The sequence below is a fragment of the Pseudorca crassidens genome, chromosome 6 (assembly GCF_039906515.1).
Source record: "Pseudorca crassidens isolate mPseCra1 chromosome 6, mPseCra1.hap1, whole genome shotgun sequence".
Lineage (NCBI taxonomy): Eukaryota > Metazoa > Chordata > Mammalia > Artiodactyla > Delphinidae > Pseudorca > Pseudorca crassidens.
In genome coordinates this window covers 69,181,063-69,305,756 of record NC_090301.1, presented here as the reverse complement: position 1 = coordinate 69,305,756, position 124,694 = coordinate 69,181,063, and the positions used below count along the sequence as shown (strand labels likewise).

Sequence of the window (124,694 nt, the reverse complement as noted above, 5' to 3'; positions counted from 1 at the left end):
TGGTTTCAAGAAAAATGAGACTGACTGCAGAAATAAAGATGTCAAGACTTTTTCCATCTGATTCCATGAGTTAGGGATACATTGCTTATAACAGAACTGTAAATGTCCATCTCTTTGAGATAATGTGTAAATGCTCTAATTTTCATCCAAACAAGTACTCCCACAAAAAATTTAGATTCTTTTAATTTTATAACATCTTCACTGACTTTTTCTTCTTCTAGAGTCAAAATGAAAATGCTTATACTAACATTTTTTTAAACATTGAGGAAACTGACTAGTATTCTTATTTTAGACAGTTAGTTAATATCTAATCAACATTTTTGTTGGGAAAACAAATATGAATAAGCCACAGTGTGCATCTTCAGGAAGCTTGCATTCTTCTACAAGTTTGGCAAGTAAGTCCTTACATATTTGTTTCTTTTCCCTCTCTGGAGCTCTTGCTGAGAATGAGCCTGAATCTAAGTTTGCGCTTAGTAGAAAAGAACCTACTTTTCTGGGTTTGTTGACTGCTGCACGGACTCAGAAGGAGAGACAGAAAGTAAACATGGCTCATGTTTGTGATTCTTAATTCAAGTCCTATTTTTGCCAAGACTGGGACTTTTCTCAGAAAGCAGCTCTGGATCTATTCATTGCTCCGGAAATAGAAAGTATGACTTTGGCCTGTAAACGATTAAGAGCAAGAATTAGGACAGTAGTGGGCTTTCCTGGTGGCACAGTGGTTGAGAGTCCGCCTGCCGATGCAGGGGACACGGGTTCGTGCCCTGGTCCGGAAGATCCCACGTGCCCTGGAGCGGCTGGGCCCGTAAGCCATGGCCGCTGAGCCTGCGCGTCTGGAGCCTGTGCTCCGCAACGAGAGAGGCCACAACAGTGAGAGGCTCGCGTACCGCAAAAAAAAAAAAAAAAAAAAAAGAATTAGGATAGTAGAGGCTCAAGTGAGCTTTTTCCAGAGATGGACCGTATAAGGCTTAATTTAGAATATGACTGCATTTTAGTAAGCCCACTGGATAAGTTAACTATAACATAAATCCTTAGCTTGCTAAGAGAGCTTTCTAGAACTATTTAGTAATAGCCACTGTGTGTCTGCCAAAAATGATTTTGATTTAGATGTTTTCCGAGAAAACACATTCAGCTATATATTCCTACAGTGTGAAGGTTAAGATGACGCTGAAAGCATAAATAAGGATGTTGTGTTTTTAGTTGGGGGTAGGGAGATAAAGAGACATGCATTCATTAACCAAAAGCTAAAATAGATTAATTAAGTTTGAGTGATACTCTAAAATAAAAATTTGCTCCAAAGAAGGCCATGCCTGCCCATTTGATTCCTCAGGTTTGGTAAAAATTTCCTGTCAACTGTTTTATACAAAGTGTTTTAATACGTTTCATTTAACTCATACCAAAACTCATTTTAATGATTAGGAAATGGAGCCCTGAAAAATTAGGTAACTTGCCCAAGATTCCAACAGGAACCAATGTTACTATGTTATATTGCTTCTTTGTGATAATTCCTGAAGCTGATTCCAAAGTAATAAATATGTTTTTAAAAATAAATAAATAAAATTTTTAATTAACATCTCATTGATTTTCTTTTGAAACACATCTTAAGGGGGTGATGGTAAAATAATTACAGCTAAAATATGCGTAATCCTCACATCTTCAGAGGACATTGTTACACATGACTCAAAAGACCACAGTCTTACTGTGCAGGGACTGTGTCCAAAATGTTAACTTGGTTAGAGTTTTGTTAGAATTGAGGTCTGATAATCAGAGCAGTAGTTATATAGTACCTGGGGTTAGAAGGTCTTCCTCCAGGGACTTGTTTAAATTAAGGGATTCATCAGAATACCCAACATCAAAGATATTTGAGACCTAAGTCAAGAAAAGCTAAGATTGGGACTTCCCTGGTGGCACAGTGGTTAAAAATCTGCCTCCCAATGCAGGGGATGCTGGTTCGATCCCTGGTCAGGGAACTAGATCCCACATGCCTGCTGCAACTAAGAGTTCGCATGCCACAACTGAGGACCGCACAACCCACAACTAAGACCTGGCACAACCTAAATAAATAAATAAATAATAATAATAATAATAAAAAGAAGAGCTAAGATTGTCAAAGCTCATAGTAACTATCCCATAGTTATTGATCTGGAAGACGTGACATAACAGCATCAATGAAAAATGATACAGCTTAAACTACTTTTGAATCTGATTTATTTTCTAAAACCCCAGTTGTTACAAGAGGGAGAATATGAAGCAACATGCCTCCTAGTTTGTAATTGATACCTACTTTCTTAATAGATGTTATAATTAGATGCCAGTGGTTTATTATCCTCTAATAATTAGGGCAAGGTCTCCTTAGTGGCCCAGAGAGTTAACAGTCAAGTTGGATTAGAAAAGAAACAGTACGGAAACAACCTGTTTCTTTGGGTGTTTTGATGTAGTTTAAAAATGCAAATATTGGACTTCCCTGGTGGCTCACTTGTTAAGAATCTGCCTGCCAATGCAGGGGACATGGGTTCGAGACCAGGTCCAGGAAGATCCCACAAGCCGTGGAACAACTAAGCCCGTGTGCCACAACTACTGAGCCTGCGCTCTAGAGCCCACAAGCCTCAACTACTGAGTCCGTGTGCTGCAACTACTGAAGCCTGCGTGCCTAGAGCCTGTGCTCCACAACAAGAGAAGCAACCACAATAAGAAGCCAGTGCACCACAATGAAGAGTAGCCCCCCTTCGCCGCAACTAGAGAAAGCCTGCATGCAGCAATGAAGACCCAACACAGCCAAAAATAAATAAAATAAAATAAATAAATTTTAAAAAATAAAAATGCAAATATTACATTTCCTTAGAAGTAGTTAATCAATAGACTTGATCATATTAAATAGTTTAAATTGAATGTGTAAGCGTTTTATATACTTTGATAAAACTTATTAAAGACACTGCTACTTCACTAGTATTTTAGAGTAGAGAATATTACTACTAGTAGCTAATGCTTACTGAACACTTTTATTAATCCTGACATTTTTCTAAGCACAGTACCTGTACTCTCTCATTTCATCTTCAGAACATTAGTACCATTATGATCTTCATTTGAAACATACGGACATGGATGCACAGAAAATTTAAGTAACTCCCTCACAGTCATATAGCTTATGACTATGTGTTCATGAGCAATGTGGGCAGTAGCAATGGCACATGAACCCAGACAGTCTTATTCTATAACACGATTTGATTGGTCCATGTTTAAGTTACTGCCAAGAGGGTATATATAGGTATAGTGATGGGATGTGTAATCGAGACTGGATCTAGGAGGAGGTAAAGCAGAAGGAAGATATTAGATGGGCTAATAAGCTGGATATCTTGATGAGGCCAGTGATAGAATAGGAAATAAAGAAGTTGTTACCAGAAAGGAGCAGGTTTCAGTTTAAGATTTCAGTTCAAAGTGCTGACAAGGTCTAGGGTGTGGATCCAGAAGTAGTGACTGAGGAAGAGGAAAGAAGGGAAGGTACCTAGAGATATAAATAGTTGTCAAAACAGTGAGAGGCAAGGGATCATTTGAGATGTATATCTGGGAACTTAATTTACCTCAAATTATGGCAATACTTGTGGAGGGGGAAGAAATACACTGACTCACATTCTAAGCTCTTTATAAAAGATTTGGAGAGATTCCCAGATCAAACTGGTAGAATGAACATGTACATCAATTTCTTTGCCTTCTGAAACACCATTAAACTGATTGCAAAAGGAAGAAAAGGATAAGGCATGTAACAATGGAGAGATGGAGAGAGTATCACCAGTGGATAAAGCAGAGCAGAAATAGCAACTGCCTGGGACACATCTGGAAAGAAACTTGCATGGAACAGTTCCAGAATTGAAATGGCATTTACCACTGAGGGCAAGAGAGAGAAATGGTGCCGGAAAAAAGGAGGCTAGTTAGACATCCATATACGGACTCTTCATCTCTGGATGCAAAACAGTCTGCAGCTGAGCATTTACCCCAGGCAAAAAACAAAAGATTAAATTTTAAGAGATATTAAACCACTGTTGTGGAGTACCAGAGGAGCCAGCTGGGAGTCAGTGCAACAAAGTAAATTCAGTCCTCCAGCTCAAGGGCTTCCTGACCTCTTATCCTTAAATAAAACCCACCAGCTGACAAGCCCCACCTGCATAACAGGGTCTCTCCATTCTTCACTCATTCTTATGTCTGCTACAAAAACCAAGCATCAGTAGACAAGGATAATATTTTTTTAAAAAAAAGAAGAATCCAAACCTTAAAACATGAAAGAAAAGTAAAGACACTAAGAAGGACAAGTAGGAAAAAAAAAAAAAGACACTCAAGAAAAATAGAAAAAAATGACCAGGAAGATAATTATGAGAACAGAAGACAACCTTTAAAAAAGCTTGAATTCAGCAATCCCACTTCTGGCTCATATCCAAAGGAAATGAAGACGGGATATCAAAGAGATATCTGCACTCACATGTTCATTGCAGCATTATACACAATAGCCAAAATACGGAAACAACCTAAGTGTCCATCAACAGATGAGTGGATAAGGAATTCTGGTATACATATACAATGGAATATTATTCAACCATGATAAAGAAGGGATCCTGTCATTTGTAACAAGATGGATGGATCTGGGAGGCATTATGCAAGGTGAAATAAACTAGACAAAGAAAGACAAATATGTCATGTTAACATTTACACATAAAATCTTTTAAAAAATGTCAAACTCATAAACACAGAGTAGAAAAGTGGCTGCTGGGGAAATAGGGAGAGCTTGGTAAAGGGTACAAACTTTCAGCTATAAGCTGAATAAGGTCTGCGGATCTAATGTAAAGCATGGTGATTACAGGTGATAACACTGTATTGTACAAACAAAAGTTGCTAAGAGAGAAGAACTTAAATATTCTTACAAAAAATGTGAGGTGATGCATGTATTAATTAACTCAAGGGGGGTTCCTTTCATAATGTATATGTATATCAAATTACCACGATTTACACCTTAAATATCTTGCAATTTTACTTGTCAGTTATACCCCAATAAAGCTAAAATTTAAAAAAAATTTAAAAGCTTGAATTAGCATCCTCACTGTGATTCAATAAGATATTGCCACAATTTAGACAACAGGTTATGAAAAAGTAATATTAAAAAAGCTCTTACATATTGAAAATATGATTGCCAAATTTTTAAAAATCGATATAGGTTTTGGGAAATGAAATTGAAGAAATCTCTCAGAACAGAAAGACGAAGATGGATAACATGATGAACAAGGTAAGACCCATAGAATATGAACTCAGAAAGTCCAAACTCAGATAACATGATGAACAAGGTAAGACCCATAGAATGTGAACTCAGAAAGTCCAACATCCAATCAGTAGGAGTTTGAGAAAGAAATGTCAAAGAAAGCAGAGGGAAAGTATTATTATAGAATGAAGGCAAGAGAATTTCCCAAAGATGAAGAAGAAAATACATCTTCTGGGCCTACAAAATGCCCAGGGCAAAATATGAGAAAAAACTCATACAAAGACATATAACTGTGAACTTCTAAAATATTAATTACAAAGAGGAAATTCTAAATTCTTCCAGAGAGAAAAAATTGCCTACAAAAGGAGCAAGAATTAGACTGACAACAAATTTACCATCTGCCAACTCGATGCTGCAGAACAAAGGTGGAATGTTTTTAAAGTTCTGAGAGAAAATGCTTGTCACGTTAGAATCTACTTAGTCAAGATAGGAGTCAAATATGAGGACAAAATGAAGATAGTTTCAGATGTATGAAAACTCAGAAAGCTTACACCCCAGATATCCTTTCTTAGGAAGGAACTTGAGGGTGTATTTCAGCAAAATGAGGCATGAAAGTACTGAAGTCATCATTCAGGGGAGAGAAAAGCTGAGCCAAGAAAGAAAGAATCTGGTCTTTGAAAACCCGATGCTAGCGTTTTGTGAACCCCTGTCTCCAGTCTTTTCTAAAGACAGATCTATTCCTTTGCATAACTAATTTTTTCTAAGTTTGAATTGTTTTTCATGCCACTTGTAAAGAAGAGTCCCAATAGTCACACAACTGATGGAAGTAATTGATGGTATGTAAAAGTAGGATCGTAGAAACATTCTCTACTAAGCAGCATGAGAAGTTCTGTTAGACCCACAGAGAAAGAAATGTAATCCTGCTAAACCATTTAGCTCAAAAGCAATACTTACCTAGTCACAATAGTTTGAGTGTTTATTGGTTTTACATTTTTACAATTCATGTGGACAAATTGCAAAAGACTATTTTGTAGTCAGAAATTATTGATCAAAATGATTTATTTATTATTTATATGTTAATAAAATTAAATGTATAGCTAACAAAGTTGGAAAGTGGAAGGGGGGTGAAGAAACACAGATAGATGGACAAGAAAACACATGCCCTCATCTCCCAAAGCAGGCAGTCAAGAGATCTCATCCATGATGAACAGAATAAGAATTGGAAGTACACATAACTGTCCCTGCCATGTCATCTCCAAATGGTGTTGAGGGCACAGTGTAGGAAGGGAATATTTGCCTTAGTAGAAATATAGAACCATGTGATTTTTCATATTGTTTCAGAAAGTTTAAAAGATAAATCTGAAAATTCATATGATGAATTAGCAGGTCTTCTTCACTAAGTAGTCTCATACAGTAGGTGACATTTGTGGATTTGCCTGGGTAAACCGCCTGTTTCTACCATTTACCCATTTTTTTCTATTGTGCTATGGAGCAAATGTGTCTGGCAGACGGTGTAGAGAAAGATGATGATAGCAAAGTAAGATTTATGGTTGAGAAAATAGGGAAGACATTACCAACATGGGCTCAAGTTTTTGCTTGTGTCACCTTCTCAATGAGGCTCCATCACTCCCTTAAAATTGACCCCCCTCCACCTCCAGTTTTTCTTAGCTTACTCTTCTTTTTTTGCATAGATTTTGCCACTTCCCAATATCCTGGAATATATATGTATGTATTATTTTTATTGCTTATTCCTCTTTACCTCACATACTATCTCCATTTTTGGCTTGTTTCACTCATATAGCCCAAGGACATAGGAACAATTCTTGGTGTAAAGTAAGTGCTTAATAAATATTGTTATCTGAATGAATGCATGAAGAAGAATATAGAGGATTTGGTGCTCGCTGGCTGCTCACTGTGGGCCCAAGCTAGATATGGCTCAAAGAGAGCACCTCCAGGTGTGACCAGTAAAGGGCCAAGCTCACGATTATTAAACAATCAGATATTAACAATTGTTGTCTTAACAATTATCACTTAATCCTTGTGTTACTGTTTCAGGGTGCCTTTCAACATGAATTGCAGTTTAGTTCATTATAACATAGAGAATTAGGAATAGGAGATTTTACTGCAGATATTCAGTTATTTTTTCCTGAGAACTGAGGAAAGATTACCAACTATGTATGAGAAGTATCTGTTTTATGGATCAGTAAAGTGAGAATTAGTTGAACTTCATGTCTACTTCCCTTGACATTCTAATTAGTGAAATTTCAATTAATACAGAATCTAATCAATTCTGTGCTCCACTCTGATAATTTTTCTAATGTTGACCTGAAATAAATAGACTGCCAGATATTTCTCCAGCAAAGAGGGGTTTATTCGGGATCAGCAGAGAATTGCTTTTTGGGGTCCATGACCATGATGAGCCAAGTGCAAGTTCCCCTGCACAGCAAGCAAAGGAGAATGCTTTATAGAGAGGAAAAGGAAGTTGAGAGGGCTGTAGTAAACAAAGAGCCCATAGCTTTTCATTGGCTGTGTCCTTGCCAGGAAAGAAGAGTACTTTTTCTTCTTCCTGTTGGGCCCTGCTATCCTTGAAGGGCGTGAGAGCTCCCTCTTCTGGTCTCCCGATTGTATTGATGTTTCTGGCTATTAATATTTTACATCTCCCCCTTTTGATCAAGATCTTTCTCTGAGGGACTCCCCTAGCAGTCCAATGGTTAGGACTCCGAGCTTCCACTGCAGGGAGCACAGGTTCTATCCCTGATCAGGGATATGTCGCATGGCACAGCCAAAAAAAAATCTCTGAATGCATTGCTTATCAACATTTAGGTTTTCTGGTTTCAGTGACCTTTTATCTTTTACTGTCAGGAAGGACCTTTCCTAGGTATAATATCTTATATATCATACCTAGTGTCCAGATTAGAAAACTATTAAGGTCACATTAGAGAAACAAGGAGGAGTAGGAAGGAGAACTCCCAGGCATTTTTTATCTCAAGTCCATATGCTATCAAGATCATAGACACTGGAGATCATCTGAAGCATAATGTCATCATCAAAGCTTTGGCAACAAACTTCCAACATGCCTAGTCTGGATATTTTAGGAAAGCTGTCTTATTGATGTCATCTACTTCAATTCTCTGAAATCTTTACTTTTAGGTCACCAGATGATGATCTAGTCAATGTTTGGTGCTTTCTTTAGGTGTGTCTTGTGAATCCAAGAGTCTATTCCTTGGAGTTTTGACAGCACAAAGGTTGGTTAGTAGTACCTGATAGGGGCCTTTTGAGAAAGGTTGAAGAGAGGTATTCTGGAAGTGCCTTTTCCAGTAGATGAACCTCCAGGTTGCAAGGTATGATGCTTAAGGTCTTCATCTCCCAAGGGCACACTGTGAAATTATTGCTCTACCAAAGCATGATTATTTTTATTAGAAGCAATTAGGCCTTTGCAATATTGGAATATATCTCCTTTTCACAGTCATGTGTCAAAAAAAGCAGGAGCCAAGTTCACTGGGCATCCCATGACTGTCTCAAAGGGTGAGAATTTGTGAGTTCCAAAAGGGGTGGATCTGAGACTTAGAAGGACCAATGGCAATGCTTTTGGCCAAGGTATTTGGGGGGACTTGACCAATTCTGCCAATTGAGATTTTTTAATAATGTCGTTAATGCATTCAGCTAAACAGAGGATTGGGGCTAGAAAGCGCAGGGAAAGTTTTCCAGATCAGACTTCAGGATTTGTGAGGAATTAGGACTCTCAGTTAAAGCCCAAGGCATTACTGTGCAGGTGAATTATTTTTCTTCTCAAGTGAAGGCAAAAATGTATTGGTTAGCTTCACCAACTGCAATACTAGAGAATGCACTGCATAAATCAGTTACAGTAAAGAATTTACTTCTGGTGGGAATGGATGTTAGTAATGTATGAGAGTTAGAAAAACAGCGTGTCAAGGTATAGCACTGTTGTTTATTGCTTGGAGGTCCTGGACAAACCTCCACCTTTGGCCCTTAGTTTTTCTCACAGGTGAGAAAATGGGGCTAGTATGAGGGTTAATGAGGCCTTGAGCCTTGTAATCATTTGTTATGGGCTTTCAGCATTATAGGATTTCTTTACTTATAGGGTATTGATAATTTTGGGAAGAGGTCTTGAGGATTCTATTTGGAACTTGTTGGGAGGTGCACTGTGAATTTTGCCAACTTCATTTGGAGATTTTGCTCATAAGGAAAGTGGTAGCTTATTCAATAGGGACAAAAGATCAGTGTTTTCAGAAACAGCTCTAGTATCTTCAGGGACTGGACAAATAAATAATTCAAAGGGCTATTTAATTCACCTGGTTGATTATTTTGAGGACTACTGTCAAATCTCAGAATTATTTTCCACTTTTGGGAGGAAGAAATACCAGCATGATACTTCTCTAAGAAGTCTCAGCCTAATAAATGAATAAGGGTGGAGGAACAAAGGAGGAAAGGGGGTGTATCTCTCAAAGGGTCTAAACACAAGGGAATAAGTTCAGAAACAGGAACTTCTTAAGGTTCATTAGAGATCCCCACTATTTTGACTGTTTTAGTACTCCAAGACAGGGGCTGCTTTGTTGTAGTGGGGCTGGGCACCAAGAGTGTGGTTCTGATGTTATTTAGGACTGGAAGAGAGTCATCCTCAGTCTAGAGAAATGTTTCTCCAAGCCAGCGAAGAAGCTTGAGAAGAGCCCCTGTAGGTCCTCGGAGCCATGTCATTGAGAATCAGGAGGATATTGGAAAAGCTGGTTAGAAGACTGAAGGCGCCTAAAGTGCTTAAATTTGCAATAATCTCTTTTTCAATGTTCTGGCTCTTTGTAACAGTAAAAGAAACTAGGAAGGTTTTGTTTTGTTTAGGACACTTCATTTGCTGGAGTTGAAGAATTTTGGCCGTATTTTTTTGAGGTGACTCATCTGGAGTTTGAGAGAGCTGGTTTGCCAGATTAGCTAAATCTGGAATAAGCATAGTTTCCCATTCCATTCTGGTCCTTTTTACTAGAAGGGAAAGGTCACGGTTCAGCTCATTAATAAGCATAAAGTTAAAAGCTACTTAGGTAGAATCAGCACCTGAAAAAAAAAAGCCAGAATTTTCTTTAAAAATAACCTGAAGTCGATTGTAAGAATCATGAACAGGTTCATCAGATTCTATGTGCAAACTTGAATTTTGTTCCAACTAACAGGCTTTGGAAAAGCCCTAAGAATGACTCCATGAAGTTGCCTGGTGATTGCTTGAGCCTGATCAAATAATAAGTTAGGGGGCTGGTCTCCAATTTGTAATTTTAGAGATCTTTCAGGATTTTCCCAGTTAGTGGTTTTCATCCAATGCTGGGCTTGACCTTCACTGACAAATATATGAACTAGATGATATAAGTCAGAGAAACCAGGTCAACGAGTTTGAATGACTATATTAAATTCCTCAGCAAATCTGTGAGGATCTTCAGTTACTCTGGAAAAATCTTTGGCTGTGGCTCGCAGTTCAGCTTTGCTTCAGGGGATATAAGAAATTAAAGGTTTAGCCTCTGAATCCACAGAAGGCTTAATTTAAAAAGGACAATTTCTGACAAGTTCAGAGGAAAAGGGAGTGGGTAGAGTTTCAGAAAAGGGGAAGTCTGGCAAGAGAATGAGTATAAGGGAACTGAGGGTATAGAGGAGACGTGGGTGGTGTAGAAGGAAAGGAGGAAGATGGTGCTGGTGACTGGTGCCTCAGTTAATCTTAAAAATCTTATTTTGCAGAGAAGCAATTTTAGACTCCTGATAATGTTGAGAAGCCTTAAAATACCAATTGAAATAAGCATTCCACTAAGCTCTGGAAATTTTTGAGCTATTGCAGTCCAATTCAGTTTTAAGGAAATTAAATTTAGAGATTCCGAAAGTTCTCCATAATGGCCATTGATATTCTAAATTGCCTTTGGTCAGGTGGGTCCATTTTTTTGGAAATGAACATGAGGACAAAGCACAGCTTTTAAACATAAAATTGACCAGAGACCTTGTAGGGGGACACCCTCAAAATATTTAGATAACTGGGATCCTATTCTCAGAGGTTTTTCTCTCGAGTAGAGAACAATTTTCAAACAGCTTAAACAGCTTATAGCACAAACAGCTCAATTCAAACAGCTTGCAAGCAGTACCAGCCAATTCTAAGGAAACAGCTTGGTCCCAGAAGAGTGAGGCCAAAGGCTTTTTCAGCCAGTTTCCAGAGAATAGCCCCTTCCAAAGGAATAGGCCAAAGGCTGAAAACCAGCAGTTTCAGAGAAGCAGACCCTGTTCCCAAAGGAATTAGCCGAAGGCTTTTTTAGCCAGCTTCAGTTGAAACAGACTGATCTCAAAATCAAACCAAAATGCCAAAAAGGTACTCATATACAGAACAAGGCTTTAACCGGAAAGACAAAACCTTAAAATAGATTTCAAATAAATCCTGGAGAGCTTCAAATGCAAAGAGGATGTGAGTTCTGATCCAGGAGAAAGAAGTGCTTTCAAACTCCAGGGTTGGCAAGAAAGCAGTGAGTGACAATGGGCTCTATTGTGGATACTGCACCTGTTTGCTAACCAACCCCAGAGCTATTGGAGGTCTTCTCTGGTCCCAGTACAGGTCAACATTTTGGTAGCTGGAAATATTTATTTGGAAATAAATAGATTGCCAGATATTTCTATAGCAAAGATAGGTTCATTCAGGATCAGTAGACAACTGTAATTCAGGATCTGCAACAATGTGAGCCACATGCAAGTCCCCGCACAGCAAAAGAAGAACTCTTTTACAGAGGGGAAAAGGAAGTTGGGAGGGCTATAGTAAACAAAGAGTCCATGGCTTTTCATTGGCCGAATCCTTGCCGGGAAAGAAGAGGAGGCTTTCTTCTTCCCGTTGGGCTCTGCTATCCTCCAGGGCATGAGAGCTCCCCCTTGTGGCTCCCCAACTGTACTTAATTGAGGTTTCTGTTTATTAATTTTTTACACCAGCAACTTGTAGTTTAAAATATATACATATAATAGTATCAGAATATTATAATTAATTATAAGAGCAATCATTTGATCAAATTCTAGAGAGAGAGAAAATAGTCTGTGGAGTTCATGTGCCACATTTGTGGGACTTTAAAAACTTTTTATTGAGGTATAGTTGATGTACAATATTATATAAGTTTCAGGTGTATGACATAGTGATTCACAATTTTTAAAGGTTATACTCCATTTATAGTTATCATAAAATATTGGCTACATTCCCTGTGCTGTTCCATGCTCATGGTGGATGACTTGGTGTAACAATCAGTTTGAATGGCAAGGCTTAGCTAATGTGGTCAAGGAGTCGTATGGGAGCCTGTGGGATCCAAAAAGACTGTGGGCTGTCTGGACCATCTGGTGGCTAAGGGATTGTGCTTTTCCTCTAATTAGCACCGACTCTGATGCAGCAAGTTCTCCCTTTCATGCTGCCTCCTCAGAGCTCATACTGATGAACTGTCACAGGGGAGGAAGTTGTGAAGAAGGATAAAGGAAACAGCAGGCAGGAGAGAGGAAAAGCAGATGGTGGACTCTGTGGAAACATGCAGTCTGGTCAGGCATGAATTTGTTGTCCTATAATGTGATGCCACAACTGGTTACACTGAGGCATGAGTGCAAACCCACAATTTCTCTCTTGGCGAACACTGAAGGTCAGAGAAATTACTTTTGTTGTGATACAGAGGCATGGCCTTTTATTCTGTTGTTACCCTGTTCCTACTGTAACAGGAAAAAGGAACAACAACATTGCCTTCTCCCATATAAACTCCCATTTCCTGATGGAAGGTAAAAGAAGAAAATCCCCTTTGTTGAAAACAGGAGGGACCATGCTTGACTGCATAAGGACTTGCTCTAGTTTTGCTTTTATTCAAATAAAATATCCAATGTGCATTACTCGATATTTTCAAACGTAATCTTACAGCCTGAAGTACTATTTATGCCAGGATCTCCTTATCTGTATGATGCACACAATTTGTCCTTCGCTAAATGTAGGGTCCCTCCTTTGAAAAATCCATAGTCACTGACCTCTGGGTGCCATTACAGTATCAGCCTAGTGGTAAGCCTAATATTTCATAGAAGCACAGAGACTTCTATGGTTTCAGTATTTCTAACATGGTCATATCTTAGTTATAGACGAGATAAAAATACCCAGAAAAAAATATTTTTTTCATAATACTTCAGGAAAACATCCACTTGCTCTAAAATTCTTTTCTACCACCCCTCTGAATGTTTCCAGGACCAAAGAGGCAGCAAGGTTTTTGAGGAAAAGACACACTGTCGACCTTGTGTAAGATTTTATCCAATCTTGAATTTGTGGTAGAAAAGATTTGCAGGACACAAAACACTTTTAATCATTATTTTGTTACACTTTATTTAACAATTAGGTAATAGAATACTCCAGACATTAAACCAGTCACAAAAGCTTTGGTAAGAGAAAAAAATCAGATGGAGAACCAAGAACTAAGTACCTCATCTTATTTAGAGGACTTGAGGTATAGGGGCGGGGAGGGGAAAATGATGGGAATGATGCCTTCCTTCTTCCACTTCCCTAGATCATAATGGTCTTCTCTGTAACAATAATCAATTGATTATGACTTGGTGAGATCTGGAAGAAAGCCATCCGAAGTGCTGTGCAGAACAAACTGTCATTAACCTGGACGAGTGTGTGTGTATGTGTGTGTAAGACAGAGATATGAAGTCATCCAAGAGGGCTAAAGGTGGAATAGTAACAGCCAACAATCTCCAGGAGAATAAAATCAGATGTTTGCGAGTCACAGATCTGTGTGGCAGACAAGCCCACGTTTTAAGACAAGGGAGATCTTGATTTCCCCCTTCAACAGGATTGATTTCCCCTTTCTCATGCTTTGACCCAGTGCTGATTCATCCCAGTTTTGACCATACCCTTTACTCAGTTGTCACTTTGGCCTTTGGGAGACAAAAGATACAGGAAAAAAGATAATAGGAGTGAACAGACATATAGAGAGGAAGGGTCAGAGAGGGCTCTAGCCTTGTTCACCTAAAGGTTAAGTCTAGTTTAGTACCCGGATATCAATCAAAGCGTGCCTCCTGCTTTTTCCTCACTTCACTTCAAACAGTGCCTATAATCTTGCTTTTGTAGAATAAAGATGACTTTATCTTCTCTCTTTACCTGGGTTCCCTGGAAACAGATTCTGAGATGGAGAGATGCAAGCAAGGTTTGTTTTGGGGGTGAGATCGAGAGCAGAAAGATCTCTCAGCAGAACCACCAGTAGGCAAGTGAAGAGGGCAGGATGGGGCAGTGAAAGATGCTGACCAGCAGTACGATTGCAAAGGAAGCCTCATTATACGGGGACCTCAGGAGCTTGGATGGCCCTTCAGAGTGTTCCCAAATGAAGTAAGGGAGGAGAGGCTTGTGTTCCCTCATTCATCAGTCATTGGGTTCAGGCCACCCCAAAAGGGCATAACCTTAGGGGAGAATGTTCCCAGGGCCTAGGGTAGTACCAAGTGAGGGAGGCAGCTGTGGGCTCTTGGGAGCCATATTCCCAGGGCTGGGCCTGGGGGTATCCCAGTCCTGAAGATGGGATCTGAGCAGAGAACTATGGTGTCCATTATGTTCTCTCACAAGTAATTGTTTTACCAGATTAAAAAAATATGCAAAACCAGGAAGATAAGACTTTGGAGAAAATAAGAGAATTCAAAGTTGGATAGTAACTTGCAAGGAGAAGATTGGAACTTCACATTTAAGCTGAATTTTATCTATGTCCTTCTTAAAAAATAAAATGTCTAAAATGACACTATCCGCTATAATGACAACTAGCCACATGTGTCGATTGAGCCCTTGAAATACGGCCAGTCCAAATTGAGATGTATTAGACGCGTAAAATGCACGTATTTTGGAGACTTAGTGGGAAAAAAATAATGTGAAATATTTTATTAATAATTTTTACATTGTTAACATCAATATAATATTTCTGTTGTAGTGAGTTAAATAAAATGTTATTAAAATTAATCTCACCTGTGTAACTTTTTCAATGCAGCTATTGGCAAATTTTAAATTAATGATGTGTATCATATGTGTATTGGACAGAGCTGGTCCAGAATAATCTTAAATCTTGACAAAGTGTCATGATCTCAAGCCACAGCCTAAGACAGAGCAGCACTGAAAGGGCCACAGAATGGGGAGTGCAGAAACCATCTCCCCCGCTTACCAGAAATTCACTTCCCGCAGCCGCATAGCACAGGGAGATGAGCTCGGTGCTTTGTGACCACGTAGAGGGGTGGGATAGGGAGGATGGGAGGGAGACGCAAGAGGGAGGGGATATGGGGATATATGTATATGTATAGCTGATTCACTATGTTATAAAGCAGAAACTAACACAACATTGTAAAGCAATTATACTCCAATAAATATGTTAAAAAATAGATAAATAAATAAAACAAATTCATTTCCCTGGCCTTACTAACACGGGAACTCCAAAGCGCCTTATTTAGCTCTTGAGAGACCAAGATAGCACCTGGGTCATACAACCAGTTGGGCCTCATTTGTAGAGTGGGAGTGGATGGAGGAAGTAAGCAAGATTCATTGTGCCATCCTCTTTGGGAACCAGAGCCTCTGGCAAGTAAAAGGTTTTGCTTTATTCACAAATCAACAGATTCTGACTCATTTCAAACCTTTTCCTCAGGACAAAGGAATTGTATCTGCCACAGCTCAGTGATCAGTTTGGGTGGACCAGGGAACAGCTGGAGCCCAGTGAGCAAGCTCTTGGACGTAGTGAAACAATTACTCCATATGCCAGGAACATGACCACATGCGGCACTAGATGACGACCAAACAGAACTGAGTCACACTGAGAGCAAAAATAAGGTAATGTAAAGAAGTGACTTGTATTTGTTTCTATCACCAACTGTGCAGCAGTCCTTTTGTACTGATTTTGTTGATTGCCATCAATTCTATGCCAGCCGTGTTTTCCCCAGCTCGTGATTTTATTTCAACATCATCCAGAACCACTCATTTCTCTCGCTCTCACTGCCAAAGACCGAGTCCAGATTTTCATCACCTCAGCCCGAATGACTGCAACCAGCTCCTTCCTTAATCTTTTTCCTTCCAAGTTTTCTCTCTTCAGTATGATTTAGCTTGTTAACTCCTTGTAGACCATCTTTTCTAAAACGCGTCACTCCACTGCGCAAAAAACTAGAATGACTTCATTTGTATTGGTCACCCAGTCAAACCCAAGCTCGGTCTGGCATTCCAATAGATGTGCAAAGCACATTCATTTCTCTTCTTCCTTCTTCCTCATTACCTCCGTTTGTAATGTATTTCCTACTCTTTCCCTTTTAAGATTATTTTAAAGAACTATGCACATCTATTATACACAAGGTATTATTCAAATTCCTTATTTACTCTAATTCAGAAGCTTTTCTCAATCCCTGGCTTTTCAGAACTCTACAATACCTATACCACAAAATTATTGTACACTCATATTTTTCCTGATAATTTTGTGCCTATAATCTTTGAACTCTCAACCTATTTAACTCCCCAAGGTCAGAGATTACTCCTTATACTTCAATTCAGGAAAGGAAATTAATATTTATTGAATGCCTTCTTTGTGTCAGTCACTGTAAAATGTGTCCAACATTTGTTATCTGCAATTTCTCTGTATCCACTTTTCCTTGTATGTGTGCTTTCCCTTCATTGTTTCCGTATTTCCCTGCCAGACTGCCCCAGTGCCTGATGCCAAATAACACCGACTCAAGTAAGAAGCAGATTTACTTGTGTTTTGGGACAACGATGGTAGAATTTCCACCGGTAATTTCTACTTGGGCTGCAGCCTCCTGCCTTGCTTCTGGGATTCCCTCTCTCTTCGACATTTTCTCCCTTCCTCTTTAGCCCCTTCTAAATAATTCTGTTTTATGCAAAACATTTAAGCTATTTCTTTGACTCATTACCAATGCCGTAAAAAGGTCTCATCTTCAAAAATAAGCACACACATTAGTGGGGGCATTCTAAAACCAAGGTATTTCTCTCTCTCAGAGTTATTCTGCGAGTTTTAGTTATTTAAAAATATGTATATATCATACACACATTTTCTTGTTTCATCCTCTCAACAACTCATTTCATGGTCTTTCATGTAAGATAGGAATTTGGGGTTCAGTTACTGGTATTATAAACCTGATTTTTTGGATTCAGAAAATGAAATTATTTAGTGATAAAATACATTCTGTCCTTTTTCTAAATTTTTTGGTTAGAGAATTGGTCAGATGCATTTGAATCATTTCCTATGTGAAATTCAATGCTTATACACAAGAGAACATAGTTGGATATTTGAAAATTATAACTTCTTATGACTAATTCTCATATTCCTTTAGATATTACTGTATGAGTCTGAGTTCAATCTAGTTGGAGAAACCACAGAGTAATTTGAACAAGTAAATTTTAATATAAATAATTATTAACTACGATGGGATTGGAGTAACAGAGCATTAGCTAAGAAGAAGTAAAAAGAACCCTAAAGAATATCGAAATAGCAGACATAGGAAGCAGCCACTTCCCTTGTGGCTGAGATAGGGCACCCAAGGCCGATTCAGACCTTATTGGATAGGGCAACTGCAGGTTACTGGAAGCAAGGAAGTTGCCATGGTGCCACCAGAACTTGCCGGAAGTCTGTCTACCTTTTGGAGCATGCTAGAAATGTGCTCTCTAGGGACCAGGGAAAGCTGTTCAAGGGGAGGTGTCTTACTGGAGGTGCTCTACACAAAACTGCCTGGGAATATGCGGTTGCTGGTCACTGAGTGCTGTGGGCTGCCATTCAAGACCCTGGTGCTGGAGAAAGCCATGTGTACTGCAGGAGCTGGATGCTAGAGAAGCCACTCAGGCTGCCGCTGCCGAAGCCTGAACCAGGAAACAAAACCGTTTCTTTCTGCACTGCCTCTCCAGCACCCTCTACAGGCAAACTTTAATGTCATGCCCACAGGCAAAGCAAAAATGTTTAAAGGGCCCAGATGCATCTTTAGGGAGCAGATAAAAAGGATGAATTTGGAGATCAAAAGCAATAAATTGATAATTGTCACTGTTATTTTCTGATATTCCAGGGACTAAAAATGTTAGTATGGATATTCACAAAAATACCCCACCTCCCAGTGCACACTTCCAAGGTGGAAAAACCCTTTGTGGTTCAGGCATCCATCAAGCCTAGGATAATGAAGGGAGAAAAAGAAATGAACACAGTAAAACAATACTAATTTACATTAAAAGGAAGAGACTGGGAGAAGGAGTAGGGAAGATAAAAAAGTAATACAGGATGATATAGGGAGGTAATTTTGAGGAGTTTTGAAAAGAGAAAAAGAGGTGGTGAAGTAGTTCTCATGCATAATGTTTTTGTTCTCATGTATAATGTATAATGTTCTCATGTATAATGTGTTTCTTTGGGAAACAGAGTTTAAAAGATTTGAAGATATTTTTATAATATGCAATTTCCATTTGGATTTTTTTTTGCATGCCAGAAAAAATATTTAAATTAATTTTTAATTAGTCTGGCTGTTGATGTTAGGTTTCTTGTAATACAACTTCATGCTGAGAGAAGCTATAAACAGAGCCAGCTATATTTGGGTTACACTGACCATAACATTTTAAAGCCTTGTGAGTCCATCAGATTTTTAAACATTCAGATTTTTTTCCTTTTACACACCAAGAATAAACATAACAGAACTTAGTCTAATATCCTGCACATAAATATTTATTAAAGTATTATTTCTACATTTATTATTTCCAGTTAGGTTAGTCCTGATACTGTGTGGCAATCTTTTTCTCTGTTTCTAATTAGTCAGTTTGCCTTCATCAAAGCATGTTTAAAAATCTTTACTACTTTCTTTATGTCCCCAATGTCCATCCTCAAATCCCAAACCCAACTCAGCAGATAGCCTAGTGATTGATGCCAGTAGAATAATTCCATCAGCCTCCTACTTCTGTACCTTTAAGCTGTATCTTTTATTCATATTTATGTTTCTCCTGCTTTAGAAGCAGCAGCAACTATCCTTCCACCAAACTTAGTCTTTCCTGTGCTCTTGGTTTCATCCTCTTTCTTCTCCCCCACATTTTGTTTCAACAATTATGTCCTCATCTCTCCCTCTTGAATCTTGACTCTCTCCTTGTTTCTTGACTCTAACTCCTTGGCCTGTACACAGGCTTGAAACTTTGGATTCCCTTTCAAAATTTTTCCCCCATCTCTTTCCTTCTTTTGATTTATTTTTTTACAATTCCCATTTAAAGATCATGTATGCTTATTACATCCATTTCTTCACCTCCCCAAATTCACTCTCTGTTGAAGAATATCTACCAAGCTCACTTGGTATAGGTCAGTTTTCCTTAGCCCAAACACATAGTGCAGTCAAATTGAGCACTCATTTCAAAGCTTTCTAAAGAACATTTTTTAAGTATCCTAATCATTGGATATTGTGATTAAAGATGTACATGGCATCAACTATCCATCCCTCCATCCACCACCTTGGTTCCAGAGCAAACTATGATTGTCTAGGCATTCTTTTCTTCACACTGTTTATGAGGTAATGACCTTACCTGGGCCAGAAGATGACTCTGCTGGGCCAGTTGCTAAGGCCTTTGTCTTGCAGAATGTTGGAAAAATAGGATTGTGTCTCAAGTCATCTTTTGAACAGGATGGATATGATCAGAGCACAGGCATCTTACAATTTCCCTGCTGTGTCTAGCTTCATTCAGAGAAGTCCTGACCTCTCCCCATGACTGTTACATCAAAAGTTGACATCTTCTTTCATCAGTCTAGTCCTTTTTCAAACCGTTACAGAGGAGTTGAATCTTTTTAATACTATTTTATAATTACTTAGGTAGATAAAATGATGTTTTTAAATTAAATGTTATGTTATCTACAAAACTCTCATCATTTGTTCTGGTCATTTTAGCGTGATAAAAATCCTTACATCTTAGTGAATTAAGATCATTTCCATGCCTGTTAAGAGATTCAGAATGAAAGAACTAACAATCCAACAATCCATTCATCCTATGTGTGTACAATAAAATACAAGCACTCATTAAAACAAGCAGAAGGCAGAGTTTGAAGGAAATATTTAAGCTGAAAAAATGCTCATCTTTGGTTCATTATTATTTTATATATATATATAACTGAATTAAACATTTAAATTTCTTTCATAAATGTCAAAATAATGTCCAGTTTTTAAATTAGTATGTAAAAATTAATATATTTCATCAAATATATTCAACTTAAATAGTGGTTCAAATGTATTCTAACAACTGCATGGTTAAATATTACTTCCTATAAACAGTCTGTTCCTCTTCTCACCTAGAATGTGGCCTTTAATTTGGATTTTAACTTATAAACTAATAGGGCTCAGCACTATCTAATGTCATCCTCAAATGAGATGCTTATGAGATGATTAATTTCCTGTAAAGAGGGACTTGGTAATACTCTGTGTAGAAAATATCTAAAAATTTTAAAGAATATCTGCAATGCTTTGCTTTCCATATATATTTCATATTTTATAACCTATGATCTGAAAAAAAAAGTTTAGAGATTTAGAAACAAATAAAAAACCACCACCATTTGTGCTGGACATAAATTACTGTTTATATGCTACAGTGGAATCTGTCTCTCTCTCTCTCTCTCTTATCATGCAATTGCTGGCCTGCTCAGTATAACATTATTATATTATTATTTTTTAAATTTGTATACAATTTTAAAGGTTACTTTCTATTTACAGTTATTACAAAATATTGGCTATATTCCCCGTGTTGTACAATATATCCTTAAGCCTCTCTTACACCCAATAGTTTGTACCTCCCACTCCCCCACCCCTATATTCCACCCCCATCTGCTGCTGGTAACCAGTAGTTTGTTCTCTATAGCTGTAAGTCTGCTTCTTTTTTGTTATATGCACTAGTTTGTTGTATTTTTTGTATTCCACATATAAGTGATATCATAGTGTATTTGTCATTCTCTGTCTGACTTATTTCATTTAGCATAATGCCCTCCAAGTCCATCCATATTGCTGCAAATGGCAAAATTTCATTCTTTTTTATAGCTGAGTAGTATTCCATAGTATATATATACACCACATCTTCTTTATCCATTCCTCTGTTGATGGACACTTAGGTTGCTTCCATTATTATATTCTTCTTGAAGATGAAGACAGACTCTAATTAAAATTGTATCTACATGACAGACCTATTTAAGTCCTACAGCCACTTAATAAAAAAGTGTTGATCTTTCTATTTATATTGATACCTATCTTTGTATTACACCTATAGAAGATCTGAACATTAAATCCTTCCTCTAGCTACACTGCATAGCATATTCATAGCAATCATGTTTCACCACAGCTACTACTTACTTCTTGAGATAAGCCCTCTAGGCTAAACATTGAGTGTTTATAATACTCATAATCAAACATAGGTCTAAAATTTACATAGGTCTAAAATTTATTATTAAGCTATACCCACAGCTGTGCTTCTAATACTGCTTCTGCTTTTCTGGAAACTCTTACTAATATATTCTATACATATATTATATTGGGAAATTACGCAAGAAACCAAATGCATTTGACAACTACTGGGTGTGTTTCATGCAGTATCCAAAGTCTCATGACAGTTCCTCAGGCTGTTATTAACTTCCTATAGTCTCAGAGAGATTAAATAACTCAAGTCACAAAGCTGGTGGGGATCCAAACCCAAGTTTGTCTCACTTCATGCTCTCCCCATAAAAACAAAGACATAAAATTGTATATCTAGTACGACTAATTAAGGAGAGATTCACAAACTGAAAAAAGACAAGCATTCACTTCAAATTAACTTCATAACTCTTAGAAGAAAATAAAATAATTTTCTTGTTTTTTCTTTATTGCTATGATTCATGTAGTTGTTTACCAGATTTTGGAAATGAGCACTTTGTTATGCTCAGGGTGCGTGAACATTACTTTCCAGGGATGTGCTCTCCGTTCTAGTTCTGAAAACATGAACTATGCTAGATGCTGGGAAGTGACACGTGGATTTTGTCTTTGAAAAACAAAGGATGTCTGCTGAAGAGGTGGCAAAGAAGGACTTATACCTCTGTGGAAAGGCATCAGGGTGAGAAAGGATCAGGGTGACCAGAAAATTCTGTAGCAAGAATATTTGGTAGGAAATATCAGTAACACCCAATAAGCAATTTACTTTGGGGCTGAACATTGCTAATTTTCTCACTTCCTGTAGTTCTTTCCCATTAGCACCTAAAAGTGTTCAAGTCTCTCACAGCTTAAAAGCAACGACAACAAGAAACACCAAATCAATCCTCTTTGGCTTTGGGTTCAACCAATTGAAAACAATGCCAGAAGCCTTCCTTTCCCTAAGCCTTCCTTTTCTGCTCTGATATAGGGACTATTAAATTGCAGGGAGGAAAATATTCACCTCTCTTATAGCGTTTTTCACTTTCAACAATTGCTTGTGACTTGCACTGATCATCCTGTGGAAAACCATTTCTTACCCATTTTTGTGTTGCCTCAATGCCTTATATTCAAAATATCGGTATAAACTATAAGTTACTGTATCTTAATTTCATATGGTCTGAAATGATTTCAGATTTTTGGTAGTAAGCCTTTACATTTCTTATGCCCAAGGTTGGCCAATGATCTATTGGCTTGGAAATGCTTGTTGTTGTAAAATTTCCTGACCCCTTTGGGCCTTTCAAACCTGCCTTAAGGCGCATGACTCCAGCCAGTGTACCTGTTCTGTGAGACCCCTGCAATGCCCTTCAGCAAATAGGAGCTACCTTCAAATGTGTAATGTATTCAGTAGATATTTAGCCCACAGCTGATATTACCACAAATCACTAAACAGGGTCTCCATATGAAAGGAGCCAGGGAGCCAGAAGCATGAACTATGAGAATGCTAGCGTTGTAAGGAAACGTTGATACCATTTAATACAATCTCTGATTTTCCAGGAAAGCAAACACAAGCCCTGTGAAGTGAGGTTGCTCAGTCACCCAACTAATAGAAGGTTTTGTGGGTACTGAAACTCAGGCATCTAACAGGGTGTCTACCTGTCATGAGCATATTCTGTTAAATGACCTTAAAATGTCATGAGTATTAAACTGTTCATTAACAATCGAAACGTTAGAATGATTACAATTGTTTTTGAATGCATCGTAGTTTGAGTTCTCAAGTACAATTGCATATTAAGTTTTATGCTACTTGAAACATGTATTTCAAACCTTTTCAGTAGAAATAATACCTCTTTATTGAAAAAAATTACTAGAAAACATAGATGAAAAAACCCTGATATTTGCTGACACCTTAAAAACAGTCTACATATGTTACGGTAGTATATTTAGCTATTTTATGCATTTGGTTTCTTGCATAATTTCCAAAATGTTCTAGAAGACAGCAATACTTTAAATGGAGTCAGCTGGAGTTTTAAAAAGTATTTTAAGAAAACCACAATCATCTGTCCTCTTGACAGAATGTTCTAGAAGACAGCAATACTTTAAATGGAGTCAGCTGGATTTTTAAAAAGTATTTTAAGGAAACCACAATCATCTTCTGTCCTGTTGCATTCTGAAGAGCTCCGACTGGTTAATATTCATCTTTGCTTAGGTCTTAATCAAAAGATTCAAATCTACTGTTAGATTGAATTTAATTAATCCAAAAACCACAGAAGAATTTACTTTTCACTCCCTCCAACATTTTGTTTCTCCTTAGTCATAGGAGGTAACTTTCTCTGGAGCAGACCATCTGTGAGACGGGGTAAGTGTGGGTTAAAATGGTCAGCTGTGGTTCTGTCTTTATCATGTGGTTCTTCCATGACAAAAGAGGCTGTTTATTTGCTGGGAGAATGTTCTGTTGTACTGGGCCCTGTGTCTATCTCCAAATGATCACACTTAGTTCAGGAATGCTGACAACGTCCCAGACACAGAGAGGTTACTCTTCTGCTTAGGACTAGGGAGTGGTAGAGGTAGGCATTTTCTATTTATTCTCCAATGATCCAGCATCTGCTGCCTGCTCAACCCTGTATGAACCCTGGACATCTCCACTGACACAGGAAATCTTCTGTGTATTCATAACTAGTCTAGGATTTAGCCTCCATTCTTGTTAGGTAATTTTTGAGCACAGTGTTATGTTCATGGAGGGAAAGCTGTGGAAGTAAGCCTTGACCTGCCTGATGGCTGCTTCTCAATAATACCTTGCCTTTCATGGTGCTTCATATTTTTCAAAGTGCTTTCATATATACACACATATGACTTAATCACAAAAACTGGGAAGCAGAATTCTAAGAAGGCCTCCAAGATCTCCGCCTGCAGTGTATATTCCCTGAAAATTCCCCCGACCTTGAGTGTGGGCGGGACCTGTGAGTATGATGGGATTACAGTTAAGACTGCCTTAGCGGAGTTGAGAGAGTCTCCTGCTGGCCGTGAAGAAGCAAAGAGCTGTGAGAGGCCCCGTGAGCAGGCCACGTGGTGAGGGTGCCCGTGGAGCTTAGAATGATCCCCAGTAGACAGCTAGCAAGAAAACAGGAATCCTAGTCTTCAGCTGCAAGGAGGTGACAGCCAGCAAACTGAAAGAGCTTGGAAGTGATTCTTCCCCCAGTGTATCTGGATGAGAACATCATCTGGCTGACGTCCTGATTTCGGCCTTCTGAGACACTGAGCAGAGGACCCCGCCTTGACCTCTGGCCTACAGAACATATGCAATAATAAATGGGTGTTGTTTTAAGCCACTAAATTTGTGGTAATTTGTTATGAAGCAATAGAAAGCTAATAAAAGCAAAGGCAGATAATACCATAACCATTTCACCAACAAGGAGACTAATTCAGAAAGATGAACGGATTTGCTTAATTTTATTCTTAAAATTAGTGACAGGACTGAGATTAGTACCTCAGATCCACATTTATACCCGAGCATTCTTTCCACTGTACTATAATGCTCCACACTAATGAGTTTTACTGGTAGCTTTTCTTTACCTCTGCCCACTAACAAGGTAGAAATTGAAAGTATAAGATATTGTCTTCTTGCATACAGCTCAACACAGAGTAAAGCAATGATTTTTATTAATTCTCACATCAGTTCTGTAGTATAATGAAAACAATCATCAAAATCATGTTAAATGTTAAGTTGATAATATTTTAAAAGAATCTTGAATCAAATGTCAATCTTCATCACTAAACAAACAATATTCTGAATAGTTAAGATCGGGAAATGTTATTGGTAATTCTACCCACTTTTTGTATTGTTTCTTAGGTAAATTATTTTTGAAAACGACTACAAAATTCTTTATTTTGAGACAAGGCAAATCTAGGCCTTTGTGCACCATCATCGTTCCCCAAGCCTGGAAAACAAAAGAGAGAACAAGAGGAAAAATTAAATGCACATTCATGGACTCCCCTGGTGGCACAGTGGTTAAGAATCCACCTACCAATGCAGGACACACAGGTTCGATCCCTGGTCTCAGAAGATCCCACATGCCCTGTGAGCCAACTACTGAGCCCGCGAGCCACAACTACTGAAGCCCGCGCACCTAGAGCCTGTGCTCCGCAACAAGAGAAGCCACCGCAATGAGAAGCCCGCACACTGCAACGAAGAGTAGCCCTCCCCCGTGCACAGCAACGAAGACCCAATGCAGCCAAAGATAAATATATAATTTTTTTTTAAGAAAAGCACATTCAGTTAAGAATTCCTTTCGGCCAAAGTAAAATTAAGCCCACAGCAATTTACTTACTTGGCCACATTCTTTGCAGATTATCTCTCCATTTGTTTGATAGTCAGCAAACTTTGTTTGCAGTGCTTTGTTTCCTCTCACAATGTACAGTTTCCTAAAATTATCAAGGAATCAGAATCACCCCTGAGAATTCACACAGGACCAGTATGCAGCACATGGTACGCATTGCTGGGCTTGCCACTTGTCCACATGCGTGCACCAGCCAGCACCTCATCCCTTCTTCCAGATCAGCAGGCACCTCTCAAGGGGTATGTGGCCTTTTGTAGCTTCTTTCAAGTCTGCTGATTACTTTAACTAGACTTAAGTTGTTCAAGAAGTTGAGAACAAATATGAGCATTCATAAACTGATGTGCCTTGGATGAAAGTGGCTTTCACTTCTCCTTTCCTGCCCCAGTGCATATATTTGAAAACTGTACACGAAATAGGGTTTATAATTTGGGGGCTGAGAAAGGAAAGTTCTGAAAAATAATGAATCTCATTTGTACTATTTTGGAAGAACATTTACAGTACAACCTGCTTCATCCCTTATAAAGAAATTTAAAATTAAGTCTTCCTGGACTTACTTGAACTCTGGTGTCATATTGACATGGTGCATCTTTTCAATTACGTGGATATCTTCTCCAGAGCAGGCTAGCACACTACAGTTTTTACAGAGAAAACTTATTAATGATGGGTTGTCCTTGAATTGCTTTGCAATACTTCTCTTGATTTTCATTTTCTTTTCCAATATACTTTGCATCTGTAATTCCAAAATCTGCATCAAGAAAAGAATATTCAATGTGGTCTTTTTCATCGTTTCACTGAAGTAAGTCTCCTGGAATTCAGAGATCTTAGACAGTTATGAAAATGTACACTTGACTCATGAAATTCTATACTTGGTCTAGAAATAGAAGTAATGAGGTGATGGCCCCCAAAGAACTTAGTATAGAATCTTCTCCTGTAATCACAGAAATATGGAATCCTCAGGTGTTCAGAACACAGCCCATTCCATTTTAGAAAAGTTCTGTTGTGAGAAAGTCTTTGGCAATATTAAAAAAAAAAAAATATCTCTCTAAGCCCCACCTCCGTTAGTTTTAATTCTGTCTCATAAAATAAGTCTAATTTTTCTTCCACATGGAGTCTCTTTAAAGAACTAAACACTGTTACTTCATCACCCTTAGTCGTTTCTTATCCATGATAAGCCCCCGGTTTCTTTCATTTTTCTTCATATGTTGTAATTTCCAGACTCTTAGCTATCTTTATCTCCTCCATACATTTGTGACAGAAAATACTAGTTTCCCACTCAGCAGCCATTCTTCATAGGAACAGAACTATAATTTTATTCTGAGTGGAAATATGCCAGCTAAATGAGGACATTTCCAAGCCAGTGGCCTTTGAGACATAAGAAGATGTTGAGTGAAATTTCCAGGAAAGTTCCTTAAGTATCAGATAGTTGGCATGGGCACTGTTGCCTTTTCCATCTTGCTCTTCCTTCCTTCTTAGAGTGAACATGCAGCAGCTGAAATTCTAAAAGCTTTGACCTTGAGAATGGAAGCCAAATAATAAAAGGGCAGAGAAGAGAGAGAGAGGAGTTTTGGCTTCCTCATGACATCATGGAGCGATTGTATGGGTCTAGATTGCCCACTGCCCACATTCTTTATATGAGAGAATAAGTCCTTAAATTTTTCTATCCCCCATTCTGTGGCTAGTAGAGAAACGTATCAATAGTTCATAACAGAGAAAATATAGGTTGTGAGAGATATAAAACCTGAGGTAGGGACTGGCCATTTCTCATACCTATACAATTTCACAATAGAAAACCTAGTTCTCAAATAATTTACCTCCAAACTAAACCTCTCAGAGATGACAAATTTATATTAAGTTGTGGAGGAAGCCATTGTTTTCCTTAAGATCGAAGGAAAGTTTTCAGTAAAAGTAAACTACCAGTGCTGAGGAGCAAAGCTGAATGGCCCATCTCTTTGGCTCTCGCCTCTGTGTTTTAGACCTTGATTTGAGGCAGCCACATTTAGCACAGAAAAGAGAACAAAACCTTGCAAGTGAGCCTGCAGGCTATGACATAGTTTATTCAGACAAGTATGAAGACTAATTTCCCATGTAAATTATAACAATGTAATGAATTGAAGTATTCTGTTCTTTAAAAGTTTAATTAGGTTGTTCTTGCAAGCTATTTACAGGTCAGGGAGCTGGTGCAAAGATGATTTGGCATACAGGAACAGATACATGTGGGCAATTAAGAAACAACTATGAGCTTGACAGAAAAAAAGGCAGCAAAACCGAGGTCAGTGTTTGGAAATGTAATCAGGACACCGGAAACCAAAAGAGTAGCTCTAAACTAGTAAAGAATATGAAACAATTAGAGGGGCAAAAAGAGAAAATAAATCGTAGCAAATATATGGGAGGCACAGCTATGATCAAAGCCCAAATAAAATGTAAAAATGTGGCAAATGTTGTTGGGTGAAGGCCAGGGAACATGTTTAACACCTTCAACTTGCTCCCAGAAGTCTGATTTGATTGAAGAAGCTTTTGGTTATGTATAAACTCAGTATAGGACATGGAAAATAAACCTCCCCTTATGTGTCAACTCTCACCATTGATTAGTGGTTGCCTGAAAGTTGTGTTGAGGAAGTTCTTAAATCAGAAGAAAGGAGTGCTTTGACCTGGTGGCAATGGGTGCTGGGGGCTTTGTACAGAGTAGTGGTGGCATATACCCCACGCCATTGCCATCCCTTCTCTGGGGTTGTCTACCTGGAGTAGTTTCAGGAGAGTAGGTCTCTTAGCCAAAGGAGACCTAAAAATATAGCCCATTCCAGGGCCCCCAAAGGGACTGGGTCTCTTTCTAGAGATTATCTGGAAAAATGTGACTCATAAACTCCAGAGATGGTTCTAGAGTTTATACAGAACAACAGGTCTTGAAATATCAACCTTTGAAAACATCCCACTTGACTGATTTATTTAGGACTTTAAATGTAAAACAATAACTTTCCAGGGGTATTATATGGCCACAAATGTTTGATCTGACGCCACAAAATGTTTGGTTTGCCTTATATTTAAAGGGGTTTTAAAATATAAATTCATGTAGAAACCTGGCCAGGAAACCTTGGAGTTGGTTATAGCAATGCACACCAATTTGAAAGCATCCCTTTTGTGAAACTCTATTTAGGGTAGAGCCAATTCCAATGTTAAGAAACTAACATTCACACCCATATGCAAGGGTGTGAATTTTCTTCTAAATGGATTGTTTGCTATTATAGTAGTTACAGTCTTTAATTCAGTGGTATGGGGGATTTCCTGAAATATTGTAGAACTACATTCTTCCTTCACTGCATTCCTCTCACAACTCAAATGACTCCATGTTAGTAAACTGAGATGCAGCTAGATGATATATGATGTATTTTCTTACCATTCAGGGCTAGCCTCAATGTCTCTCCCTCTAAGAAGCCTTTCCCAAACACCAAACCTAAAGTGCTCATCTAGAAGCTTGTTTCACATTGTCCTGTTCTAATTCTCCAGCTCTTCTTTCCATTCGATGTATAAGTTGCCTTATTTCTGTTTATTGTTTCCCCTCCTCAAATCTCACCATGTACGTACTCGAATATAAGTTTCATGCAGCAGGGGTCTATCTGCGTTGCTTGCCGCTATGGTCTGTTTCTACAATGTTGCCTGACACACAGTAGGCAGTTCACAGATATTTCTGGAATGAAAAAATTGTGCCTGTACCGATTAGACCCGACCAAAATGACCAGGTGTGGTTGAACGAGTGAGTTGCACTAGTCTTTCTGGATTAGGGACAACCTAAATTTATATTATCAAAGTTTATAGAACGGCTCCCTGACAATTTCTGCCCACCATGGATCTTGATTCTTTGTATGTGAATCTGGACTCAGCACAGCTCATCAAACTGGAATTTATAATTCAGCACAGTTTCTGTCTGGAGACTTAGCCACAGAGATATCAATGGTAACCACAGGCAGCCATTTTCAAGGGAAAACCAAAATTCAGAGCTGGCCCAAAACAATACCTTACGAGCATACTCCTCTGGTTTCATATTTTGAACACGGTCTATAGCTTTATACATCATTTTCTCTCGGAAATCATTAACTGTCTCACGTTCAATAACTCCTGAGCCTCTTTGGGCAACCAGGACGTAGGTGCTCTCGTCAGCTCTGGCTCGACCACGACTCTGAGAACAGAAAGAAATCAAGTCAATGAAGGACTATGCCTTGCTGTGAATGCTCCCATTTTTGTCCTGGAATGATATTCACTGCTCAGTCTCCCAGTCCTCCAATGATCCCTCTATTCTCTGTAAAGTTAATTATTTTTCATTCTTTATTAGTCGGCTATTTCAAACTCAAAATGCACCTTAATGCAGAAAAAATGTTCTAGAATGAGGGTGGTTAAGTCCCCACACCAGCCCTCAAAAGCCTCAATAACACAAGACTGTCCTGTCCCGCCTTTCTGTTCCCCGGGGCACCCCTCTCAAACCCTGTGAACCATCATCAGTGGTTTGGGCTGGGGAAGTCCCACTGCCCCCCACCTCGCAGGAGGGATGAATGGGGAGAAGGGCATCTCTGACCTTGCCACCAGACCTGTGGAGAATGCTGCCCTATTCCTGGCATCCTACCTTCAACGTTGAGCACGTATTTCCATGAAAACATGCTCAACATGGTGATACATTTCTATAGTCTTCTGTATAAAGTGATAATATTTAGGTACATTTTCAGTAAAAGAAAATGTTATGGCCTTGCCCAGGAACCTCACTATCAACTCTAATATCATCCTCATGAAAAATGCATTCTGAGTAGTGAGGCACTGAATAACACATGGACCCCTGAAATCCAAGTATTTCTTAATTTGGTGGCTGTCTGGTTATCTGGTTGATTTCTATTTTCGTAGGAAAACATATATTTTTAAAACTATGTGTGCTGTTTTACTAAAAGAAAACAAAACAAGAACACAAAATCAAAAATTAACATAATTGAGGTATTTGAATGTACCTGGACCATGGCTATTTCGTTAGTGACGAGACCATAACGGATAACGATATTACATTCTTTAATATCCAGACCTTCTTCTGCCACTGTGGTAGCGATAAGCAGATTTATTTTTCCCGTGCGAAATTTACTAATGACTTCTTTTTGTTCATTCTGAAGAAACATTTTAGTAAATTAAATGTTGTAACACTAAACACATTAAAATCTTCTAATTAGGAAAAGAAATATTAAATTGCAACTGGTCAGTGTAAATTAAAGAATTAAATCATACACGGATTTGCTGCCATCTGTTTTTGGCATTGAACAAAGACGTGATGGTGAGACAACATTTGATTTCCAATCTGGGATTACTATACAATGACAAAAATATTTCCATCCTCCAGTCTGGAGGTGGGAAGGCCATCATTTATGCCAAGGAAATAAATTGATGGGTGACTTGGGAGGAAGAAAGGAGATGCTTTCAGTTGAGAAGAGGATACAGCAATGAGAAACTAAAATAGGCTTTGCTTTTTACTATTGATACATTAATTTCAGACTCTTTAACAGAGGATAAGATGCAGTGACAGTTTTAAAGATATAGCTGGATTTTGAGTCACAGAGAAAATACACACGGTATACTGCATTTGGTCATTTTAAGAGACATTCAAGCAAAAAAAAAAAAAAAAGAAACATTCCTGGAAGAAACTGAAAACATTGGCTGCCTCCAGTGAGGGGAGCTGGGAGACTGGAGGACAGTGGTACATCCTGTACCTTATTAATTTTGAAAGAGGTAAATATTGTACCTTATTAATTTTGAAAGAGGTAAATATATTATCTGTTCAAAAGGATATAAATAAAAATGAAAGATGTTATTAAAAACATAATTAAAACAGCTATATTTGTGGAAAAATCTGAATTTTGAAAGTTAATGTAGGTAAAGAAATCAAATATGCACTCTGGCCCTTGCATAGGAGGAATGATTGAGCATAATTCTAGCTCGACGTGGCCAGTAGAGTTTTATTTTCATAACCATTCTTATCAAAGCTGTTGGTCCAGTGGCCTTTGGTGCACATTCACCCTATCTTTTGCCCCCAAACATTAAACAAAAATACACCTGTCAGACAAACGTATGTTCTCCTATTCCCATCCCTTTCTTTTCAGAGGCAGCATGTCAGGTATCTTTATTTGACTCCTAACTGCTGGAGAATCCTGCAGAAAGATCGCTCTCCAGTCTTCTCTGATAATTTCTTCTTCTTGCACTCATATCCACTGATAAAAACTTACATGTTTTTGGATTTTAGCAGATGTTTTTGCCTTCATTCACAGGAGTAACTTTAAAAAGGAAAATTTCAGACACAGTGTCAGACCCTCAAATCATATCACATAGATGCTTAACTCCTCTTCCAATGAGTCCAGCTCAGTTTACAGGTGAGGATGTGGGGAGTGAGGAAGGGGGCATGTTCTAAATTTTGGCATGCAGCCACCAAGTCTGAAATGGATAAGGAGCAAAAACTAGCTTTGAATGCATACCTTCCATTTGTACCCCATCTCTTTTCAAAGAGGAGCTGAGGCCACATAAAATTAAAGTCTTAACACTAAAGCTAATAGAATAAAAACTTAAAAACAGGACCAAAAATGAAAGCGTATAGGTATATTACTTGCAAGGATTAACACATAGGCTGAGAAAATGAACTTCAATTTTACCTGTGAGTTTCCTGGAAGCTAGGGCAAAAAGGGAAACATATTAAGTAAACCAGCTCTCATCATAAAAAAGGATGTAAACTCCTTACCCAACAAGGAGTTTGTTTTTTGAAAGAAAACAGTGCATTCTCTGGCATAAACTTTAGAGGCAACTTTAACATGAGTACATGTAGAGAGTATACTGAGAGTTATGGTAAACAATTTCAAGAATGACTATTTTTCAGCAAACATTAAAACAGATTTAATTTGCTCCAGTGGACCAAATGATGATGAGCATAACAGAACTGAAGTGTCCCCTTGTCCAGCAAGACTGAGGACCAATATGACTTCAGAACATTTTACTCTAACAAGCTATCCTGGTTTCACCCATGCTTATAATCTCTATGACTGTCTTTTTTTTCTCTCCCAAGTGTTTTTTTAATACTGTGCACAAAAGTAGTATAATGAATTGAAAACAAAACAAAACAAATCTTAAAAAGGAAAAGAAAATCTCTCATAGTCCCAAATCTCTAACACATCAAATGTCTTAATTTTTCCAAATTCCCTTAAAGATCTCATTCTATGCAAACATATTTTACATAATTCTAATTATAATGCACACATTTTTGTGGGAATTTGATTTTTCCACTTGATATTATATTGCAATTGTTTTCCCATTTTGTTACTAAGTTTAAATGTCAATCATTTTTTGCAAAGGAAACTCAATCTAGAAAGTTCCTCCAAGACTGTGGAAAAAATGATTCCTAGAACAACGGTTAGCCTATCAAATACCACAGATTGATTGCTATTAAACAATCTTCTTTCAAGAACAAGTGTTTCATTCCATTAAAGTATTGGTGGGTTGGTGGGAAGATTGATGAACAAAAGACTACAACTAAACTGGGAAGGGAAATAACGGCATAAGGAAAAAAAATCCAAAAGGATGTTTTCACCTGTGTCATGGGCTTGAACTCACTGCTGTGTCCAGCTCCAATCAGATGGTGGGCTTTGACTCCTACTTCTGCAAATTTTTCATTTTCAGTAATCCACTGGGAAAGGGCGTATGCACTTTGTCGTGTTTTTGTGAAAATTATTCCTCGTGCTGATTCCTCGGCCCTTGTATATTGTTCCATTATGGTGTTTCTCAGTTTGGTCAGCTTTTCATTTTCATGTTCTGGGTTTACAGCCAGCTTTTTCAACATTTTCTTATTTTCTTTAAGAAATAATTAGTTTATTTATTTTCTTTTTTATTGAAGTATACTTGATTTACAATGTTGTGTTAGTTTCGGGTGTACGGTAAAGTGATTCAGTTATATATACATAAGTATTATATATATTCTTTTTCAGATTCTTTTCCATTATGGTTTATTACAAGATATTGAATATGATATTACAAGATATTGAATATAGTTCCCTGTGATACACTGTAGGACCTTGTCACTCATCTATTTTATAAATAGTAGTTTGTATCTGCTCATCCCAAACTCCCAATTTATCCCTCTCCCACTACCTTTCCCCTTTGGTAACCATAAGTTTGTTTTCTATGTCTGTGAGTCTGTTTCTGTTTTATAAATAAGTTCCTTTGTAGCATATTTGAGATTCCACATATAAGTGGTATCATATAATTATTTGTCTTTCTGTCTGACTTACTTCACTTAGTATGATAATCTCTAGGTCCATCCATGTTGCTGCAAATGGCATTTTTTTCATTCTTTTTTATGGCTGAGTAGTATTCCATTATCTATATATATCTATATCTATCTATCTATCTATCTATACCACATCTTTTGTATCCATTCATCTATTGATGGACTTTTAGGTTTCTTCCATGTCTTGGCTATTATAAATAGTGCTGCTATGATTGCAGTGTTTGCATCTTTCAGAATTAGAGTTTTCTCTGGATATATGCCCAGGAGTGGGATTGCTGGATCATATAGTAACTCTATTTTTAGATTTTTGAGGAGCTTCCATATTGTTCTCCATAGTGGCTGCACCAATTTACATTTCCACCAGCAGTGTAGGAGGACTCTCTTTTCTCCACACCCTCTCCAGCATTTACTATTTGTAGACTTTTTAATGATGGCCATTCTGACTGCGTGAGGTGATACCTCATTACAGTTTTGATTTGCAAGAAATAATTAGTTTAAATTAGTAAAATATGTGAATAACTGGAAGATTTTATATAATGAAGTACTAAGATGTTCAACTACAGTTAGTCTTGTGCCATATCTAATAATTAGGCTAGTCTTTAATATAAATTTATTGCAGTCATCTTGACAATAAAACCAGATGACCAAATGATTAATTATGATCATACAGCTCATGGTTACTTAATCCCATCAATCAGAAATAGCCCCAATATGAAGAGAATTTCTTCTTTCACAATGAAAGATTATTTTAAGAGGGACTTTTGGAGAGCTCTTGAGAAGCAGTGGGTTCATGCTAAAGAGGTAAATGCATAAGACCATGCAAAAATGTTACACTGATTCTTACCCCAAAATAAAGTCATGAGAAATCCATCTGTCTCATCCAGCTTCAAAGGTTTCTTTTCATCACCTGCATCTCCATCATCATCACCATCATCATCACTCTCATCACTGTCATCTCCTAGGACTGCAAACTTCTTTTCTTTCTCATCATTGTAGAAAGTTTCAAGGTGATTATATGCATCAATCATTCGGATTGTATCATTAATTTGTAGGGCCTCATTGTACTTCCTCAGATGTTCTGCACAAACACGATCTTTGCGATTTCCTTCTCTTGCAGCTATGAAAAATATGTTATGTGGAGTGAAATAATGATAGAACACCCCCTCAACTGTGCTGTGGACTTGAATATGTTTATGATACTGACTCGAAAATAGGCTTCACCATGTTTTTGAAATGAGCAAATTAAGGCTCAAAACGTGCCATGAGCACTAAAAGGGGGCAAGTTTTTTGACTCCTAGACTTGCTACTTGTATTCTGCATCAGCAAGAAAACATACTTGACTCATGCTGACTCAGAGGAATGGCATGAAAAACATATTGTTTGCGTTTGCATTTGGAAACAGAGATACTAATATTTATCTTAATATTTTAAATATACAATAAGTGAAAGACTCTGGAGATAAAGAGAAAATGAATTGGTGCCTCTTTCCTTAGATAAGGAATTAGAACGTGTTTATCCCTGTCCTACTCAGAACACAGAAATTCCATTGCCTATTACACTTACTTTCGGTTTGCTTGGGAATATGTGATCTGGAATCATGGCATAAGCATGGGATAAATTGTGTTATGTCAAAACCCAAATTACCTTGTTTTTCCATTTGAATGAGCCATTGTTCATAGGGTTGAGTTCCAAAATCTGACATTGGACTAATTTGGCAAAAACTTTGAATCTTTGTCATTATTTCTAGAAGTTTATCTTTAAATGGATCCTAAAAACAAATTATACACTTATTCTTACATGTTTATATTGCTGAATGAATAACATTATCTTTGTTAAAATAATCTCCATGTTATAACAAATTTGATTCAGAATCTTTGTCTAGACAAAATAACAAGTCACTCTGATCACCTCTTTGTACACTGATTTTTTTATCAGCTTCTCTTCTACTTCCAGCCTCGAGCCACACCACACCAATACCAGGTATCCCTGCTGGAATTTCCAATTTAAAAGTTTACAAAAATAAAATTAATGAATGATATACACTTTGAATGCTAATAGTAATTTTAAAAATATCTATTAAAGTAATGCACCAATTATTTAGAAAGCTTGTAATTTAATTTAGAAAGCATTCCTTTTTCAAGAACTGATTTCAGTATTATTTCTACCAAAATAAAAAGTTAAAAGGTAGAGTTTTGAAAAAAGCCAGACACAGAAGAGTACATACTATAGGATTTCATTTATATAAAGTGCAAAAGCAGTCAAAAGCCATCTTTGGTGTTAGAAGTCAGGATAGTAGTTATCCCACGGCGGGTGGGTGACTGGAGGGGAGAATGCGAAGTTTTGAGGGTTGTGGCAGTGTTCTGTCTCTTGATCTGGATTTTTCTTTTTTTGGCCGCACTGCGCAGCATGTGGGATCTTAGTTCTCCAGGAATCGAACCGGAGCCCCCCTGTATTGGAAGGGCAGAGTCTTAACTACTGGACCACCAGGGAAGTCCCTTGATCTGGATTTTGGTTATACAGGTGTGTTCAGCTTATGAAAATACAGCAATCTGTACACTTACGAGTTTGAACTTTTCTGTACGTGTGTTATGCTTCAATAAAAAGTATAACCAAAGTTAATTAAGTTAAAAGGTAAGATGGCAAATTCTTTTAAAATATACCCTGATGGGACTTCCCTGGTGGTTCAGTAGGTAAGACTCTGCACTCCCAATGCAGGGGCCCCGGGTCTGATCCCTGTTCGGGGAACTAGATCCCACATGCATCCCTCATGCATGCCGCAACTAAGAGTCCGCATGCTGCAACTAGGAAGTCCGCATGCCGCAAACAAGAAGTCTGCGTGCCGCCACTGGGAGCTGGCACAGCCAAAATAAATAAATTAATTAATTAATTAAAAAATAAATAAATAAAATAAAATATACTCGGAGGATGTTGTGGATTTTTTTTTTAGACTGAAGGTCAAATATATTCATTATCACATACATATAAATGAGATAAACATACCAATTAAAAGGTAAAATGCTATGAGATTTAAAACTCAGGTATGTCCTACATACAAGAATCAAACATTTATAACATTCTCAAAATGAAAAAATAATATACAAGAGATAAATTATATAGGAGAACAGATTAATAACTATTACTTTGCTCTTTTATTGAGATATAATTGACATATGACGCTATATTAGTTTTTTTTTACATCACTTTTTTTTTTCACACACGCACACTGTATTTTATTTTTACAAGAGATAAATAAACTGACACCAAGCATTGTAAATGGATGACCACAGATGTGGATTTTTTTTAATGATTACGATTAGAAACATGCATTTAAACTTATCACATAAAACTGAATAAGTAACAAAAAGTGAAGAAAAATAAAGTACATTCAAATGTGCTACTTCAGCTGGAATAGATAGTGCTGTTTTTCAGAATTTCCAAAAAAGAATGACCTATGGCAATTGGTTGCTAACGTTAGTTCAGTTCCTACATTTCAAACACAATGTTATCTGTTATGCATAATTCAACATCCTTATGAGGTAGATTTGCAAAGATTACACTTATTATCAAGTACACACAGCTAAAATTTATGATGCTTTTTATATTTTACAAAAGAAAGTACTGACATAATGTACTGGTTATAATGTTCAAACTGACTCTCAGTTGGTTTTTATAATCAGTGAAGGTGTTCATCACAAAAATACCATTAAATTAAATATTTCACTGCTTTACTGTAAGTATTTTCATAAGAAAGTAAATGTGTCAGGTAGGTAGGATTCCCATTATCATTGCCAACTGTAATCTGTTACCTCTCTTCAATGTCAGGAAATCAATTCTGGAATTCATCAAGAAAGTAAAAAGAATAAAAGAAACTATGGTGATCTCTCTAGTTTAGCCTTACAACCCTCCTCATCCCCTCCGCCACCCCTACCCCATCGTGGCTCATATGCAGTCAACCAACCACTGAGCTACTCTTCATATAAACTAGAAAGCTGAACGAAGAATTGAAGAGAGACTTCACAGCAGTGCTTTGTTGCCCAATATCAATAAAAAAGGAATAACACTGTAACTTTTTTGCTAAAAATTTAAAATAACATTCTTCACAGGGTCAGTATAAATAATCTTTGCATCGTTCAGTTGTGAACCATCAAATGAATATAAAAATTTAAGCACATACTTCTTTGGTGTCATCTGCGATTACGAACTTTTTACATGGCTCCTTTATTTGGTCTTTAAGTTGATCCGTATTTTCTTTCACGGTTTTAATGGTAAATGCATCAAGATTGGCACATATCTGAAAAAGAGACATTTTTCAATATTCAAATACTTTTCCCTTTCAATTGATTCAATGTAGAATTCTTTCTCATGTAAGAAGTAAGTAGCATGATTTGCTAAACATAGCATTTTAGTATTGCTTTACTGTGGATCTGACTAACCAAAAACATTTATTCTGATAGATTAAAAAAAGAACTTCTAAATCAAGTTGGTGAAAAATTCCAGAAAAAAAAAGTATTTATTTTCATTCCTTACATTCCGTTTTCCAGCTGGAAAAATTGACAAGGAGAGAGTACAGAAAATTGCAGAGATGGGAAGAGAATGGTTATGAGCTAACCATATTACATGAGGCATTTTAAGGGTCATCTTGACATCCATGGATCATATTACCACTTTCTTCTACATATAAAAGCGGGCAGTGCAAAGACAGGAGCAGCCAGAGCCCATGTGCCTGGATGTGGATTGGAGTTAGTCCTTAATACTAGTAATAAATTATATGTTGGAACCAATAATTGTGCTCTTGTCTACTCTACGATTTTTACTGACCTCAACTTAAAGGGACTTAACATACAAATGCAATGCCTTGGTGCCAACATACTTTGTGAGTTACTCTGAATTCATTCAATGCTTGAGATCAACAATAGTACTTTATGTGTTGTTACCATTTGGGGGCAGTTGACAAGAAATACACCTTTAATTAAAGGTTCTCATATCTCCATTTTCCTATTTAATTTGAACTGCCCAGAATCCGAGTATCACACAGAACAAAAAAAGGCACAGAAGAAAATATACAATTTAGAAACTCAGGGAATGTGTATAAAAATTAGAAACTTTCATAGTTTATGCATATTTCTATATCAAGTAGATCATTAAGTTTAACAATAGGGGTAGATATTTAAAAGAAGGTATTTCATTTGTCCCAATTTTTCACTAATTACGTTTGCTTTCCACAATTTTTTTGATATTGTTCTGTGTCATAGTTGTTTATTAAGGTACTTACTGTTTTGTAGAAGATTGAGTGTATTTACTTTGAAGTGTATAGATTTCACTTAAGTGATGATCATGGAATACCATCTTTCATGCGCGCCATGGCACTTGGACTTGATCTTACCCAAGAAGCACTGGCATTTCCTTTAACTTTGGTTTCCTTGGTTATGCATAAAGTTAATGATTTACTTACTTTTAAAATGTGTTCTTCAGCTTTGGCTTGCTTTCTGGCCCCTCCAACACCTGGTGATGCTGTCAGTCCCAGTATCTGAGGTAAGGGAATCACTGGTTTGTCTTCTTTCTCAAGTCTGTTGTTTTTCAACTTCTGGATCAAATAACGCCTCATGATGTTATTATAGACTTCTTCTTTGTTGGTGTGATGGCATTCATCAATAATCATGAGAGAAAAGTCTTAAAAGAAAATTCAAATGGTTCATTTGTCCATCTTGGCAAGGTACAGTGTAAAAGTACCTTTAAGCTAGGAAACTGAGCAGCCAAGCACCTTTCACCTTTTAAGGGGAAATGTAACTATCCTAGCCACCTGTATATACAGATGTTTGTGTATATTAATCATGAAACTATCCCTGTTAGACACTATCCCCACTTAATAGATGAGTTTTAGAAAATTTATAGATCTAAAAAGTGTTACGGGATGGACTTCAAACCCTGGCTTATTCCTCAAAACTCTCAGGATTACATTTTTGTTCTTTAAAAAATATTTAATTTTAAGTTGGTGAATTTTATTTTCATTCTATCAAATGAAAAACATGATTTAAAAAGGAATAATTTTACCTTGTTTTAACATTGCATTTAATTATTATGATTATATATACTTCTTTCCTTACCTCTCTCCTACCTTTTCTTCCCATCCCCCACAAAATAGAAAGGATTGTATTTATTCTATGGAGAAGAAGGCATATCTTACAGGATCCACTAATATGTAAAAAGAACTTGTCGGTAATTAAAAATACGGAGTGAATGAAAAGTCCAGTAAGTGTTTGATTTAATAATTATATTCTTATGCAGAATAAAGTGATCTAATTAAAAACTTACCCAACTTTTTGTTTGCTTCCCTAAGGAAGAAGGGTTTGAATGAAAACTTAAGCAATGGAAGATAATCTAAATCAAAATTATCAAGTGGGAGGTTAGGGTTAGCAGATGTAAGCTTTTATACCTAGAATGGATAAACAACAAGATCCTACTGTACAGCACAGAGAACTATATTCAATAACCTACGATAAACGATCATGGAAAAGAATATAAAAATGAATGTATTATATGTAGAAATGAATCATTTTGCTGTACAGCAGAAATTAATACATTGTAAATCAAGTATACATCAATTAAAAATTGACAAAAAATAATAAATCAAAATTAATCAACATTTTAAAAATTATGTAACTAATACAGCCTCTGTTACTACCTTTAGTATTACTAATTCTTTTTACAAAAATAAACATTTCAACCAACCTGACAACTGTACACCATCATCTTCGCCTTCTTCTGAGTTTAAAAGGGAGTTTTCAAGGATTTGAGCTGTACTGATAATAACATCATGAGACTTGACAACTTTTGGAACTGTTATTTTCAATTGGGTATCACCACTTAATCTAGTAACATGATACCATTTCTTCAAAAATGGTTCGAACTCTTTGCGGAAGAGCTGTTCAACTAATGGTACCTTTAAAAATGCCAAAGTTAAAAAGAGAGAAAGAGCATTGTCAAACAAAAGGAGTACTGCTCAAAGGCCTACTATGTGTCGAGCATTAACAGAGGTGTTTGCGTTATCAGTTAATTAGGTGTAACAACCTATCCATCATTCCATTCATTCACGTGTCAATAAGTATTTATTGAATGTCTATTAGGTGTAGACATTGTGTCTGGGACACAAAGATGTTTAAATTATGGTTCACAACTGTCAGGAACTCATTCTAGCTGAGCACATGGACCAAGAATCAACAAAACAAAACAAATTATCACAACACAATGTGATCATTCTCCCATGGAAACACATAGAAAGTGACAGCAAAATGGAAGAAGCAACTGACCCCTCAAAAGAGGGGTTTAGGAGGAATTTTAATCTTGTAAACCATGGGTCAGTGAAGAGATAAACTGAAACTAAGGCTGAATAAGAAATAAATTTTGAGATTGTAAAAGAGGGTCAAGCTATAAAGGGCTATGAACACCAAGCAGAGTACTTTAAATTTTGTATAACAGTTCATAGGACCCTTATGAATTGTTCTGTAGAGTTATTTTTTGGGAATCAGGCCAGAGGCAACCTGCCTAAGGAATTGGAGGAAGCAGAAAACCAAAGGTGAAGAGGCAAGACATTGCCTAAGGGAAAGGATGGCGGTGAAAGGATGGACTGCTGGACTAGCTTTGGTGGCTGAGAAAGAACAAAATAGCAGGTTCCTTAAAAAATAAAAATTCAGTAACCATATGATTCAGCAATCCCACTCCTGGGTGTATATCTGGAAAAGATGAAAACCCTAATTTGAAAAGACACATGCACCCCAGTGTTCATAGCAGCATTATTTACAATAGCCAAGACATGGAAGCAACCTAAATGTCAATCAGCAGAGGAATGGATAAAAAAGATTCGGTATATATACACAATGGAATATTACTCAGCCATAAAAGAGAATTAAATAATGCCACTTGCAGCAACATGGATGGACCTGGAGATTATCCTACTAAGTGAAGTAAGTCAGACAGAGAAAGACAACTATTATATGATATCACTTATATGAGGAATCTTTAAAAATGATACAAATGAACTTATTTACAAAATAGAAATAGACTCACAGACATAGAAAACAAACTTATGGGAGTTCCCTAGTGACCTAGTGGTTAGGATTCCGGCCTTTCACTGCCATGGCCGAGGTTCAATCCCTGGTCGGGGAACTGAGATCCCACAAGCTGCATGGTGCAGTCAAAAAGAAAAAGAAACAAACTTATGATTACCAAAGGGGAAAGGCGGGGGAGGCATAAATTGGGAATTTGGGATTAACAGATACACACTACTATATATAAAATAGATAAATAATAAGGACCTACTGTATAGAACAGGGAACTATGTTCAATATCTTGTAATAACCTATAGTGGAAAAGAATCTGAAAAAGAGTATATATAATATATATATATATAAAAATTGAAGCACTGTGTTGTACACCTGAAACACTGTACATCAATTATACTTCAATTAAAAAACAAAACAAAAACAAAAACACCAAATCAGTGAAAACTCTTTCAGAGAGGCTGTCCAGTGAGTGCGTTGGCACTGAGGTGACTCCACCTGATTTTTGACTCACAGTATTTTCACGTTTGCTAACAGGTCAAAGTGCAAATCTCCGTGAAGACCCTGACCTGCAGGACCATCACCCTGGAGGAGGAACCCAGTGATTTCATGGAGGATATAAGTGAAAGCTAAAATCCAGAATAAAGAAGGCATCCCCACTGGCCAGCAGAGCTCCTCTCTACAGGCAAGCAGATGGAAGATAGCCCCACTCTATCTGACTACAACTTCCAGAAAACATTGCCCTTGCACCTGCTCCTCTGTTGGAGGGGTGGCTGTCAATTCTTCAGTCTTTCATTCACAATGCCCAAATGATGGCATTACTCTTTGTTCTACCCCAATTTACACTTAGAAATTACCAGCTTCGGTAATAGCTGAACCTGTTCAAAGTGTTAATAAAGGTTTTGTTGCATGTAGAGAAAGAAAGAGCTGACTCTCTGTATGTTGTAGTGCCTGCTGAAGGTGGCTGAGTTGACACCTCAAGGCTACACATCACTAGTCATTCAGAATAGCTCCTATACTGGGGAAAGGAATAACCAGGCCATCTTGAAGGTAATATCCTAGGAGAATTTGTACAATGGAAGCCCAGGAGTGTACAGTGTGGCAAATAGAGTTGGCAGGAAGAGTTTCAAGGCCAAACATCAAAGAATGTGCATATACTCCTCATAATTTAATTACCTGATAATGTGATCAGTGGTTATCTTTCTGCAAGGTATGCATTATTCTTTTTTTTTTTTTTTTTTTAACCTGAGATGAACTCCACTTATGTGAAAAATAAGGGCTGGCTGATTCTCCTGGCTGGAGAGAACCGTGTAGGAAGAACACATCTTTGTATTATTATTTAGTAGAAATGTTGAGGGCTTCTAAGAGTGAATGTGGAGGGGAGGAGGGGTTAAATGGAATCCATGAATTCCAAGGAAACAAAGTGAATCAATAACCAAGTTTGGTAAGTGAAAGAGCATAACACAGGGTAGAAAGAGAAATTTTCAGTTAGTGGTTCCCGCCTACCCACCCACCTCCAACCCCAAAGTGAAGTCTCTTGTCTACTTGCCACAAAATTAATTCAGAGATTTGGAAAATACAGACTCCTGAGCCCCACCCAAGAACTACTTAATCTAGGGACCGACCATCTCTGGGGACTGAGTCTTAAAGCTTGTGCTTCTTTTTTTTTTTTTTTTAATTTATTTATTTATTTATTTATTTTTGGCTGCATTAGGTCTTTGTTGCTGCGCGTGGGCTTTCTCTAGTTGCGGCGAGCAGGGGCTGCTCTTCGTTGCGGTGCGCAGGCTTCTCATTGCGGTGGCTTCTCTTTTTGCAGAGCACGGTCTCTAGGCGCGCGGGCTTCAGCAGTTGTGGCTTGCGGGCTCTACAGCACAGGCTCAGTAGTTGTGGAGCATGGCTTAGTTGCTCCGTGGCATGTGGGCTTTTCCCGGACCAGGACTCGAACCCGTGTCCCCTGCATTGGCAGGTGGATTCTTAACCACTGAGCCACCAGGGAAGCGGAAGTTTGCCCTTTTATGAAGCTTCCAATATGACATTTAGTTCTTTTTAAAATTTGAGAACCACAGCTCTTATCTTTCTTCCACAAAGTCATTTCCAATTCACTTTTCTAGAACTATTCTTTTCCTTCTACTTATACAAGAAAGAGGAAATAATCTAAGAAGGAAGTCAGCAAAAAAGATTCTGGGGAAGAGAAGGAAAATTAAATTTAGTGGAGATAGCATGCTCCAGAGGAGAGAAAGTGAGCTCTGAAAACAACTGCTCCAGCTACTTGCTTATTGTGTGACCTTGGACAAGGCTCTTAATCATCTCGATTTCCACATTAATAAAGTCAGGAAAATATTAACCTGTGGTGGAATTGTTATGAAAATTAAATTAAATAGAGGCTGACATATTGCCAGTACTCAGAAAACTTCCCTGGTATTTCACCATCCTTTTATTCTAGCAGTGGAGAATGACAGAAGGGAGGACCAGTTCACTTCAGAAGAAAAGCATTCAAGTCTCAGCTCTGCTGCTAATTGGCTGGATGACCCCTGACAGGCCAATTAAAGCCTCAAAGCCTCTGTTTCCTGATTGGTAAAATGGAGATAATTATGGTTACTTCAAAGAATAGCTGTGTGGTTTTAATGAGATAATATAAAGTGTAATACAATATTTATTATTATATTAATACATATCTCTCATTTCCTAGACTGTAGACTCCTTGAGGGCAGGATCTGCATTTGATTTGTCTTTAAATACTCTCATGTTGTTGAATGATTGAAGAATCTCTATACTATGGAGTGGCATAAAAACCTGAGGTTCTGCCCACGAAGGGTGGGCCGAGATCTTCCAAAGAAGCCGCATCTTCTGGTCTACAGAACAAAAAGACAGTGTCACAGGTGGTAGCAGGTGTTGGAAATCCTGAGACTCACTTTGGGTGGTGTTGACTCCCTACTGAAGGACACAGAGAGAGCCAGATGCAAGCCTGACATGGCTAACTGGGAGGCATGTGGGCCTCTGGGAGCCTTTTCCTGAGGTGTGACAGAGTGCCTGCCAAGACTAATCAAACCCAACTGCTACCCACTTCTGCTGAATCATATGGGGCTGCATTATAGCATCTGAAGGAACCTGGGACTTCTCTCTCATGATGTTGAAGCCCTAGATAGGAAATAGAAAGTCTGGGAACACAGGTGGTGTTTTCATCTTTCCCTGCCTGTAAAGGTGATAGCTTTGGAAAGGATGGAGGGTGATAAAAGTAAATGGTGTTAGGAACAGGATTTCTCCTTCCTAGATCAAGGGTTATAATACCTTGCCATTGGGCCAAATACAGAATGCAGGTTATATTGACTTATTGGGTCTGAGATTACCTGACTCAATCAAAAAGAATTAAAGCTGAAATTAGTTTAAAATTCAAAGAAATGGGATAATAGAGTAAACGATTATGACATAGATGGAAGATCTAGTGGAGGGATTTCTAATAATTCTTAGGGAAAAACAACAGGGAAACAGATCAGGAATTAGACCCATGTCCTTAAATGTCTACACAACAATGCAATGAATATGAGTAACTAATGAGGAGAATTTAACATCTAAACATGGCTGCAAATGTGCATTTGTAAGTATCACCTTGATCCAATGGGACGAAAGATTCGCAACCAGAATAGAGCACTGAGAGGATAAGGAGTTATACAAAAAGGAAAGTGCGTGAGATGCATACAAAAACATGAGACCTGAAAAGATCAATCAAGATGAATAATATGAAAAAAATAAATGTAAGTATTTGCATTTAGGCTCAAAATTAACGGCAAAAAGATAACAAGAGAGGCCTAGTTTCACAGATTTTCAAATGAAAAGGAGCTGAGGATTCTTAGGTTATAGAAAACTCCAGATGAATCTGTGGTGCCAGAACTGGTGACAAAGACAAACCCAGTCACGGATCAAATGTCACATCTCATCTCTCCTATACTCTGCACTGAGACTATATCTATAGTATTTTGTCCAGCCCTAGACACTGTGTTTTAACAGGGTTTTAGATAATGTCTGGAAAAGTATGAGCTCTCAGGATGATGAAAAGTCTGGAAACCATGTTATATGAAGAACATATAAAGTAACTGGAAGTATTTATCCCAGGAAACTAAGAGAAAAATCACTTTAGGGTCACATGATGCAAGCCTTCCTTCTCTATGTGAAGGGCTGTCATAAGGCAGAAGAATTAAGGCTCAGCTTACTCTGTATAATCACAGAGGAACGAACGCTAACAAATCAGTGTGTATTCCAGAGAAACAGATTTTGATGAATGCAGGTAGGGCTTTCCAGCAGTGACAGTTGTTCAAAGAATGGATTGAGCTGTCTTGTTAGAAGGAGGACCTCCTTGATATGAGAAGTTACTCAGCAGAGGTGAGAGAACCACTCAGCAATGGATAAAAACTGGATCTCGAAGGAGTCTTTCAACTCTAATAGTCGATGATGCGGTGACCCGATGAGGGAAGAAAAGGAAGGTGATGAATCAAAAATAATTCATAGGTTTTGAGGCTATGTGCTTCGGAGGAGGTAATATAACGAACAGAGAGACAGGCAAGTAGGGAAGGAGAGCTCTTTGGGAGAGTAGATGAAGGGAATGAGTTTGAGGAAATGGCAGAATGTTCAAATGGTATCAAGAGCATCAGCTTAAGTGGTTTCAAATCCAATTAACTTTGTTCTCTTCTCTGGACCTGGCACTTAAGGCCCTGCTCACTGGTTAAGGAATTCCACTTTATTAGTTATAAAGGAAGAAGGGATGGAAGAAAGAACTAATATTTACTGAGTCACTCTTAGGCTTTAGATAGATTATCTAATTTAAACTTCCAACCCTGTATAGGGTAGTATTCTTTTATTCACTTTACAGATGAGGAAACTAAAGTAAGAGAAGTTAGTGATTTGCCCGAGATCAAATTACTGGTAGGTAGAAATTGTATTAACACCTGGATTTCTTTTATTCCAAAAGATAATATCCTTAATAAAGGAAATACATGAAAAGCTATGGAAAAAAATTCTAACGTATCACCATTACCACACACACACACACACATACACAAAAACTGTTCTAATAGTGGGCATGTAAGAATAAAGGAGCAATCTTTAGGCTTAGCATGTACATACAAAGTACATTTGGAGCTACATGACATAAATCATTAAGATAGTGGATTCTGAGTATGTTTCTTTAGTACTGAAAAGCAGGTTGCAACTAAAACTTTCAGCATAATAGAAATCCAAAAAATAGAGGAAAGTTACATACATAGTCTATTACTATAATTTCTGTAAAGGAGTAAATGAGAACCTAGTTACCATAAGTAATGGGAAAAAAGACTGTTTCTGGTCATGGAAAAGTGTACTCAATTTTACTCCATAAAATGGCAAAGATTAATATCCCCAATTTGCAAATTTATAAATTAATAAACTCTGATGTATCTGAATAAAGCTCAGGTAACTAGATTTTGTTTAAAATGAAGGAGACCTATACTTGTTTATGAAGATAGGCTTCAAAAATCCTAAGATATAAACACTAAAGAAAATCTCAGTTGCATTGAATGATATATGTATATATTTACATATACAAAATATCTGAAAATTATTTATCGATTTAATTTGATATAAATCAGCCAAATATTCACTTAATTTTCTCTTCATTTTCAAACCAAATTGCATATATTCTGAATAAAGAGACTTGCCACTTTTGACTAAGGGTCAGTGGTTAAAGAGACTCTAGAACACAATGTTTAACCCTAGATTCCAGGGATATTTTGAGGTCATTTATGTTCTTATGCAGTGATAAATTAGTACCAGTTCACCTTAAAGAAAATCTGGGTAAAATACTCTTTATACCTCAGTTACAGCCATTTAACTTAATGTTCTGGCTTAAGAGAAAAAAAATCGACTTTAACAGCTAATAACTGAGATATTACATATAGCTGGAAAAGCAAAGATTTAAAATAAATTACTTATTTTGACATTTTTCCTAATTAAACTAAATGTGTGATCCATTGTTACAAATGTCACTATACAAAAGCTTCAGAAAAATAAAATGAAAATAAACCATGTTCTATTTTTGTGCTGTTTGAATACCTTATTGACAAGGACTATAACTTTTCCAAGTTCAGATGCTTTTTTCTTCTTGTCCAAGTGATCCTTGGCAATGTAAACGGCCACTCTGGTTTTCCCACTCCCTGTAGGGAGGCATATAATGATATTCTTCCCCTCCAAGGCTGGCTGGGCCACTTCCAGTTGGTAAGGCCTGAGATGCATTTCTGGCTCAGGGGATGCTCTTGGTACCGCATTCTCTTCATCTGAAGGAGGTGAAAAGGAAGAAAAATAAGGAAATAGGCAACAAAATAACTAAGGCTAGGAGGCCTGAAACTGAACACAAATATTGTGGCTTAAATTCCCTTTCACGTGTGGTCCAAACCAAATTTCTATTTCCTGTACCAAATGCGTGTCAGCTCTCTGCAACTGCAGGATACAACCCAAGCGCTATGGAAGTGGCCTGGGGAGATGGGGGAACAGAGGGAATGAATTAACAGGATGGAGGCCTAGGAAGGGGCAACACAGAAGAGTCTTTTCACAGAGTGGGCAAAGCCGAGTGGAAATGACTGTGGTGCAGACTTGGCAGTTTATGGTTCTTAATGCATCAGACTTGCCATTTCTCTGTGGAACCATTCTGCCCCACTTTTTTCTCTTATCCTTTCCACCAACAGATCAAGAGGAACTGGGAAAGTAGGACTCATTAGTCCTCCTTGTTCTGTATTTCCCTTCACTTTTTATTGCAGAGAAGTATTAGAGCTGATGCTACTTTCCTTCATTTGAAAAACTTTACCTGACAAACCAAATACCAAAGAGCACTTCTATCTATCTATCTATCTATCTATCTATCATCTATCTCAAATATCTAAAAATGGTCTCCCCCAAATCCCATTTTTGCCATTTAAGACAAACAGATTAAACAGAAGCAATATTTAGGGAAAAGGAAAACCTCCCGTGCTAGCCTTTAATTTTTATGTTTTCACTGAAAGATGAAAAACGATTTTGTTGGTTTTAACTGAATTGTAACTAATTTTGCCATTTGGTTTTGAATGTGATTTTTATCACTTCTTTATAAGTATGTCTCCACGTATTCATATTTTCCTGAAACTCAAAGCACAATATATTAAAAATATTTCCAATTAACATAGATTTCTAAATTTAAAATACTGACAAAATAAGTACTAACATACATTAATTTTATAAACATTAGAATCAAATCATTATAATATATCTTGGTTTAAATATATTTTGTTTAGAAGTGACCCTATTTATCTAATCAGTCAGGGGAAAAGATCTAAAAATGTATAACTTACCATGTGGAATGCAGTAAAATAAATATTACATCAATTTAAAAGCCCATCTTATGCTTTACGTAATTACAGAAAAAATGAAAGGACAGCACTTATCAGTATTTCATTACACGTGAAGTAAGCGTTCTTTCTCTTATCAATGATTGCAATAAAACTAAACTAACATAATCCCATTAACTTCAAAAAAGTTGCTGATTGTTCCGTTTCAGGAACTGGATGATTCTATTTAACTGGGTTTTAACTTGTTGTTATAGCACTATCTGAACAGGTAGGAAAATTCACACCAAACACCACTTAGTAAGGGTCATCTACTAACCTGGCAGGAAATTTGTCTTCTGTATGGATGAGTAAACACATGCAATACATTTACGTTATCATTGGCTCATCTGCTGATTCATTTCCTACGACTGTCAGGAAAAACTCATTCAAGATCACCAGCTTTTAAAAACATACATTGACAAGTTTTCTTTCCATGCTTGTTTTGAACTCTATAGCAATTATAATTCATCTTTATTATATTTATGTAAGATTCAAGTTGATTTAAGAATATCATTATTTCTCTAAGTGGCTTTTATAGATTATCAAAATTCTAATATTCCACCTATATTTTGAGCATTTGCCACCTAACTTTTACCAAAGAGCCAGTATGTTTGCAAAAGAAGATGTACTTTAAATTGTGTTTTAACACCAAGATCCAGGAATTTACTTTTGCTAAATTGCCATTTGAGGCAGAAAATTTATTAAAAGATATTAGCAAATTCTCCCTATTTAATTTCACTCTAGGTACATCTTTTCATAGATTTAAGAAAATAATAAAATTCAGCTACCCTCAAAATAGTTGCATGTACTTTTTTAATAATCATTTTCCCCTTTTCTTTTTCATGCTTACTACTATATCCTTGGGTAACAAAAATTAAAAAGAGAAACTGAGACCAATTTTCTAAGTCTCTTTTCCAGGAATCTAAAATGATGTCAAATGAGTAAGACATCAATATCCCTCATGTATATTAGATATTTGTTGTACTAATACGCTTAAGAAGAGTTAAGAGCTATCGTGCTCAAAATTTAATTCTTGAACCAAATGCATGACGTTTACTGTTACTTATCTAGTCATGTACCACTAATTCATTCCGAAGTAAACATTTACTGGGTGCCTACTAAATGCCAGGCACTCCCAAGAACACAGTCCTTGTTTTCAAGGACTTCAGAGGTTAGGGCACTCCACTACTGCCATTGAAAATATCTGGCTAGTGGACAGCTCAATATCTTTCATATTTTTTTGAGTCAAGTCCAGGAAACTTGATGGGTGCCCCCAAGTTTAAAAGAGAGGCACAGAGTGAATATGGAAAAATTAGAGCTGGATTCATTGTGAGGATAGCATCCAAAGAAAAAGAGCTGGGTGAGTGCTAAATATTCAGCCTGATTCTTGCCTTATCACATCCTCTGACATAGGGATGGAAGAATGTATCCACATAAGCAACGAAAAGAGAATTTTCTCTTCTCTGCCACCAGAAGGAGAGAATTGGGCTGGTATCAAGAAGCCAGGAGCCAATTTCCTTTATAAAAAAAAAAAAATGTTTGGGTTTTGTTTGTTTGTTGTTTTTGGCTCTCTTTGAAAAGCAAAATCAATTAAATGCAACAACGAAAATGGTATTTAAAATATGCACAGTCTTTGAATAACATTGTGCCCATCCTCTACGACAAATATTAATCAAAGATCTTAAAGTTATACTATACCATACAAATGGTCAAAAAATAAAATCAAATAGGGCTTAAATAATAACATTCTATTGGAACTACACCATGTGGCAAATTTCATTCTCACATTGATTTTGACAGCTGAGTTATTCTTGGAGAGAAAAGGTCTGTCACTGCATGTGTTTGAAATCGACAAAGTATTCCTTTACCTATAGTATGTAACCCCAGAAAAATACACCATTCCAGCTGGAGAAATATTAACAGATATTACCTCGAAATAGTAAGGAAACACTTTTTATATATCAGGCCAATGTGCACTGCCAAAAATATTGCCACTTTGAGAGAAGCAGTACATCTCTCTGAGAATGAGAAACAGAAAAACAAAAAAGCCTCCCATAGTATAATTAGAATATTTAAACTTTAAAAGTGCCACTAATTATGCTTTACTAGGGCATAATAATATTTCTAAGAAGGAACTTAATGTCACGTCCATGATCCTTATGGCCCATAATGTAACCTCTGAAGGTGGACAAAGGGCATGTGGAATAGGGTCCGTTTGATGTCAACCTCAGAAGGTAAAACATAATCCCAAACACTGCAATGCTTTCAGTGATTCAATATGTGTTTAATAGTTCACAGTTTACATAAACCTGTTTTTGAATTGATTTCCACTTCAGCCTATATCATGCACCTGAGGGAAAGGAATTTCAGAATTTTATAATTTCAGAATTTTGCTACCCACTATGCAATTTTATACCCACTAGTCTTTGTTCCTAAACACTGACCATCCAGAGCTTCAATGAGTGCCCTTTAAAAATGTGTTTGTCTTCAAATGTATTTGCCTTTGAAAATGTATTTGCTTTTTAAAAGTAGGCTGCATTCAGATTTATCATGTCTTTCATGCCACATTGAAGACTGAAAATCAGTAAATAGTTACATTTGCTAACAGCTCTAAACTGACAAAATTCCCGGCACATAGAGAATATCCATTAAATATTTATTAAATGAATGAATATTGTTGAAAAGCCCTTACTTAGACAAACAAAAATTAGGATGAGGTTCAGAAGCTTAAAGCAACCATAAAGATGTTAAATATTAGCTAGAGTATATTTTGAGTTCTAGCATCAACAGCATTTAATAAAAATGTTAAATATTAAATTTAACAGTTGTATAACAAGCATAGAAAAAACAAATACAATCTACAGAAATATGCACATGGCAAGAACTTAATAAACACTGACTAAATTGAACAGAAAATTAATTAACCCTTTTTAATTAACATTAAAGTTATGACTGACATTTGGTGAATTGTGTTTCCTCAAACCAACTTGTTCTAAGAGATTCAGTGGTGTTACTAAGAGAAAAGGGCATTTAAATAAAAGAGGTGATACATTCCAATTGGGAAAGCTTTTAGGGCAGATGGCCATCTTTATGTAAACTGTTTTGCCCCTTTAGGCCTATTGTAGATGTAAATTTCTAGAATCCTTCTGACAATGCAGGATAATCTAAAGTACACAATATTTTCTCCATGTTTTCTACAACTCAATCACAGAACGAATGAAGAATGAAGTAATTTGTTCTTAATTTGCCATTTTGCTGCTGCCTCTTAGCTGGTCACATTGCAAAACATTGTTTTTTGTTTGTGCTAATTTGTTAAGTTTAATTATAAAATATTTCAAACATATAGCCAAATATTAGAAAGTTGTGTAACAGACATCCAAGGACCCATCATCCATTCTTAAAAGATGTTAACATTTTACCTCAGTAATAATAATGGAAGTGCACATTCAAAGAACAGAAAGAAGAGATTTGAAATCGATCAGACGGACAAAAGTTGGGGAGTCTGATAACAGGAAGTCTTGTTAAAGTGTGGGGATTGGGAAGAGGCACTCTTATTTATTGCTGGCGGGATATTCAACTGATATGAGGAACAATTTGGGAAATACCTAGTAAATTTCTCATTTAGTGATGAAAATATTTTGCAAACTCAAAGAGGTGTTCATACAAATTGAAATTCTTTTAACTATATGTGTAAATTCTAGCTCTTATTTTAAGAAGGACTCATTATATGCCATTAACTACAGTCATACTCATCTTATTGATAGTATTTTTTATTTATAATGTATTTTAATTTTTAAAAATTAGGGGTTGGAAATAAATGTACAAAATTGAGTACATAATTTGTACAAAATTGAGTACATAATTTGAAAGCAGTCAGATTAATTGAAACAGATCACATAAATAACATAGATTACATGATTCTATGGAACGTGGCATATGCCAGACCAATAAGCTATGTGCTGGATCAAAATTAGAGAGCTTGATTCTAAGACTTTTGTAAGTTGTACTTTTAAAGAAAGTGAGTGGCAAAGTTCCAAAACTACTTCAACTGTAGAAAAGAATTGCTTTAATTGCATAAATACATTAGGGAGGGTATGAACAGCCCCCATGCTTTCCACTATATGGTGTCTTATTTCACACTTTTTAAGGTTTACACAACAGTTAGGCAGTACCTGAATCATTTCCCATGGTGCCTGAATCACTGCCCATGTTGCTGTTATGTCCAAGACTTTCATCTAAGCAGCTGACACTTCCTTCTGCCAAACTTGTGTCTGATTCTGCAAAGGAAAACATTTTAAAATATTTTAAAAATATTTCTGAGAATAAACGTATTTTAACTGCACACCTCTACAGCACACAGTACATACAGTTCAATGCAAGTGGAGAAGGCACACCCAGACGACTACGAATAAAAGGTAAGAGTTTCTGGCAAGCGACGTTTAAAAACTCCACCATGGATGAGCAGCTGTCGGGGACTGAATCAAATACATATATCTACCTACTTAAAGCACCATTCATCCAATATGAGAGGTCATGCAAATTTGTAAGGGTTTATGACTTTTGTCGTCCCCCATGTGTACATTTTGTCCAAAAAAAGAAGATCTAGGCCTGATAATGTCATTTAAACAAAAGTACTATATAGAAACCATTGAGTCATTTTCATGTAAAATGGTAGAAAATTAATAAATTATAGAAAAAAATTAATGAAGTACATGGTTCTACTGATAGGTTATGAAAACAGCAGTTCAGTGATACACATAAAATCTCACAAAGAATTTACTCAGGAAGAATATCATGAAAGCCTGGCATTGCAGTGGCACTAGGAGCTTACGTGAAGTTGGAAATAATTTTTTTTCTCTACTGTACGTAAACTAAGCTTCCATCAAAGAATTACAATTAATATGAGGGTCAAGGGTACGTCTTTCACTTATTAATCCTGATTTTTTCTTTTCAGTACTCAGTATCAATTCCTTTTGAAAACCTTCCTTCCGTCAAGGGAAAACTCTCCTTACAGTTTATTTCCAAGGATTTATGCAATCCCACCCGCAAGGATCAGAACTATTGCTAAACTGGTAAAAATAAATGAAGGATGGTTACAGATGTTGGTTTTGGAATTAGAAAGACTTGTGAAATTTTCTGTTGGCAATGCTGTGAGCCTAACTTCCTTCCCCTTATTTAAAATGGGGCCAGTAGAGGCACAGGCTATTATAAAATAGCTTACTACAAAATAAGCTACAGGATGTATTGTACAACACAGGGAATATAGCCAATAGTTTACAATAACTATAAACAGTATAACCTTTAAGAATTGTGTACTCCTGTAACCTATATAAATATTGTGCGTCAACTATACTTCAATAAAATAACTATAAATGAATAAAAGAAAAAATAAAATGGAGCTGGCACAATTTATCTCACAGGATTTGACAGCCATGGAGTAATATTAGGTACAACAAGCTCTTTGTACTTTAATTACCGGTGATTGGAAAATGAAATTAAATTCAAGTAGTTGGTGGATTACTAGGGCAAGATGTCATTTAAAAATCTCTTGGGAATTCCCTGGCCGTCCAGTGGTTAGGACTCCGCGCTTTCACTGCTGGGGCCTGGGTTCAATCCCTGGTTGGGGAACTAAGATCCTGCAAGCCGTGCAGTGCAGCTTAAATAAATAAATATATATATATATAAAATATCTTTACAATTAATAATATTTCATAATATTTATATGTGTTAGATAATTATTATTTTATGCTAAAGCTTCAAAATGCACTAAATAAATTATATTAAAGAAGGCTTAAGCTCTGTAAAACTAGTCTGAGTGTCACATATTTAAACTGGAAATAGAAATGGGTGAAAAACAGACAGATAGTATGTTATCAATAAAATGTCTCTGGAAAGGGACAACATACAACTCCTTAAAACTACAAGTATCTTCTTTTTCTTTAACTGGTTATTTCATTTTTTAAGTCAGCTATGTTGAGGTATAATTTCCATACTGTAAAATATTCACTCTTTTTAGGTAGATAGTTTGATGAGTTGACAAATGTATAGTTTTGTAACCACCATCACCATCAAGATTTTCCCGTCACCTCAAAATCCCCTCAAGCCCTTTGTTGTCCCTGCCCTCCTGCGGTCCCCTGGCAATCACTGACTTGGTTTCTGTTCCTAGAGTTTTGCCTTTTCCAGAATATCATATTAATGAATTCAGGCAATATGTAGCCTTTCTGTTTGGCTTTGTTAACTTAGCATAAGACATTCAAGATGCATCCACATTGCTGTTTATATCAGTAATTTGTTCCTTTTTATTGCCGACTACTATTCCATTGAGCATCTGTGACGTGTGTCTGTGACATCTCCCTTCCAACTTGGATAAGCCCATTTAGCTTGGGAAATATAATGGAATTACAGCCAATGCCAATTAAATATGTAAGATAGCTTTCTTAAAAGTTAAAAGAAAGCTTATAAGAAATTTGTAAAAAAAAAAATTGTCAATGGACTTACATACTGTTTAAATATATTAGCACAACACAAATATACTCATGTGAAAATACTGTGCTTACCAGTTGTCGTAGATTAGCTTTGAAACTCAGATTTGAGGAATCCCTTATGATCACACGGGAAAGCCTGTATATCTCACTGAGAGATTTTAAATATGGCACGTTGCAATTCCCAGAGGTATGCCTTGTTAGGAACTCAGAGGCGAGTGTGGGATAGAACTGTCAAGTAGGAGAGCGTTTTGGGCAGATGTACTGATGAAAAGAGAATATGAGTTGTAAGGAAAAGGCAAGGTGTAAAATGAGATGGGGAAAATGTCACTGCAAGGATAATTCTAGATCTAGAAAGAGAGACCAAGATTTTTAAGGCAAAAAAAGTGAATTTTGACATGCTTTTCACTTGTTTTAAATGTGGTATTGAGAACTGAAGACAATGCCAAAAACACTGAAAAACACTAACAAATATTATCTAAAACTGAACACTGTATCTTTAAGTTTTCCACTAAGTATAATCCACATGGAAATTGATTTTCATTTCATTTTCTAATCACTAGCAGTTAAACCACTATCTTAGAACTCCTCCGTGTATATGTAAAGTCAGGATTTTCCCCAAGCTTTGTTCCAACATACATAAGGTTTGGGAGAGCTGCTTAATGCAATGTGCATGAATAATTTATGAATATTAAAGAAAGTTACTACCAAAATAGGGTATTATTAATTAAGTTTATTATCTGGATTATTCTGATTTAGCAGACAAATCTGCAATGTGTCAGAGGACACTGAGCTCAGTGCTTCCACAGATGTAATGCAAGTGATATTTTAAGCTCTCAACATCCTATGTGGTAGATACCTATTATCACCTCAGTTTCATAGGTGAGAAACCAAGTCTCAGAGAGGTTAAATGATTTATCCAGATCACACAGCTAGAATGGAGCAGAGCTGGGAGTCTCATTTTCTGAATCCAAGTCTACCATTCCACTGTTTTTTTTTTTTCAAGCAACTTAATAAAGTTTATTTTCAAAGTAACAAATGAAAACTTTTCATGGTTAAGATGAGCAACTCCAGTTTTTCTCTTCCTGTGACTTCTGAGGTTTGTTTTTTTAAATAGATGTTTATTGGAGTATAATTGTTTCACAATACTGTGTTAGTTTATGTTGCACAACAAAGTGAATCAGCCGTATGCATACACATGTCCCCATATCCCCTCCCTCTTGAGCCTCCCTCCCATCCTCCTTATCCCACCCCTCTAGGTCATCGCAAAGCACAGAGCCGATCTCCCTGTGCTATGCTGCTGCTTCCCACCAGCCAACTATTTTACATTTGGTAGTGTATATATGTCGATGCTACTCTCACTTTGCCCCAGCTTCACCCTCCCACCCCACGTCATCAAGTCCATTCTCTATGCCTACCTCTTTATTCCTGCCCTGCGACTAGAGGCCAAGAGGCACATGAAAAGATGCTCAACATCACTAATCATTAGAGAAATGCAAATCAAAACTACAATGAGGTATCACCTCATGCCAGTTAGAATGGCCATCATCAAAAAATCTGGAAACAATAAATGCTGGAAAGGATGTGGTGAAAAGGGAACCCTCCTGCACTGTTGGTGGGAATGTAAGTTGATACAACCACTATGGAAAACAGTATGGAGTTTCCTTAAAAAACTAAAAATAGAATTACCATACGACCCAGCAATCCCATTACTGGGCATATACCCTGAGAAAACCATAATTCAAAAAGAGTCACATACTGCAATGTTCATTGCAGCACTATTTACAATAGCCAGGACATGGAAGCAACCTAAGTGACCATCAACAGATGAATGGATAAAGAAGATGTGGCACATACATACGATGGAATATTACTCGGCCATAAAAAGAAATGAAATTCCAGTGCTTTTTGCCCAATGCATAGCATGGCTGATGATCATTGTAAAGCTTTGTAAACAAGAAAACAGTACTGTATCCATAGTGTTAAGTGAAATGAAAGGTTTTTTTTTTTAAGTTTTCATTGTAATGTCAAGTTTTCTATCAATCTTGAAGTAGCTTATCTTTCCAGGAAAAAAGTTAGAGATTATTTTATTTTGCTAACTAACATCTCTGATTTCACCCACAAACTTTCATTTACTTTACTTTTAAATATCCACACTGTTTTTTTATAATTTTTATTTTATATTGGAGTATAGTTGATTAAACATCTGCACTAAGTTTTAAACATTTTCTGCACACAAATAAAAGAAGAGCATTTCTATCCTTCTTAAAAATTAAAATTAATTGCAATAATTCGGCTAGAGATCATTATGAAAATGAAAGTGAACATATAGAGGTCTATTTCTTTGTCATTTTAAGGGTATATAAATCTCCAGTTTCTCAACACAAAAATAATTTTGTTTCCTTGGCAGCAAATTCTTATTCATTTGATATTTTTTTGATTTCATAGAAATAGAAGTACTAAAGGAAATAACTCTAATAATTAAAGAAAATATATTCTCTCCCATAACATTGAGAATACCTTTCCCAGAGATTTTCTTCCTGCATTCACCTAAAGAAATCATGTTACACACACACACACACACACACACACACACCAAAAAGCCAGATCAAAAATGTGTTATGTGGGGCTTCCCTGGTGGCGCAGTGGTTGAGGGTCCACCTGCCGATGAGCGGGGCGCGGGTTCGTGCCCCGGTCCAGCAGGATCCCACGTGCCGCGGGGCGGCTGGGCCTGCATGTCCGGAGCCTGTGCTCCGCAGCGGGAGAGGCCGCAACAGTGAGAGGCCCGCGTACCGCAAAAAAAAAAAAAAAAAAAAATGTGTTCTGTGATGACAAAATTAAGCCAACCTATTGAGTTTATAAGCCAAGAATTCCTACAATTGATTATATAGGATTATCATGTTTCATTCTTTGTATCAATATTTTTCACAGTATCAATCTGGACTTATGTCCTAATGAATAGTCATGTGTCTATGATTTTAAAATAGATCAGATAAATAGTCAATTGGAGACTGGGTGTTCCCATGAAAAGAACATGTGCTGTGGAGTCAAACGGATCAGTCTCCAGATCTGAGCTCAGCCATTGCTGACAAGTGACTTAATCTTTAAAATTTTTAAAAATATCGATAGCAGTTTCTACTTTCTCCTTTATCTTGAGAATGATTCTGTTAGATCAAGGAAATAAATCTTTAAGAGAAACAAATCTTAAATTCTCATGAAGTTGCTATTTAAATGAGCTTTGAATATTAGAGTTAGATTATATAATAAGTTTAGTTAACTTTTAGATAGGTGTCATTTCCTCTAGGAAAAATAACAAAGCTAGCTATGAAACAGATTAGAAAACACTGGTGATTCCTGTTAAAGAAAAGCAGTTATTCTTATCAAAATCTATTGGAATGAAGAAAAACAATTCTCATCCAGTTAAAAGATAGGATTTCTAGAATAATTTTGTAAACAACACAATACAGAACAGCTTTGCTTACAATAATAGTGTCTAAGACCAGTCCATAAGCCATGGAAAAAAACTGCCTCATTTTATAATCACATCTTGAATAGCTTACTAATATGGAAGAAATATTAACTTGAATCTGAGAAATTTTATATTTAACATCTTCTGGAACTTTAAATACTTTAAAATATTTTTAAACCATTTAGAAGCCAAAGAAAATTGAAATTTAAAAATTTCAATTGAAAAAAACCTCTTCCTTGAAAGCCTTTTTAGATCTATTCCAATGTAAAGTATGCCCTCTGCTGGAGAAATGCTATTATAACAATTAGTTGATAAGTATACTGTTTATTCAGCCTCAGAACTGAGTGAGTTTCACTAGATAAGATACAGATTGGTTCTTCTACCCCTACCAGGTAGTGTCCCTCCTATTTTCAGCCTAAGATGCATGTCTAACTCCACAAAAGATTTCTCCTCTTACCCCTCGCCTCAGGCTCTCAGTCTCTTTGCTGGAAAATCGTTTTGCATTACATTAGGAAGGGGGCCAAGCCTCTGTGCTACTGAGAAAGAGGAAGGGCACCAACAGATCCATTCTCCTGAGAGGTAGTGCTTACAGGGTCTGCAAATAGTCTAATTTCACCTGCTAGATAATGGTATATTTATTCTAGTTCTGACCTCGTGACGCACATCAGCTTCACTTCTTCAATTATCCCCACCTTCCCTCCAGTTGCATAATCTCCACAGTCTGGAACAGTAAAGACCACCCCTAAAGCTTCAAACACATGTGCACGTATGGGCACATACACAGACTCATGAGCTTCTTAAGTGTGCTTACTGTCGTACTAATAATACCTAATTCCTTTCCTTTTGAAATAATCTTTTTTGAGAGGAGATAGAGGACTTTTATTTTCAGCTCTATGTATATGGATTTGTGTGTGTGCGCGCACACACGCACACACACACACGCTAACATTTTGGTCTGTCAGACTCTGCTCTCTGTGCTGGGGAACATGTGTTCCCACAGAATGGAGAGAAGCCACCTCCACCCACCTTGCATATTCTCTCCTGGATCCAAGCTTCTAGGAAATGAGTTCCCCAAAGAGAAAAAAAAAAAAAAATCTCCTAGAGCCACAGGCCCACGTCGCTATCCATGGAGCTCCTGTGCTCCTGTTTATAGAATTCACACTGCTGAAATGTTTCAGCCAGAATTAAATTGGAATTGTGTATATTGATGTTGGCTGAAATGTATCATCCATGCCCTTTAGCCTTTGGACTTGGGTCTCAAAGGGAAAGATGATGATTCAAGTACAGGGTTGTGGGGATAACCATACCCACTAGAGTGACCCATTCATTCATTGCTAGTCAGCAGCAGAGGCAAAAAGTCCAAGAGCAGAGTCAGTTAAGAGTGATAAGCCTGATGACCACATGGGAAGTAAGTCTTGGCAATCCAAGGTGGCAAGATAGAAGATCATGAACTGGAAACCTCTTTGGCTGGCAGGCACCCTTAAGGAAGAGCTATTCAAGTTAAGTAGACCTGAGGAAAGTATGGGGAGAGATTTGTTTAAAGGTATCCTGGTAAATATTCAATAGCAGCTCTTGGGGAGAAAAAAGCAACAATTTTAAAGTGTTTGCCAATATTGCTGGTATTCATATTCCCACCATGGCTGATTTCAAGCTACCAGCATGACGTCACCAAGTGGAACTGGGAAGACACTTGCACACTGGGCTCCTGCAAGCTGGAAGGAGCCCATTCCAGCACCCTGATGGATACATCCCTCTAACTAAGGACTTTCCCACAAACGCCATCTGAAATAATCACACATGCTTTGGGCTAATATTCCATAATTGTCCAAACAACGAATGATAAACATTTAAGTATTGTTTTGCCTTAGGACAAGGCTTTGTAAAAATCATAGTAAGAGAAACCCACTAATTCTCATTGATCCTAGAAGCCTTCTCTCCAGCCACCCTCCTCCATAAATGTTCCCCTCTGATCCAACTGTTTCCCTACCCACACTTTTTATAAAACTTTGCTATGTTTATTACAGCTGGATTTTGATGTGTTTATTATAGCTGGATGAATTTTTTATAGATTTTCTTTCCTAGAATTTTAGTTTTGCAGCAAAATTGAGTGGAAGGTAGAGAGATTACCCATATCCCCCCACTCCCACATAGGGATAGCCTCCTCCATTATCAATATCCCCTCAACACACACACACACACACACACACACACACACACACACAAAACACATTTTGAACTTCCCTATACCTGCACTTTTGCTCATGGTGTCCGTGTAACGGGAAGTGTTGGCTACCACTTCTGTTTACAGGTCCAACACAGGACCTTCAAGGTGCAGATGAACTGCCTCACATTCCTCCTCTCTGGTAAGCTTTCTCTAAGTCTTCCTTCTTTCACCAGGCTTCTCCCCTCATCCTTTAATACTTTCTCTTTTGCTAGAGATAGATTACTGTCTCTCTTTGAGGACATGAAACTTGTTTTCTTGAATGGGATTATAAACTCTCTGAGGGTGAGGACAATACCCCAGTGCTTGGTTTTCTCAATAATATGACCTGACCAACTCATTCTTAGCTTCTAGCTCTCATTCATATGCCAAAATAGAGAAGGTAAGGTCTAATGATCAAATTAAAACCACTGCTTTTGTTAAAACTCTGCTAAAAAAGCTTTAGGCTTGTAGTCATAAAAAGATGTCATGAAAATAAATCCAACATGTATTAGCTGCGCAGTAAAGAGGTTTCTCTCCATCAAAATACTTACATTCTCACTCCTGAGATATGAACAGTCACCCTCCTAGAACTATTATGCAATTTGGAGGTCATATAACTACCCTAGACGGCTCTTGGTGGGGTTCATATAAAATACAAACCTATATTATCCTTTAACAAACACCAATATCAGCATCTGTAACAGCATCTCTTCCCCCCCCCCTCTTTCTCAGCTCATAATAATATTTGCCTTTTGGATTGCCATAGTAGTATTTCTACTTCCCAATAATTAATGTAACTAAATTTAGAAAAAATATAGATGTAAAGGAGAGCTATCTTAATTCAGAGCAATCCTGTAACAGTATGGGCGATCTCCCACAGTATTATTGCAGACCGCTACATCAATTATCTTTCCCACTAAGCTCTCAAGGTCTATGTGGTATGTATTTCTAGAGATTCTAAAAATCTCTAAATTTCTAGAGGTTAGTATTATAGAACATTATTCTGGTCCTCAAGTGCAAGGATAAATTTTGTGGCATTTTTACAGAGATTACTATAGACCAAATCTAAGATTGGACTTCGGTCTATAAAAAGGGAAAACAAAACAACAACAAAAAAAGTGCACTAACAGATTGGGCCAGAAAGAAGGAGGCTGTTTTATAAAGGTCAATTTTTAAACCCCTCCTACAGAAGATGATCTATGCAAAATATATCCACAATATATTCCAAAGCATAATGTCACCGGATAAACCTAAGGAGTGGAACATATGGGGGAATATGAAAAAGAAGGTACTAAAGTCTGAAAACAAGCAGGTTGGTAAGCTCATTAGCTTGGGTGGAATTTTAAAATCTTCACGTGAACGAATATATAAATCAAAATATACACATGCACTCACAGTCATGCGCACTGTGTATTCACACATGGCACACTCACCCTGTACGTTATAATCGTCCACCCTGGAACAGTGACATTCCATTCTCTTTATAAATGTCAAAGCGCCCTCTTCTGGCCAACCTGCGGTACTTGCATTTTCTAGTTTGGGAGATCAACAAAGGATGATAAAAGAAATTTGGGGGATTTTCTGTGGAACTCTGCATAAAAGTAAGTTCATTCCAAATACAGTAAATTTTATTATTTCGTTTTGAACCTCATTTGCTTTATTTTATATATGTCATTAATTCCTAAAATAGTATATTAAAAAAGTCAATGTAAAATAACCACTCACTTATTTTAACAAAGCAACAGTAGCAGACAATTAAAAATGATTGCATAACCAATTTTACTGTAAGCCTATAGGATTAACATAAACCAGATAACTGTGTATTTTCTATAATTAAAATATTTTTAATAGAAGAAAATGAATGTGGGCATTGTGCCCCTCTGATGTTTTCTAGGGAAGTGTGGTCTAGAGAAACACCAAAGTTTTCCAATAATTTCTTGTTAGAAAATGACCAGTGACCTCAGAAAGCAGAATTATTACATCCAGCAGTAAAATTCTATGAATAGTCTGAGAACTATTCAAATATCCTTTATAAATGGTTGTATTCGTGTGGAAAAAGCAAATTTAAAAAAATGGGGTATATCTTAATTATTAACCACTTTTCAATGGGAAGAAGTTGAAAGGAGAAAGGAAGAAGAAATGCCAGCCTCCGATGTGGAGGCATGACAAAATCCCTGTCCAGAACTGTCCACTAGGGAATTCTCATCTATCAACCCAGGCTGAAGGAGAGATTAAATTTGGTGATTAAATCAATGATTTAATCACTGAAGGAGTGATTAAAATTGGTTTCAGGGTGGGTCACTATTACTAATACTAGTGTGTCTTACCTGTCAGGCGTGTTAAGGAGTAAAAAAGGCTAAAAACAATATATAAAGAATCTTTGCATTAAAACTATAAATAATTAACATTTGTATCCACAAAGACTATTATGCACTGAAAAACAATATTTTAGAAACTGATGTGGAAATAAAAATTAGAGAAGTCTTAATTTAAAATCAGAAATAATTCAAGTCACATTTTTTTGCCTATGAAAATTCATATTTATAGAATGTGTGTAGCTTAAGTAATAAGTTTCTTTCAATGCTACCTTGGTAACTGTATTTGAAATCTAAACCCAATGTACTGAAATTCAAAATAAAGATTATATATTGTAAATATCATTAAGATACACACAAAAAATTATGCAAATAAATATTACAGATTATTGAATATTATCTTATTTATTTTGATGGTTAATCCTGTAAAAGAATGCCAACGTAGGCAAAATCCTTCTACAGTTAATTTTGCAACAAAAACTTCAGTCCAAAGAACTACAATAACTTCTTTGGGTTAATGATACTTTACAAGTCATTTACATCAGTAATTCTTAGTTCCGAAGAGCAGCAAGAAAAGAAATGAATACCTGGAATGATCCACAACATCTAGCAGAAGAAGAGGCAAAGGCCTAAAGCAGAAGCACTCCATTTTCATAAATCAGATACCCTTTCTTACTGCTCTGGAAAGGACCAGAATGCATTGGACGAACCTGTTCCCAAATCCACATGAGAAGTCCAGACACCACAAGAACCTTACAGACTAGAAGACTGTTAAAGTCTGTGAATCGGATGGAGTCCTCAGATTACTGTACAGTTTGTTGTACTCTCACATGTTCTCAGACTAGCACACATTTTAATCGTCTGTACTTTTCTTTCACAGCACTTACTGTGCAGCTATATAGTGACTACCGTTTGACATGCCCATCATTTGAAAGCTCCGTGGGAGCAGAAGCCACTTCTGGTTTGCTCCACCACAATATTTACAGTGCTGAACACTGAACAGTGCATGCCTGGCACATGATAGGAGTTTAATAAGATTCGTTAAATGAAAGAAGTGAAAGGAAGGGAGGGAGGGGACCCGAAGAGGGAAAAACAAACCCCTTTCTGTCCCTTAAGGCCATTATTAAGATCCAAATTTTTTTCACTTGATGCAGCTTTAAGTTTTATATTAAATAGTAAGAAAACAGATTTTTTTAAAAAGGTTTTGTCTTTAATTTTGTCCTTGTTGAGACTCAGAATGCTCCACAGATAAATAAACTACAGGCTGACAAGATGCATTAGGTTGGCAACCTTGGATGAAAAACCTTCATTTGAGATGCAGGATCAATTCCCAGCCTCAGTTCTGGCTTCAATTCTTTCCAGTGCGAATTTAGAAAATAGCCAGGAACCCACAGAGATGTCAGGTAGCCTACCAAGGAAGTTTATTAAAACGTGAAAAACCCACATTCAGGTAGTGGTTTTGGCATTCCTACGCAATCATGATTTCTGAAAGAAAGCGCAGCTGCTCAAATGAAGAAAAAAAAAAAAAGGTCCTCTAGAATTCAGGGTTAAAAGCTTTGCTATTCTGCACAGTAAACCTTGCTACTTAAAGTGTAGTCCAAGACCAGCAGTAGCAGCATCACCTGAGAGCAAGTGAGAAAGGCAGAATCTCAGGCTCCATACAGAACCTACCGAATCAAAATCTGCGTATCAGTAAGACCTCCACTTCCAGGGGACACATACGCACACTAACGCTTCAGAAGTATTCCACTAAAAGAACACCTTAAACAAGGCTAAATAGCAGGCAAACTATAAAAGATCTTGATACTATTTTATGACAAAAGATTGCTATCCTGTATATTTAGCTAATTCACATAAACCAGCAAGAAGAATATAAAATACCCTAATAGAAAAATAGGCAGTTAGCAACAACAAAAAGAATGAACTTGTAAAAACATTTTTCGTTAGAAAATAATTCAAATTCAAGTAGTAAAATACCAAATTGGCAAAGTTTAAAAATAATATTACCCACTCTTATAGAATAGACTTCAGGGCAGTAAGTACTCTCCTGTACTGTTAGAGCACATGTAATTTGGTACAAGTTCCTGGAGTGAAATATAACATTAAGTATCAAATGTCTTAAAACTGTAGAAATCATTGATCCAGAAATTTCAATTATGTAATATGTTTTTAAGAATTAAACTGGGTGGGGTAGGAATGGATTGGGAGTTTGGGGTTAGCAGATGCAAACTGTTATATAGAGGATGGATAAACAACAAGGTCCTACTGTGTAGCACAGAGAACTATAGTCAATATCCTGTTATAAACCATAATGTGAAAAAGCATGTATATATATAACTGAATTACTTTGCTGTAGAGCAGAAATTAACACAACATTGTAAATCAACTATACTTCAATAAAATAAATTTTAAAAATTAAAAATAAATTTAAAAAGAATTAAACTGAGACATAAATATGAAGACAGTTATGCAGCATTATTCATGATGTAGAAATTTGGAAACATCCTACATGTTCAACAGTTGGTTAATTAATCACAAAGCATCCAATGGATAGAATTATTATTCAATTGTTAAAAACCATGCTGTAGAAGAACATCTAATGAATTCAGGAGAAATGCCATTATATATAAACATCCAGATACGTAAACAAAACGGGATACCCAAATGTGAAGAGTAATATATCTTACTGTAAAAGTGTGCGCGACTTTTTCTTTGTAGGTTTCTATGTTTTCCAAATCTCCTGCAATGCAGCTATATTACTTTTCTGAGTCGAAAATAGTATACTTTGTAATAGTGTGATGGAGTCAGCTCATACAGCACAAGAACAATTGTTAAATTTTCTAGAATTTCATGAGCCAGTTGTTAATGTTAAGCGCAGGCAATTTTAAAAATTTAATTATACGGACTTACTAAAAAAATTATATTAAAACAAAGGTAAGGAATACTTAAAACTCATCAATTTCTAATCATTTTACTAGATTTTACAATCATCAATGATGTTGAGGCTATTTAAGCCTATTGTTTCCGTATAATGGAAATGGCAAATAGTGGTGCGCTACTGCACATCTCTTCCTGACTTAGTGTTCGGTGACATTATGTGGGCACTTGAAAGTAGCCTTAGTGGGAGTATTTACACCATGAAGATTGGCATATGCTACAAATCAGGGCTTTTTTCTTTTCCTCCGAGAGCCACTTGGTAAACATTTACCAGCACGCCAGACTTCAACCTGACTATTTCTAGTGAAAAATGCATGTGGCCATTTGGGAGACAAAGGGAAAGAGAGAAGGATTCTCCTATTATGAGCAAATTAGGGAGGGGAAATAATTAAATTAGTTTGATTCTTCCAGGGCTGTTTCATATCTAAAAGGCGGACATGGTGGATCTAGTACCCACACCAATTAGTTACTGAAATTCAAACCAACTCCTGTTTAGCACTCATTCATCTTCTTTTCTAAAGCCTTGGTTTTGATCTCTATAACCCAGTTGAACCTCTCTGTGACACGCCAGTCTGTAAAAAGGGGAAAACGTAATGGCCTCATTTAATTCTCAGAAATTTGAATGAGTCAAACTAATTCATGGGGACTACCCTGGTGGTCCAGTGAGTAAGACTCCATGCTCTCAATGCAGGGGCCTGGGTTCGATCTCTGGTCGGGGAACTAGATCCCGCATGCTGCAACTAAGAGTTCACATGTTGCAACTAAGAAGCCCACATGCCACAACTAAGAAGTCGCATGCCACAACTAAAAGATCCCACGTGCTGTAACGAAGATCCCGCGTGCCACAGCTAAGACCCGGTACAGCCAAAATAGATAAATAAATAAATAAATCTTTTTTTAAAAAAACCCACTAATTCATGTATTTGAAAGTACTTCGAAAATCATGAAATGCAGGACTTGCTTATGATATTTACCACATGACAAGGACCGTGGATATCTTATAAAATAAAATTAGAACCCAGTGTGCTCATGTTCGTAACATATTAATATTGCATTAGTTTTAAAACATTTTTAGACACAAAGAGCAATTATTTTCATTTAATCTCCTCCAGAAATATTATTTTAACATAAATACTCACAAAACCCCAAAGCCCCAAATTTCTCCCTCTGTTTAATAAATCCTAATGTCATCAATGCAGCAACTGATTTTTCCAGAAGTAGTTAATTAGTGCATGTAAAAGTATGTGTGTGTCCCAAGTACCTGAAGCTACAGAAGAATCTGCAAAAGACGGTTCCAATGAATTATTCTCTATGTCCCAGGCCTCCAGACTGGGCTGATCTGTGGCTAAAAGGAGGGGCTCCTTGACCTCAGGACCATCTTCTGGTGATAGATTCTCAGACTCTGTGAATAAAAGTATTAGAATATAAACAATAGTGCCATGCAAGTTTTTATACAATATACATAACTGTCATTGTTATTTTGAAAACAGAATAGGGGTTCCTAATAGAGATTAACCTGAATATACTTAAATACTTTGAAATTCTAAACAGAATGTAAATTGTATTGCAATGCAAGTTTTTATACAATATAAAGAGCTGTTATTTTTATTTTGAAAACCAAGTGGGGTCCCTAGTAGAGATCTGCCTAAATATACTACAATACTTTGACATTTTGTAAGGCTTGGAACATGTTTTTATGTTGTGACAAAGTATTTTTATTTTTTTATATGAACACAGTGAGTAAGTCTTTTGTGATGACTAAATTTTATCTAAAAAGCCAATATAATAAGTATTATGCTAATCATAAGTGTGACGATTTCCTATCTGACCATCAACTTTAGGAAGTAAGCCCCTTGTTCAGTGATACAAAGTCACATGTAAGGCTGCATTAATGAAAATGCAAACTTGGTGGTAGTTTTTCTTCAGCTTGTGCTCTAGCCTTTTTGTTCTCTCACTGCGTGTTCTACACGAGATGTACATATGCTTTAATGTCAGCCTACATTCATGTATTCTGAATTTCTGGAGATTTTTTTTAGAAATTTAATGAAATATTCTGAATCCTTCCTTTCTCCTTCCCACCATTTCTTCCACCTAACATTTTTTTTCTTCAGCCAACATGTATTGAGTGTTTTCTTAAGACTTTTGAAAGAAAGTTACAAAGAAAGGCAAGAGTTTCTGCCCTTCTGAAGTACAATGTGTCAGAGACTGATGCCATAAAGAAAATTTCTTAAAGTATCATTTTCGATTAACCCATCTTAAAGAATAAAGAGAAAATGTGTGCTGTGTATGGAGAATTTCCTGAAGAAAACTGTTCTGACTTTGGAGTTTGTCTTTAGACAAGATGATTTTATAATATTTGTAGGTACATATTAAGTATGTTTGGGGTTTATAATAATAATAGACAATTTATTTTGTGCTTTACAAATGTTAAATCTTTTAACCCTCAAAATAATCCTGGGTAATCAGTAATATTATTTCACAGAGGAGTAAACTGAGGCACAGAGAGGGCAAGTACCCGGTGAAAGTCACACATCCAGGGACATGAAGGAGCCAGGACTCATTAAGTGTCAGGATCCAGAGCCCAGGCCCCTGTGTTAGTCAGCATGGGCCAACATGATAAAGTACCATAGATTGAGTGACTTAAGTCACAGAAAAGTATTTTCTCACAGTTCTAGAAATAGGAAGTCCACGGTCAATGTGCCAGCAGGTTGGTGTCTGGTGAGAGCATGTTCCTGAGGTTGCAGAATGTCACCTTCTCACTGTGAACTCACATGGTGGGGAGAGAGAAAGAGACAGAGATCTCTCTTCCTCTTCGTATAAGGCCTCAGTCCTATCAGATTGGGACCCAACCTCTGGATCTCATTTAACCTTAATTACCTCCTAAAGACCTAGCTCCAGATACAGTCACATTGGGGGTTAAGGCTTCAATATATGAATTTGGTGGCAGGGGGGCTCGATTCCATCCACAGCAGCTCCTACCACAGCTAACTTTGAATAATGACAGCTAACTTTGTTCTGGGCATCAAGACCTGCTAGAAAAATGGTTAGATTCCCTTAATAATATGTACAGGTTAGCAAACAATATTTAAATTCCTGACTCCCTTGATTGGATTTTCAGTGGAGGACATGAGAAGTAAGCCCTACTTATTTGGAATGAGTTGGTCAGAAGCACCCTGACTGCTGGTAGGGGTAGTGAGAGTGTAAGGGTGCTGAGTCCCAGAAGGGGATTGCATCTTCCATCCAACCTTCAAAAGAAGCTTAGAAATCCCTTTCTACTGGGCTCCCTGTCTTTGTAAGAGCCCACATATCTGGGGTAACAGCCATCATCACCCACTTTGGTTGAAAGAAGGAAAAGCCCCAAATGTAAGAGGATCCTGTCAGGGGACCAGGGAGGGCGAAAAGGATGATGGATAATTGGTGCCACTTTTTTCTTTTCAGGAGGGCTTTATCCCTTTTATAAAGTGTTTGGCCTTGGCCAGCCGACATTATGTGCACAGGCTAGGAGAGTTTGGATAAACTAGTCCCCAAGCCATTCTGAAACAGACATGTAAAGACTTAATCATAATACGAAGTTATGGCATATTATAAGGAAAGTAAAGAGGAAGGCATGTGAACATTAGATGAGGTATATGATGAGGTGTGTTATTATACAGGTATTACGTGTATATATACTTTACCTAGGATTGCTATCGTTCAAAGCATTAGAATTTGAAAAATCGCATTAGCGTCCAACAAGGCACCTTGTAAAGTGGAACTTAAAAATATCTTAGAAAGAAATATGTTGTATGTAACTTGTTGCTCCGCTCCCCCCCAACAAAAAAAAGACAGAAATATGGCGAGACGTTGCCTATGTCAGGAGAAGCTAGAAGACACTTAGAGTTGATCTTTTAGACTTTTTCCTAAACTAGTACACAACTGTAAAATGGGTAAGTACCCTCTACTTTGGGGGATGGATATAACAAGGTCTTTTGTGATCTGCAAGGCTGCTCTTTCTAATATCCCTCGATACACTGAGGCCAAAATTTCCCAGGGAACAAAAAAATTGAGACTGCAGTCATTTCCCTTTGAAGTTCAAGTCCTAGGGTGTTTGTCATGGATGGAAATGGTCGCACAAGGTCTTGAAAGGGAACTCATCATGAGAAGGTGTGATCTGCACTGGGGTCCAGCTCATCCTTGAGGTATGTAGGAGAAATCTGGCCCCATTATTGTATGTAAGTTTGGCCTGAAGTCCCTTTAGAATTAGCAAACTGGCATTAGAGTTACATTGTGGAAATAATAGCTGGGCCATAATATATAAACGCAAAAGAACCCATAATCTTGATGTTGCAAGCAAGTGGCACCACTGAGCCCATTCCAGAGAACTGAAGCAAAATCAAGGTGCTTCTACTGAGAGGGATTTTTTTTTAAATACAGTTACACTTTGCTGTGGAAATAGAAACAATGACAGTAGAAACTGGGGGACCTGCTAGTGGACAGATCATGGAATTACTGCTTGGCTTTTGAAAGCTGGATTAACCACATTTGGCTGAATAAATCCCCCTCAAATCCCTAGATAATCTCAAAAAGGGGAGCCTCTTGAGCTTTTCACTTTGTGGCCATCCCAAACATATGACACCATACAGCATTTGCTTTGGGCTGAAGCAAGAAGACCTTCCCTAAACATGGATTACACTTCACTCCCCATGATTCATTTACACACAGGTCCATTAATACTATTTTGTAATTCTTCTGGGCTTTTCAATATTTCATAGTAAAAATATTTGTGTGTGTTTATGTTTGTCTCTCTCGCTATATATACATATACACACACATACGTACACACTGTTGTGTGTATGTGTATATATACACTAGATATATATACACACAGGTATATATGTGTATATATATCTGTGTGTATTTCTAACCACTGAGCAAAATTAAGCTATTTCATAAATAATACAGCATAAAATCACAATATGCTGTTTACTCTAATAATTTAGTAACTATCTGTTTTTCTTTTGCATAAGTAACTTAGAAAATTGTTCACTGTGTTTTTTATTCCATTAGGAAGTGTGGTTTATGGGAATGGGGACTTTGTATGTCTCATTTAAATCCATATCCCCAGCACCTAGAACAGTGTCTGGTACTCATTACATGTTGATTGAATGACTGACTGAATAAAAGAAGTGAAGTAAGCTTGAAATGATTATAATCATTTAAATTATATATAATTGTGAATAAATTATACCAATTATAAGTTGGTAATCATTCATTACCAATTAAACTTCAATTTGTCTTACATATGATATTTTTAAAAGCACAGGAAACATACTCTGTAAAGAAAAATAAGATGGCAGATTATATTAGATTTACAAATGATATATGTGAAAGAGCTCTAGAATGTTATTTTTATTATTATAATTGAATACTTTTAAAAACTCACAGAAAGGAACACTGTGATATGTTAGCAATTACAGACCTTTTATCAAATGTTTAATAAATTCCTTAAAAATTTATATAAATGTCCAGAAGACTATGCAGCAGTTGTAATAATCACTAAAATATTTTCTTCCAATTTATTTGTCTAGGCAATGTTAAAATTATCTTGATAAAAATCTCAGACAATCACTTTGTTTCCAAAATAAGATGGGAAATGGAAAACATGTCGGACAAGGAGTCAGCTGCCAATATTCCAGCCCAGCTTGCTGAGTGCTGTGGTCTTTGGAAGGTTCATCTTTTCCCAAGCAGCAGTTTCCTCATTTGTAAAACGAAGAAAACATACCTCTCAAAATCGCTTGAAATTTTGATTCTAAATACCCTAGTATTTGGCACTGTGTCTACAGGTTTCATTAAACTCTCAGTCACTAGGCGAAACGCAAAAACCCTTCCTTTGTGGAATTAGCAATACCTGCATTGCTTTCATAGCAATCGGTGCCTGTTAACTCCTGGGCAAGCGCATCGTTTCCTGTTTCCCTCAGCACAGTCACAAACGTAGAAAACCAGTTTTCTTTCTGCACGATCCTTTTCAGTAGCTCTCTTACCCCTGCTTCATTTCCATTATTTTCTGCAGCAGAAACCTGTTTTAAGAGAAAAGTAGAATTAAAGAAGTCCAACTATCTTATGAATAAATTTAAACAGGAACTAGCCTTTAGAAAAATTGCACAATTAAGCATATGTATAAAGGCTCATATTCAAATACTAAAGAAAACAGCAATACCGCTTACAGAAATATTGGATTCTAGGGGGAAAAAAATCCCTGGGCCAATCCCCCTTTTAAATATACACTATTTTTTTAAGCTATTGAGATATTCAAAGCTGACACTTAGGAAACATGTTTTACCTCCGCCATTCTGAATAAGGGGTGCAAAAGAAGGCGTCTTTAATTTCTAGCCATTTTACGTCTATCTGCATCAATTTCTTTCTGTATATCTGGGGCTTGCTGTATCTTTTCAACCCATGGAGTCTATAAACAGGAAATCAAACATTTCTTATCCGACCTCTCTTTCTTCACTATTACCACTATGGAATAAGTAATTACTATCAGACATTTATATTCTTTAATATTTGTATTATTTATTACTGCTATAATATATTTTTTTAAAAATTTGTATTTACTTAACATTATAAGACATTTATTTCTATATTCCTTTTTTTAAGTATTGGGCAGAAGCATTTCTATATCCATTCATTACTATTTTTAACCTTCATTTAATTTCTCCTTTAGATTAATCTAGTAAATCTTTTTAAATGTGAATCATTTGTGTAATCCTTATTACAGTGCATCTCCCCAGTTCTTAATACAGCACCAAACATTTGGAGAAAAGATCACATTTAGACCAGAAAGAAATTAGGCAGGACACCATCAACTTGCTGGGCCATTAGTCAAGCCACTTCCTCTCCAGACCTCAGTTTCTACATGTGTAAAATGAAGCAACTGAAATAAAATTACAGCATTTGTCCATCCTAGCTGCATGTTAGAATCACCTGAGGAGCTTTAGAAAATACTGATGTCTGAAATCTACCCCCAGAGATTCTGATTTGTCCATGGGGGGAAACCAGAAACTTTTTTCAAAAGCACCTCTTGATTCTAATCAGCAGCTTAGGTAAGAAGTACTAACTTACATACTCTCAGAGGTCTTTCTCAACATTTGCCCATCTTCTACATGTATAATATGGACTATTCAGCTAGATTAATTGTTTCCTACAAATTTGTGTATTTTCTAGTCCTATAAATATATCCAATAACCATTTAATTTCAGGAATTCACAGTTTTGGAACAATGTCTGGTACAAATTCAGTGTTTATTATTATGATGACTGGGAAAACATCTATCTTTACAAACATTTCACCAGCAGACACTACTTAGTACAAGATTATACCACATGATTTCTACCCAAAGAATATGTTCGTTTCATCAGCTAATAGATAATTATGTTATTATACATGTTTTGCATATATCAACCCAACAACTCTGAAGAAGATACTGATATTAACCCATTTTACAGATCAGAAATCCAAGGCTCAGAGAAGTCCAGTTACCTCTCTAAGGCCACAAAGCTAGTAAATGGCAGAGGTAGAATTAGATCCCAGGCATTGGCTTCAGAGGCTGAATACTGCCTTACTGAGCTGTAATTATAGCTGGTAATTGTCTCCAATTTTAAGTTCATTTTCTGACAAGAAGTGGTTAAAATGACTACTTGACTTAATAAAATTTAGGCGATTTCAGTCCATCTCTCCCACAGCATTTCTAAGCAGATTCTTGCTCATTTCCTACTTTTCTTTAATTTTGTTAATTTTCTAGTGGAAATCCTTTGTCTTCTCTGATGTTTGTAACATCTCTATTACCTGCTAATTGAAGCAGTAGTCTCTAAAGATGCTAAATGAGACTGGTTTGAGCACCTTATTTTAACTCAACCATTTCCATTTTTAATTATCTCAGCCTTTTATCAGCTTTAAACTCATTCCACAGAAGTAGTAATCAGAAAGCATTTCTCTAAAATGAACAAGTGAAGCACTGTAATAAAGACTTATACTTAAAAACCTAAGCATATTATATCCACTAAATTTTCTTTGACAATTAACCAGTTAGTCGATCTTTACTGTAGAATTGTATTTGTCAAGCTTGCTTTGTCCTTACTGAGTTCAGGCATTTGAGAATCATTATGCCATTATTTCCTGCAAGTATTTTTATTATTTGAATGTGGAACTACATATATAATACCCGTGCAATTTTAGCAGGGTCATCAAGATTCTGAATTTTTAAGAAATCTTCCTAGTTCCTTCCTGCTAGAAAGTACATCAATTCCCTTTAAAGCAATCACACAATGTTTTTTACTTAAATTTGTTCTCCTATATATAAGATCCCAATAGGGCTTCCCTGGTGGCGCAGTGGTTGAGAGTCTGCCTGCCCATGCAGGGGACGCGGGTTCGTGCCCCGGTCCGGGAAGATCCCACATGCCGCGGAGCGGCTGGGCCCGTGAGCCATGGCCGCTGAGCCTGCGCGTCCGGAGCCTGTGCTCCGCAACGGGAGAGGCCACAACAGTGAGAGGCCCGCGTACCTCAAAAAAAAAAAAAAAAAAATCCCAATATATACACTTGATTACTGAAATTCTTGGGAAATGAATATTTAGACTTGAGCCTGAAACAGGACATATAATGATTCCCACTCATGTTCCTTCCCCACTGAATGTATTCTCTGAATATGAAGTTAAAAATGTCTATGGATACATTGTTAACTAATTTATAGAGTGTAAAATAAATATGAGTTTGTGGGTAATACAGTTCAATGCTTTCATATCCTGAATTCTTTTTTTTTTTTTTTTTTTGCGATACGCGGGCCTCTCACTGCTGTGGCCTCTCCTGTTGCGGAGCACAGGCTCCGGACGCGCAGGCTCAGCGGCCATGGCTCACGGGCTCAGCCGCTCCGCGGCATGTAGGATCTTCATGGACTGGGGCACGAACCCATGTCCCCTGCATCGGCAGGCGGACTCTCAACCACTGCGCCACCAGGGAAGCTCCCTGAATTCTTTGATCTATGTTTTTTCTAACAGAAATCAGTAGAGAAACCAAAGATATTTCGTTTAAGCACTGGCTTGCCAACACAATTGTAAAGTTAGATAAAAATGCTTTCTTCCCCCTCAGAAGAACCGTAGATAGCTATTTAAATATAATGGTGACCTTTTAATATAGCAGAGCTCAACCCTCAGTACCAGTAAATCAGGAAGCAAAACTCTTACGTTAAAAACAAAGAATTTTTAAAGAACAAGTTCCCTCCAAAAGTTAATGTCTTTCTGAATGACTATGTATTGTCACAATGACATAACTAATTTCTTATTTGTACTTTTTGTTGCTAATAAAATTCTTACCCATCCTAATTTACCTGACATTACAATGAGCTAGAAGAAGATTAACTCTAATACTCAACTTCATGTAGATGGAACTGGAGGGTTTCTAGTTGGACTGGTGATATTATCTGCTGTTCTACTGTGTAAATGAAAGGTACAGAGTGTCTTCTAGGACTATAGATGTTTGATGCTTTGAACTGGGCAGGGCTGAAACATGCAGCTTACTTAATCTGTTCAAATTGATATTAAGACAGTGTGGAGGGGCTTCCCTGGTGGTGCAGTGGTTAAGAATCTGCCTGCCAATGCAAGGGACACGGGTTCGAGCCCTGGTCCAGGAAGATCCCACGTGCCGCAGAGCAACTAACACCATGTGCCACAACTACTGAGCCTGGGCTCTAGAGCCCGTGAGCCACAACTACTGAGCTTGTGTGCCACAACTACTGAAGCCGGCGTACCTAGAGCCCTTGCTCTGCAACAAAAAGAGAAGCCACTGCAGTGAGATGCCCGCGCACCACAATGAAGAGTAGGTCCCGCCTGAGGCAACTAGAGAATGCCTGCACAGCAACGAAGACCCAACACAGCCAAAAATAAATAAATGAATAAACAAATTAATTAATTTTTTAAAAAAACACTATAGAAATGTTTACATGATCCACAGTTCATGGCTGTCTAAGTCATGGATGTGCTACGATGTCACTTAGCATCCTAAATAGAAGCAGGCCAGTACAGGGACACCCCCTTGCTGTTAGGGAGCATCTATTATAATGATCTATAAAGTGATTCTTGTATTTATTGCTGAGTCCTCAGTGTTTGCAATAGTGCCTCACATATACTAGACATTCTTTAATTATTTGTTAGAAGAATGAACACTGATCAACACCGCATAGTAAACTCCGTGAAAGCACAGACAGTATTTGTGTTATTCTCCAATCATTTCAGCACTAGCATGGTGTCTGATGCAAGGTGCCACTCCATAAATTTAAACCGAATGAATGAATAATCAGTGGATTAAATAAATTTCTTTGGGTACCTGCTGGTCACAAAACTAAATCTAGGATCATGTTTTTAGAAGTGCTTACGTAAGAGGGGCAGGGATTGGGAGGTGGAGGTGAGAATCCAAGACCAAGTAGAAAGTGTCAACCGGAAAACAGGAAAAGCATTAAAATAAAATGTTTTTTAGAAGTTCTGATTTCTTAGTTATATGCTATTTTAAGGTGTCAAAAAAGCAGATTTGGAGATCTTATATTCGTCATCCACCCATCCATTCCCCAATGCCTGGCAAGGCAATTCATTACTCCAAGTGTTTTCATTTCTTATTCCAGACAATTCCTTGGAAATAAATCCAATCAATCAACACTTATTAAGCACCAATATTATACTTAGTCCTAACTGGGTTCTGGTTTCATCCTTAGATGAAAAACATTGTTTCTCCCTCAAATCACAGTTTAATCCAGGGACTTTAGGAGGCAGATCTCAATTTCAACATGGGGTATTTACCTAAATCCCTGAAACTTTAAATTCACAAGGAAATGTGACCAAATAAATAATAGAAGTCACATCATAACCAAACAGCTCTTTCTTATTTATAAAGCCTTTTCATAAACACTATTTCTCACTCATGTTCAATAAAATACTGTGAATGAGACAGGAAATTATTATTATGTCCATTTTCATGGGTACACTTAGGATCAGGAAACAAATAATGTAGTCCAAAGTAACGCAGATGGTAAGAAACAGAGATAGATCTCAAATCCAGGTCTTGCCATTCCAAATTCCCATGCTTTCCCCACTACACTTTGCTGTTATACGATAAACATTCCTCAAGGACCCCATATCAACATGCTGTGGATTCTTCTAAACCTAGTGGTGCCTTTCCATCATCCGCCATTGATTCCTTTTGAGACTGATGGTACCTGTAAAATGACGTGTACAAAAACTATTCCAAAGTTTCACGCAGACACTATTGCTCCTTTGAAAGCCTCAGATACATAGCTCCTCTAGCTTTCAGGGCCTCCTTTGAAATACGACTCTGAGGGAGAATTTGGGTTGCTTTGGCCTTAACTGCTACCACTACACAAATGTCCCTTTACTCTATATCTTCTTTGTGTCAAATCCCTTGCATTCCTGCTAGCTGCCTCCAAGCTTGCCAGAATCAAGAACTTGGATAAAAACTAGCTGGCAGAAATTCAATCCAGGCAAGACAAAAGTGATGCTGATAGGCAGACATATTTAGAGTAAATAAGGAGAAGTGCTGTTTCGCTGGCAATCGGGACATCGTACCCACTAAACATAAACAGCTTTGTGGTGTTACTGGACTCTGTTGCTTCTGGACTTCCTAACAGCTACTGTGGCTGGAAATGCCATCTTCCATCTCCAGCTGGCTTGAAGGCTGCATACTGTCTTCCAAATTAAGTTTCTGCCACAGTGATGTACACATTTGTCATATCCAGCTGGACTACTATAATGCGTTCTAGCTGGTTCTCAATACACAAAACTACATAAACGTTACCGACAACAGTGTAATGTAATTTACTAGTTGGGAAAACCAGTCCTCAGAATTAGATGCATGCTTGGGTCTTTGGACAGGCCCTACGGCTGTCAAGAGGACGAAGGAGTATTAACTTTAGTCACTAAAGACCAAGTCACATCATAGGCTGATACGAGTCCCGTGCCCAGAACTTTGTAACAAGGATACAAACAGTTGATGAATTAAAAAAAAAGAGAGAAAGAAAGTGTCAAAAATCATAGCATGTTAGACTTTGACCCTCAAAATGGGTTTATTTGCCTACATGCCTTTCAAAATAAGACTTTTGACGCACACCCTGAGTAAGTCAGATTTAAATAGGTAAGCATTTCTATACTCCACAGGACATCCTCACTCATTGAAAAACAATGAACAATAAAACATTAAGTGTAAAGTCACCTGTAAAATCCATCCTGTCAAAATGCCACGTAAAAAGTCCACTATTCTTTTATTAATATGAAAAACTGCAACTAGCAACATATTTTTTCAGTTAATTATCTCCAATTTTTGATTCCCAGAGAGTTGAAACTTTGAGTAAAGAAAAAAAAAAGTGTGTGTGTACTATGTAGTTTCCCCATTTGGACCAAAATTAAATGGTATAGTGCATAATATAGGCCAGAGATTGGCAAATGTTTTGTTTAAAGCCCAGATAATAAATATTTTAGGCTTTGTGGGCTATACGTCTCCGTACAAATGCTCTTAAAGCACAAGCGCAATCATAGCATGTAAATGAATGAGCACTGGCTGTGTTCCAAGAAAACTTTCTTTATGAACTGAAAATTTAAAAATTTAAACACCATTCTTAGCTTTCGGGCTGGATTTAGCCCATGGATCATGGTTTGCTGATCCCTGTTCTATGGAACTTTATAAAATAAGACATAAAATTTCACACCATCAGGAACTAAATCCCTAGCTCTGCTAATGTCTTCCTGGGAGAACTTCGGCAAGTTATTTAAACTGCCTCAGTCTTCTCACCTGTAAAACGGCACAGTTAATAACATAAAAAAACCTCAATAGATTATTGCGAGCATGAACTCTGATAATACATTTTGCAAATGATACTAATTGCACACAGTAAGTGTTTAATAAATGTTGTCTATTAGCATACATTATTATTCTAAAGTTAACTCCTCTTTAGTTTATTTCAGTGAAAGAATTAGAAAAGTAGCCGTTTTCAAAATTATGTTTTCAAAAGCCTAGATATTCTCTTCTCAAGGAGGGATCCAAATTTACCAAAAGATATCAAAGAACATTTGGAATGGGGCAAATGGAGGAACAACCCCGAGTTGCAATACCTGTATCTGCCTACAAGTCCAGCTCCATTTGAACTGACACCTACCCGATTTCTGTCTTCAACTGTCAACAGCTCTTCCATCACACATCTATCCAAGACATCTGTAACCAGAAGCTTGTCCACCAGTGTGGGCTGAAGGAGGTTCAGCAATTGGAGACACTCATCGTGAGCATTCTCAAAGGATGGAGAGGGCAAGTCTGTGAGCTCAGGGTTCACGTAGCGGGCGGCTAAGGGGTTGCCTGCTAGCCGGAGGGCATCCACAAACATCCTAGTCCAGCCGAGGGGCCAGGCCCCCTTCTCCAAGGTGTTCAGAAGCAGATCAGCTGCCTGCATGTTCCCGGTGGTGGCGGCCGTCCTCTGAATCTGCTCTTTCACGTCTGCAGGTAGAAAGGTCAGGTAGTCCAGTACTGGCTCCACCTGGATGTACATTTTCACTCGGGCCCTGAAACACGAAATGAGATAGCAGAAATTCTTGTCTGCGGAATACCCATCCGACGACATCTTTCCTTCTCAGAGGTCGGAGAAGATTCTCCCCAATAGACGGACAAGTTGCTGTTCTCAGCTCAGCGGATGAGATGTGTGGCCCGCTGCTTTGGAGCGGCAGGGTCTGCAGCGATGCTCCTGGCAACGACGGGGTTGCCTGCACGACGCCCAGGTGGGCGCGCGAGGGCGCGGTCGCACCTGGGCAGGTAGGCAGGACGCGGCGGCGGCGGCGGCGGCGGCGGCGGCGGGCGCTCGCAGGGGCTGGGGACCGGTGCGCCTCGTCTGCGCACTGGGGTGGAAGCTTCTGGGCCAGCTTTCCGCCAGGCAGTTTTATAGTTTGCCTGATTACGGTTTCTGTTTCGATTCTCTTCTTCAGGACTTTCCACACGTAATCCGCCGGGCGGGGAGTGTCTGGTCTGGGAGGAGCCACCCTTTGGTCGGTTCCGGTATGCACAGTCCTTCGGTCAAGGGCCCTGTGGGAAAAAGAAAAAGAAAGGGAATTCTCTCTTCCAGCGAGTAAGACAGCAGCGCTCCAGCAATGCCAGCGGGTATTTCGTCTACCTTGCAGGGTTCGGCCTTAAAATTCAGACTTCTTTCCCAGGGCCGTCTCACATCACCCCTCGTCAGCTAAGATGTGGAGGGGGTGCAAGCGCGTGACTGGGGGCTTCCCAGCCCAGAGGGGAAGAGAAACTGCCACAGACCCTGATGTCAGCAGCAAGGTGTTAGCCTTGGCTGGTGAATGCAGGCAGCCCCTGGCCGCGCCTGAGTGGTAAGATTACAGGGGACAGGCAGAGAGATGAAGCTAAGAAGACATCTTTTCAGAGATGTGTTAAGCCCAGAACCCCAGGATGAAGTGACCGCTGTACCCTTTCCAGAACAAACCTGCCCTTCTGTGGGTCCCCAAGAAGTAACTCTTTGGGAATTTGTGGGTGGGTATGCAAAAGAGCAAGTAATGATAAGCAATTAACTGTATCGCCTCATGCATAGATAGTAGTATTTATTTGGCTTTGACCAAGGCCTGGTGACAGATGCTGAAGGACTTGAACCGACAACTCAGCTTAGGAGGAAGCCAAGACTGAGGGTTTCCCATCACCCAGTATGTAAGTTCCCCATATTCTTTAATATACAACTTTCCTTTAATAAAACAAAACAAAATCCCCAACAACTTATTTTTGATGTAGCTGCCATTCTTTTCTTGGATTCAATACAGCAAGTTTTGGCTGAAGCAGCTAGGAACTTAATTAGCAACTAATGTACCAACTTGTAGTAAACATCAACATTTGTCTATGTCATGAGGGAAGAGACACCCACACTGAGAAGTGGCAGCTTTGGTTCGGTACAGAAGCCACATAAATGTGAGTCCTTCACGTGGCTACTCATTCAGGTGTTCTGCAACCCTGGATGACTGTGGGTGGTAGCTTATCTGCTTCATAATGAGAACCTCATGGTCCAGAATTATATGGAGGAGGAAGGGGTCATTTAGGCTGTCAAAAAGATATATTTAGGAAAAGGAATCTGCTAGCAATGCACATTCAATGAAGTTTGGATAGGCCAGGGAAGCTTGGTGGAGTTTTGGACTGGATAAGTGAAACACAGAATCTTTGTATTTACCGGAGGCATAGAAAATACCCAATTGAGTACTTTATAGCTGTCGTCTTATATTATTTGCTAATTATATTATGTAGCTAAGCCTTTTTTCTTCCCCAAGGATTGTAAGCTGCTTGAAGAAAGGACATATTTACACAGGACCAGTACAATACTCTACAAATAGTAGGCCCTTGCTGATTTTCCCCCTGAATGGGACTTTTATTTGCCTTGACCCGGCAGCTGGCTTAATGTCAAACACACAGTGAAAGTTGTTGAAGTGAAATAGAACCTTGGCCTTGCAGGTGAGCCTGATTTATGCTATTCTTTGCTGTTTCTTCATAAAATATTACCATATCTTTATTTACTTTGGAGACTTTATCTTGTAGGTAGAAGATAACCACATTAGACATTTCTACAGAAGTATTCAAATTATCAATTTTAGTTATGTGTCTACAAAGATATCTGTTAGGGCTATTAAAGTCCCCCTCACCCCCTCAGGTGCTGGCAGGTTTTATTCAGTATGTTAAAGCAAGAACAAACAAACAAACAAACCAAAAAACGTTCTGTCCCCTGTTACTCATCTGTCCGTCCTTTAGTTTCAAACATTGGGGAATAAAAAAGGGTTGCTTATTAAATATGGGGAAATAATGACATCTTCTTAACACCACAGAATTGCTGTCCTGGTGAAAGAGGGTCAAAAGTGGAAGTTTAAATGTTTGGTATTTAGATTATATCATTCATTCAATCACTTAAAAAATTGTTATTAAGAACCTACTATGTGGGGCTTCCCTGGTGGCACTTAAGAATCTGCCTGCCAATGCAGGAGACATGGGTTCGAGCCCTGGTCCGGGAAGATCCCACATGCCGTGGAGCAACTAAGCCTAAGCCCATGTGCCACAACTACTGAGCCTGTGTACCACAACTACTGAAGCCTGCGCACCTAGAGCCCGTGCTCCACAGCAAGAGAAGCCACCGCAATGAGAAGCCCTCGCACTGCCAACGAAGAGTAGTCCCCACTCACTGCAACTAGAGAAAGCCCGCGCACAGCAACGAAGACCCAAAGCAGCCAAAAAATAAATTAACTAAGTAAATCTATTTTTTTAAAAAAGAACCTACTATGTGACCAGTGTTGCTCTAGGAGCAGTTTATAAAACTAAACAAAGTTCCTACTTTTATGGGTCTGACATTCTAATGGGAGTGGGAAGACAGAAAATAAATAATAACTAGAAAATATACAGTGTGCCAGGTGAGGATAAGTGCTATGAGGACTCTGGTAAGATCTAGCTAATAATGCACATTGCAATTTCACTGGTTGATTTTTCATATAGATGCCCTCTCCTGACCCTCACCGTTAGCATCACATAATACCCATCAATAAAAATTATCAATACATATTTACTTTCAGGTAAGAGTCACTTTGCTGCATGAAGATTGAGTGATGAGGACTGATCCTGAGGGAAAATATAAACCTCTTTATTTTTAGGAATCTACCATAGTCTTTTTTTTTTTTTTTTTTTTGCAGTACGCGGGCCTCTCACTGTTGTGGCCTCTCCTGTTGAGGAGCACAGGCACTGGACGCGTAGGCTCAGCGGCCATGGCTCACGGGCCCAGCCACTCCGCGGCATGTGGGATCCTCCCGGACCGGGGCACGAACCCGTGTCCCCTGCATCGGCAGGTGGACTCTCAACCACTGCGCCACCAGGGAAGCCCTACCATAGTCTTGATAGAGCCACTGCTGGAGGAAAGAAGTTGAGGAAAAAGAAAGCCAATCTCTCAAAATGTATCCTTTTTCTTCATCTATATTTTTGCACCATGGTTTAGTTTATTTTCTTTTTTGTTTTAATAGGGGTTTCCTCTGTCACATTTCTTCATATAACTTTTATTATCATCCTCCTTATTGTTTCTAAACATAAGTTTCTGTTTCCTTTCTCCTTTGAGGTAGGAAGTCATACTGAGCTATATTTTTCCTTTTTTCTAGAGCTGCCTTTTCTTTTTAAACCCAAAAGCAATATTTCAGTCTCCATCAGTTTTAAAAGTCACCTTTTAGCATTTTGTTTTTTAAATTGTAGTTCAGGAAGATGCTAGATAACAGATTCTTGCTGTTATCCAACTTACCATTTGAGTTTTCTACAGCTAAGAAGTAGTAAAAATCATAACTGCCACTTCTTTGACAAACTAGAACTACAATTTAATGGCCACACATGGCAGTAATGCCTTTTCCAAAGAAAATGACAATAAATTTAATTTGATGAGGAAATGCTTCTAGAATTGATGCTCTGTTTTTTTCACTTGTTTACTAAATTGTATCAATAAAGAGCCTATTCTGTGTAATTTACAGTTAGATGCCCTTTGACTAGCAGAATAGAGCTGTGATTAAGCTTAGAGACTGTGAGCTCAGGATACCAGGATTCACATCTCAGCACTGCCTCTTAATTGCTGTGTGATCTTAGGAAAATAACCTCAAATTTCTCAGTTGTAAAACGAGAATGATAATGATACCAGTACTATGTCATAAGGTTGTTGGAAGCACTTAGCACTAGTCCTGGCATGTTATACATGCCCTATACATGACTGCCAGCATTTTTATACAAACGATGAGTAAGAGATGTTGCTAGCCCTCAACGAATGCACGGTTGATAGAGGAAATAACTTAGTTATAACATAAACATTATATAATAATAGCCATCTAACTGATACTTACACAGGATCCCTTTTTGCAAGAAACAAAAGCTGATAGGCTGATTTAGCAGAAAAGTTTATTGAAAGGATACCGTTTATATGTCAATGCTACTCTCTCACTTCGTCCCAGCTTACCCTTCCCCCTCCCCGTGTCCTCAGGTCCATTCTCAAATAGGTAGCTAGTGGGAAGCAGCCGCATAGTGCACGGAGGTCAGCTGGGTGCTTTGTGACCACCTAGAGGGATGGGATAGGGAGGGTGGCAGGGAGGCACAAGAGGGAGGGGATATGGGGATATATGTATATGTATAACTGATTCACTTTGCTGCACAGCAGAAACTAACACAACTCTGTAAAGCAAGTATATGCCAATAAAGATGTTAAAAAAAGGATATTGTTTATATTTCAAAAACATAAATAGGTCCAAAATAGAAAAAAATTCTAAGTTTACTAGATCATGATACCCATTTCTTAATTACTTCCAAAAATTCAGTTATAAACTTTTGGTTTTAAGTGTGCACGTGTGAAAGCTTTTCAACATAATGAAAAGTTTTGGCAAAAAAATCAGGTGTCAGTGAAACATTTTCCAAACATCCATTTTTCTAAATACTTCCTCCATAGCTTAATTCCTTTTAAAAGCAGTTACTTGCATATTTTCACACCTTTAAAACAACACCTTTGCCTCAAAGGCATAAATTGGCTGAGCTTTTCTTTTTCTTTTACTTTATTTTACAATAAATGCTCAAGAACAAACTACAGTCAACTGTAGGTAGAGTGCCATTGTCTTTTCCTTGAAATCCTGGTTGACATTTAGCTGGTGAGCACTGTGTGGTTAGATGTCTCGGTCTGTGTCCATTCTGAGTGAGGAGTGGCTGTTCTAGTTGCTTAATACCCACCCCATATACTTAGTTAAATATTTTCATTTCACCTCTGCTCCTATATAGCTGACAAAGTCTTGAAGTAGGATTAGGAGACAGAAGTTATTGCTGTAGAATGAGTTATTGAAATCAAATATTGAGATAAATTGAACCAAACTTTTGAGCTGCTAAATCACATGGTTACACTAAGATTTCAAAAAAAAAAAATAAAGCATTGTCAGTTACAAATTATTTTTATTATTAATACAGTAGATTATATCAGTTGCATTTTAAAATCTTATTTCACTTTTGTCTGATCACTTACTTTTTTTTTCTTTGAGGTACGCGGGCCTCTCAGGGAAGGAAGCCCTGATCCCTTACGTTTAAGTTTGTATTGTTGTTTGTATTTTAGGATATGTCATTATATTTGTACATGTAAAGATTTTCTAAATATATATATATATATATATTTATTGGGGTCCGTGTTCAAATATTTTAACTGATAGGGATCAAGAACAAAGTACTTGGGGCTTCCCTGGTGGTGCAGTGGTTGAGAATCTGCCTGCCAGTGCAGGGGATACGGGTTCGAGCCCTGGTCTGGGAAGATCCCACATGCCGCGGAGCAACTGGGCCCGTGAGCCACAACTACTGAGCCTGCACATCTGGAGCCTGTGCTCTGCAACAAGAGAAGCCACGATAGTGAGAGGTCTGCGCACCGCGATGAAGAGTGGCCCCCACTTGCCACAACTAGAGAAAGCCCTCACACAGAAACAAAGACCCAACGCAGCAAAAAAAATAAATACATTTATAAAAAATAAAAGAACAAAGTACTTGGAGACTGCAGCTCTAGAGAGCTTCCCAAGGGCTAGAGATGGTGTTAAATTTGAAGAGCAGTATTAATAAGAATGAAGGGGGAAAGGTGTGGAGGTGAAAGGAGAGAAAGCTCCGGGAGGAAAAGAAATTCAACGTTTAGATCATAGAAGTAGAATATTCCAAGTTGCTAGCGTTATTATTGCTTTGTGACAAATGTTGGTATATTAAGTTAATACACGGAACTTGAATATATTTCATAGCCTATTGCCAGACATGCTGCCCAGCAGATTTTTTCCAGAATTGGACCCTTTTTAAAAAATTAATTTTTATTTAAAAAATAGTTTATATTCACTGTAGAAATTTCAGGGGGAAAATCACATCATATTGAAGAAGATTATATGAATTACTTATAATCCTATCACCCAGAGATAGGCATTATTAATATTTCAAATGCATTTCCTACCAATATTTAATTGCACAAATATATGTGTAAATGCATGTGTGTGCACATACCTATACACACTCAACATCTGTTCATCAGAGAGTGAGCTGAGGTGACCTCAACTGTGAGGAAGAGATCTCCAAGGAAGAGATCTCCATAGGTAGATTGTATTGACATTCCAAGGGGAGAAAGAATCTGTGAGAGATTCCCTGCGGCAGGGGTGGCCAGGATATAATAAGTTCATTCCTGAGTTGCCTTTGCTGTACTGACTCTTCTTAGTCCCAGGTCTTCCATGAAAGGCTGCCACATGTAATGGGTTTGTGTTGTGGTGCTTTGGTTAATAAAGGAGAGGCAGTGGCCCCATGTGGTGGAGCAGAGCTACACAGAGAGAAAAGTGTATCTGTAGAAAGTGAAACAGGGAGCATAGATTGAGAATTCCATCCAAGAGAGACGATGAGAGCATAAGCCCTCTAGGGATTGTCAGACATCTTAGGAACTGTGCCAGACTTACCATGCTCTACAGGATACGAAGGGCCATCTCAGTAGGCATACTTCCAGCTGCAAGGTAAAGACGATGCCTGAGTAGGTGTGGCCCAGCAACAGGAATTGATTTTTCTCACATAACAAGAAGAGTCAATGACTCATTGAGGTCAGAACTCTGGGATGTGTCCTGTAATTTTCTTGGCTTTTCTCTCATGGTTGCAAAATGGCTACTACAGCTCTGAACATCATTTCTTCCTACAACTCCAGTTAAAAGTAGGTTATAGCAGCATGGAACATAGAGTTTCTCCCACTTGCCTTCTCCACAGTGAAGGAAAACAAAAGTGTCACAGCAGAATTTTTTTTATATGTCTCATTGGCTAGAACTGGGCTGTGACACCGCCCCTAAAATAAAGTGATACCTGCTCAAAATACTAAAAAATTCTGATTTCTAATAGTAAGACACTGTTTGTCACAGGAGCTCAAGCCATTTTATTTGACCATTAAAATACAAAAATAACCCAGAGAAAGCTAGAAAAATTTGTTTTTTAGATGCTTTCCTTACCTGAGCACACACATTGCCCTTGAAGAGCATCCCCAATAGGAAGTACCAAAGCAGCCATTCAATTCTTTGTTGTGGTGGCAAAGTGAGCTAGAAAGTTGTTCTCAAGCCTAGTTGTATATTTGACTCACAGGGAGACATATATACAATTATTTATTGCATCAGAATCTCCACAATTGGAACTTTATTGTCAATTATTTCTCCTTTCAATTCCACCTGTGATTCCACTCTCCAGCCAGAGTTGAGAACTAGAGATGAGGGCCACTGCTAGCCTAGGGCCAACAGGGAGTACAGTGGAGTCTCGTTACTCGCTATAAACTCACCCTGAATTAGCAAATATGGAACGACTTCTCCTGAGGAAGTATAGGTTCCTGAGAGCCTAATTCACAACATTTTTAAAACCAATCAATGCATAACCTTGCTTTGTGTGTGTTTCTTATTTAATATATATTGTTAATTCACTGACATTATACTCAGGGTCAACAGCACTGTAACTCACACCTGAATGAAGCTTATCTAACACATATTTCTCTTTGAGGCACATCACAGCCTTCCAGTGCTTGGATACACTAGATAACACTTCAGGACTATGCTTGGGGCCATTTAAAACAGTGAAATCACCAACAAAAAGCACAAAAATATAAAAAATTAGCACTAAACATATGATGAAAAGGACACTGGTTTGCAAGGTGAAAACTGAAACAAGTAGTAGAGCATCCCCTTCTTCAACCTCAGCTAGGAAAATTAAATTTTATAATATTTAAAAATATTTAAAATATTTCCTGATATACACCTAAGAGAATTTAATTTTTCTCCTCCGAATTCCTAATTAGAATGTGTGTATCCGTGTGTTGCATTTGTGTGTCTATATGCATATTTGTGTTGAGGGTATAAAGATTCAACAGCTCTAGGGGAGCTTGCATGGTCCTTCCCACCCCTCAGAAGTGGTACACAATTTTAGAACTTAATTAGCACAGAGGGTTTCATTTCATTGACTCTTTCTCCCTCAAATGCAATTAAAAACCTCAAGAGGGACGTATCGTACTATGTGGGAGATTTTTAAAATTTTAATGATAGTGTGGTCCAAATTATTTTGTTACTACAAATGATCTCTTTTAAAATACTTTAAGATGAAGGATTTATGATTTTAACAGATGGATGACTGTAAATAAGACTGCAAGCTTGGACTGTAAGTGATGTTTTACATGTCAGAAATATTTTGTTTTTCAGGAATAGACTGCTTATGTGCACATAAATGTGCTGTGTGTTATTAATTAGGGATTAAGAATAATAGTAACATACAGTATTAGTAGAACATCACAATGAACTGTAGAGAAAACCTGAACTTCCTCACAAAATGAATTCTAAAAGCTGGCCCAGAATCTCAGGTGAGGCCAAGCACTGCCTGTGGCTTAGTAAGTTCCCTGGACCCTAGATGACCCAGCAGACCCAGAGCAGCACAGGCCAAGTCCTAGACATTCAGGTGTATGCACGCCCTTCCCAGAAAGGCACTTGCCTTGATTCCTTCCTTCCTTAGGCTCCTCTGTAGAGCTGCTGGCTGCTGATGGTGTTGCCTCTGCCGCCACCTTGTGGGGTTTTAACTAACAAATCTTAATTGTGTCAGCACTGATTTGGCTGGTCTCAAGTAAATGAAACTGTAACTAGGTACAATTATAGATTTTTTTTTTTGCCAGATAACAGAAAAGGGATATAATCTACATTTCCCAATGGGAAGATAATTTAGTATAAAGTATTATATCTTATAAAAACAGAGAACAGAAAGAGGACTAATTTATCTGCTAGTAGGGAATTTCCCCATTTTGCAAAGGTACACTGAGATTCATAGAAGTTGTGTTATTCTGCCCAACGTCACACAGCCAATAGATGAACTTGGAGTCAATTATCAATCTCTAAAATATTTATTGCACAGTTCCTTCAAGAGTTAAAATAGACAATAATGACTGGAACCAATTGTTTTAAAATGAAGGTTTTATTGTTATTCCAGTATGATGAGGACAACAGATCAGGAGGCGATTGCCATTGAAAAAGCAGTTTGTTAGGGGCGTCCCTGGTGGCGCAGTGGTTGAGAGTCCGCCTGCCGATGCAGGGGACACGGGTTCGTGCCCCGGTCCGGGAAGATCCCACATGCCGCGGAGCGACTGGGCCCGTGAGCCATGACCGCTGAGCCTGCGCGTCCGGAGCCTGTGCTCCGCAACGCGAGAGGCCACACAGTGAGAGGCCCGCATACCGCAAAAAAACAAAACAAAACAGTTTGTTACAGTTTCCAAGAGGAGGGGGCACACCAGACCATGCAGGACCACATAGGGAAGCACCAGGGTCAGTCAGGAGGTAGAAGGAGTAAGGGGAAAGCCTGGGGTGGGAGCCTTTATTTTGGTTTCCATGGGAATGACCAGGCAAGACAGGGTAAGCAGGGTTAGAATTGGCTGGTTTGAATAATTTTAGCAGGCTCTGGGGCAGAGAAGCTGTTTCTTCTAGGTGCCTGGTATCTGGCCCCAGGAAGATTAGTGCAGAGGATACTGCCTCTTGACAAGTAAGAGCCAGAGAGAGGAGATAGTTCAGAGTTTGGGCTCTGGACTGGCTAGTTTGCGATGAAAGGCACACTCCCTGTTCAGTCTTTTGCTACCTCTAAGAAGTGGTTATTCCTGGGAGGGACAGTCAGTGAGGACCCAGATCCCAGAACATTAAAAATACAGAAAATAAGAAAATGTAGTTAGTGTACCAATTAATATATTCTCTTGAAGTCAGAGAGTGTGTCTGAATGAATGAAATCAGTAAATAAAGGGAAATTGTTCTGTTTTAGGTATTATTATCTGCATGATATGGTTAGCTGATAGTTTTCTACATGAATGTTTCTCAGATATCAATCAGGAGGAAATATCAAAATTGATCTAAATATCAACTATTTTTTTCATTCTTGAATAACTATCATAGGGTCATAAGCTTGAAGATACATGTTTGCTTAGTTAATACTTTAAGGTGGAGACTATAACCATTTAATTTTTCCAATTTATACTGAAAAACCTCTATTTTAGGCACGTGCATTTTCCAATAGAAATCAGTTCTGTTTCCTTCCAAACAGTTTTTTACTTTATGTGTACATGTATTTAAAATACTATACAGAAAGACATTTTGCACAGGAATTTTAATTTTTAAAAATATTTGATCTTTCTTACTCATATACCTAGATATTTGCTATGTCCTCACTCACATCTTTTTGGTACTTTCTCTTGATTTAATTACGTTTTCTGATATCACTAACTTCCATTTTGAAAATTTATGAGCAAACTGCGGCCTAAAGATTCTGTTGCTAGGTTACATCCTCCTTTCTCCTCCCTGCACCACCCCACCTCCTCTTCTGGGCTGGTTGCCACAGTGCTTCTTGTAATGGGTGGCTCCAGTCTGTACTGGAATCATGGTGGCTGAATAAAAACCTGGATTCTCTTTCATTCTCCCTCTCTCATCTCCATAGCCTAGTTGCTCAATCAAGCATTTGGATTTAATTAAAGAGAGATTCACCATTTGATATAATTATTCTATAAATACTAACTTTAGGCAACTTATCTGGATTTTTGCCTTACAGAAAAATTATGTAAGTTGAGTCTCTAACTGAAGAGTCATTAAACTTTGGCAGGATTATAAATGTAAGTTACGGGATTTATTTTTGTTCACTGTGTTTGATCTTTTCCACTTGCCTCTAACGATCCATGCTCCACCCTCCTCTGCATTGAACTGTTCCCTGGGAGGCTGACCTTTATGAATCGTGTCCTTGAATTCTCTTTTTTCTGATTGGGATCAGCCAGTGGAAGCATTGAAAGGAAATCGGAGGCAGGGAAGAGAGTGAGGCTGTGGTATTTGTTTCTCAGTTCCCTTCCATCCAGTTCATCGTGCATCCCTCTACTGAAGGTCATGTCAGGTGGCCCACTCCACACAGCTACTACCTCCAGGTTTCAGTGGCTGCTTCCGTGCCTTGCCCCCTCAGTCTAAGGGTGGTAATAGATTCTCACTGTTGCTTGCACTGAGATGCTATATCATCCCTCTTTTTTTTTTTTTTTTGCAGTACGCGGGCCTCTCACTGTTGTGGCGTCTTCCGTTGCGGAGCACAGGCTCTGGACACGCAGGCTCAGCGGCCATGGCTCACGGGCCCAGCCGCTCTGCGGCATGTGGGATCCTCCCGGACCGGGGCACGAACCCGTGTCCCCTGCATCGGCAGACGGACTCTCAACCACTGTTCCACCAGGGAAGCCCTTTTCATGTGTTTTTGGCAATCTGTATATCTTCTTTGGAGAAATGTCTATTTAGGTCTTCTGCCCATTTTTGCATTGGGATGTTTGTTTTTTTGATACTGAGCTGCAAAGAGCTGCTTGTATAGTTTGGAGATTAACCCTTTGTCAATTGCTTCATTTGCAAATATTTTCTTCCATTCTGAGGGTTGTCTTTTCATCTTGTTTATAGTTTCCTTTGTTGTGCAAAAGCTTTTAAGTTTCATTAGGTCCCATTTGTTTATTTTTATTTCCATTTCTCTAGGAGGTGGGTAAAAAAGGATCTTGCTGTGATTTATGCCATAGAGTGCTCTGCCTATGTTTTCTTCTAAGAGTTTTATAGTGTATGGTCTTACATTTAGGTCTTTAATCGTTTTTTTTTTTTTTTTTTTTTTTTTTTTTTTTTTTTTGCGGTACGCGGGCCTCTCACTGTTGTGGCCTCTCCCGTTGCAGAGCACAGGTTCTGGAGGCGCAGGCTCAGCGGCCATGGCTCACGGGCCCAGCTGCTCCACGGCATGTGGGATCTTCCCAGACCGGGGCACGAACCCGTGCCCCTGCATCGGCAGGCGGACTCTCAACCACTGCGCCACCAGGGAAGCCCTTTTAATCCATTTTGAGTTTATTTTTGTTTCTGGTGTTAGGAAGTGTTCTAACTGCATTATTTTACATGTAGCTGTCCAGTTTTCCCAGCACCACTTATTGAAGAGGCTGTCTTTTCTCCATTGTATACTCTTGCCTCCTGTATCAAAGATAAGGTGACCACATGTGCGTGGGTTTATCTCTGGGCTTTCTATCCTGATCCATTGGTCTGTACTTCTGATTTTGTGCCAGTACCATACTGTCTTGATTACTGTAGCTTTGTAGTATAGTCTGAAGTCTGGGAGCCTGATTCCTCCAGCTCCGTTTTTCTTTCTCAAGGTTGTTTTGGCTATTCAGTGTCTTTTGTGTTTCCATACACATTGTAAAATTTTTTGTTCTAATTCTGTGAAAAATGCCATTTGTGGTTTGATAAGTATTGCATTGAATCTGTAGATGCTTTGGGGTAGTATAATCATTTTCACAATGTTGATTCTTCCAATCCAAGAACATAGTATATCTCTCCATCTGTTCGTATCATCTTTAATTTCTTTCAACAGTGTCTTATAGTTTCCTGCATACAGGTCTTTTGTATCCTTAGGTAGGTTTATTCCTAGGTATTTTATTCTTTTTGTTGCAATGGTAAATGGGAGTGTTTCCTTAATTTCTCTTTCAGGTTTTTCATCATTAGTGTATAGGAATGCAAGAGATTTCTGTGCATTAATTTTGTATCCTGCTACTTTACCAAATTCATTGATTAGCTCTAGTAGTTTTCTGGTAGCATCTTTAGGATTCTCTATGTATAGTATCATGTCATCTGCAAACGGTGACAGTTTTACTTCTTTTCCAATTTGGATTGCTTTTATTTCTTTTTCATCTCTGATTGCTGTGGCTAAAACTTCCAAAACTATGTTGAATAATAGTGGTGAGAGTGGGCAACCTTATCTTTTTCCTGATCTTAGAGGAAATGTTTTCAGTTTTTCACCATTGAGAATGATGCTGGCTGTGGGTTTGTCATATATGGACTTTATTATGTTGGGGTAAGTTCCCTCTATGCCTACTTTCCGGAGAGTTTTTAATCATAAATGGGTGTTGAATTTTGTTGAAAGCTTTTCCTGCATCTATTGAGATTATCATATGGTTTTTATCCTTCAATTTGTTAATATGGTGTATCACATTGATTGATTTGCATATATTGAAGAATTCTTGCATTCCTGGGGTAAACCCCATTTGATCATGGTGCATAATCCTTTTAATGTGCTATTGGATTCTGTTTGCTAGTATTTTGTTGAGGATTTTTGCATCTATGTTCATCAGTGATATTGGCCTATAGTTTTCTTTTTTCGTGACATCTTTGTCTGGTTTTGGTATCAGGGTGATGGTGGCCTCGTAGAATGAGTTTGGGAGTGTTCCTCCCTTGCTATACTTTGGAAGAGTTTGAGAAGGATAGGTGTCAGCTCTTCTCTAAATGTTTGATAGAGTTCGCCTGTGAAGCCATCTGGCACTGGGCTTTTGTTTGTTGGAAGATTTTTAGTCACAGTTTCAATTTCAGCACTTGTGATTGGTCTGTTCATATTTTCTATTTCTTCCTGGTTCAGTCTCAGAAGGTTGTGATTTTCTAAGAATTTGTCCATTTCTTCCAGGTTGTCCATTTTACTGGCATATAGTTGCTTGTAGTAATCTCTTATGATCCTTTGTATTTCTGCAGTGTCAGTCGTTACTTCTCCTATTTCATTTCTAATCCTTTTGATTTGAGTCATCTCCCTTTTTTTCTTGATGAGTCTGGCTAATGGTTTATCAATTTTGTTTATCTTCTCAAAGAACCAGCTTTTAGGTTTATTGATCTTTGCTATTGTTTCCTCACTTCTTTTTCATTTATTTCTGATCTTATCGTTATGATTTCTTTCCTTCTGCTAACTTTGCAGGGTTTTTTTGTTCTTCTTTCTCTAATTGCTTTAGGTGTAAGGTTAGGTTGTTTATTTGAGATGTTTCTTGAGGCAGGATTGTATTGCTATAAACTTTCCTCTTAGAAGTGCTTTTGTTGCATCCCATAAGTTTTGAGTCATCGTGTTTTCATTGTCATTTGTTTCTAGGTATTTTTTTATTTCCTCTTTGATTTCTTCAGTGATCTCTTGGTTATTTAGTAGCATATTGTTTAGCCTTCATATGTTTGTATTTTTTAGTTTTTTTTCCTGTAATTGATGTCTAGTCTCATAGCGTTGTGGTCAGAAAAGATACTTGATATGATTTCAGTTTTCTTAAATTTACCAAAGCTTGATTTGTGACCCAAGATATAGCCTATCCTGAAGAATGTTCCATGAGCACTTGAGAAGAAAGTGTATTCTGTTGTTTTTGGGTGAAAATGTCCTATAAATATCAATTCAGTCCATCTTGTTTAATGTGTCATTTAAAGCTTGTGTTTCCTTATTTATTTTCATTTTTGATGATCTGTCCCTTGGTGAAAGTGGGGTGTTAAAGTCCCCTACTATGATTGTGTTACTGTTGATTTCTCCTTTTATGGCTGTTAGCATTTGCCTTATGTATTGAGGTGCTCCTATGTTGGGTGCATAAATATTTACAATTGTTATATCTTCTTCTTGGATTGATCCCTTGATCATTATGTAGTGTCTTTCTTTGTCTCTTATAACAGTCTTTATCTTAAAGTCTATTTTGTCTGATACGAGAATTGCTACTCCAGCTTTCTTCTGATTTCCATTTGCATGGAATATCCTTTTCCAACCCCTCATTTTCAGTCTGTATTTGTCCCTAGGTCTGACGTGGGTCTCTTGTAGACAGCATATGTACCAGTCTTGTTTTTGTATCCATTCAGCCAGTCCATGTCTTTTGGTTGGAGCATTTAATCCATTTACATTTAAGGTAATTATCGATATGTATGTTCCTATTACCATGTTCTTAATTGGTTTGTGTTTGTGTTTGTAGGTGTTTTCCTTGTCTTGTGTTTCCTCCCTAGAGAAGATCCCTTAGCATTTGTTGTAAAGCTGGTTTGGTAGTGCTGATTCTCTTAACTTTTGCTTATCTGTAAACGTTTTAATTTCTCCATCGAATCTGAATGAGATCCTTGCTAGGTAGAGTAATCTTGGGTGTAGGTTTTTCCATTTCATCACTTTAAATATGTCCTTCCATGTCCTTCTGGCTTTCAGAGTTTCTGCTGAAAAATCACTTGTTAACCTTATGGGGATTCCCTTGTATGCTATTTGTTGCTTTTTCCTTGCTGCTTTTAATACTTTTTCTTTGTTCAATTTTTGATAGTTTGATTAATACGTGTCTAAGCATGTTTGACTTTGGGTTTATTCTGTATGGTACTCTCCGTGCTTCCTGGACTTGTTCACTTCCCATATTAGGGAAGTTTTTGACTATAATGTCTTCAAATATTTTCTCAGACCCTTTCCTTTTTTCTTCTCCTTCTGGGACCCCTATAATTTGATTGTTGCTGCATTTAATGTTTTCCCAGAGGTCTCTGAGACTGTCCTCAGTGCTTTTCATTCTTTTTTCTTTATTCTGCTCTGCAGTAGTTATTTCCACTATTTTATCTTCCAGGTCACTTATCCGTTCTTCTACCTCAGTTATTCTGCTATTGATTCCTTCTCGAGTATTTTTACTTTCAGCAACTGTGTTGTTCATAACTGCTTGTGTGCTCTTTAGTTCTTCTAGATCCTTGTTAAATGTTTCTTGTATTTTCTCCATTCTGTTTCCAATATTTTGGATTTGATAGTAAAATGATTTACTATCATTTCTCTGAATTCTTTTTCAGGTAGGTTGCCTATCTCATCTACATTTATTTGATCTTGTAAGCTTTTACCTTGCTCCATCATCTGTAACTTTTTTTTTTGTCTTTTTTTTTTTTTTTTTTTTTTATGGGTGGTGCTGTACTCCTGTCTTATTGGTTGTTTGACCTGAGATGTCCAGCACTGGAATTTGCAGGCAGTTGGATAGAGCTGGGTCTTGGTGCTGAGATGAGGACTTCTGGGAGGCCTCACTCTGATTGATATTCCCTGGGGTCTGAGGTTCTCTGTTAGTCCAGCGGTTTGGACTTGGAGCTCCCAGCACAGGAGCTTGGGCCCGACCTCTGGCCTGGGAACCAAAATCCCACAAGCTTCATGGCACAGTAAAAAAAAAAAAAAAAAAAAGGAAGAAAGAAATAAAAAATGGAGGAGTACAATATCAAAGAATAAAAACAAAATAAAATTAGAAAGATAAAAAATATATTAGGAAAAATAAAAGTATAATTGAAACGACTGCCACAAGGAAAAAGTTTGGGGGGGGGGACGGGGCAACAAGCCAAAAGGAGAGATCACTAACAAAGTATAAAGAATAAAATAAAATTAGAAAAATAAAAGATTTATTAGGAAAAATAAAAATATAAAAGAATCAACAACAATGAATCAACAAGGTAAAACAGAGCCCCAATCTAAAAGAGGAAAAAGTAAAGGAAAAAAAAATTTTAAAAAAGCCTTGGCAATGGGTGCGGAGTTTAGCCGGGGGTGGGGGTGGGGTGGGGTGGATCTCAGGCAGGGGTGGGGTTTAGGCTGGGGTGGGACCTTCGCGGGTGGGGAGTTGACGTTTGAGTGTGGGGCGGGGCCTCTGCTAGGACCTGCTGAAGAAGGTAGAGGCAGCACATTGAAATGAGGGCCTCCAGAGGGTGGAGTTCTGGAGTTTGCAGGTAGGGCCCTGAGTGAGGGTGTGTGGGTGGGGTGTAGGCCCAGCTCATTGGAGGGGGTCTCCGAGTGTGGAGGTGGGGCCCTGGGTGGGGGTGTAGGGGCGGGGCTTGGGTTCTGCACAGCAGGAGGGAGGCTCCGAGGGTAGAGGATTAGTCCCGGGAGCCCAGCAGGCTTCCCCGTGCCTGAGTGGACAGGGAAAGCACTGGCCCCTTTCCCTTCTGTTCCTTTACGCCCTGCCGTACCGTCTCCCCCAGTGTCTCCCCTGTCGCTGCTGGACCCCTAACGGTGGGTGGGTCCCGCTGGGTGTAGGAACTCCTCCCCTCCCCCAGCTGCCCCTCAGGGGTCCCGGAGGTCCGGCCTTTACTTTTGCTCCCCCTTCCCTGCCTCAGGACCTGCACAGCTGGAGGGAGCCTAGGTGGGCAGAGGATCAGGCCCCGGATCTCAACAGGTTCCTGGGGGTCCGAGTGGGCAGGGGAAACCTGGCCACGCTCCCTTTTGATCCTCTGCCCTCCCAGTTGTTCCCCAATTTCCCCCTTCGGGCGTGGGATCCCTTCCCCTCCCCCAGCTGCCCCTCAGGGGCGCCTGTCCCGTCCCGCCTCCACTTCTCCTCCCCCTTCACTCCCCCCATGCCCCACGTCCTACCCAGTCGCTGGGGGTTCCTCCCACCCCCTTAGGTGTCCGTGGTCCCCCACCGGTGCCTGGTAGGTGCCCTAGTTGTGAGGAGACGTGAATTCCACATCCTCCTAATATGCCATCTTGATTCCGCCCCTAAAATTGTTTTTTATACATTACATTTTCATAAGATGATATTGTTCATACAATGCTCACTGAATCATGGAGCAAATTTTCATTACTATTACTGTTGGGCTGCACTAAGCAGCCCTGCAAGCCCCGTACTTAACCAGTTTCAAGACGGAAGAAAGAGCCCGGAGTCAGCAACAGAGACATCAGTGGTTTATTGGATGGGGGAGCTTAGACATCTGAAGCAAGGTCCTGGAGCGACACCCCTCCATGTGTGGGGGACAGTGAGAGGACATGGGGCAGTCTTTGCTCCGGGGACAGTGGGTTACCAATTATAGGGGGAATTGACATCAGGTTGGCTCAGAGGAGCACGCCTCTCACTGCCCCTTTGATAAGCTATCACTGTGGCTAAAGCAACAGCGGTTAGCTAAGGCCTGGGGCAAGTATGTGGGGAGGTTAGTCAGGTGAGTAGGGTGTAGGTGAAGCAGGTGTAGGGTGTAGGTGAAGCAGAGACCAAGACAACAGCCATCTTGGGTGGCCTGATCATACAGTTACTTTAAAAAAATACTCTTTATTGACTTATTGTAAGTTCCTATACTAGAAAATTTATAATATGAAATACTAGGTTTAGAGACAGAGATACAGCAGACTATAGTGTAGAAAATCCTTTCTGTATCTCACATGATAGTGTATGGGAGGTAAAATCAATTTCCCTTTACCCTTCTGAGTTCTTGGCTGAGATCTCTACGACAAAAAACAGATGAACAAGAGAAAAAAAAGCCCAGAGGTTTATTAACACGAATCCTCATGTATGCATAGGAGATACCCAGAGAAAAATGAATAATTCTCAGAGGTGTCTTAGAACTTCAGCTTAAATACCATCTTCAGCTAAAGAGAAAAGAAAGGTGTGGGGAAACTAGCTACGGGGAGGTTACCAGGAAAAGAAAGATAAACAAACATAAGATTTGTTATGCAGATTTAAGTCCCTGCCTTCTTTATTGATAAGGGACTAAACTTGTCTCAGAGTATTCATTTCTGTCCTTGGTAGAGAGGGGAAGAGGGACCCTTTGGTCCTGTTGTTAGGCAACTGGCGAGTAGAGAGCTTTTCTTGTATCTGTTTCTTCTCAGTTGCCTTCAGTTTAAAATAATCCTTATGCCAAAGTGGCATATTTTGGGGTGGCATATTCTGCTACCCTTCAGTAGGAACTTCCCTGCGTAGTTCTTTCTCTAAGAAAGAGACACGTTGCCTAGAACGTCAAAGGATCAGATATTTTATCCTACTTGCAAGCTAACAAGTAGCCTGCCACAATTTCATAGAAGTTGACAGAAGGCATGAGATTCCTCTGTCAGAGACAAAGAACTTTGTTACTTACAGCACAGGCAGCATGAGCTTCAGGTTCTCATGCATTCCTTTTGCTCCCAAGTTCCACTGAGTGAAATGGAGCTCCTAGGTGGGTGATGCAGAAGCAGTGGGTTTGAATCAGCATGAAGGAACTCTAAGCTTAGGAAAGTCCTGCTAGCAAACCTAAGCAAACTTTGCCCTGGAAGGAGAAATTAGCTTTGCTATCTTGCAGCAAATCTTCTCTCTGACCTTGAGGAAAATACAATCCCTATCTTGAAACCACATGTGTAGAAATGCAAGGAACCCATGGAGTTTTGAAAAAAATGTAATGCATTGGTAAGGCTAGTATGATGAAAAGAAGATGCACAAAAATTCTGACCAGAGATTATGGTCTTTTTGTTTGTTTTTAAACTAAGTCTACAGCTGTCCGGTCACTGTGTGTGTCCTGTCCTTTTCAAGCTGGAGCTACAAAATTCATTTGAGCTCCAGAGAAAAGCAAAACTGTCAATGACTATTACTTAATAAATCAAAGTAATTGAGCATTTAACTTTGCACCGAGTGATTAAAAACCAAGCTGTTCCTCGGTGGATATTGTAAGGCCAACTGGCCCGAGGCAGGGGAACACAATCAGATTCACAGATTGCATCAGACCGACCACCCAGTTCCAGAAACTGCCCTGGAGACATTCCGGACCACCCAGTTCCAGGAACTGACTTGGGGACTTTGAACCCAGCCCAGCCTTCCCGCCTTTCGAGGGGCGGGACTAACGGTCCCCCAGGATACCCGAAAAGACCACCAAACAAGGAATACCCTGCGCCCTCGCAGATTTCACCACACCCCTTTCCCTTCTTCCCCTATAAAATTTTGCCCAACCCTCGCCCGGGAGCGACTTCTCTGGCCCCTTTCTCTCGTATCAGTGAACCTCGCCCGCGAGCGCTCCCTAATAAAGCTCACTTGAAGCTTTCCTCTGTTTCGCGGTGCCGTTTGTTAAGATCCGACCTTACAGATATAATTAGGAGGCACAACTTAAAAGAGTTTGCCCAAATGTTGAGTCATTTGTCGGGTTGCCAGATAATATATAGGATGCCTTGTATATTATCAGCGTGTAAACAGCGAATAATTTTTTTGGTATAAGTATGATCCATGCAATGTTTGGGACATACTCATATTTTAAAATTTTCATTTTTTTTTAGAATAAAATTTAACTAGGGCTTCCCTGGTGGCGCAGTGGTTGAGAGTCCGCCTGCCGATGCAGGGGACACGGGTTCGTGCCCCGATCCGGGAGGATCCCACATGCCGCGGAGTTTCTGGGTGCGTGAGCCATGGCCGCTGGGCCTGCGCGTCCGGAGCCTGTGCTCCGCGGCGGGAGAGGCCACAGCAGTGAGAGGCCTGCGTACCGCAAAAAAAAAAAAAAAAAAAAATTTAACTGGACATCTGTATTTTTATTTGCTAAATCTGGCAACTTCTGGTCACCATTTATCTAACAAACTATAATAACCTTTTGGTAAAACTTGGTGTCAAGAGAGTTTTAGCTCAGAAGCACTACCTTTGGAGTAGAGGTCAAGGTTTCATAGTTTTGATGATGTGACATCAACGCTACGGAAAAATAGATGTAAGTAACTCTTCAAGTTTTGAAATTCATATATAAGTATTCGGTAGCCCAGCTTCAAAAGAGTGGAGGTTAAAAGAGGTCATGCACTTGCTGGTCTGGGTTTCTAAGGAGAAAAGAAACCGACCTACAGAGCCTTTCCAAAGAGGGTGGAAGTTACTGTTGCAAAGGATTCTCGGTTTAGCGAGGAGAGAGCGCAAGACCCGAGCGAGTCAATAAAAGAGGAGTAGGAAAAGGTTGGCCGCGTGAAGCCAATCAGAGACGAGATGGATGGGACTAGCCTCGGGAAAGGGGCGGGCTTAGGTACTATAGGCTCCGAAGGGCCGGTCTCAGCCAATCCGAGCTGAGTAGGGCAGAGCTGGACTCCGGGGGGGTTGGTCTCGAGGAAGTGAACGGCGCGGCCGGCGAGTCCGTCAATCTCACTTTCACCTGCAGCTGTACCTCCGCTTTTCTCCCAGCCTGGCGGACGCTGACTCGGAGGGTGACGGTTGACGTTCGCAAGATTGTCATGGCCTACCCGCGATACGGAGGACGGGTGAGTCCTGGCCGCTTCGGCGCGGCCTCTGCCTCCGCGGGGTGTGGCGCTCCGGCGGGCGGTGCCTGCTAACTTCGCCCGCCTCTGGTACTCGGCGGCGCCGGGACTTCGCGCCGTGTAGGAAGCCGGGGCTGGGGCCGAGCGGGGAGCCGCAGGTGTTCTGGTCCCTGAGGAACCCTTAGACGAGTCCTTGTGGAGCCAAGGGTGTGGAGTGTTTTTAGAAATTTCTTCCCTGGAATGGAGGAACAAAGCATCCTTTTTCTTGTTCCAGTAATCTTTTGTGGTGCGCCCTCCGTCCAATCCTCCTAACCCCCTCCTCCCCGGTTTTGCTAGACATCCTTTTCCTGAATTTTTTGACCACTTCTTTTCTGTTCTCTATGTTGCTTATGAATAAATAAAGGTATGCTAAATGTCTCCTAATGTTTACTATTCTACCAAGGACAGTGTTCTTCTAGAATTTGGGGGCGGGGATGGGGGAGTGGGGAGGTGGAGAAGATTATACTTTCTTACGTAACCGTTTATCCTGCATCACTTTTGGGAGTTGGGAGTTGTGACTGTAGTATCCATTATGGTAACAGGAAATAAAACAAAATTTAAAATTTCAGTTTACATACATATTTTTATTTTAGGTAAGTGTTATAGTGTGATCAGTATTTTCAAGCATAATGATACATTTTAAGCATAGAAAGCTTATACAGATGAGGAAGAAATAGAATAAAAAATAAGTTCCAAGAATAAAAGGAAAAAGGTAAAATTTCTGAGTGTTCCAGAAGAGCCTTTTCATTTCTCTTAAAAAAAAAAATGGATAGGAGCAAGTATCAGGTCATTATAGTATGTAGATAGCAACGGATACTTTCCAAAGAGTGATGTAAGACATCATTTGTGAATGTCAAGATTTACAGTGTATTAGGCATTGCTTAATGCCTAATACATTTGACTTAAGAATGTCAAATGTCAACATAAACTGTGGGGAAAAGTATATAACTTTTCAACATTGTTTTAGGGATAGGGAAGCAAATGTTTGAAGAACACTGACATAAGGTACAGCTGGTATCCTGAGGTATGAAGTGGAGTTCTATGCAGCCTGTTGTGACTTATTACACAGTTTATATGTGCAGAATTCTCCAGGGTTACAGATTATATGATCTAGTTTATCCAAAGTAACCCTCACAAAATGGACAAGTAGTTGAAAATTTCTGGGACGAAACTAGGGATCAAAGAGAATACTAAAGATTCAAAAGTGTGCAAAACTACATGAAAATGACATTGCTGACACAAGTCCAAGGTTTTCTTCAGTCGCATTACCAGGTCATGACAATGATGACCAAATGGTCAGTTTTGATTCATTTGAAACTATTGGGAAGACAACTTGAAATATGAATTTATTATAAACTACTCTTCAGGGTTTACTTTGTAGGCTAGGGGTCTGAGTTTCCCTCCATGTGGGCCCTTCCACATGGGTCTTGAGCTTCTTCATGCTGGCCATGTTCTAAGAGAGAAACTAAAGCTGTGTGTCCTCTTAAAGTCTTAAGCCTGGAATGCATGTGGTGCAGTTTCTACCAGATAAAGCTGAAACAGGCCCAGCCCAGATTCAAGGGAGTAGAGAAAGTCTTTGCCTTTGCAGGGGAAAGGTTGCAAAGAATTTGCAACCATCTTTAATCTGGCCTCCACCAGGCTCTGACATTTTTGGATTTTGGAGAAGTTAATATTGCGAGACAGGAAGGAAAGGTAGATAGAAGGTTATTCCTAAGGCCAGGTTCTTCATATAATACTGCTTGCCTGACTTTGATTAAAAAACAAGTATGCTGAACCCTCCAGGCACACATGGAGATGCCACAGTAGAGGGTCTATAGCCAGTCTCCTGGCACCACCTCAACATGAGCTTTTCGCTAATAGGCTTATATTTAGTTTGGCCTCTCTTCTTAGAAAAAAGTTTTTTCAGTTTTCCTTCTGTGAAGCTTAAGGTGTGAGGGTCTCCAGTAAGCCTTAATTTCTTGGATATGCCCCAGGCCTTGATTGCCCTCCACGTCCTTGGAGGCAGGCCTTGGAACCAAAGTCTAGGTGTTTGTTTTTTGCCTCAGAGCAAAAGCTGCTTTGGGAATTTCGCTAATCCTTTTACCTCTGGGTCTAGACTTGTCCCCCAGTATTGGCCTGGAAGTTTCCCCGTATGAGTGAGGAAATTTTACCTTTTTCCTTTAATATTAAAAAATAATATTTTATGAAAATTTTTTTTGTGTGTGTGTAGATTGATCTTATCCTAGTTACCCTTATTAGAAATAGGAAGTTTTTTTTCCTTGAATCAATATTTGTAATTTATAGAATTTAGATACTTTTAGAAGGCCCATTTCATTTACATTTTTTTTTTAATTTTTAAACTTTATTTTATTTATTTATTTTATTTTTGGCTATGTTGGGTCTTCATTGCCTCGCGCGGGCTTTTTCTAGTTGGGGAGAGCTGGGGCTACTCTTCATTGCGTGCGTGGGCTTCTCACTGCGGTGGCTTCTCTTGTTGTGGAGCATGGGCTCTAGGCACGCGGGCTTCAGTAGTTGTGGCTCGTGGCTCGCAGACTCTAGAGTGCAGGCTCAGTAGTTGTGACACACGGGCTTAGTTGCTCTGCGGCATGTGGGATCTTCCTGGACCAGGGCTCGAACCCATGGCCCTTGCATTGGCAGGCGGATTCTTAACCACTGCGCCACGAGGGAAGCACCTACATTTTCAAATGTATTGGTAAAGAGGTGTTCATAAGCATTTGTTAATATGTATTTTTTAATTTGACTTCTCTTTGTGGTTATATACACTTCTCTTTTTTATTCCAGAAATTGGCCTCTCCTTTGACAGTCTGTCTCTTTGCAAAGAATAACTTTTAAAGTTACTTTTTTTTCAAATTCATTATATTGTTTTAATGTTTATTGTTCCCTTTCTTATACTTCATTGCTTCATAATCTAGTTTTTGATCCTTGAACACATTTCCTGGAGCTCCCATACTTTCTGCATACCTTTTGCCTTTACCATATCCCATGCTGCAGCTTTTCAAACTGCCACTAAAGGCTCCTACCTTTTGCCTTTTTCCCCCTCTTAGAATTCTTTTCTCTTTTTGCCCATCAATTTCTGCTTATTCTTCAAAGATGCAGATCAAGATTTTTGTTCCAAATGGAATAATGAACAATCTTGATACTTATTCCTCCTCCAGACTCATTAAAAACAGTGAGCAAAATATCTCTCTAAGATATAAAAAAGTGTATACCAAGTTCCAAAGTGAAAAGAAGACAGTAACCAGAGCCATAGCAGGAAACAAACAGTATGTAGTCTCTGGGGTCAGCTTTATATTTGAATCATGATCTATTTCTTACTAGCCATTTGACCTTAACTAATTCAGGAAACCTCTTGAAGTTTCACGTTCTCAACTGAAAAAAGGATAGTACTTTCATATCTCACTGAGTTGTTGGGAAATCAAATCACATGGTAGATGGAAAGTCGTTAGAACAGTACCTGCAATATAAAAAGCTCTCAATAAACATTAGCTGAGTATTATTATTATTGGTATTCTCATTGTTTTTATTCTTATCAGTTTTGAAGAGGACTATTGTTGGAATTATCACTTTATTGTTCTGTTCATTGATATCTTGCTTTTTAAAAAATAAATATTTTCTAGTGGAGGGGATGTTAGCCCTATGCATCTTCCCATGATTCATTCACAGTTTTGTTGTATTGTATTTCCCATGTATTCTATGTATGTGTCTTTAGGTATACTACTTCTTAGTTTTACTCTAGGTGAAAGTTTCTTGTATTTTAGGTATACTACTTCTTAGTTTTACTCTAGGTGAAAATTTCTTGTATTTTTTACTTTTTGCTTCTTGTATTTTTTACTTTTTTAAAGTGTGCCTCATTCTTAGAGGCTAGAGACTTCTTTTTTCTTTAACACTTTAAAACATGTTGGATAACATTTGTTGATGAGCTGAATTAAGTAATGCAGGGCATCTCGCAGTTTGTAGCTAACAGCTTTTGTGATAATTTGGGAGCTTTCAGTAACTCGAGTTTTGCTTTTGAATGGACTTCTCATAAGTATTTTCTTTTAAACCAACTTCAGTGGATAATGGGTAATATTTGTATTAATAACCTTCTCCTTTTTCACTTTTATAGCTTGGAAATTTTAGCAATCAGATGCAAATGGGACAGCCAATGCCAGGAACAGGGCCAGCTGTGCTCCCTGGTGGATACCCTGCATACCCAGCTTATCCGGACAGTTATTCCTCAGCGGGAGACCCCATGTGGACATACTTCACTGCTGTTGCTGACCAGGTAAAATCCTAAATATATAGCACAAATATCAGTTTTAAAAACTGATTGCAACTTAAAACAAATGTCAGCTCTTTTATTTAGTGTGTCATTTTAAATGTATATGAAACTTGCATTTTAAACTTATCTAGACTCATTTTCTTCTTGAGCTCAGAGATGAGGGTAGTCATAATTATCTCATTAAAAAGTCTGTTAGTTTGATGTCTGACACGCTAGGAGTAACCAGGGTGGTGCGTGGAGACTGAGCCAGATAGGATCTGGGAAAAAGAGATTGTATGTAAACCTCCTTGAGGAAGCTGGGGCAGAGTATCACAAAGGAGACTTGTAAATTGTGGATGTTTCCGGGAGAGGCTTGAGGATGGTAAAGCAAATCAGGAAAAGATAAAGGAAACAAGGCAGAACGAAGGGACAAATACCAGACTAATGAGCAGAGACAGAGATTCATACTTGGGTCTCAGTCACAGTCCATGTCTCTTTTCTTTTATAGTGGTCAAGAATGATTTATTGAGTGCATAGAATTTCATAGAAGTTTGATAAAATTTTCCATTCATTATTCAATCACTTAAATGTTCACTAGGTCCCATATGCCTTTCTAGAAATAGAGGATATGCACAGAATTATTACATGTGGCAGACACTTTGTTTTGGCTACCCGAATTCCATTCAAAACCTCCTTTTCCCTTTTCACGTGTGGTAGCGGTTGGAAAGCCCTAATACCATCTCAGACACCTTTCTATAAAGGTAACCATGTGCCATAAGACTGGCCATTGAGATGTAGGTGTAATTTCTTTGGGATGCTTTCCTTTTCCAAATGAGGAAAGCTTTCCTGGAACTAGTGTTGGCCCTTTCTCTGCCTTCATCCTACTGCCTGGAAAGGGGACTTGCAGTATGGAGGTGCTGCAGCCACATTGTGATCTTGAGGCAACAAGCTTGAGATAAAGGCCTATGGATGGGGAATGTGGAAACATGGAAAGAGACTGATGGCCTCATTAAGTTGCCACAGAGTCTTGTTCTGCATAGCCCCAGACTTCTTGTATAAAAACAATAAACATTGATTTGTTTAAGCCCCTTTTATAACATTTTCTAATTGTTTTGTAGTTAAATGCAATCCTAACTGTTGCATTATGCCACTCTTATCTGCAAAGAACTCTTAAGTATAATACTGGGAATAAGTATGTTATCTATAGCTGACTATATAATAAATCCATTTTATAAAATTACAACTTAAAACGTAAGAACCAGACATATATATTTAGAGACTTTTTTTGACTTAAGAACTATTTCATTGTAACAGTTGTCAACAATAATTTGCTATGATTGTACTATTTGATACTTTCCTTAAATTTTTCAGTCTTGTGCTTTTGAATAATTAAATTCCATAAGGACGTGGCCCTTGTCATATTGTCTCTTACCCAGGAGGCACTAGGATTATATTAGTCATTGAATGGATGCATAAACTATCTCATTTTCAATTTTTCATCCAAATATTTAGACAGTTCTCTTATATGACGAATTTTGTCTGGCTTTAAGGGTTCAAGTGTAGTATCAGATTTATACATTATGATCCTAGAACCTAGTTACCAAACTCACCTCTGCAGCTATATTCTTTTTTGATAGGCCTCATAATTAAAGATACTCTGAGAAATGTCCAATTAAAAGTTTCTGCAGTGTCCCTTTTTATAGGAGGATGTTTTCCTAACAGTAATGATTCAATCATCAGTTGATTCAGGGAAATTCTGGTTAGTACGTTCATAAATACACACAGGCACACACGTATACACACAGAAGCACCTTGATAATACCAACAACTTCAACTTTAATGTGCACACTGCTTGCATTTTTCCACACAGCAGCTCTGTGAGGTAGGCCAGATGGATGTGCTCTTTTATTATAGATGAGTAAGTAGAGATTAAGATTGATTAGCCTAACAAATAGGACTTGAACTTGAATATCATTTCAAAATCTTGCTGCCTATCAGTTAACCCAACCAAGGGCAATTGATTTTTTGTTAATTATCTATCTAAAGCTCTTAATATTTAATTAGAAAATGCAGTTTTCTACCCCTAATGATAGGTAATTTAGTTGAGGGTTTAGATAGTTGATCACAATCCTCAGCTCAAACTGCCTGTAAAGAGATCCAAAATGATCCCTTGGATTTTCTCCTTATAATTTAGGAAGACACTGCTTGTTAGTTAATTAAGATAACATGTTTTTATAAAATGTATTAAATACTAGTGGGATGTAGTGTACCAGGATAATGCTTTCTGATAGTGATAAGTAACTTTCTGCAAAGCTATTCAGGTTATTAGAAAAACTCCAAAATTCTATAAAAACACATGCAAAATAGAATTTCATTCGTTAATTAGGTTTTAGACTTTTAAATTTAATCCATACTTGAATGAGAAATTGTAATAGTTTCAACCTTTTGAAATAGTAAATGAATATGGCTACAAACTGTCAGAAATGACTACAGTTTAGTGAAGAACCAAAGGAATTATCTACATTCTACCAAACAGCTAACTTGCTTTGTACTAGATACTGGGCTAGGGTCTGGGGATGAAAGGTAAATGAAACTCAGATACTGACCTAGACGATCTCTGTCTAGTCAGGGAGATAGACCTGTGGGAAATGATAACGGTACAGGGAGAGGCGTGCTCAAGGTGAGTGAGTGAAGATGATAGCAACACCAAGAACATCCTCCGACCCTTACACTTGTTCTCTTTGCCTAGAACTGCACTGTCCAAATTAAATAGAGTGTGAGCCACAAACGCAAGCCACATGTGTAGTTCTCAAGCCTCCAAGTAGTGCATTTTAAGGAGTAAAAAGAAATAGGTGAAATTAATTTTAATAGAATATTTTATCTAACCCAGTGTATCAAAAAAGATTAACATTTCAACATGTAATCATGTAAAACTTATTAATAAGATATTTTACTCTATGTCGTGGTTACTAAGTCTTGGAAATCTGGTGTGTATTTTACACTAACAGAACACCTCTGTTCAGACTAGGCACATTTAAGTGCTCGGTGGAATGTGGGGCTAGTGGCTTCTGTTTTGGACAACTCGGGCCTAGAGCACTCTCCCTCAGATGTCTGCATAGCTCGCTCCTTCACTTTCTTCAAATCTCTCTCAAAATTCGCCTGCTTTACCAAAAGGCTCTGCTTTACCATCTATGTAAAATACCATTGGCCTCCTCGCCGTACTCCACAACACTCCTTCTTAGCACCTTTACTCTGCTGTATTTTTTCCCTCAGCACTTACTACCATCAGATGTAATTTCTGCTTTACCGCCTCTCTCCCACCACTAAAATGTAACCTCTATGAAGGCGAGGAATTTGTTTTGGACACAGCTTGGTACTTAGTCCATTTAATGGTGCTTGAACGTGTTAGGTTGTTCAACAGATATATGTTAAATGGATGAATTTCTTATTCTTTCTAAATGGAACATATCTGTTCATTTATTTCTCTGCATTTTCTTAGCATACTTGTTTTAATGATTGCTCTATAAAATTCTTTCATCCTGTATGAATTTGTTCTGAAATGGTTCATTCTTGTGGACTGTCTTTCTGAACATTAGATTTTTCCACATACTTTGGAATATTGGTTCCTTAAACTTACAGTGAGTGAAGTTTTTGTTTATTCTCCTCACCCCTCCCCTAACCTTTTGTCCCCTTCCACGTTTCCCTTCCTCTCTCCGTGTCACCCTTCCGTACCTAGCGGTTTTGTGATTTTCCCCACCTAGATTGTGTCCAGGATCAGACTTCACTGAAATATAAAATCCTTTGCCTTGAGTTAAGTTGTTCTAATAAATACTTGGGTTTATTTTCCAGAAACAAGCAGACTAAAATACAATAAATAAACCAGTACATACTTTAATATCTTAAAAATGTAAAACCGTCAGGTAAATCTAACAGGCTTGATAGACCTAAACAGGGTCAAAATCAAGAGACAAATGAAGTGAATGATGCAAGCACAGGGTCAGATCCTTTGTTTAAAAACTGGATATTTATTCACAGAATTTTTGCGTTAATTTTTTTAATATCGCATTAAAACATTACTGTGACTACTGAGTTTTCTTAAACTTCCTTATATTTAAAGGCTAGTCTCTCACTTGCCTGATAATGTTTATAATACTCCTTAGAAGTGTCTATAATACTTCTTAGAAGTAGTTGGTAAAAGTTATGTTTTTTTCTTGGGTTCTTACAAATTACGTGTTTTAAATTTGCCTCCTTAATCCTTTCTCAGAGCTGTTGTTTTGAATTTGTGACAGTGTATGTGATGCTTCCAAGTAAATTAACTCTTTATTTTTGTAGAAAATAGGATGAGGTACTGAAACATAATGAGAGTATTCAACCTGGTTCACTTCCATTGTGGTTACTTGTGATAAAAAAATTTTTTTTCCCGTAAGAAGGTCAAACAAGAATATTTGGACAAAAAATCAGAGGGGACTCTAAAACTTTGCTGAGGTTAATGCTGTGGAGGAAAAAGATATTTTCTCTTCCCAGTTAAAGATTGAGTATCCTTTAGAAATAATCTCCTCTCAAAATGGGCATGAAAGGAAAGTGTTTGAGACTTCTCTGAACGCATTTTAGCATTTTAGGCATTTTTCTAACTATTCTAAGTAGAGGTATAATGATTCTCACAAGGTATTACTTTGCACTATTATAGGACAGAGTGATTATGCTATTTTTCAGAAGCAGAGAATATAACTTATATTTGAAATACCTGAATAATTTAATAGAATAAAATTTGATTGTGAAAAAAGTATTCATGTTGTGTGATGTTCTCTAATGTGCCTTTGCCGTCAATAATTATCTCTATAATTTTGTAGTTGATAATAGAGTAGTATTTTGAAGATTGCCTATTTATTGATCGGCCTAGAACAGTTAGTTAGCATTTTAGTATGCTTTTATACAGCTGATTTTATTAATCAGGTTATAATTATTTTGTAACAGGATGGTGAAGTGGATGCTGAAGAACTTCAGAAATGTTTAACACAGTCTGGAATTAGTGGAACTTTTTCTCGTGAGATCTCTTTTTTTCTCCGTTAAAATTGGACTAGGAAATTCATTTTCTAACTTTTTTGTTTCCATACTTAAAATATTAAAAAAATTGTTTATCACATATACATGCACATAGTTCAAAGAACCAAATAATTCTGCAAAGCTTGTTATGAAAATACTGTTCAGCATGCATTCCTCCCTCCCCAATGTTAACCACTCGCAGAGAAAATCTCTTTAAAGTTCTTCAGCTAATTCTTTTGAAATTTGCCTCCATATCTCAAAATAGCATGCCTTTATCACTATGGATTTTCACTTTTAATGATCATCAATTATTATGTCCTGCCGTGGGTGATGAGGATGTAACCCTCTCACCTGTGTCCCTGTACTCTACACAGGAGCTCCCTCATCCATCTGCTGTTAAGTAATTTTCATTAGCTCACTAATCAATATTTGCCTTATTGTTACTATCTAAATGCTCTTCCTGAGTCTTGTAATAATATATGATTAATTTTTCTTTTAATGTAACTTTTTGCTTTTTCTGAAATTAATCTTCATCCAGGAGCTTTCTGTTGTGCTTCGTTTTCTGTGCATAGCTGTCATGCTTGCACTCCTGGAGCCCTTTCTTCTCTCTCTTGAGTTGAATCTCCCCTTCATTCCATCCCTTGTTGTCATTTTAAATTTGATAAAATATATTGAATTAGCTTCTTAATAAAAGTGCATGGGAGGTAAATTTTTTGAGACTTTCTCTGAAAATGCTTTCATTCTATCCTCAGAATTAAGTGATTGGCCAGGTATAGAACTCCAGATTACAAATCATTTTGACTTAGAATTTTAAAGGTATTGCTCCATTGTTTCCAGCTTCCATTGTTGCTTTATCTTTTTGTTTCCTGCCTGTATGTCGTTTATTATTACTGTGTGGAGGCTTGTGAGATCTTCTTTGTCCCTAGTGTGAAATGTCACAGTGCTGTGCCTGGTTGTGTGGGGAATGCAGTGGGCACTCCTAATCTGGAGACTCATTTGCATTAGTTCAGCGCTGTTTTCTCCATTTTCTCTTTCTGGAATGTGTCTTTGGACTGGGTCACTTTTCTTACCTTTTCTCTCCTACCTCTTATTTTCCTCTACTTTTGGGGAAATTTCCTCAACTTTATTTTCTTTTTCTTTTTTAACTATGGGACGCTTCACAGAACAAACTTGTGTGTCATCCTTGTGCAAGGGCCATGCTACTTTCTGTATTGTTCCAATTTTAGTATATGTACTGCTGAAGCGAGCACTCATCTTTATTTTCGAAAACTTCCATTGAGTCTTTCATTTCTCCTATCATGTTTTTAAAATCCAAGAGCCTTTGTTCTTTTTTCATGAATGCGATGTCTTCCCTTATCTCTGAGATTGTTAATGTATTTTTTTTAAGCTTTTTTCTTCCTACATAACCTACTTCCTCCAGTTTTTTTTCCCACGTTGTTTGTTTGGCTGTCTTTCATGTTAGGTGCTTTTCTCAGGTGTCTGATGATCCTAGCTTGCTCATATTTAACTAAAATGCCAGTTAGAAGCCCTGAGAGCCAGGCTGGGTGTTGACTGTAGACTTCAGAGTCTGGTGGTTTGGCTGGGCAGTGTGTCCTCCAGCACTGGGTATCAGGATCTTTCGGGATTTCCTTTGGGGCTGGTTGTCCAGTTGATCTTCTGTCTGGAGCGGAGGAGGGAGGACTCATCAGCGTTCTCAGTCTTGTAAATTGTCATTGAATTTCCTTGTTTTAGTAGATAGTCCTGTCCTCAGCTGTGCCTGGTTTCCTGCAGTGCACAGCCCTCTCCAGAGAATAAAACCCCAGATGTCTACCGGCGTGGGAGTAGCCATCCATGTAGCTGAAGCAAGGAGGGGATTTGGGGCTCTAAAGGCTCCTTAGATAGACATTCAATCAGTCCTTCGGTTTTTGTCTCTACATTCACACCCATTTTCAGAAGTACTGCCAGTCCTTAAACGTTTAGAATATCCTCCAGGATAACCAGGCTGCTTCTCAGGTTGTCTTATTGCAAGTTCAGGAAGCCACTTTCTCTGATCTAGGTTGTCAACTTAGGTCCACCTACTTTTCCAACTTGCAAAATTTTATTCCTTTGTTTCTCTCTCATTCTCTTCTTCTCTAAAGGATTACAACTTTTAGAAATTCATTTTAATTCTGTCCATTCTAATGGGATGTGGGAAGAAAGGGAAAATCTGTCAACTTTCCTAAAAATTCTCTCCCTTCATTCTTCGTCAGATACTTAATCTTACATATACTTGGTCCTATTTTGAGATTGATTGAAGGTCTGCTTATTTGATGACTCAATTTTTGTCATTTATTATCATCTATTCAGATTCTCCCACTTAATGAATGTGTGCTGCCATGTTAACTTTAAGGCAAAACAGATGTCATTTACTTGACAAAATGATGGAATGCCATTCCAGAGATTTCTCCCCCTCCTTGCCTGAGTAGTTTTTGAATGAAGGAGCACTGGGCTCCAATCCTGACTCTTCCACCTGTTAGCTAGTGAACGTGGGAAACTTTATCTTTCTGGGCCACAGTTGCTTTATTTGTAAAATTGGGGCTAGGATAGGTTTGGCATGTTTATGTGAAATCACAAAACACACACTACCTGGCTCATAGTACATGCTATTCACTGTCAGTTGAATTGTCAGTCTGAAAATACTGTAACACCTATTCTAACATTGACACCATATGAAACATTCAAAGAAAGCTCTTTTAACTTTTGGATTGTTTTATAATTTTCTTTAATGGGTCTAAAATTTAGCTGAAATAGTTTTTTTCTTTATAAAAATTTCAAAATATTTTATCAAATAGCATAAAGTAAAATAATTTTAAGCATTTTTATTTATTCATTCATTTATTTTAATGAGCTACTAGTAAGAACTTTGTAAACTTGACTGTACTGACATATCTCCTTTATCAGGACTATGTGTAATTAGTCTTGAGATAAATCAGCATGCTAGTTGAATGTAATTGTGATAAGGTTTAGAAAAATTAAATTCTGCCTAGTGAGTCCTCAGTTATAGTTCTTTAAATATGAAAGTGTTAATATTTCTAATAATCCCTGATTTTAAGATAGCAAACTATCTTGTTATCTTTATTTCTTCTTCCTTTCTTTTCCCCTCCCCCGAGAAAAAACAGTTGCTTTCAGTTCTGAAGCTCATCTTTTTCTTACTTGGTTGATGGCAGTAAACTACCAGATGGTTTACCTACATCCAGATCCATCTTACTTTACTCTCTAGTATGTTCTTCGTCAATTACTGTTTCTGAAATGGAAATTTTAGAATTGCCCCTCTGTTCCTTAAAATCCTTTAGTAACTTCCATTGGTCTAAAACTTTAGGGTGGCATTCAAGACTTTCATGACCTGGTCCTCATCTGGCTTTCTGAAGTCATTATATGCATATGCCTCTCCTTCCCATATACCCCAAGCTTTAACCAAATCTCTAACACTTTCAAGTTATGTGATCTCAGTGTATGACAACTTCTACTTAAACCTGACTTGGCATTTGTGTTAGGAAGACTGAAGCCCTCCTTTTCACTTGTTTAATTTTCAGTATTTTATAATTGCTTATTTAATTACCCAAATCCCCTTACTAGATGTGAGTAGTATGAAGGTAGTAACTTTTATTTTAGTCTCTTTTTTTACTCTGCATGCCTAACATTCAAAGTTTGTTCATTGGGTGATTGTGTATGTTTGGCAATGTGGAAATGTTTTGTTTTGAAAACAGAAATTGTTGTAATTTTATATAAATAAAATCGGGCAGAATTTAATTCAAATAATAAATATGTTTTATAGCCTTCAGTTTGGAAACCTGCAGAATTATGATTGCCATGTTGGATGTATCCTTGACTAAAAATAGAAAATATTGGAATAGAGAATATTAAGGCAATTGTTAGATATAAATGATCATAGTAAACTAGAGAGTTTAACAGTACTTTGTAACATCCTGTTTGAATTCCATTCTTTTCCATTTTTACACAGAAATCTATTTATATGCTAAATTTGGCTAACTCTTGCAGAAGTGAACTTAACAATATTTTAGTCAATTATTTGGAGTTTGGGGTCCGGGTAGATTCTTTGGTATCAAAATTTATTTTTGTTAATAAAACTATCAGAGAGATTACACAGGAAAAATGGGATTTAATGAATTCAAAGAACTTTGGGCAGCTCTTAATGCCTGGAAGCAAAATTTCATAACTGTTGATAAAGACGGAAGTGGCACAGTAGAGCGTCATGAATTGAATCAAGCCATTGCTGCTATGGGTAAGAATATTAAATTCTTTAGAGTTGATCCAGGTCATCTTTGTTCAGATGAATATTAATTGTTTAAATTTGCTAAGTAATAAAAGGGTATATTATTTCACCAGCTGTTGTCCAATTTGATTTCAAGGTTATAGATACATTCTGATTTAAGACCTTTAACAAAAGCATTTTATTTCTGAGTTTTCCAAAGATGATCTTTCATACACTCTGGTTGATAAAACAATTTCTGAATTTCCTTTGTTGAGTATACTTAAATTTATTCTAATTGTTTGTACTCACTTACCATTTATATTGTATTCTTTTGTAACTTGGTAAGATCTCTAATTTGACAGCAAAGCCTTATCTCAATTACAGGTCTCCATACATAGTCTAGCTTTCTAGCAGTAAAACCTGTTTTTTTGGTTTTTCTTCTTTTTTTTATGTAGTGTAGAACACACAGCAGACACCGGAAGACCTCAAAATGGGAAGTCTACATTTTAGAATATCTTAAAAGACTGTAAATTTATTTTTAGCGTATCTCTGATAAGCTGAGGTTCTCAGTCTATTTTCTTTCAAAAAGTGATAATATAAATGGTGTTTAACTTGTTTACAGTTAATGCAATTTTAAGTAGTTTTCTTAATTGTATTTACTTTCGTGATTTTATTTACACTCATTTTTAAACAAAATTCTTTTGTAACAGAACTCACTTTTTGAAAGATTTTATTTAACTTTCAGAAATCTGAACCAAGTGCAAATTACCTCAAATTCCAATTTAAAGTCAAAGCCATGATTAGTTTCGTTGTATCAATAGATGTTTTAATAGATGGTCATTTTAGGGACAGTCCTGGCCATATAAACATGTATAGTTCAACTATAGAGTCTTAATTCCTAATGAATTAAACTTGGTTCTTAATTCAGCACAGTGTTGGAAAATTAATATAACCAATTGCAAAAAAGAAAACCACCGAAGAGTTCACATAGGCAGTTGAGTGTAACAAAGAGGTATTCTGTATTTTTCAAATTTAAGGTCTTCAGATATATTTTAAGATATTCAAATTATTTTTACTGAGAATGCTATGGAAAATCTTATGAATTTTATCAGTCCCACATCCAGATCATAATTCTCTAATAGAAAGCTCAGGGCTTATTTGCATATAATTACATTAGTTTGCATATATGACTTCTATTAATTTATACCTTTCATTTACTTTTAGCAAGTTTCCTGGATTGTATTTCATTATAGCTATGCATAGAATTATCTTCTGTTGCATTTGTTTTTATTATTTTTCCCTTTGACTGGATTAATGTCTTTTGTCTAAATCTACTAATCCATTAATATATAAAGACAATAATTCTAGGCAGCATTCTTCACAGTAAAGTGTACACATTCATTAAATACATAAGAATCTCTAGGGGTGCAACAAGTGGAATATATTAATTTATATTTTTAATTACTTTTATTCCATTCTTTTTAAATTTGTTTTATATATACTTTAAAATGTAAATAATCAAATAGTAATTCATGTATAGAATTTAAAACTAAATGAATACACATATAATGGGATTGAGTGATCCAAAACTTTTTACTCATAGAAGTACACATTCAAAAACTTTTGGAGTCCACTGGGCTAGACAATAAAGAACCAAGGAAATAGTAAGAAGACTGGTTAAGATGAAAATCTGTGAAGAAACAGAATAAGGGTTATAGGACAAAATGGAATAACATTTTCCTATTTCTCCCCCCTCTGAGTAACCATGTTGATTCTCAAATTTTCTTTGACTATAAAAGACACTTGTAAGCAATATAGTCAATGGGAAATATAGGTTTGAATGATAGCAAAGATCACTAATAACCTTTGCTTTGATTTTCTTTTTTTTTATAGGTTTATTTATTTATTTATTTATGGCTGTGTTGGGTCTTTGTTGCTGTGCACGGGCTTTCTCTAGTTGCAGCGAGCGGGGGTGCTCTTCATTGCAATGTGCAAGCTTCTCATTGTGGTGGCTTCCCTTGTTGTGGAGCACGGGCTCTAGGCATGTGGGCTTCAGTAGTTGTGGCTCGCGGGCTCTAGAGCGCAGGCTCAGTAGTTGTGGCGCACAGGCTTAGTTGCTCTGTGACATGTGAGATCTTCCTGGACCAGGGCTCGAACCTGTGTCCCCTACACTGGCAGGCAGATTCTTAACCACTGCACCATCAGGGAAGCCCTCAATTTCATTCCCTTTTATGGCTGAGTAATATTCCATTGTGTATATATATATATATATATATATATACCACATTTTCTGTATCCATTCATCTGTTGATGGACAATTAGGCTGCTTACATGACATGGCTATCGTAAATAGTGCTGCAGTGAACACTGGGGTATCATTCCTTTTTCTGGCTGAGTAATATTCCATTGTATGTATGTACCACATTTTCTGTATCCAGTCATCTATCGTTGGACGTGTAGGTTGTTTACACGTCCTGACTATTGTAAATAGTGCTGCAATGCATATTGGGGTACACGTGTCCTTTGAGTTATGGTTTTCTCAGGATATAGTAGTGGGACTGCTGGGTCATGTAGTAGTTCTATTTTTAGTTTTTTAGTGAATCTCCATACTGTTCTCCATAGTGGCTGTATCAATTTACATTACCACCAACAGTGCAAGAGGGTTCCCTTTTCACCACACCCTCTCCAGCATTTATTGTTTGTAGATTTTTTGATGATTGCCATTCCAAAGCAATCTACAGATTCAGTGCAGTCCCTATCAAATTACCAATGGCATTCTTCACAGAATTAGAACAAAAAATTTTACAATTTGTATGGAAACACAAAAGGCCCCGAATAGCCAAAGCAATCTTGACAAAGAAAAATGGAGCTGGAAGAATCAGGCTCCCCGACTTTAAACTATACTACAAAGCTACAGTAATCAAGACAGTATGGTACTGGCACAAAAACAGAAATATAGTTCAATGGTACAGGATAGAAAGCCCAGAGATAAACCCACACACATATGGTCACCTAATTTATGACAAAGGAGGCAAGAACATACAATGGAGAAAAGAGAGCCTCTTTAATAAGTGGTGCTGGGAAAACTGGACAGCTACCTCCAGTCCTCCCAGAAACACCCAGAGCTCTGATATTCTTTAAAGAACTATAAAATTACAGGGTTGAAATATTGATGCATTAAAAAAACCTGTGACATACACTAGACCTTATTTCAAAATCAAAATATATTTTAAAAACACAAAAAGATATTTTCTTTTTCCTAGCTATCACTTTTTTACAAAGCTAGAATTGTGAGAATTATGTACCACTTCACTATTAGTAATGAAACCTTTGATCAATTTCAATTGGAATGTGTTTTGTTTCTAATGTATATTTTTATGTAATGAATTTTGAATGTTAATTTGTTTTATGACTTTATTAACAAGAATGCATTGTTTGTTGTGTTCTTTTGATGTTTAGTTTTGAAAGTTTTAATCTAGCAATCCCTTTTTCTAGGTTATAGGTTGAGTCCTCAGACATTAACTACTATTGTTAAACGTTATAGCAAGAATGGCAGAATTTTCTTTGATGATTATGTTGCTTGCTGTGTGAAGCTTCGAGCATTGACAGGTATGGACCATTTATGGGTACAGTATCATGTAGCTTTTTTCTTGAATGGTGTCCCTCACTTTCTTCAGCAAGTTGATGGTATTATGTATTTTCCCCCTTTATTCACTATTAAATCTAATCAGAGCTTTAAGGCTTTAAAAATTTAGGATTATAAATAGTGAAAAATTGTTATAGCTCAGTTTTGGAAAGTTTTCTTCATATCTCAGTTGCCTGGGACATAAAATCACTTAAGATTTACTTGATTATAAAATTATTCATTTTTTAGTACCTGGGGACACCAAGTATTTAAAACTATAGATTTTAAATTATAACAGAAAAAGTAATTTTTTTGTTTAAAGATTTCTTTAGGAGAAGAGACCACTTGCGACAAGGGGTTGTGAGTTTCATATATGATGATGTAAGTATCCTGTATTACACTTTTGATATTTATACTGTGTTTTGTATATGTTTACAGTTGTCAAAAAATTTAAGTGATCTCTGGTTTCAGTACTGGAAATAATATATTTTAGAGACCATATTCTTTATGTTTTTCAGCTTAACGCAAATGTAAGATTCAATCGTGGTAGAAATACCAATTTGACTTTATAGTAAACATAAAAATACTTTTAAATTTTATGACAGACTTTTGGCAGTTTATGTTCCAAATCATTTTTAAGGGCAAAACTACCATTGCTTTTATAAAGAGTAATTTACTTGTGATGGTCTTTCTTCTAAGAGAGATAGGAAATTTTCATCTATGATAGGTAATGGAACTGTTCATTTCTCATTTCAGATGGTTGCTGTTAACCTGATTCCAAGTTTGTTTTGTTTTTAACTGAAGGAGAGGTTATATTTCACATGTTCTTTAGTGTTTCAAGGTTTTGTTTTATTTTCGTTATGTAGGAATTATAGGGTCAACTTTACCCTACTAGTTTAATACTGGTTTGAGTTACAAGCCTTAGAAACTCAAAATTTCTCCTTTTGTGAAAATGCTTCTGTAGAATATAATTAATCAAAACCAAAACCATTTTGTTGTTACCAGCTGGTGATTTTGCTTATGTATTAGTTTTTGCAGGGCACTATGACAATTTGATAGTCTAGAATTTGAAGGCTGAAGAAATACTGTGAATTTCTCTGCTTGGAAGAAATGAACTGAACTACTTTGAATTAAAGCTTTTGGGGCTTTTCCATGTTCCTGTCTGTTAAATCTCTTCTCTTTCTATGTGTTTTTACTTTAGCTCACCATGCAAAGCAGTAAAAGAGATGTTTTTGTATTTGTAATATTTATATAAATTTATAACTTTAGGGATATCTGCATAATAAATATTGGGATATGATTAAGTGATATAAATACCTCTTAGTTTTAATTTTCTTTCTTACTTACAAGATAGATTATATAAGAAACCAAATGATGAAAGCCTAGATAAAACTAATTTATACTTACCTGAAGGTTATAAATTATACTTGGAAATTTTGTTTGTAGTTGTTGGTATTTGAGGGTGAGCCAGAAGGGGAAGCCTAGACTTTGCGCCATCTTTGTAAAAGGGTTTGTTCTTTGATCACATAATCAGAGAACAGAAACTCATGAGTCTTTGCCTGTGAAGAAGAAAATTGTACTTCCTAAAATTTTATCTTAAATCACCTTAGGTGAACCATAAATTAAACTATGGTGAAATAAAACTACAGGAGGCATTGTTTTTCCTTTTTAAATTTTTTGCAGTATATATTTTTCTTCAATATGTTTTATTGTCTCCTGTGGAAAAAAATTCTTAATAAACATAACTTTTTTCTCTGCGCTTTATAGGTAACCTAAAATGGCGTCTTTTTCTAAATCTAGATTTTCTGGAAATGACGTATTTTTAATGAAATGTCAATATTTAAATTTGTCCTTTTAAACTAAATTGTTTATACATAATGCTGTTAACTGTTTAGAAAGTTTAAAAAACTCCAGTAATCTACCACTTTGTTTAAATGTTCAGAAATTATAAGTTTGACTTTCTTGACAACATTAGCCAGTGATTTTGGCATTAGTAAACCAGTAAGTCTTTACCACTAGGTGTAATGTGGGTCCTAAGCATGGTAGGCATTGTGGAAGCATTTTTGAGTGGTGTTACTAACAAAAATTGCAAAGTGGAGTCACCAGGTCCTTAGCATTTAAGATTCCTGGTATAAGCTGCTGCAATTAATCCAGTCCCTTTCTGGGCAAACACCCCAAAGTCTTTCTTAATGAAGAAGTTTTAATAAACCACATATTTTTTCTTACACTTTAACTGACTATCTTCCAGCTTAAAGGTGCAAATGTCATAATCTTAATATGGCTCGTGACCAAATTAATAGTTTTTCATTTAAAAATTTTTCATTAAAAATGGAGGATGAATGGTAGCATCTTGAACAAAAACCTTTTATAAACTTTCACTTTAAAAAAATCCTAGAAAGGCAGTAATGTATATTCATGTTGATATTGATAATTTTATATAATTACCTGTCGAATTCATTTGGTCAGCTTTATAAAAATGTGTGAATAAATAATCCATGTAATTTTGTCCTCTGGCTGTTAATTTTTTTTTCATGAACATATATTTGATAATGTGAGAGCATGTTAACTGAGTCATAAAAGATATCGAATTCTAATTAGAAGTGTTGTAGGAAAAAGCTAATGTAAACACACTATATCATTCATGTTGAATAAGGGTGATACTATGACTCAGTAGCATGGAATTTTAACATCTGATTTATACAGGTGGTTGTTACTGTCCTATTCTGAGGTCATTTATAATTTTCCTTATTTGGATGCTCATAGTTGAGGTAAAACTTTTAAAATGGCTTGACATGACTCATATAAGTTTTGCCAAATGACACTTTGTGTTAGAACTTCTTCACACAATTCTCTAAGTCATCCTTTTCCAAAGGTGTTCCTATGACTTTTGGTCATAGGAGGTCTGTGAAGAAGGAGTTTCCATGACCAAACGTATTTGGGAAAGTCTCACCTTCCTCAGGGAGCTTAAAAAAGCCTAAGGTACAGAAAATCTCATTTAATTTTATTTGACCCAGTTTTTTCCAAACTTTTTTTTTTTTTTAACCACAGAACCCTTCCTCTTAGCAAAACTAATGTTCCATGCCAATCCACCCCAGTTGTCAGACAGTTCTTTTGCACTTTGCATTAGATAGATAATTACATAAACATTAGCCTTAAAGAATATATTACTAGGATTTTTTTGCTGAAATGCAATTCACATTTTTGATGCTTTAAAATAATTAATGTAAACAGACATCCTTTACTAAGGTAAAAATTAAATAGTTTTACAGGGAGTATGACTGGAATATGAATATAGTTTGGTAGTTTGTACTGGTTAACTCATGCCCCAGTTTTCTTATGATGATGTAAATTATTGAATAATGTACACTCTTAATGTCTAAGTGCTTTTATTTATCCAATAAACATGTTTCCATGTCATTTTGAGAATTTTTTTAATAAACATTCAAATAGCTTGCTGTAAAGTTTTGCATCATACAAAATCTGTTACATATATATTATGAGATGCTTCAGTTCAAATAACAGTGCAGTAATTCACCTATGCCTAAAAGACTGCCAAATGATTAAAGGTCAGGAATTACACTTCTATTTCGAGTGGCAGTTTACACATTTTAAATTACATCAAGGGGAGATTAACACTATTGGAATCTTAATTTGGTCCACTTTAAATGTTATTTCAAGGACTGCGCTCAATTGATCTATCAAGCATGAATTCAGAAACAAAAAGTAATAAAAAAAAGTCAAGTGATATGTTTATTTCCAGAAAAGGCATTTACCCTGGAAGAAAGTAAAATTTATCAATGTAGTTAAAATCTGTGTAATTAAGAACATAAAAAAATTAATTTGTGATGATTTCTTTAAATATACAAATCACGTTCACCTGTTATGGCATTACTAAACGACAAACAAAAGAAATACTATTTGTCAGAAGTGTGTTTTTCTTTGTCCTTTTATGTTCGACAGACTCATAAATGATATGTTTTCTTTGTAGCAGTTTTCTGAGAAATTAATAGGAATAGATTTGTCAAAATCTGGTAAATTAAATCTAGTGAGTAAAATTCAATACATTTTTCAGGTTAGCATATTTTTCTTTTAAACTTTAAAATGCAACCATGGGTGTTTGATTACTTTGAAACTTGTATTAAAAGATCACATTTTTGTTGGTCTTAATCAAATCATTTTCATAGCAAATTAAGCATTTTGAAATAAATGTACAATGCTAAGTTATCATCTAAGAGTATATCTTGACTTCATAATAATATTAGATGATACAAAGAAAAAAGAAATATTTAGAACTTCTGTTATTATAGTGATGAATGCAGGCAGGATTTTAAATGACTACTGTTCAGATAATTTGTAGTCTAGAATAAGATCATAACATCACATATGTCCATATTGAATTCAAATTGTCCTGTAACTTAGGATTCTGAGCACAAAACTACTTGCCAGAAAACTGGGAAAGTTATGAAAAATTTCTCTGTCTCACTATCAGCTCAGTATTTGAATGCTGGGAAACCTGCATTTTTGTTTCTTGCCATGTCTTTTTCTACTTATTTTAAAAAACATATAGTAAAGAAAAGAGCCTTATATTACTTAACATTCGTTTTACCCATGTAGCTTGGTAATATGCAGCTTTGTGTATTACATTTTGAGCATTCAAAGCTCAGATGTGCTTCTATATCTGAATATATAGTAAGTAGACCTTGGTGGCACTTCTGTGCTGCTATGATGTACCACAGAGGGAATGAGTAGGCTCCTTGCCTATGTGCTACTTACGTTTTTAGGTGTGCCCCTTCTGCAACATCAGAGATGGTGGCAATTTGGAAATCTTACAGGGAGTGAGAAGAATTGGTCTAGGTCATTTAATACCTATATTCAGAGACAAGTATGCCAGGAATTAGTACCCCTTCTGATACTGTGTGTGTGTGGGTGTGGGTGCAACCTTTTCCCATAAGCGTAAAAATATGAATATGTACTTTACAGATATACACATATAGTCATTTGCATTTTAGTTGACTGTATTTAATCACGTTTTATCTTGTTATGATTACTGAAATTGCAAAGGATAACCTGAACATTGCTAGTATGGATGTTCTAGAAACATACTAATTAAAGATCCATATTCTTTTGAAAATTATAGGCCATTTAAAAATGATTTTCTGATTAATTGAACTTGTGGATACATATTTAATTGCCCAAAGCTATCTAAATGCATTACCCCCAATTTATCTTAAGGCAAGAGACTAAGTTTTTAAATATTTTGCTTTTTCATACTTTGATACTTATTTTCTAATCAGCTTCACTTGTAGATATCAGTGCAGTGCTTTCTGCTACTCTGATTTCATTTTTTATTTATCAAGTAGGGAATGTTCTCTTGGTTTTTTAAACGTTAAAAATGAATGGTAGGTATTCTCAACCTTAAACAGACTAAACAGCCCTTAGCTTAAAACATGCCATATTATGATTAACCAATTTTATTTAAAAGTTTTCTTTGAAGATAGTTTGATGTTTTAAAAAGTAATAGATAAATGATTCCAGGGGAAGAATTAAGAATGTATGAAACTTAGGCAAATGAAAATAATATCCCAGTGTTTTCATTCTAGATGAAAAATATGTATCAAGCATACATTATGAAAA

At 37.5% G+C, this 124,694-nt stretch overlaps 2 protein-coding genes, 2 long non-coding RNA genes and 1 other non-coding gene across 6 annotated transcripts; 3 read left to right on the top strand and 2 right to left on the bottom strand.

Annotated features, from left to right (window-relative positions):
- Window positions 1–15,766: 15,766 nt before the first annotated feature.
- Window positions 15,767–43,215, top strand: LOC137226596 (uncharacterized). The gene is made up of 4 exons (XR_010944418.1): window positions 15,767–16,067; window positions 39,707–39,766; window positions 40,377–40,483; window positions 42,829–43,215. It is a non-coding gene; the product is annotated as an uncharacterized lncRNA (long non-coding RNA).
- Window positions 25,041–81,155, bottom strand: IFIH1 (interferon induced with helicase C domain 1). The gene is made up of 16 exons (XM_067741727.1): window positions 80,269–81,155; window positions 72,970–73,138; window positions 68,344–68,484; window positions 53,849–53,953; window positions 48,373–48,593; window positions 40,964–41,174; window positions 39,687–39,904; window positions 38,409–38,525; window positions 35,879–36,002; window positions 35,079–35,351; window positions 33,539–33,798; window positions 30,930–31,079; window positions 29,954–30,115; window positions 26,499–26,689; window positions 25,936–26,029; window positions 25,041–25,545 (listed from the first exon to the last, which is right to left on the bottom strand). Exons 1-16 carry the CDS (start codon window positions 80,722–80,724, stop codon window positions 25,366–25,368), a joined length of 3,072 nt encoding a protein of 1,023 aa, XP_067597828.1. The 5' UTR covers window positions 80,725–81,155; the 3' UTR covers window positions 25,041–25,365.
- Window positions 81,144–85,453, top strand: LOC137226597 (uncharacterized). Its single transcript, XR_010944419.1, has 3 exons — window positions 81,144–81,806; window positions 82,415–82,595; window positions 83,816–85,453. It is a non-coding gene; the product is annotated as an uncharacterized lncRNA (long non-coding RNA).
- Window positions 85,454–101,721: 16,268 nt separating this feature from the next.
- Window positions 101,722–122,882, top strand: GCA (grancalcin). 2 transcript variants are annotated; one of them, XM_067741726.1, is made up of 8 exons: window positions 101,722–101,885; window positions 106,027–106,185; window positions 111,136–111,205; window positions 114,998–115,041; window positions 115,318–115,465; window positions 118,931–119,044; window positions 119,383–119,441; window positions 120,090–122,882. In XM_067741726.1, exons 1-8 carry the CDS (start codon window positions 101,859–101,861, stop codon window positions 120,114–120,116), a joined length of 648 nt encoding a protein of 215 aa, XP_067597827.1. In that variant the 5' UTR covers window positions 101,722–101,858; the 3' UTR covers window positions 120,117–122,882. The 2 variants fall into 2 exon arrangements, with proteins under 2 accessions (XP_067597827.1, XP_067597826.1); XM_067741725.1 differs by having other exon boundaries at window positions 119,817–122,882.
- Window positions 112,346–112,454, bottom strand: LOC137226925 (U6 spliceosomal RNA). Its single transcript, XR_010944613.1, has one exon. It is a non-coding gene; the product is annotated as a U6 spliceosomal RNA (small nuclear RNA).
- Window positions 122,883–124,694: the final 1,812 nt, after the last annotated feature.

What these genes read in the sequence shown, in the direction of transcription:
- IFIH1 (XM_067741727.1), bottom strand. Translation starts at nt 80,724, where the DNA reads ATGTCGTCGGATGGGTATTCCGCAGACAAGAATTTCTGCTATCTCATT. An exon ending in TTGCTATGAAAGCAATGCAG is followed by an intron (nt 68,485 to 72,969) that starts GTATTGCTAATT and finishes TTTTATTCACAG; the next exon opens with AGTCTGAGAATCTATCACCA. An exon ending in TCTGCAAAGAATGTGGCCAA is followed by an intron (nt 25,546 to 25,935) that starts GTAAGTAAATTG and finishes TTTGTTTTCCAG; the next exon opens with GCTTGGGGAACGATGATGGT.
- GCA (XM_067741725.1), top strand. Translation starts at nt 101,859, where the DNA reads ATGGCCTACCCGCGATACGGAGGACGG. An exon ending in ACCCGCGATACGGAGGACGG is followed by an intron (nt 101,886 to 106,026) that starts GTGAGTCCTGGC and finishes TCACTTTTATAG; the next exon opens with CTTGGAAATTTTAGCAATCA. An exon ending in TCACTGCTGTTGCTGACCAG is followed by an intron (nt 106,186 to 111,135) that starts GTAAAATCCTAA and finishes ATTTTGTAACAG; the next exon opens with GATGGTGAAGTGGATGCTGA.